The sequence below is a fragment of the Lactuca saligna genome, chromosome 4 (assembly GCF_052625555.1).
Source record: "Lactuca saligna cultivar CGN05327 chromosome 4, ASM5262555v1, whole genome shotgun sequence".
Classification (NCBI taxonomy): domain Eukaryota; kingdom Viridiplantae; phylum Streptophyta; class Magnoliopsida; order Asterales; family Asteraceae; genus Lactuca; species Lactuca saligna.
Window position 1 is genome coordinate 211,212,399 of NC_136420.1, and position 144,179 is coordinate 211,356,577.

Sequence of the window (144,179 nt, forward strand, 5' to 3'; positions counted from 1 at the left end):
GCTATCTACACAATGTGATTTAAAATATCATAAACTTTCACCGCCTTCATTAGAAACAATGATTCTCTAATTATATTTATATTTCAAATATAGTTCCATTATTTTAAGAGTAACCATAGTAGTAATTATAGCATCGGAGATCCTCAACCATAGTAGTAATCATTTTTCGAGATGCACCAAAATTTTGTTGCCTACCCTTAGTACGTACTTTTAGTAACTTACCCTCGATCGCTTCTCTTTCATTCGTGCTACCCCTTCTTATTTCGGAATATATATTTTCCAAATGTAATAGCCAACCTGGAAGTGAGCAAATTGTTCCTAATCTCTTCTTTATCAAGCGAAAAATTTACACTTAGTGCTAATTTAGAACGCGACTTAAGGATCAATGCGGATTTAACGCTCAGTGCAGTTAGTGCTTCAGCAAAACTTATAGCTCTCTTAATTCAGATAATAACCAACTAGATTATCTTTTTCCACTAGGTCGCCATGTTTGGATCATGATTTCCATGATCCTAATTTCTCGTAATCTAAATTGTAGAACTCGAATTAAGGAAACATTAATTTGACTATAGCTAAAGAATTGGGTTCTTCCTAGGAGGAAATAAACCCGAAATAATCAAAGAACACTGCAAGTCACCACCTCTCCAAATATACAATTGTATTCGGCTGAGTTCTAATAGAATGTGTCACAAATTGAATTTCGGGACGAAATTCTTTCAATCGGGGGAGACTATGACAACCGTCAAAATTCGAGTTAGTTCTAGATTTGAAGAAACTTAGTTACACATATAGACACTACACATATTAGACTTAGTAACTAGAAGCTAAGTTATAACCTAGTAGAATCTTGGAAACAGGTAGAGACAATGGATAATGTGCTTGGATTTCACATTGGTATGTGAATTCTACAAGTACTTAACTGTAGTGACTTTCCATATTCGGGTTACTCTTTGACTCGAACAACATTTCATGAATCATATACACACATCATGCACTTTACCTAGAAGTAGAAGTGAGTTCAAAGTCTCATAGAAACTTAAGTCAAAGTTGAAGACTAGGACTAGTATACTTGATTCCTCAATTTCGCTTGAATCTCGGAATCACTACATAGAATGCCAATAAACCGATAAAAATAAATTACAAACATTATTTATAACTATAAAAGAGTTATAATACCATAAGATAATTTGAAGTCTCAAATATTCAATCATTTTGATACTCAAAGTTTATTAAACTTCAAAACCCTAAAAGCCCTAAAACCTAAATTTTATAAAATTTGATATCAAGTATTCTATAAAAATAGTTATGAAACTTATAATATTATCCTAAAACAAGTAAATTCAGGGAAATATAATCAAGGAAAATAAAAATTTAAGTCATTAACATTCATCCTTAATTTATAAGTCAAAAATCAAGGTCTCATGAATAAAAAAACTTGATTTTAGTGCACATTTTATATAAAATTTAGATATTTTATAAAATAACTTAAATTTTATAAAACAAAATGAATGATAAAGGGTTATTATACTCAAAATTTCGGACCCCTCTCTTCCCATATATCTCTCTCTGACTCTCACTCTCCAACACACACACATCTCTCTTCATTCTCTCTCTAGAAAACTTTCTCTACCTTCTCTCTAATTTCTTTTCTCCAAACACCACAACCACAACCTCTTAACCACGAAATTATGGAGATTCATAAGGGTTTTTCAAGCCACAAATAAATTTAAGGTAAAGAACATACATCTCTTGAAGATCCACAACAATGATTTAAGCTATGCATGTGCATTTTACTTCTAAAACCGACTTTTTCTTCATCATCTTCTTCAAACATGTTTTATTTTTGTTAAAATGGTTTTTAGAACATCATGGATGTGTTCTAACACCATGCATGTATGATAAACAAGGTTGCATGTTCATGATCTTAGTGCAAAAATCGATTTTAAGGACTAAAACATCAAACTCAAGCAAAGAGTTTTTCAGAAACAAAATTTTGTTCATAAATGCATGTATACAATTTGATAAGTTTTAGTCTTTTGATCTCTGGAAACACGACTAAAATATGAGTGTATCATGATATATTTAAAACACTTGAATATATTTACTCAAGCAAATGATGAAAACCCACTTTTCCAACCAATCATCATACATGCAATCTGCCAGATTTCTTTACCTGACTTTAAGATGTCATATCTCACTCAATTCTTAGCCAAAATTCGTGAATCTTTTGCTGGAATATCATATTTTGAGTTAGCTTGAAAACCCATCTGACCTCACTAGAAAATTCCAATATTTTGATTTGTACCAAGTTTTACAAAAATGTTGCTCAAACATCACTTTCCTTATGAACATTTGTTTTGTGTTCCATGTTCAAAAGACTTATTCATCACCAAAAAATCATCAAAAATTTATTTTGAACTCTTAATATCATGTATTAATAGGTACAAAGAGTTCTTGATTCAGAAGTCTTTGTAACATGTTGTAAAAATTCTCAAAGCAACATCAATAATCTGTACATAAATCACAAGAACCAAGTTTTCTCTATAATTTATTGAGCCTTTAGGCATGGTTTTCAACATCAAAAATAAAAAAACAATTTTTCATGGTTATTCAATTGTATGAAGATGTATTCTGGAAATTTTCAGCTCAATATATATTTTCATTATTTTTATATGAAAATAATAAGAAAATAGAGTGTTAAATCATATAAAATAATTACACTAGTAAATAAATTCTGGAAACATTATTGGATGATTCTTTAAGTTAATAAATATCCCATGAAGCTTCAATGACTTTTGTTACTGTTTAGTATGGTTTTTAATTTTCTTTTTAATTAGCTCTAATAAATCATAAAACCAATTTAGGGAATGTGAAAATATTATTTCTTATTTTTCGCAGCTTTTACCCTACATTTAAGACTCATAAAAATATTTTGGGAATTTTTCAAAATGTATATCTATTTTTCCATGATTTTTGTGTCTACTATGGATTAAAAACAGGAAAAATAGTTTTACTCATCCAAAATTCATGAAATTTTACCAGAACATCATGTTGTACAGTAGGAGGTTACATAAAAAAATTTGATGATTTTTCTCTACTGTATACTGTTTTTCTCCTATTTTCTAAGGTTAAATACACTTAAATACACTTAAATACACATAAATACCCATAACTGGATTATACAATATGAAAACCACTTTTGGTATTTTTCCCAGATTACATACACTATAAATGATGTTACAAAATTTTTGGTAATTCATTTTAACCGTTTATTATTTATTCTTCAATTAATGATTATTTAAGGGGATAAAATAAGGAAAAATAGAAATACACATTGAAAAATATCTTTTATATTTTTCCCAGCCTATTTATGTATAACAAAAGTTAAATAAATAGTATGGGTAATTTTGGAAACTATTTTCTATTTATTTCAATTTTTATTGGAATAAATGCTCAAAAATCATAAAATATAATTAATCAGCTTGGAAATCCATTTTTATATTTTTCCCAGCTTAGTAATGTTTAATAACAGTAATATAAAAAGTTTGGGGAATTTTCTTAACTCATTGCTATTTTTCATGAATTTATGGTTATTCAAGAAACTAAAATGGTGAAAAATAGTTAGACAAATCAAAAATTCAAGAAAATTTATCTTGAGGTCTTTGACTTCAATTAAAACTGAAATGCAAAGTTTAGGATATTTTAGAACTAAATTGATTTAGTTTTCAATATTTAATCAATGGAACGCCTCTTAAAATGTTAAATATTAACATTTCAATAGTGAGAAATTAAACTTAAATTGTTATATAACAATTGATTCATTGGTATTTAATTTTAACATAAAAATGTTTATAACTTATCAATACTAAATTTTGGCACAGTATTGGCATAATTGTATTGTAGTAGTAAGTATACTAGTCTTAGATTTCGATTAGAGACTCACTAGCGAATACCATTATTGTAGGAATTGATAGTGGTACGAGTGGAGCATAGTCAAGGCACCATTTGAATCATCTCAATGCGTATTGTGAGTATTCACGGACTCCCCTATTTTCAGTTTTTATGTTTTGGGGTGGAAAAGCATGTCCTAAACTTTTTATGTTTGACGTATTTATTTTGACTTGTATGAAACTTGGTTGCTATATTTCGTATGTATGCGTATGTTACTTTAATTCATGAGGACTGTATCACGGTTAAGTCCCTGGAATCTCTGGACACAACTCATTAACTCTTTTGAGCCTATGGTTATTATGGATAGCGCTATCAGGAGGTAGACAACTCCTCACTCGCACGATTCGCTTGAGTGCATTTTACCATTTTATACACTATGTTTGCGATACACATAGTAGTCAATAGGGCACGATTCGGTCATTAGGCTTGGGTTGTGAACTCATGAATGGAAACTTGATGCCCGTACTATTCTTTATGCACATACGAAACTTGTATTCCCATGTTAGCAACGACACTTGTATACTTATTTTAGCAATGAAACTTGAATACTTATTTTAGCAACGAAACTCGTTACTCATTATAGCAATAAACTTGTTTATTAATTATAGCAATGAACTTTGTTTCTCATTACAACAACGAACTTTTATTACTGAAAACTTGTATACATGTTTTAGCAATGAAATTGTTTGCTCACTGTAGCAACGAAATTGATTACTCGTTTTAGCAATGAAACTTGTTTACTCGTTTGAGTAAAGAACTTTATCTTTCATGAGAATATGTATGTTGCATCTTATTCGGGCAACATACTTTATTTCTCATGATGACAACGAACTGTGTTTACAAACTTATTATTCCTTTTAGCAATATTCTTTTATTATTGGAAACTTTTATCAAAACCTTGATTTCAACCCATGGAACCAAGATTATTTTGTTTATTTGTGAGTACTCACCAACTATTTTTATAGTTGACGCTCGTTTTACATGCTTTTTCAGGAATTATCGAGTAAGTGGCACTTAGGGACACTTCACTTTTAGGAGCATTCGCATGTGTTGTATTTCTATTTTCATTGTAATTTCTTGTAAAAGTTGTTTAAACCCATTGTAAATTTGTAATGATTTTTAATACTATGGTTGGTGTTGTCTTTTAACTTTTGCTATGAAACCCTTTATACTGCCACGCCTCGTGTTTCCGCTTTAGCGGGGTGTGACAGTCACATATTGTCACACCCCGAAACCGATGGCAGAAACGTTCCGGGGCGGAGGACGTCATGTAAGTATCACAACCAATGTACATAGTAAGCATAGTAACCACAAAACATTACATTACATATGAATAATTACATTTGTTTGAAAGTAAAGTAATACATGTTTATCTATACATAAGTTTGAACAAAAGTAAAGACGTGTCTTTTAAAACTCTACGTCTTCTCCAAAACATTTTCAGGTACCTGTCTAATGTCGACCTGAGAATACCAGCAGTTTAAAAATCAACGTAATGCTGGTGAGTTCATAAGCTGTTTGTTTATATAAAAAGATCATGTGTTCTCTTTGTTGTTCTGAAAACTTGTTATTAAAGAAAATCCCATATTTTATATCATGTTTGTCGATTTCCAAAAGAGAGACCATGATTATCACTAGTATGATAAGAAAAACCATAAGTTGAGATCATTGGACTACCATCTAGTATGATAAGAAAACCATAAGTTGAGATCATTGGACTACCATCCAGTACGATAAGAAAACCATAAGTTGAGATCATTGGACTACCATCTAATACGAAAGAAAACCATAAGTTGAGATCATTGGACTACCATCCAGTATGAAAGTAGGTGGTCTTATTACATAAATAAGACTATAGAAGAAAGAAGGAAAATAAATTCGTGAATAAAACTATTTTGTTTAATACATATTGTGAGTCGGATAACCATGCTAATATGACAACGAGACCTCGTTGACATTCTTCAGGCGTCGCACGATATCCATAATTTGTCACCCCAAGCGTGCCCTCCTAACTGTAGCTAGCAGTTAAGGTGTGGGATTGTCAGTCCCGAATAGATCTATTCACAAATTTCACACTCTCCCTCCAGGAGACTCTGGTTATACTTCCAGGGAGGATTTATAGATAACCCGAAGGGTTTAGTGAAGATAAAACTCACAAGCTAGTATTAAATTATTCATGGTATACTCGGTAATTATTAAACATCATAGTCGTTTTGAAACATAATACAGTAAAAACAATTTAATACAATGAAATTATCTGGCATGATACTATAAAGTAAACAGAGATAAACTGAATCATACATAGTTTATGTATTAACTTTGCATGAAATCTGTGTTCGTAAAACAAGAACTGAAGATCCCAAATTATTCCCATAATAATTTGATTGTTTTAATTGTTTCCTTTACTGTAATTGAAATCCATGTGGTTATATTCGATAAAACTGTTGGAATAGTGTCTAAGGCTGCAACTATATTAAGCAAGTATTTGACCCGATTGTGTATGGTGTAACAATCCGAAGTTTTCCATCGTCGAAAACTTGTTCTACCTGTGAGATTTCGCCGTTAGTCGATTCGTTTCATTCTCGCTTTTGGTTAACTAATTTAAATTTATATGTTTATTATAATTGAATGAGTGTCCAAACCTCTTGGAACTCATGAAATTAACCCAAAAGTATTCATTTCAAAAAGTTAGAAACATTCCCGCCGGGTGATGATAACTTAATCGGGTGCGACCAAAAGCCCCGTTTAATGCTGGTATCGGGTAGAATTCCTTCGTGTCCAAGTTTTGGGAACTATATAAACGTGTTAAACCTTTCATTTGAAGTTTTTTCCTTCTCTCTCTATTCTCTCTCTAACCTCTCTCCAAAAATCCAAGATTAAGGGTCCAAAACTCAATTTTAATGTCTCAAATCCTTAAGGTAACTTCCTAACCTCATTGTATAGCTTATTTGACTTCCAAATTCGAGATTTAAACATGGAATTGGACATGAGATATGAGTTTACGGCCCAAGAAGGTGCCTAGGCCGTAAACACCAAGTTTGAAGAGTTTTGAGCCCTTAAACCCCTCCTTGACAATTTTGGGACCTAGATATGGCTAAATGACTTCAAGATATGGACTTTAAACATTTAAAACATGGATTTTGTGAGGTTTGAAGGATTTTACGGCCAAGGCATGTGCTTGGGCCGTAAACTCATATACAAGGGGTTTTCATGACCTTAAACACTTCCAAACCACAAACAAGGCTTATATATGAATTATAGAATATTGGTTTTAGCATTTGGACACCTTAAACATAATTTTTGAGGGGTTTGTGTGAGTTTACGGCCAAGGCATATGCTTGGGCCCTAAACTCCTTAAAAATGGGCATAAATTCAATTGTCAGGTGTTAGAAAGCCATCCAACACCACCAAAAGCCTTGGAATAAATCATAGGACCAACCAAAAATAGTTTAAGGACCTTAAACACATCAAAACCCCACATTTGAGAGTTTACGGCCATAGAACATGTCTCATGGCCGTAAACTCATAAAAGGGTGTCAATTGGTACCCCAAACTCATTTCTAGGCTTGTAGGAATTTTTAGAATCACATGTGATTAATTTTAAGACCTTAAAAACACTTAATCAAGGGGATATGAGAGTTTACGGCCAAAGATCCCATGCCTAGGCCATAAACTCCCTTAAGTGTTGCAAATGGTGTTTTTAATTCAATCCAAGCCTTAGGTGAAATTATTCCAAGCATTTCCAAGTGTCCATATCCATTTGTGACCCAAATTTGCACCATAAACCACCCCACCATGAGTTTACGGTCGTAAACTCATGGGGAATGGGTGTTTTGGACCAAAAACTCTTGTATAAGTTAATTCATGGGGAGTAAACTCAAGTCCCAAGTCCCTCGCTTTAATTCCCGTCCTTAAACACCACCCGGGTCCCTCCAAACACTTGTATCGGGGTGTTTTCGCGAGTAGAAACAATTGTCCTTATCAAATAACCAATCTAAGTCCTAATTAGATACAAATGTGTATCTTTACATTATAATTAGGAACCTGGTGTAATTACAAGCCCCGGACCAACACTTAGCATCCGAAATCGCCACATTTCTCATCCTGTGAGTTCATACCCCTACCCTTTTTCAACTGTTTTCACTGTTTTCAGGGGGGAATACAAGCAAAAGTACAAGGAAATCTAGTACTCAAAGTTATTGTTTTCAGTTTAATCGTTTTCATTCTGTATGTTCTAATGTCAATAACTGTGTTTATCAAATAGTTCGACTTACGAATTTAGCTTTCAAACTAATCATAGATTTCTCGATAAAATGCTCTAATCTAAACTATGTTTCATAATCTAAGAATAACTTATACTAATTTCCAATTTTAACTAATTACGAAAACGAAAACGAATACGAAGCTATAACTAGGAATAGAACGAATACGAAGCTATAACTAGGAATAGGACGAATACGAAACTATAATTAGGAACAGAACGAATAACGAAAGTACAACTAGAAACATAACGAATAACACATCTATAACTAGGAACATAATGGATAACGAAACTATAATTAGGAACAGAATGAATACGAATACGACTGCGAATACGAATACGACTGCGAATTGTAATAGGAGTAGGAATAGGGAAACGAATACGACTGCGAATACGAATACGAATATGAATAGTAATAGGAGTAAGAATAGGGAAACGAATACAACAACGATTATGAATATGAACACGAATAAGTACAAGAATATGTATATGAATGAGAACACGAATATGAAGATATGTATCTAAGTATACTCCAAGATAATACCATTAGATTATCAGAATACCTAGTTAATACAATAGGTACGAAAGGAAATAAATCAGTATGTCGAAGTTCAATAACTAAAAATTTCTTTTAGGAAAGTACGGGACTTTCCTGGAGAAAACAAAACATTACCTAATCAAGTTACATCTTTTACATCTTTAACATCATTCACATTAGAAACCAACATGCAGGAAAGCATGGGGCTTTCCTGGGTAACACTTATATAACTAGAAATAGTAATAAACTGAATAACATTACATCTTTTACAACTAGTAATATACAATCAGGAAAGTATGGGACTTTCCTGGGATCATAGTTAAAGAATCAGAACCGTATAACCTAACAATCAACCAACCTTCTCTTTTAAGAAAATATGGGATTTTCTTGGATAACAACTTTTCGGTAAACCAAAGGAAACTCGTACATTTTCACAAAGCAAACATCTTATGAACTCACCAGCTTTATGCTGATTTTTGAACTGCTTGTATTCTCAGGTCAACATTAGACAGGTACCTAGCGAATCTTTTGGAGAAGACGGAGCGTACAGAAGACTCGTCTCTACTTTTGTTTATATATACCATGTATTATGAATGTACAACATTACTTTTGAACAAATGTAAACTTTGATATGTAATGTAATGGTTGTTTACTTTACTTAGTATGTACATTGGATTTGATACTCAACTTGGAGTCAACCCCGGAAACGTTTCCGCCTTCGGTTTTCGGGGTGTGACAGATTGGTATCAGAGCCCTTGTTTATAGTGAATGGAGTATACCAAATCTTACATGGTATAAAACTATAAACACTAAAGGGCCTAAATGCTCTGAACTAAAAGTATAGCTCAAATATAAGTATTTTCAAAAGTATACAAGTATACCGAACCATCGAAATCCATAACTACAAGTAGAACAAAACATAAGTAAATAGGTGTTGTACACTATGGTTAAACCTGGGCAGTTATGTAGTTGTGTCTACTATCAATATAGCCTGGCCAACTATATTCATTCGAGACACGACCAACATGTGCTTGGGAGTGACTGTGGTATGCAGCATGCCTAAAACATACCCAAATCCCAAACAACGAATCATCGCTGCAACGAATCATGAAATACTATGGGAGTATTTCTCGAGCCAAATCCATTATAAAATTCCTCATCCCAGCGTTGCTCCTTAATCATTCCATTAGCGATAAATTATCTATTTCATAACTCCTTCCTGTTTTATTGCTTAATAAAATTCTAAGCATGCCATAAAGAGATATCCTTTGTATCATATCTCTTGATTCAATTTAGAGGGCTTATCATCCTCTCTTCCTAATCTTATTAGATCAAGATGCCTCCAAGAAAGAGACCCAACTCGCAGAACAACAACAATCCTCCTCAAACACCACCTTCTCTTCAAATCGACCTGGCAACCCTTCAGTCAGTTTTAATAGTAGCATTTTCAGCAGCCATGTCGCAAACAAACCCCGGTAGGTCGGGAGGTGGTCCCCAACCTCAGAACCAGGAAAATAGCCAGGGACACCGAAAGGAGAGTTCCTATAAAGACTTTATGCATGCGAAACCTACATTCTTCGATGGCACAGGAGGTGTCATTGCTCTAACTCGATAGTTAGAAAGGATCGAATATATCTTCGAGATCTGTGCTTGTTCAGAATCCGACAAAGTGAAGTTTGCCGCTTGCACTCTCACCAACAAAGCCCTGACTTGGTGGAACAGCCGAGTCAAATCTCTGACTCTACCTGTAGCCAATGTTATGGGTTGGGAAGTTATGAAGGAACTTCTACATGCAGAGTATTGCCCTCGGGGTGAAATCCAGAAGCTGGAACATGAACTTTGGAATCTGAAGATGAAAGGTTCCGATATCGCCACCTACACATCTAGGCTTGACGACTTAACACTTCTTTGTCAAGGGATGGTTACCCCGGAAAGTAAGAAGATAGAGAGGTTTATCTGGGTATTAACCCAACAAACCAAAGGGAACGTCTTAGCTGCGAGGCCGGATACATACGATAGCGCCAAATGCCTAGCGCAAATCTTGATTGACCATAGTGAGGACGTAGAGGAAGCAGCCACCACTCCTGAGCCGAGAGAAAGAAGTGGTGAGAAAAGAAAGTACTGGGAGGCAAGGTATAAATATCAACCTTCCTAGGAATTCTCGAAGAGACAACAAATGGTGACAATCCACGCTGCTACTACCCCTGCTGTTGTACCCGTCATCGGTTCCTCAGCTCAAGCACCTATTACCGGATATGTCGGTGTTCTCCTGTGGTGTAACCAGTGCAGTTACCACCACTATATCCCCGGTCCCTGTCGTATAAAACTTTGCAAAAATTGTGGCCAAGAGGGTCACCTTGCGCGGAATTGTAGAACGCCAACAAATCAAGCTCCCGGAGTGGGCATCAGTCAGGTCTGTTATGGTCGCGGAATGGTCGGGCATTGTAAGAGAAACTGCCCCAATGCAACAACAGTTGGCAACTCTGGAAGAATCTTAGCTATAGGACAAGGTGAGATAGCCACCGATCCCACAGTTTCCCCAGGTATATTCCTTTTCGACAACCATTTTACTTGCCATTCTTTTTCAATTCTCATCCAGAAAGATAAACTGTTATCTATTCATTTGAATCTCTCCATAAACGTAGAACTTTTAGAAATCCTCATTAGGATTGATCCCGTAGCCTACAAACTTCGATTAACCTCGAAACATAGAAACATTCCTATGGTACTTCACGTCTCGGTCTTTAGAAATATCTACTCAACGAAACCAAGACACGTCCTGAAAGTGAGGGTTCGCTGGAACGTCAAGCGGAGACCCAATTCCACTTAGAAGCGTAAGAACCCAAAGTAGTAGACTCATCCTCGGTTATCTTTTCAACTTGCAATTCGAGTTCAAATCTTTGAATTTCGGGACGAAATCCCCTCTAACGGGGGGATAATGTAACAATCCTAAGTTTTCCATCGTCGAAAACTTGTTCTACCTGTGAGATTTCGCCGTTAGTCGATTCGTTTCATTCTCGCTTTGGGTTAACTAATTTAAATTTATATGTTTATTATAATTGAATGAGTGTCCAAACCTCTTGGAACTCATGAAATTAACCCAAAAGTATTCATTTCAAAAAGTTAGAAACATTCCCGCCGGGTGATGATAACTTAATCGGGTGCGACCAAAAGCCCCGTTTAATGCCGGTATCGGGTAGAATTCCTCCGTGTCCAAGTTTTGGGAACTATATAAACGTGTTAAACCTTTCATTTGAAGTTTTTTCCTTCTCTCTCTATTCTCTCTCTAACCTCTCTCCAAAAATCCAAGATTAAGGGTCCAAAACTCAATTTTAATGTCTCAAATCCTTAAGGTAACTTCCTAACCTCATTGTATAGCTTATTTGACTTCCAAATTCGAGATTTAAACATGGAATTGGACATGAGATATGAGTTTACGGCCCAGGAAGGTGCCTAGGCCGTAAACACCAAGTTTGAAGAGTTTTGAGCCCTTAAACCCCTCCTTGACAATTTTGGGACCTAGATATGGCTAAATGACTTCAAGATATGGACTTTAAACATTTAAAACATGGATTTTGTGAGGTTTGAAGGATTTTACGGCCAAGGCATGTGCTTGGGCCGTAAACTCATATACAAGGGGTTTTCATGACCTTAAACACTTCCAAACCACAAACAAGGCTTATATATGAATTATAGAATATTGGTTTTAGCATTTGGACACCTTAAACATAATTTTTGAGGGGTTTGTGTGAGTTTACGGCCAAGGCATATGCTTGGGCCCTAAACTCCTTAAAAATGGGCATAAATTCAATTGTCAGGTGTTAGAAAGCCATCCAACACCACCAAAAGCCTTGGAATAAATCATAGGACCAACCAAAAATAGTTTAAGGACCTTAAACACATCAAAACCCCACATTTGAGAGTTTACGGCCATAGAACATGTCTCATGGCCGTAAACTCATAAAAGGGTGTCAATTGGTACCCCAAACTCATTTCTAGGCTTGTAGGAATTTTTAGAATCACATGTGATTAATTTTAAGACCTTAAAAACACTTAATCAAGGGGATATGAGAGTTTACGGCCAAAGATCCCATGCCTAGGCCATAAACTCCCTTAAGTGTTGCAAATGGTGTTTTTAATTCAATCCAAGCCTTAGGTGAAATTATTCCAAGCATTTCCAAGTGTCCATATCCATTTGTGACCCAAATTTGCACCATAAACCACCCCACCATGAGTTTACGGTCGTAAACTCATGGGGAATGGGTGTTTTGGACCAAAAACTCTTGTATAAGTTAATTCATGGGGAGTAAACTCAAGTCCCAAGTCCCTCGCTTTAATTCCCGTCCTTAAACACCACCCGGGTCCCTCCAAACACTTGTATCGGGGTGTTTTCGCGAGTAGAAACAATTGTCCTTATCAAATAACCAATCTAAGTCCTAATTAGATACAAATGTGTATCTTTACATTATAATTAGGAACCTGGTGTAATTACAAGCCCCGGACCAACACTTAGCATCCGAAATCGCCACATTTCTCATCCTGTGAGTTCATACCCCTACCCTTTTTCAACTGTTTTCACTGTTTTCAGGGGGGAATACAAGCAAAAGTACAAGGAAATCTAGTACTCAAAGTTATTGTTTTCAGTTTAATCGTTTTCATTCTGTATGTTCTAATGTCAATAACTGTGTTTATCAAATAGTTCGACTTACGAATTTAGCTTTCAAACTAATCATAGATTTCTCGATAAAATGCTCTAATCTAAACTATGTTTCATAATCTAAGAATAACTTATACTAATTTCCAATTTTAACTAATTACGAAAACGAAAACGAATACGAAGCTATAACTAGGAATAGAACGAATACGAAGCTATAACTAGGAATAGGACGAATACGAAACTATAATTAGGAACAGAACGAATAACGAAAGTACAACTAGAAACATAACGAATAACACATCTATAACTAGGAACATAATGGATAACGAAACTATAATTAGGAACAGAATGAATACGAATACGACTGCGAATACGAATACGACTGCGAATTGTAATAGGAGTAGGAATAGGGAAACGAATACGACTGCGAATACGAATACGAATATGAATAGTAATAGGAGTAAGAATAGGGAAACGAATACAACAACGATTATGAATATGAACACGAATAAGTACAAGAATATGTATATGAATGAGAACACGAATATGAAGATATGTATCTAAGTATACTCCAAGATAATACCATTAGATTATCAGAATACCTAGTTAATACAATAGGTACGAAAGGAAATAAATCAGTATGTCGAAGTTCAATAACTAAAAATTTCTTTTAGGAAAGTACGGGACTTTCCTGGAGAAAACAAAACATTACCTAATCAAGTTACATCTTTTACATCTTTAACATCATTCACATTAGAAACCAACATGCAGGAAAGCATGGGGCTTTCCTGGGTAACACTTATATAACTAGAAATAGTAATAAACTGAATAACATTACATCTTTTACAACTAGTAATATACAATCAGGAAAGTATGGGACTTTCCTGGGATCATAGTTAAAGAATCAGAACCGTATAACCTAACAATCAACCAACCTTCTCTTTTAAGAAAATATGGGATTTTCTTGGATAACAACTTTTCGGTAAACTAAAGGAAACTCGTACATTTTCACAAAGCAAACATCTTATGAACTCACCAGCTTTATGCTGATTTTTGAACTGCTTGTATTCTCAGGTCAACATTAGACAGGTACCTAGCGAATCTTTTGGAGAAGACGGAGCGTACAGAAGACTCGTCTCTACTTTTGTTTATATATACCATGTATTATGAATGTACAACATTACTTTTGAACAAATGTAAACTTTGATATGTAATGTAATGGTTGTTTACTTTACTTAGTATGTACATTGGATTTGATACTCAACTTGGAGTCAACCCCGTAAACGTTTCCGCCTTCGGTTTTCGGGGTGTGACAGATTGGTATCAGAGCCCTTGTTTATAGTGAATGGAGTATACCAAATCTTACATGGTATAAAACTATAAACACTAAAGGGCCTAAATGCTCTGAACTAAAAGTATAGCTCAAATATAAGTATTTTCAAAAGTATACAAGTATACCGAACCGTCGAAATCCATAACTACAAGTAGAACAAAACATAAGTAAATAGGTGTTGTACACTACGGTTAAACCTGGGCAGTTATGTAGTCGTGTCTACTATCAATATAGCCTGGCCAACTATATTCATTCGAGACACGACCAACATGTGCTTGGGAGTGACTGTGGTATGCAGCATGCCTAAAACATACCCAAATCCCAAACAACGAATCATCGCTGCAACGAATCATGAAATACTATGGGAGTATTTCTCGAGCCAAATCCATTATAAAATTCCTCATCCCAGCGTTGCTCCTTAATCATTCCATTAGCGATAAATTATCTATTTCATAACTCCTTCCTGTTTTATTGCTTAATAGAATTCTAAGCATGCCATAAAGAGATATCCTTTGTATCATATCTCTTGATTCAATTTAGAGGGCTTATCATCCGCTCTTCCTAATCTTATTAGATCAAGATGCCTCCAAGAAAGAGACCCAACTCGCAGAACAACAACAATCCTCCTCAAACACCACCTTCTCTTCAAATCGACCTGGCACCCCTTCAGTCAGTTTTAACAGTAGCATTTTCAGCAGCCATGTCGCAAACAAACCCCGGTAGGTCGGGAGGTGGTCCCCAACCTCAGAACCAGGAAAATAGCCAGGGACACCGAAAGGAGTGTTCCTATAAAGACTTTATGCATGCGAAACCTACATTCTTCGATGGCACAGGAGGTGTCATTGCTCTAACTCGATAGTTAGAAAGGATCGAATATATCTTCGAGATCTGTGCTTGTTCAGAATCCGACAAAGTGAAGTTTGCCGCTTGCACTCTCACCAACAAAGCCCTGACTTGGTGGAACAGCCGAGTCAAATCTCTGACTCTACCTGTAGCCAATGTTATGGGTTGGGAAGTTATGAAGGAACTTCTACATGCAGAGTATTGCCCTCGGGGTGAAATCCAGAAGCTGGAACATGAACTTTGGAATCTGAAGATGAAAGGTTCCGATATCGCCACCTACACATCTAGGCTTGACGACTTAACACTTCTTTGTCAAGGGATGGTTACCCCGGAAAGTAAGAAGATAGAGAGGTTTATCTGGGGATTAACCCAACAAACCAAAGGGAACATCTTAGCTGCGAGGCCGGATACATACGATAGCGCCAAATGCCTAGCGCAAATCTTGATTGACCATAGTGAGGACGTAGAGGAAGAAGCCACCACTCCTGAGCCGAGAGAAAGAAGTGGTGAGAAAAGAAAGTACTAGGAGGCAAGGTATAAATATCAACCTTCCTAGGAATTCTCAAAGAGACAACAAATGGTGACAGTCCACGCTGCTACTACCCCTGCTGTTGTACCCGTCATCGGTTCCTCAGCTCAAGCACCTATTACCGGATATGTCGGTGTTCTCCTGTGGTGTAACCAGTGCAGTTACCACCACTATATCCCCGGTCCCTGTCGTATAAAACTTTGCAAAAATTGTGGCCAAGAGGGTCACCTTGCGCGGAACTGTAGAACGCCAACAAATCAAGCTCCCGGAGTGGGCATCAGTCAGGTCTGTTATGGTCGCGGAAAGGTCGGGCATTGTAAGAGAAACTGCCTCAATGCAACAACAGTTGGCAACTCTGGAAGAATCTTAGCTATAGGACAAGGTGAGATAGCCACCGATCCCACAGTTTCCCCAGGTATATTCCTTTTCGACAACCATTTTACTTGCCATTCTTTTTCAATTCTCATCCAGAAAGATAAACTGTTATCTATTCATTTGAATCTCTCCATAAACGTAGAACTTTTAGAAATCCTCATTAGGATTGATCCCGTAGCCTACAAACTTCGATTAACCTCGAAACATAGAAACATTCCTATGGTACTTCACGTCTCGGTCTTTAGAAATATCTACTCAACGAAACCAAGACACGTCCTGAAAGTGAGGGTTCGCTGGAACGTCAAGCGGAGACCCGATTCCACTTAGAAGCGTAAAAACCCAAAGTAGTAGACTCATCCTCGGTTATCTTTTCAACTTGCAATTCGAGTTCAAATCTTTGAATTTCGGGACGAAATCCCCTCTAACGGGGGGATAATGTAACAATCCGAAGTTTTCCATCGTCGAAAACTTGTTCTACCTGTGAGATTTCGCCGTTAGTCGATTCGTTTCATTCTCGCTTTGGGTTAACTAATTTAAATTTATATGTTTATTATAATTGAATGAGTGTCCAAACCTCTTGGAACTCATGAAATTAACCCAAAAGTATTCATTTCAAAAAGTTAGAAACATTCCCGCCGGGTGATGATAACTTAATCGGGTGCGACCAAAAGCCCCGTTTAATGCCGGTATCGGGTAGAATTCCTCCGTGTCCAAGTTTTGGGAACTATATAAACGTGTTAAACCTTTCATTTGAAGTTTTTTCCTTCTCTCTCTATTCTCTCTCTAACCTCTCTCCAAAAATCCAAGATTAAGGGTCCAAAACTCAATTTTAATGTCTCAAATCCTTAAGGTAACTTCCTAACCTCATTGTATAGCTTATTTGACTTCCAAATTCGAGATTTAAACATGGAATTGGACATGAGATATGAGTTTACGGCCCAGGAAGGTGCCTAGGCCGTAAACACCAAGTTTGAAGAGTTTTGAGCCCTTAAACCCCTCCTTGACAATTTTGGGACCTAGATATGGCTAAATGACTTCAAGATATGGACTTTAAACATTTAAAACATGGATTTTGTGAGGTTTGAAGGATTTTACGGCCAAGGCATGTGCTTGGGCCGTAAACTCATATACAAGGGGTTTTCATGACCTTAAACACTTCCAAACCACAAACAAGGCTTATATATGAATTATAGAATATTGGTTTTAGCATTTGGACACCTTAAACATAATTTTTGAGGGGTTTGTGTGAGTTTACGGCCAAGGCATATGCTTGGGCCCTAAACTCCTTAAAAATGGGCATAAATTCAATTGTCAGGTGTTAGAAAGCCATCCAACACCACCAAAAGCCTTGGAATAAATCATAGGACCAACCAAAAATAGTTTAAGGACCTTAAACACATCAAAAACCCACATTTGAGAGTTTACGGCCATAGAACATGTCTCATGGCCGTAAACTCATAAAAGGGTGTCAATTGGTACCCCAAACTCATTTCTAGGCTTGTAGGAATTTTTAGAATCACATGTGATTAATTTTAAGACCTTAAAAACACTTAATCAAGGGGATATGAGAGTTTACGGCCAAAGATCCCATGCCTAGGCCATAAACTCCCTTAAGTGTTGCAAATGGTGTTTTTAATTCAATCCAAGCCTTAGGTGAAATTATTCCAAGCATTTCCAAGTGTCCATATCCATTTGTGACCCAAATTTGCACCATAAAACACCCCACCATGAGTTTACGGTCGTAAACTCATGGGGAATGGGTGTTTTGGACCAAAAACTCTTGTATAAGTTAATTCATGGGGAGTAAACTCAAGTCCCAAGTCCCTCGCTTTAATTCCCGTCCTTAAACACCACCCGGGTCCCTCCAAACACTTGTATCGGGGTGTTTTCGCGAGTAGAAACAATTGTCCTTATCAAATAACCAATCTAAGTCCTAATTAGATACAAATGTGTATCTTTACATTATAATTAGGAACCTGGTGTAATTACAAGCCCCGGACCAACACTTAGCATCCGGAATCGCCACATTTCTCATCCTGTGAGTTCATACCCCTACCCTTTTTCAACTGTTTTCACTGTTTTCAGGGGGGAATACAAGCAAAAGTACAAGGAAATCTAGTACTCAAAGTTATTGTTTTCAGTTTAATCGTTTTCATTCTGTATGTTCTAATGTCAATAACTGTGTTTATCAAATAGTTCGACTTACGAATTTAGCTTTCAAACTAATCATAGATTTCTCGATAAAATGCTCTAATCTAAACTATGTTTCATAATCTAAGAATAACTTATACTAATTTCCAATTTTAACTAATTACGAAAACGAAAACGAATACGAAGCTATAACTAGGAATAGAACGAATACGAAGCTATAACTAGGAATAGGACGAATACGAAACTATAATTAGGAACAGAACGAATAACGAAAGTACAACTAGAAACATAACGAATAACACATCTATAACTAGGAACATAATGGATAACGAAACTATAATTAGGAACAGAATGAATACGAATACGACTGCGAATACGAATACGACTGCGAATTGTAATAGGAGTAGGAATAGGGAAACGAATACGACTGCGAATACGAATACGAATATGAATAGTAATAGGAGTAAGAATAGGGAAACGAATACAACAACGATTATGAATATGAACACGAATAAGTACAAGAATATGTATATGAATGAGAACACGAATATGAAGATATGTATCTAAGTATACTCCAAGATAATACCATTAGATTATCAGAATACCTAGTTAATACAATAGGTACGAAAGGAAATAAATCAGTATGTCGAAGTTCAATAACTAAAAATTTCTTTTAGGAAAGTACGGGACTTTCCTGGAGAAAACAAAACATTACCTAATCAAGTTACATCTTTTACATCTTTAACATCATTCACATTAGAAACCAACATGCAGGAAAGCATGGGGCTTTCCTGGGTAACACTTATATAACTAGAAATAGTAATAAACTGAATAACATTACATCTTTTACAACTAGTAATATACAATCAGGAAAGTATGGGACTTTCCTGGGATCATAGTTAAAGAATCAGAACCGTATAACCTAACAATCAACCAACCTTCTCTTTTAAGAAAATATGGGATTTTCTTGGATAACAACTTTTTGGTAAACTAAAGGAAACTCGTACATTTTCACAAAGCAAACATCTTATGAACTCACCAGCTTTATGCTGATTTTTGAACTGCTTGTATTCTCAGGTCAACATTAGACAGGTACCTAGCGAATCTTTTGGAGAAGACGGAGCGTACAGAAGACTCGTCTCTACTTTTGTTTATATATACCATGTATTATGAATGTACAACATTACTTTTGAACAAATGTAAACTTTGATATGTAATGTAATGGTTGTTTACTTTACTTAGTATGTACATTGGATTTGATACTCAACTTGGAGTCAACCCCGGAAACGTTTCCGCCTTCGGTTTTCGGGGTGTGACAGATTGGTATCAGAGCCCTTGTTTATAGTGAATGGAGTATACCAAATCTTACATGGTATAAAACTATAAACACTAAAGGGCCTAAATGCTCTGAACTAAAAGTATAGCTCAAATATAAGTATTTTCAAAAGTATACAAGTATACCGAACCGTCGAAATCCATAACTACAAGTAGAACAAAACATAAGTAAATAGGTGTTGTACACTACGGTTAAACCTGGGCAGTTATGTAGTCGTGTCTACTATCAATATAGCCTGGCCAACTATATTCATTCGAGACACGACCAACATGTGCTTGGGAGTGACTGTGGTATGCAGCATGCCTAAAACATACCCAAATCCCAAACAACGAATCATCGCTGCAACGAATCATGAAATACTATGGGAGTATTTCTCGAGCCAAATCCATTATAAAATTCCTCATCCCAGCGTTGCTCCTTAATCATTCCATTAGCGATAAATTATCTATTTCATAACTCCTTCCTGTTTTATTGCTTAATAGAATTCTAAGCATGCCATAAAGAGATATCCTTTGTATCATATCTCTTGATTCAATTTAGAGGGCTTATCATCCTCTCTTCCTAATCTTATTAGATCAAGATGCCTCCAAGAAAGAGACCCAACTCGCAGAACAACCACAATCCTCCTCAAACACCACCTTCTCTTCAAATCGACCTGGCAACCCTTCAGTCAGTTTTAACAGTAGCATTTTCAGCAGCCATGTCGCAAACAAACCCCGGTAGGTCGGGAGGTGGTCCCCAACCTCAGAACCAGGAAAATAGCCAGGGACACCGAAAGGAGTGTTCCTATAAAGACTTTATGCATGCGAAACCTACATTCTTCGATGGCACAGGAGGTGTCATTGCTCTAACTCGATAGTTAGAAAGGATCGAATATATCTTCGAGATCTGTGCTTGTTCAGAATCCGACAAAGTGAAGTTTGCCGCTTGCACTCTCACCAACAAAGCCCTGACTTGGTGGAACAGCCGAGTCAAATCTCTGACTCTACCTGTAGCCAATGTTATGGGTTGGGAAGTTATGAAGGAACTTCTACATGCAGAGTATTGCCCTCGGGGTGAAATCCAGAAGCTGGAACATGAACTTTGGAATCTGAAGATGAAAGGTTCCGATATCGCCACCTACACATCTAGGCTTGACGACTTAACACTTCTTTGTCAAGGGATGGTTACCCCGGAAAGTAAGAAGATAGAGAGGTTTATCTGGGGATTAACCCAACAAACCAAAGGGAACGTCTTAGCTGCGAGGCCGGATACATACGATAGCGCCAAATGCCTAGCGCAAATCTTGATTGACCATAGTGAGGACGTAGAGGAAGCAGCCACCACTCCTGAGCCGAGAGAAAGAAGTGGTGAGAAAAGAAAGTACTGGGAGGCAAGGTATAAATATCAACCTTCCTAGGAATTCTCGAAGAGACAACAAATGGTGACAATCCACGCTGCTACTACCCCTGCTGTTGTACCCGTCATCGGTTCCTCAACTCAAGCACCTATTACCGGATATGTCGGTGTTCTCCTGTGGTGTAACCAGTGCAGTTACCACCACTATATCCCCGGTCCCTGTCGTATAAAACTTTGCAAAAATTGTGGCCAAGAGGGTCACCTTGCGCGGAATTGTAGAACGCCAACAAATCAAGCTCCCGGAGTGGGCATCAGTCAGGTCTGTTATGGTCGCGGAAAGGTCGGGCATTGTAAGAGAAACTGCCCCAATGCAACAACAGTTGGCAACTCTGGAAGAATCTTAGCTATAGGACAAGGTGAGATAGCCACCGATCCCACAGTTTCCCCAGGTATATTCCTTTTCGACAACCATTTTACTTGCCATTCTTTTTCAATTCTCATCCAGAAAGATAAACTGTTATCTATTCATTTGAATCTCTCCATAAACGTAGAACTTTTAGAAATCTTCATTAGGATTGATCCCGTAGCCTACAAACTTCGATTAACCTCGAAACATAGAAACATTCCTATGGTACTTCACGTCTCGGTCTTTAGAAATATCTACTCAACGAAACCAAGACACGTCCTGAAAGTGAGGGTTCGCTGGAACGTCAAGCGGAGACCCGATTCCACTTAGAAGCGTAAAAACCCAAAGTAGTAGACTCATCCTCGGTTATCTTTTCAACTTGCAATTCGAGTTCAAATCTTTGAATTTCGGGACGAAATCCCCTCTAACGGGGGGATAATGTAACAATCCGAAGTTTTCCATCGTCGAAAACTTGTTCTACCCATGAGATTTCGCCGTTAGTCGATTCGTTTCATTCTCGCTTTGGGTTAACTAATTAAAATTTATATGTTTATAATAATTGAATGAGTGTCCAAACCTCTTGGAACTCATGAAATTAACCCAAAAGTATTCATTTCAAAAAGTTAGAAACATTCCCGCCGGGTGACGGTAACTTAATCGGGTGCGACCAAAATCCCTGTTTAATGCCGGTATCGGGTAGAATTCCTCCATTTCCAAGTTTTGGGAACTATACAAATGTGTTAAATCTTTCATTTGAAGCTTTTTCCTTCTCTCTCTATTCTCTCTCTAACCTCTCTCCAAAAATCCAAGATTAAGGGTGCAAAACTCAATTTTAAGGTCTCAAATCCTTAAGGTAACTTGCTAACCTCATTGTATAGCTTATTTGACTTCCAAATTCGAGATTTAAACATGGAATTGGACATGACATATGAGTTTACGGCCCAAGAAGGTGCCTAGGCCGTAAACACCAAGTTTGAAGGGTTTTGAGCCCTTAAACCCCTCCTTGACAATTTTGGGACCTAGATATGGCTAAATGACTTCAAGATATGGACTTTAAACATTTAAAACATGGATTTTGTGAGGTTTGAAGGAGTTTACGGCCAAGGCGTATGCTTGGGCAGTAAACTCATATACAAGGGGTTTTCATGACCTTAAACCCTTCCAAACCACAAACAAGGCTTAGATATGAATTATAGAATATTGGTTTTAGCATTTGGACACGTTAAACATAATTTTTGAGGGGCTTGTGTGAGTTTACAGCCAAGGCATATGCTTGGGCCGTAAACTCCTTAAAAATGGGCATAAATTCAATTGTCAGGTGTTAGAAAGCCATCCAACACCACCAAAAGCCTTGGAATAAATCATAGGACCAACCAAAAATAGTTTAAGGACCTTAAACACATCAAAACCCCACATTTGAGAGTTTACGGCCATAGAACATGTCTCATGGCCGTAAACTCATAAAAGGGTGTCAATTGGTACCCCAAACTCATTTCTAGGCTTGTAGGAATTTTTAGAATCACATGTGATTAATTTTAAGACCTTAAAAACACTTAATCAAGGGGATATGAGAGTTTACGGCCAAAGATCCCATGCCTAGGCCATAAACTCCCTTAAGTGTTGCAAATGGTGTTTTTAATTCAATCCAAGCCTTAGGTGAAATTATTCCAAGCATTTCCAAGTGTCCATATCCATTTGTGACCCAAATTTGCACCATAAACCACCCCACCATGAGTTTACGGTCGTAAACTCATGGGGAATGGGTGTTTTGGACCAAAAACTCTTGTATAAGTTAATTCATGGGGAGTAAACTCAAGTCCCAAGTCCCTCGCTTTAATTCCCGTCCTTAAACACCACCCGGGTCCCTCCAAACACTTGTATCGGGGTGTTTTCGCGAGTAGAAACAATTGTCCTTATCAAATAACCAATCTAAGTCCTAATTAGATACAAATGTGTATCTTTACATTATAATTAGGAACCTGGTGTAATTACAAGCCCCGGACCAACACTTAGCATCCGAAATCGCCACATTTCTCATCCTGTGAGTTCATACCCCTACCCTTTTTCAACTGTTTTCACTGTTTTCAGGGGGGAATACAAGCAAAAGTACAAGGAAATCTAGTACTCAAAGTTATTGTTTTCAGTTTAATCGTTTTCATTCTGTATGTTCTAATGTCAATAACTGTGTTTATCAAATAGTTCGAATTACGAATTTAGCTTTCAAACTAATCATAGATTTCTCGATAAAATGCTCTAATCTAAACTATGTTTCATAATCTACGAATAACTTATACTAATTTCCAATTTTAACAAATTACAAAAACGAAAACGAATACGAAGCTATAACTAGGAATAGAACGAATACGAAGCTATAACTAGGAATAGGACGAATACGAAACTATAATTAGGAACAGAACGAATAACGAAACTACAACTAGAAACAGAACGAATAACACATCTATAACTAGGAACAGAATGGATAACGAAACTATAATTAGGAACATAACGAATACGAATACGACTGTGAATATGAATACGACTGTGAATACGAATACGACTGCGAATAGTAATAGGAGTAGGAATAGGGAAATGAATACGACTGCGTATACGAATACGACTGCGAATAAGAATACGAATACGAATAGTAATAGGATTAGGAATAGGGAAACGAATACAACAACGATTATGTCACAACTAGTAATTTTGTGTCTTGTAATCACTAAACTCAAGTAAAGGTTGAGTCAAAAACTTAAGAGCATGTGTGATACCTATTATTATGACATCAAAAACTTCAAACAAATACATCGTACAAGTACTACAAATGGGCATCAAGAAATTGGAAACCCTAGAAGTTCTCGTTTAAGTCCATTTTGGACTGGGACTTCCTTATTGGACCCAAATGGACCAATAAGCTTCCAATTTGACTATCATGGGCTCTAATTGAACCCACATTAATTTATTTCAACATTATGGGCCATATTAGGCCTAGAATGAAATGAATTAAAAGCATTGATCCAAGAATAACCGAAACTAGCCCAACGAAATGTGAAAATCATATTATATTTTTTTTGGTTAAAAACTCATCTAACTTAACTTTTACATGGGCTTGAGAGAATTGAAGCCCAAATTTTTCTTTTTCCTTTCACATTATCGGCCCAAGGCCCAAGTCGAAGAAGAAATGGAGAAGTGTTGACTATGTGCATGCCACCTCACTTGTATCTAACATGTTTCCATGCACCTCTCATACTTCTAGGAGCATATCACTTTAAAGATCACTTCTTCTTTCCCTCTCACTCACTCTCGGCCGAAACACACACACACATACACAAATATCTCACAAAATTCTCTCTAGAATACTCAAGAACACATCCTTCCTCTCCACTCAAAAATCTCGAAAATTAGGAGGCTTTCAAGAGGATATTTCCACAAACTCTTCATCTAAGGTAAGGTTATGCTTGGATCTATGACTTAGATTCTTTGTTTTATCAAAATCTCTTCCTAATCCATGCAAAAATCATGATCTTACATCCTAGAAAACTCCATAAACTCGAAAACTTCATCAAGGGGTGCTAGGGTCAAAAATCACCAAGTTTTCTTCCATCCTTTCTTCAAAAACCGAATCAACATCCAAAGGTGAGCTTCATACCCCCTTATTTTCGGTTTTTATAAGTTTTTGTGGGGGAGAATACAAGCAAAGGTGTAGATCTATCATTATATGTATGCTTTGTATGATTTCTATGCTTATATGTGTGTTTGGTATGATTATGATGTTGGATCTAGTCATAAACCACTAAAAACCGAGATATACTTGATGTTAAATGATACTAACATAAAACATACTACTACATACAATGTATGCCATGAAAAATAGCTAAGTGGCTTAACAATACATACTTTGGGCTAAAAACCCATTTTTTTGACATAAATGTTAAAAATACAAAGTTGAAGGGCCCAAAATGAAATATTTCGAAATCTGATGGGTGAGATGAGTCAAAACAGTTTCCATAATGTATTTTCTGAAAATATACTCTTTTGGAGGATTAAAAACATAAATTTCAAGCTTAATGGGCTAAAAATGACAATTTCGGCCCAATAGGGCCCATTATGCGAAGTTTCCTGTTTTGGAGGGCCAAAACTGTGTTTTTCTGTAAAACAGTGGACTACTAGTGTTACAAGTACTTTTCAAAGGTTTAAAATGCTTTTCAAATTTAAAAAGGACCAAAGTTGCAAAAATTTTCCAATTGGGGCCAAAATTGTAAAAACTACGAAAAAGAGGGGTTCTAACCGAGAAAACTGCAATTTCAGGGACTTAAACTGTTTTTAATGAAAAATATGCTGAAAAATATTAATTTCAATAATTATTGGGGTTAAAATGTCAAGAAAATGATTTAAGGACCAAACCGGAAAGTTATTTAATTAGAGGGTTGAAAAAGTAAATTTTACAAACAATGAGGGGCTGAAAACAGAAAACTTTCAAGGCTAATTCAATACACGCAACTTGATCAAATATTGGCACCGCGACTACCGACACAATACACAACAATACCAAAAATCGTTGTAAAACGAATTGATTCAGTCTCGAATCAATAACAAATCCAAAACTACTAACACTACAACGCTCAATACACATATGGAACTCTCGGAACTCTATACTCTCGTGGAACTACTCAATACGTCGACGGACATTCCTTAGGCCCAAAAGTTGCAAATCATGCTTGTTGAGCCTAGCTAGCCCGATGACATGATTTTAGGCCCAAAGGATACTTGCTTACATGTAGTTGGGTCTAATACGACTTAACCGCGTGTAAAAGGACTTTCAATGGCAAACGTGCTGCTGGTCCCCAAGGGTCCTTCGGTGCTGCTAGTAAAGTCGGAAACTCACGATTGCGGGTTGGGCTTCGGGCCCTTCGCAATTGCAATGGTCTTGAACGACGTAGGGATATACTGAGGGTTTCGCACCTTCTCTTTTTCTCTTTGGTCGTGGGACTACACAAGTCCGGGAGGATTGAGTTGTGTGAATAAGTGTGAGTGACGCCCAAGGGATCGCTAGTACGGTTGTCAACTAGACGTTTTCATTAACGGACGTTACAACAATTCACCACCCACTGTATACTCAATGCCTCCGGAGCTCAACAAATACCTCTAACGTAACGAAACAACAACACATAAACTAATTAAAGCAAAGTGATACGAAAACATCGGGTTTTCCTAGGGTTTTCAACTAGTACACTTACGACCTACATGCCGAATTTCACAACTCGTACGCTTACATCTATAGAAAACAAACAAGCATACTCGCGGATCTTCATGTATTTTTTTTACGCTATACTATTTTCAGAAAATATTGGATTTTCTGGTGGTTTTCAAAACAATACAAACATTGGATTTTAAACATTACTTATGAACTCACCAACATTTCATATGTTGACGTTTTTCCAAAATACTTGTATTCTCAGGTAACAGATAAGTGAAGAAAGGACTGTACTCTATGATTGTTTTGCGGTTGTTTAAGTAACAATGAACAATTTATTTTGGGGAGGTAATATTTTGAGACAATGTAATGGATGTAAATGCTACCAGTTGTATTATTCCAATGCTTGGTGATGTATGATGTTATGTTTCATGTATATTCATTGTGATGGTATTCAATTGAGTCACAACAGCCCCCGGAGGTTTCCGCCGTCTGGTTCGGGGGTGTGACAGGTTGGTATCAGATCTTTCTTTATGGTGAACTAGCATATCTAGCCACACATTGATATGCAACTATAAACCAAAAGAGGGACTAACATAACTTTGAACAAAACAAGTAAATAAAACACCTTTTCTTGCATTAAGAATAGGAACATAACGCCGAACCAAACAAAAATAATACTAGTATCTCGGTTAAATTCAGGACTGTTCTTAGTGGTACCAAGGAGTGGATGTAGACTGATCAACTACACTCTCTCCAAAGTATAACTAACACACGTCCTGATGAGATCGGGATAGCTAGGGAACCTAAAACTATACCCTTCTACCACTAAAAAGTGAACGCCTACTTGGTCTATGCGATAATTGTAGCATCCTAGGAATAACGTTAGCATAATTACACACTCTCGCAGACCGCATGGCTGGTTTTCATCACCCCGGAGATCCTTACCTCCCTAACCAGGGGAACAACGGATGGCTAGAGGAGGAGCCTGAGGAAGAGCCTGAGGAGGAGCCTGAGGAACACCCCGAAGAGGAATCTGACGATGAACCGGAGGCCGAAGTTGAGGGCGAGCCTGCCGAATCAGAGGAAGATGAAGGAAGCCTCGAGGAGGATATTGATGATAGTGAAGGGGGTGATTCGGATGCGGAGTCCGAAGTCATCAACCTCCCTTACCCGATCAGGGTGCCTGCCTATCGTGTAGGCCCCACTGGTCCTACACCTCCCTGGGGTATTGATCTTTGGAGATGGAGCAGATAGCAGGGACAGCGACCCCCGTACGGCATGTCACGCGAGTTCTTGACCTTAGAGACGGAGGACCGGCTGATCGAGCCATTCCAGTCATGGTGAAACGGTTACGGAATACGGGCGACCTTGCCTAGGACACTGCTGACTAGATGCGCCAGTTGAGGACTAGGGTCGAGCGTGCGGAGAAGGAGACGCGTGACGTCCTTCGAGAGTTTCACATGAGGCAGGTTCGGTGGGAGTCTCGACTTCGGGATGCAGAACGCTTGGTGGCTCGCCTTCAGGGAGCATCCACATCCTCGGCACCACCTCCGGACGCAGCTCATCGCGGTTAGGGATAGACTTATCTTAGTAGGTCGTTAGGAACTATGCTATGTACCCCGACTCTATGTTTAAGTGACTACACTACTCATAGAGTCGTTATGCTGTCGAACTAGTATCACTCATGTATGCTCTACGAGCAAAGTTTTCATGTATCAAATGCGGATAGTATTAATAAAGTTTTACGTGTTTTGTTACGATATTACAAATTGCTATGTGTTGAAAAATTATGATTGATTGGTCAATAGTAGTAGTGTTTAAGTTCATACCATGCACCTAGTCAGTAGGATCACGACCTCACAGAAACCACATACCCTCAACATCTTTCCGTTTTGTGACAGAAAGATGCCTCTCCGACCTACTTGCGGAAACCCAGGACCAACCCCACCTGAAGTTGACTCAGCCATGTTCCAGGAAGCTGTATCTGCAGCAGTCACTGTAGCGATTGTGCAAATTCATCAAGGGAACAATGGAGGAGTCAATGGACAAGGAACCGGAAGTTCGAACAACGGAATGAATCAAGGACCCACCAAGACATGTACCTACAAGGACTTCACAAATGCCAAACCACGAACTTTTAACGGCACTGGAGGGGTGATCACTCTGAAGCAATGGATCGAGAAGGTGGAATCGGTATTCGAGGTATGCGATTGTCCTGAGCAGATGAAAGTAAAGTTCACGGCCTGCACTCTTGTCGATCAAGCGCTCACCTGGTGGAACGGACTTGTAGAATCCATGACGCTCCCTGTAGCCAACTCTATGCCGTGGGCAGAGATGAAAGAAATGTTAACGGTTGAGTACTGCCCACGAGGCAAAATACAAAAGATGGAGCAAGAGCTATGGAACCTCACTGTGCAGAATGCGAATATCGATGCCTACATATCGAGATTTAGCGAACTATCTCTGCTGTGCCCGGGTATGATCACCTCGGAAGGAAAGAAGATTGATCGATTCATCTGGGGACTAACATCACCAATTCAAGGGAATGTCATAGCTGCAAACCCCGAAACATTTGACAGTGCGAAAAGATTGGCAAAGAAGTTGTATGACCATAACAACAACAAGGGAGAGAAGCCAGTGGAGACTGAGAAGATGAAGGAAGGTGATGGCAAGAAGGGAAAGAACAATAAGAGGAAGGGGTGCCAGGGCCCCGACACCTCCAAAAAGCAGCAGACAGTGGCGGTTAATGCTGTCGCAGCACCGGTTCCAGCCGCACCACATGCTCCAACCTCAGCCACTTCAAATGCTTCCAGACCCTATTCCGGTAATCTTCCCAAGTGCAACAAGTGCGGTTTTCATCACAATGGAGAGTGCAAGGATTTTCAGTGCACCAGTTGCAACCGAAAGGGACACACTGCAAGGTACTGCAGGACTTACCCTCCCTAGAACCAAAATCAGGGAACCAACAACAACAACCATCGCAGCAACAACAACATCAATGCCGGCGGCAATAACGCAGGGCCTAGCCACACCTGCTTCGGGTGTGGGAGGACTGGACACATCCGCCGAGATTGCCCTAACAACAACAATTTTAGAAACAGAGGAACAGGAAGGATGTTGACCATGGGTCAGAATGAGGCTATTCAAGAACCCCTCTGTTGTTACCGGTACGTTTTCCTTAAACCACACTTATGCATGCATCTTATTTGACACCGGAGCGAAGCGAAGTTTCGTAAGCAATAAGTTTAAGCATTTATTAAAACAACCGCCCTAAAAGCTAAATGAAACCTATATGGTGGAAATGGCCAATGGGAAAACCGAATCCACTGGGGAAATCTACACCGGATGTACCCTAACCCTTAATCAATGCGTCTTTCGAATAGATCTAATGCCAGTATCAATTAGGAGTTTCGATGTGATCATCGGCATGGAGTGGTTAAGCCCCCACCATGCTGAAATTATGTGCCACGAGAAGGCCGTTCGTCTTCGTCTCCCAAATCACGAAACCATAGTAATTTACGGAGACAAATCTAGCATGAGCCTTCGCCTCGTTTCGTGCATCAAGGCACAAAAATATCTACGAAGGAACAATCTGGCGTTCCTGGCTCACGTGGTGGATAAAACCAAGGAGGAGATTAACGTTCTAGATATTCCCGTAATGTGTGAATTTCTGGACGTGTTTCCTAAAGATCTTCCGGGAGTACCCCCAGAGAGACAGGTTGAGTTTCGAATCGACCTCATTCCAGGAGCAACTCCTCTCGCTAAATCACCCTACCGGTTAGCTCCTGCCGAGATGCAGGAATTATCCAACCAACTCAGCGAAATTTTGGACAAGGGATTTATTCGACCTAGTTACTCGCCATGGGGAGCTCCGGTGCTCTTTGTCAAAAAGAAGGACGAATCTTTTAAAATGTGCATCGATTACAGAGAGTTAAATAAACTCACAATCAAGAACCGTTACCCACTCCCACAAATCGATGACCTATTCGACCAGCTCCAAGGAGCTAGTTATTTTTCTAAAATAGATCTAGGGTCCGAATACCACCAACTCAAAGTCCGGGAAGAGGATATTCCAAAAACCGCTTTCCGAACTCGCTACGAACATTATGAATTTGTCGTAATGCCCTTCGGTCTAACGAATGCCCCTGCCGCATTTATGGACCTAATGAATCGAATCTGTCGACCGTTCCTCGACAACTTTGTCATTGTTTTTATCGATGACATCCTCGTCTATTCTCAAAGCAAGGAAGAGCATGGTCAACATCTACGACAAGTGCTAGAAACTCTGCGAGCAGAAAAGCTTTACGCCAAACTCTCCAAGTGTGAGTTCTGGCTGCGGAGTGTGAACTTCCTAGGTCATGTAGTCAGCCAAGATGGAATCCATGTGGATCCCTCTAAGGTCAAAGTTGTAGAAGGATGGTCAATCCCGACAACGCCCACAGATATTCGTCAATTCTTGGGTCTAGCAGGCTACTATAGGAGATTCATTCAAAACTTCTCTAAGATAACCAAGTCGCTTACCTCGCTTACGCAAAAGGGCGTACCATTCAAATGGATAAACAAACAAGAGATTGCGTTTCGGACCTTGAAACAAGCTCTCTGTAGCGCACCTGTACTATCTCTGCCTGAAGGAACGGAAGATTTTGTAGTCTACTGCGACACGTCAAATCAGGGCTTAGGTTGCGTTATCATGCAACGTGGGAGAGTGATAGCCTACGCATCCCGCCAACTAAACACGCATGAAGTAAACTATACGACCCATGACCTAGAGTTGGGAGCTGTAGTCTTTGCCCTAAAGATTTGGAGGCATTATCTTTACGGTACGAAGTGCACCGTCTTCACGGATCACAAGAGTCTCCAACACATCTTGAACCAAAAGGAGCTGAACATGAGGCAACGAAGATGGGTTGAATTGCTAAACGATTATGAGTGTGAGATTAAGTACCACCAAGGCAAGGCCAACGTGGTAGCTGACGCATTAAGTCGGAAGGAGTACTCTAATCGTCGTACGAAAACTCTCTCCATAACCATTCAATCTCACCTGGCCACTCAAATTGCAGTAGTCCAGTCAGAGGCCATGAAGACGGAAAATAGAGCAAGCGAAGCATTGCACGGAATGGAAAAGAACCTGGAGGCAAAGGAGAATGGAGTATACTATTTCATGAACCGTATTAGGGTCCCTAAACTTGGAGGGTTTAGAGATGTTGTTATGAAGGAAGCCCACAAGACGCGATACTCCATTCATCCCGGTTCAAACAAGATGTACTTGGATATTAAACAACACTATTGGTGGCCTAACATGAAGGCGGAAATTGCGACCTACATTAGTAAGTGCCTTACGTGCGCCAAGGTAAAGGTGGAGTTCCAGAAACCCTCAGGATTGTTACAGCAACCGGCAATCCCTGAGTGGAAATGGGAGGGGATTTCTATGGATTTCGTGACCAAGCTACCCAAAACATCGGATGGATTAGACACCATATGGGTAATAATCGACCGACTGATGAAATCTGCCCATTTCATGCCAATTAAAGAATCTTACAAGATGGAGAGATTGACGCGTTTATATATTCGAGAGATCGTGAGACTCCACGGTATACCAATATCTATCATCTCGGATAGGGACAATAGGTTCACGTCACGATTTTGGCAATCACTCCATAAGGTGATGGGAACAAACCTCGATATGAGCACTGCTTATCATCCACAATCGGATGGTCAAAGCGAGCAAACCATCCAAACGCTCGAAGACATGCTCCGCGCATGCGTGATAGACTTTGGGAAGTCTTGGGATACCCACCTACCCTTAATCGAGTTCTCATACAACAATAGTTATCATTCGAGCATCAAGGTGGCTCCTTTCGAAGCACTGTACGGGCGTAAATGTAGATCACCGTTATGTTGGGCTGAAGTAGGTGACACCCAGCTAGCAAAAACACGTGAGTCGGACAAAGCACTAACGGGACTGGAAATCATTCGCGAAACCACGGAAAATATCGTTCAAATCAAAGCTCGATTGCAAGCATCGCGTGACCGACAAAAGAGCTACGCCGATAAGCGGTGAAAGCCCTTAGAATTTCAAGTCAGTGATCAAGTACTGTTAAAAGTCTCGCCCTGGAAAAGAGTTATTCGTTTTGGGAAGCGGGGAAAACTAAACCCACGGTACATTGGACCTTTTGAAATCGTCGCCCGAATAGGTCCGGTAGCATACAGACTGCAACTACCCGCAGAGCTGAACGGTGTACACCCCGTGTTTCATGTCTCTAATCTGAAGAAGTGTCTATCAGATGAAACACTCGTCATTCCACTTGACGAAATCGAAATCAACGAGAATCTCCTGTTCGTTGAAGAACCAATTGAAATCATGGATAGGGAGGTGAAGCGTACTAAGCAAAGTCGTATCCCGATCGTGAACGTACGGTGCAACGCAAAGCGTGGGCCAGAATTCACGTGGGAACATGAAGACCAAATGAAGCAAAAGTACCCTCACCTATTCTAGCATTCTCAAATCTAACTTTCAAACAGAATTTTGGGACAAAATTCCCTCTAACTGGGGGTGATGTCACAACTAGAAATTTTGTGTCTTGTAATCACTAAACTCAAGTAAAGGTTGAGTCAAAAACTTAAGAGGATGTGTGATACCTATTATTATAACATCAAAAACTTCAAACAAATACATCGTACAAGTACTACAAATGGTCATCAAGAAATTGGAAACCCTAGAAGTTCTCGTTTAAGTCCATTTTGGACTGGGACTTCATTATTGGACCCAAATGAACCAATAAGCTTCCAATTTGACTATCATGGGCTCTAATTGAACCCACATTAATTTATTTCAACATTATGGGCCATATTAGGCCTAGAATGAAATGAATTAAAAGCTTTGATCCATGAATAACCGAAACTAGCCCAACGAAATGTGAAAATCATATTATATTTTTTTTGGTTAAAAACTCATCTAACTTAACTTTTACATGGGCTTGAGAGCATTGAAGCCCAAATTTTTCTTTTTCCTTTCACATTCTCAGCCCAAGGCCCAAGTCCAAGAAGAAATGGAGAAGTGTTGACTATGTGCATGCCACCTCACTTGTATCCAACATGTTTCCATGCACCTCTCATACTTCTAGGAGCATATCACTTCAAAGATCACTTCTTCTTTCCCTCTCACTCACTCTCGGCCGAAACACACACACATACACAAATATCTCACAAAATTCTCTCTAGAATACTCAAGAACCCATCCTTCCTCTCCACTCAAAAATCTCAAAAATTAGGAGGCTTTCAAGAGGATATTTCCACAAACTCTTCATCTAAGGTAAGGTTATGCTTGGATCTATGACTTAGATTCTTTGTTTTATCAAAATCTCTTCCTAATCCATGCAAAAATCATGATCTTACATCCTAGAAAACTCCATAAACTCGAAAACTTCATCAAGGGGTGCTAGGGTCAAAAATCACCAAGTTTTCTTCCATCCTTTCTTCAAAAACCGAATCAACATCCAAAGGTGAGCTTCATACCCCCTTATTTTCGGTTTTTATAAGTTTTTGTGGGGGAGAATACAAGCAAAGGTGTAGATCTATCATTATATGTATGCTTTGTATGATTTCTATGCTTATATGTGTGTTTGGTATGATTATGATGTTGGATCTAGTAATAAACCACTAAAAACCGAGATATACTTGATGTTAAATGATACTAACATAAAACATACTACTACATACAAAGTATGCCATGAAAAATAGCTAAGTGGCTTAACAATACATACTTTGGGCTAAAAACCCATTTTTTTGACATAAATGTTAAAAATACAAAGTTGAAGGGCCCAAAATGAAATATTTCGAAATCTGATGGGTGAGATGAGTCAAAACAGTTTCCATAATGTATTTTCTGAAAATATACTCTTTTGGAGGATTAAAAACATAAATTTCAAGCTTAATGGGCTAAAAATGACAATTTCGGCCCAATAGGGCCCATTATGCGAAGTTTCCTGTTTTGGAGGGCCAAAACTGTGTTTTTATGTAAAACAGTGGACTACTAGTGTTACAAGTACTTTTCAAAGGTTTAAAATGCTTTTCAAATTTAAAAAGGACCAAAGTTGCAAAAATTTTCCAATTGGGGCCAAAATTGTAAAAACTACGAAAAAGAGGGGTTATAACCGAGAAAACTGCAATTTCAGGGACTTAAACTGTTTTCAATGAAAAATATGCTGAAAAATATTAATTTCAATAATTTTTGGGGTTAAAATGTCAAGAAAATGATTTAAGGACCAAACCGGAAAGTTATTTAATTAGAGGGTTGAAAAAGTAAATTTTACAAACAATGAGGTGCTGAAAACAGAAAACTTTCAAGGCTAATTCAATACACGCAACATGATCAAATATTGGGACCGCGACTACCGACACAATACACAACAATACCAAAAATCGTTGTAAAACGAATTGATTCGGTCTCGAATCAATAACAAATCCAAAACTACTAACACTACAACGCTCAATACACGTATGGAACTCTCGGAACTCTATACTCTCGTGGAACTACTCAATACGTCGACGTACATTCCTTAGGCCCAAAAGTTGCAAATCATGCTTGTTGAGCCTAGCTAGCCCGATGACATGATCTTTAGGCCCAAAGGATACTTGCTTACATGTAGTTGGGTCTAATACGACTTAACCGCGTGTAAAAGGACTTTCAATGGCAAACGTGCTGCTGGTCCCCAAGGGTCCTTCGGTGCTGCTAGTAAAGTCGGAAACTCACGATTGCGGGTTGGGCTTCAGACAATTCACAATTGCAATGGTCTTGAACGACGTAGGTAAATACCGAGGGTTTCGCACCTTCTCTTTTTCTCTTCGGTCGTGGGACTACACAAGTCCGGGAGGATTGAGTTGTGTGAATAAGTGAGAGTGACGCCTAAGGGATCGCTAGTACGGTGGTCAACTGGACGTTTTCATTAACGGACGTTACAACAATTCACCACCCACTGTATACTCAATGCCTCCGGAGCTCAACGAATACCTCTAACGTAACGAAACAACAACACATAAACTAATTAAAGCAAAGTGATAGGAAAACGTCGGGTTTTCCTACGGTTTTCAACTAGTACACTTACGAACTACATGCCGAATTTCACAACTCGTACGCTTACATCTATAGAAAACAAACAAGCATACTCACGGATCTTCACGTATTTTTTTACGATATACTATTTTCAGAAAATATTGGATTTTCTGGTGGTTTTCAAAAAAATACAAACATTGGATTTTCATCATTACTTATGAACTCACCAACATTTCATATGTTGACGTTTTTCCAAAATACTTGTATTCTCAGGTAACAGATAAGCGAAGAAAGGACTGTACTCTATGATTGTTTTGCGGTTGTTTAAGTAACAATGAACAATTTATTTTGGGGAGGTAATATTTTGAGACAATGTAATGGATGTAAATGCTACCAGTTGTATTATTCCAATGCTTGGTGATGTATGATGTTATATTTCATGTATATTCATTGTGATGGTATTCAATTGAGTCACAACAGCCCCCGGACGTTTCCGTTGTCTGGTTCGGGGGTGTGATAGATTATGAATACGAACACGAATAAGTACAAGAATATGTATAAGAATAAGAACATGAATATAAAGATATGTATCTAAGTATACTCTAAGATAATACCATTAGATTATCAGAATACCTAGTTAATACAATAGGTACGAAAGGAAATAAATCAGTATGTCGAAGTTCAATAACTAAAAATTTCTTTAAGGAAAGTACGGGACTTTCCTGGAGAAAACAAAACATTACCTAATCAAGTTACATCTTTTACATCTTTAACATCATTCACATTAGAAACCAACATGCAGGAAAGCATGGGGCTTTCCTGGGTAACACTTATATAACTAGAAATAGTAACAAACTGAATAACATTACATCTTTTACAACTAGTAATATACAATCAGGAAAGTATGGGACTTTCCTGGGATCATAGTTAAACAATCAGAACCGTATAACCTAACAATCAACCAACCTTCTCTTTTAAGAAGATATGGGATTTGTTGGATAACAACTTTTCGGTAAACTAAAGGAAACTCGTAGATTTTCACAAAGCAAACATCTTATGAACTCACCAGCTTTATGCTGATTTTTAAACTGCTTGTATTCTCAGGTCAACATTAGACAGGTACCTAGCGAATCTTTTGGAGAAGACGGAGCGTACAGAAGACTTGTCTCTACTTTTGTTTATATATAATATGTATTACGAATGTACAACGTTACTTTTGAACAAATGTAAACTTTGATATGTAATGTAATGGTTGTTTACTTTACTTACTATGTACATTGGATTTGATACTCAACTTGGAGTCAACCCCGGAAATGTTTCCGCCTTCGGTTTTCGGGGTGTGACACATGGTCCTTTTAGGTTGCCTTCACCATAGCAACTTGGTAGGATGATTTATTATGAGAGAATAGATATTATTAATATATTATGAGAATAATATAAGGAATAATAATATAGTTATTTGATTAATATAAGTCATAGATTAATTAGTATTAATTTGGTGACTTAAGGAGATTAATTAAATAAGAGGGTATAAACTGTCAATTGTTTGATAGTTACACTTTAGACTGTAAATCCTTATGGGAGATAGGGTGGACGATTTCTAGAGCTTGGATAAGCCAAAATCGTACAAAGGATATCTAAGGTAAGGATATGGATTAACTTAAAGTCTAAGTTATCCAACTAGGGTTTAAGTTGTAACCCTTAAGGAGTCTACAAGTATAAATAGACCCTATAGCTGAGGGAATTTGACACATCTTCTAAAGTAAAGATACTCTGGCCGAATTCCTCCCCTCTCCTCTCTCTCAAATCATCCTCTTTGCTAGTTGGTGTTGTAAGCCATTAGAGGAGTGACAATTGTGACTCTAGAGCTCCAAGACAACAAGATCAAACAAGAGAATCAAAGGTATGTTTCTAGATCTGTTTTTGTGTTGTTCTTACACCTAATAAGTCATTAGAAGCCTTGGATTGAAAGCATGTTTAATAGAGAAACCTAGATCCGAATATTAGGGTTTGTATGCGCACATAGGAATGTTCTTATGTACAAAACCCATCAGTGGTATCAGAGCCTTGATTGGTTTCTATTAAATTGATGCTTGAATGTTTGAATCTTAACTGAAAAATTCGATTTCCATCCGTGGTATCAGAGCCTTGATTGGTTTCTATTAAATTGATGCTTGAATGTTTGAATCTTAACTAAAAATTTCGATTTTATGTTTCTGAGTCATGGACTCGGCGAGTCCCATAGTGGACTCGGCGAGTTGGCCTGACTCAACGAATCCAGTATGGGTACTCGGTGAGTCCGAGCGTCAGGATTAGCCAAAAACGGGTTTTTTTTCATATTTATCTTATGGAAACTTACCTTAATCATATTAGATCAACCTTAATCGAATTTTGTGATATATATGACTGCATTTTTTTATCTAATTGAAGATAATTATCAATTAATAAAATATTTGATTTCCTTATATGATAATTATTAATTAAATATGGATAATTATGTGATTTAGATTATTTGTTATTTGATCATTTATGTTTTAAATGTTTAAAACTAGTCCTCAAGTTTTGAAATCTATGTTTTGTGATTAAAAGTTTAACTTAGACAATTTAAATTTCAAACCCTAGAATTTTACATGTTTTAAAATACATCCCTATACTAATATAATATTACAAGATTATATATATATATATATATATATATATATATATATATATATATATATATATATATATATATATATATATATATATATATATATATGCATAACTTAAATGCTAGTCTTGCCGTTAGTAGTCCTTATTCACGAAGCCGGTCTATAAGGTGGGTATAAGGTTGCGGCCTATAAAATGGCGCTTAATGGGTGTACACTCACACCCACCGCTCGCTTGATTGGTGGAGGGTCGTTAGCCGAACGGGTAGGATAGGGCAACCTCATCCTCTCATTAAAAGTATAATAAGAAATACAAAGTAACTACATGTTTTCTTAAAATTTCCCAATCTTAGTTACTTTAGGAAAAGTGAATTGATGCAATCCCATAAAATTACACTTTGCACCTTGCTAAGAAGTTAGTGGAGCATGTGTGGTTTACCGGAACACTAATTGGTTCTAAGCGAAGGTGGCAAAGGGTGATTCATTGTTTATCATAGTTCGATGGAGCGTGTGTGGTTTACCGGCACATCGAATAGGTGATCGTTACAATGAAGGCACCATGTGAATTTACATGGTAATTCACACCCGCTTTGTGATCCTCGGTATCCCAATCACAAATAAGAGGGGCATATCGAGATTTAAACATGACATTGAAAAGTTTCAATGAATCTCATCCGAACCTAGGAATTCTCAATACATTTAGGACTTAAAGTTATGTTTTTCATGGTGGAGAATTAGTGAATCGTCATTCACTTACCTTCAAATTGTTTGCATGTTAGATTACGGAATCCCTTTTCTAATGTGTAAATATTGTTGTTGGATCCTAGCCCTAACTTCTTATTGGTTGAATATTAGGGATTCATATTCTAATCTATCTTTGTCCATTCTATTTATAGATGTCGAACGCCAACAATGTTGCTGTGAGTTCTTTCACTTTGATGAGCCTTTGTCAAAAGGTCACCTTTGATGGAACGAACTTTAGCGAATGGATAATATATATTCACACGATTGCTCGCTATGAGGATAAGGAGTATGTCCTCGATGAGAAGCTCGCGAAAATCAACCCCGAAATTGCTACTCCCGCCGAAATCACCGCTTTCGAAACTCACGAGCATGATGCAACGAAAGTACATTGCATCATGATCGCGACTATGAACTCCGAATTCCAAAAGTCCTACGAGGACATGTATCCGTACGATATGCATCAAGAATTATTGGAGAGATACCATCAAAACGCGAGACAAGAGCGTTATGAGATTTTCATGAACATGATTTCCGCTAAGATGGGTCATGGGAAGTCTCTTACCGTGCACTTGCAAAAGATGCAAAGGTATGTCGACCGCCTTCGCAAGTTAAATGTTGACTTTGGGGAAGACTTGGCGATCGACATGGTGCTTCACTCTTTGCCTCCGAGCTACAATCAATTTAGGATGACCTATCACATGAACAAAGAAGAGGTCACCCTAAGCAAACTCCAAGGTCTCTTGAGGGTCGCTGAGAGCAACTTCAAGGACAAGTCTGTTGCACCAACTCCCAATCCGCCCGTTGCTCCTGTCTTGGCAATTAGACAAGGAAAGGGAAAGAAGAGGAAGGCTTCGTCGAGGAACCATCGCAAGGTGAAAGCCCGATATGGTGCCTCTTCTAGTGGGACCAAAGTTGATCTCGCTAAGCCCTGCTCCAACCCGAAGGAGGCAGAGTGCCACTACTGCCACAAGATAGGACACTGTAAGAGAAGTTGCCCGGAATACCTGCAAGCCATCAAAGAAGTAAAGATCAAGCCATCTTTCGCAGGTACGTATACAATTAAATCTAATGATTCCCACAATACTTCTTGGGTTCTTGATACCGGTTGTGGTTACCACATTTGTTCTAATGTGCAGGGACTAAGAAGAAGTAAAGACGTGGAGCATGGAAGAATAAATCTAATCATGGGGAACATAAGATCATCGCATGTGACCAAGATTGGAGTGTATTCTTTAGTGCTTAGGAATAGTTTATCTTTAGATTTGAACAATTGTTGCTATTCGCCAGAAAAGGCTAGAAACATCATTTCTTTTCATGGTTTCTTTAGACAAGGTTTTAGATTTTCTTTTAATAATGAGAATGGTCCAACTCCAAAAGGATAGAGTGTTGGAGTCATTCGACCATAGGGAAGATGATGTTGGGTTTTGAGCATTCTAACACTCCTAAGTGTACATGCAACCCTAAATACCTTGGATCTATGTTTTCTCTATTATACATACAAGTAAGATCATCCAAGGTATTATCCTAATCTAGCATACAAAACAATGAGTGTAACAAGATAGAATACATACCTCTTTTATGTAGAAAGTCTTCATGAAGCTTGAGTGCCTAGCCCTAATAGTGTGGAAGCCTCAAATGTAATCACAATCATCAAAACACTTAGAATAACTTGAGAGTGTTCTACACTTCATGAAATCGGCTAGCCCTTTGTTACTCTCACTAGTGGCCGATTTTTGTCAACAATAAGATCTTTATATAGTGTTACAATTAGGGTAAATCCTTAATTGTCATGGCTTTCCATTTCCTTGGATCCATGGGTTCACATATGTGACAACCCAAGTTGCCCCGTTACATTTCCCCGTTACCGTTAACGGAATATTCCACTGTTCAAAAGTCCGTTAATGAGAAGTCATCAAGTTTAATAAACATTTCAATGGTGTATCTTTATATGCCGTTAAGTCGTGATAAAAGGAAATAAAATACATAACACATATTTCCATTTAATTGGAAATGTTAAGTTTTATTATTACGACCACTAAATCGGGTGCGACCAAAAAGCCCCGTTTAACGGCAGTATCGGGTAGAATTCCACTGAATCCCGACTCAAAACCCTATATAAGGGTGATTGGAGTCTATTGGAGACTTTTTACACTCTCTCTCTAGACCCGTTTTCGCTCTGAATCCGCAACCAAACGCTTCCAAATTGTAAGTCCGCTTACCCTAGCTTGTTCTAAACATTACTAGCTGTAGTTATAGCCCAAAAACCATCCAAGAAGGCATGGGATAAGGAGTTTACGGCCCAGGAACACTCTAGGGTCGTAAACCCCTAAAATGGTGCCAAACATGTCTCTAAACTTGTCCTTAAGATTGGAAACTAATTAGGGATCTAGCCTAGGAGTGTTTAAACATCAAAACACAAAGATTGAGGGCATAAAAGAGAGTTTACGACCCAAGCACATGCTTAGGCCGTAAACACCTCTAAACCATGTCAAAATGCCCCAAAAACACTCCCAAACCACCCTTAGACTTCATACATAATTTAGGGACTTAGCATTTGGGGTTTGGATCAATTAAACACATCAAAATGAAGGACAACAATGAGTTTACGGCCCAAGCACATGCTTAGGCCGTAAACACCCCAAACGTGCCCAAAATGTTGGTTTTTATTCCCCAAATGGCCTTAGACTATTTCTATAAAATGCTATGAAGGATTTAAGGACTTAAACACAATGAAATGCGGCTTGATTTAGAGTTTACGGCCCAAGCATTTATCTAGGCCGTAAACTCCCCAAAACCCACTCAAATGATGGTTTTAATCCTCCAAAATAGCATCATACTTCATTAGAAATCACTAGAAAGGCATTAGGGACTTTAAACATCACAAACTCCAAGGTATGAGAGTTTACGACCGTAAACTCCCAAGGGAGTGTTCATAGGCCGTAAACTCCAATATAATGCCCTTAGAAGCCTCAAATCCACTCATGCCTTTTATGAAAAGTCCTTAGAAAAATCCCATGAACAAGCTAGAAGCCTTAAAACACCCTAGAACCCATCACCATGAGTTTACAGCCGTAAACTCATGGTGAGTAGTCCTTGGGCCGTAAACTATGTATTAAGGGGGTATTCATGGATAGCAAACTCCATTCCTTAGCCATTCACACCCTTAAACGCTACCCGGGACACCCAAACACTTAGCCAAAGTGTTTTCCGCTCCTGTGAGCGCATATATCTGTTTAATTAGTATTAAATGTGCTAATCACATGTAAACATATGTTATCATATGTTAAATAGGTCATTGTGTGTGTTCGAGTCCTTACGTAGCACCGAACGCCCAAACAGCACTCTCGTCGGACCTACTTACACCAGGTGAGTTCATACCCCTGAATGAACCTTTTAAATGCTTTTAAATGTTTTATAGGGGGGAATACAAGTTAAACATGCCAGTTATCATGTCAATCGCATATGATTGATAACCCGCATGCACAAGATTTTACCACTTTACACTATTTTAGCGAGTGGGACACTAAAATGACTTTTACCTGTTTCATAACTTTTACTTATACTGATTTATTCAAATTCATTCCAAACTGGTTTATGAAAGATCCTCTAAGGTTTTAAACGTATTTTACGAAGGAATACAATTTGTGATTTTCTCTGTACATAAAGATTTTTCATTAAAGATTTCCCTTTTTGACGTATACTTTTACTTATAAAATACTGCTGCTTCACTTATACTTATTTTATACTCTGACTCGGTAACATTTTCACTTATACCTATAGTCGCTTATACTTATTCACGCTCTTACTTAGTGATACGATTTCTCCTTCACTTATACTGGATAACGACTTTACTCCACTTATACTTGATAGACGTTCTTACATCACTTATTGTCATCTCTGCTTCGTGATACACTTATACTTGGTACGCTTATACTTCATGGTTCGATTATCCCACACTGTACACGTATACTTCACGACTCGGATGTTCCACTGTACTCTTATACTTCACGACTCAGATGTTCCACTATACACTTATACTTCACGACTCAGATGTTCCACTGTACACTTATACTTCACTGTATGATACACACTCAAGCGTAGTTAGATGTATGTTTATGCTTGTATAGATGCATATAAATAATGATTGAAGGACATAGGAAGGCTTGTCCGCCCTATTTCCTTTTCTTCGTTGAGATGTGGTCTGGTGGGATCGGATGTCCATCTGAAGGTCGTTCGATTCATTAGTTATATATTACGTATACGAGCATAGACATACGAGTTTTCTTCAGTCAATTCAGTTAAGAGTCTATACCTCTAGTCTACACTTACATAAGAAACCCACTCCCTCCTAGTAACACACTATCCTCTATTTGGGATGCATCTTCTGGACGCGGCCTTCTCCGTCGTATAGTTGGTAACCAGAGTCTCCTGTAGGGAGAGCGGACATTGTGTGCATAGGCCTATACGAGATTGACAACCCCGCACCCTGACTGCTAGCTACAGTCCACGGCCTACCAAGCCAAGGGGTGACAAATGTCACATTATATAGATGCTTGTAGGGCATCTAGTACTCTAGTCAGTATGGTTACGAGTATCCTGGGTTGCCTTATAATTCATGGCTTTAAGGTAACAGTATTTCGTCAGCGTTTTACACTGTATGCTGATGTCACCTTTTTCAGAGTCACACTGTTTTGACCTTGCTAGATGTATCTTTCATTTGATACCGTCTGGGGTCTGTCATCTCTGTTTGACCTAACAAGATGTATCTTTCGTTTGATACCGTCTGGGGTCTGTTATCTCTGTTTGACCTTTCAAGATGTACCTTCCATTTGGTATCGTCTGTGGTCTGTCTTCACTGTTTTGACCTTGCGAGATGTACCTTTCATTTGGTATCGCCTGCGGTCTGTCTTCATTGTTATGACCTTGCAAGATGTACCTTCCATTTGGTATCGTCTTCGGTCTGCGTTCACTGTTTTAGACCTTACCAGTTGTACCTTTCATTTGGTACCTTCAGGGGTCTGTTTCTCCATTTGTTAGACTGAACCAGGTGTGTCGTTATTTTGATACGTTCCTGGAGTCTATGACTCTTTTGCCTTAGTCAGCAGTCCTCACTGCTAAGGTATATGTTATTCCCTGATGCCTCTGCTTTCTTTAATAATCAAATTCAGTATTTTGATATTATTAGCAATTAAGGGAAACTTCTTCTTACCACATTACACTGACTAGTCTTGGTAGAAGGCTGCTTTTATTAAAGAAAATATAGGATTTTCTGGAAAGAACACTAATACACTGAAATCACTTAAACTACTGCTTTATAAAGTTATTTGACTAAATGACACTAAATACTTATGAACTCACCAACATTGTAAAAATGTTGATACTCGCTTTTCAAATAACTTGTATTCTCAGGTTAGCATTAGACAAGTACATCCCCGGAGCTGTTGATGAAGATAGCTTAGTACCACGCTGTATCTATTCTATTACTTGTATTACTTTAAATTGTTGTAATGTAACCTTGTAAAACTATTACTATTAATGCAATGTTTTGTTGTACTTTTATTACTATAATGCATGTGTTGTGATACTTGACATGACGTCATCCACCCCAGAACGTTTCCGCCGTTCCGGTTTTGGGGTGTGACAGATTGGTATCAGAGCATTGTTTATAGTGAGCTAAGTATATCAAATCATAAAAGATATACAGCCAATAAATGCAAAGGGATAAAACACTGTGACCAGTAAATTATACTTTAAAATATAACCATATTTTGCCAAAGTATAATAACATCCAGAATCTAAACACTCGAACAAAAGTATCACAAGAAGAACAAGAATAAAAGTCTTCGGATGTTGAGCACTATAGACAAATCTGGGCAGTTATGTAATCGTACGCTGGAATAAATGTAACCTGATCAACTACCTTTATTCGAGATGCGATGAACGTGTGCTCGGGAGTGATTGTGGTGTGCAACAGGTCTGAAACTTACCAACTAGGATTTGCTAGAGCCAAACATAAAGTTAAAATACTATAGGAGTATTTTGGAACACTAAAAGATCCACACTAATCCCAGAACCCATATTCAAAGATAAGAACCAAACAAGAATTAAAATACCATAGGGGTATTTAGGATACATATATAACCTAGTGTGAGAACTAAAAGATCCTTATTGATATACCTACAACTACAGAGGGTATACTTCCAAGGTTATATATAATAAGGATCCCATAGGCTAAGAATGTGTGGTTTCGCTCTACTTCCTTTTCCTCGTTGGGATGTGGTCCTAGAGTAGTATCACGTATTCGAAGGCCTATCGGATCTAAACTATATATGATTTGTATACCCTGTGTAATCGTAGCAGGACTGGATGTGGATCATCCAGCGAAATGTTAATAATCTGTTAGGATTTTTTAGACATTTCCATTCTCGCACGAACCCTGTAGAAAACCCTACCCACTTCAGTGCATAACAGAAAAGTTGATCCCAACCCCAAAGAGGTTCATTTAGAAGACTTCCTGTTCGGAAATAAATGAACTGGGTCGAGACTATTGAATGCACCAAGTGCCCATATTCTTTTAGGGACATCGGTGGGGAATTCGCCTAAACTTCTGAGATTCCCAGTCATCCATCATGAATTGATGACACCCATAGTTGGAATTAGAAGAAAGGCGGAGTAGAAATTTAATATGTCCATACGAGAAAAGAACCCTAGGAAACTACCCGAAGGAAACCAACGCCGATTCCAGTCAGAGATACGAGGCAGACCGAGGGAGCCAGTACGTGGAACCCGAAAAGTGTCTTTTCCTCGTGTACGTCACGCTAATACACCCATAAAATAATACAATTTAGTGAGTTAGTGATTACACTGCTCACGCTATGTGTTAGGTAAATCGCCTTGTTCCCGTTGCCAGTAATACGCTTAGAGCGGATCCCCACACCTCTGTGAAGTTGTTTAGCCATAAGCCCTCATGAGCCTCTCTTTTCGCAGCTTCGTTCCGAACTGTTCTCAAATCTCTCTAGGCTGGAGAGTGAAACCTTTCTCAGTATAAAGGTAACTTAGTAGGAACAACTCGCATCTTATGACCTTTTTCTGATACTCATACATTCACTTCGATTACCAGGACTACATCATAGGGATGTAGGTCGACACTCAGACAACCAATACCCGAGGCACGGGAAAAATATTATGCCTAATACGTTCAGGACAGAAACGTCCAGGGTTAACCATCGTCTCTCATTACCTTGTATTCTTTTCCATGTAAGAAAAACCATGCCACTGAAGAAGCGTAACCAATCCACAAGCAAGAAACCTACTCTCCTATTTGATGAAGCTACGTTCCAAGCTGCAGTTTCAGCAGCCCTAGCAGCTGTCATGGCTCACCTGAATGCTAACAACGCCAATGTTAGCAAGGTGCCCGTTGGAAATTCCAATCCTGACAATGGGCAGCATCAACCCACTATTCCATACTTAGCCACCCAAGCACCTCAACTGAACCCACTAAAGAGAAAACTCAGGATAGAGGAGGGAAGTACCTCGGCTCAAGGACCTTCCGAAGGGTAACGAGCTGAGGCAGTCTGTACCCCTGTCAACCCTTCCCTCCCGACTCCAAGAAGACCGTATCTAGGAGACCTTCCCCATTGCAGCAAGTGTAGCTACTATCATCATGGTGCCTGCCGGGAACTCTATTGTGCTAGGTGCCACATGAAGGGGCATACTGCTCGTGTATGCAGAACTCCGATGGAATGTATAACAGCAATCGCCAATGCGGCGGCAACACAGGTTTGCCGCCTATGTGGTGAGTTTGGACACTTCAAGAAGGACTGCCCAATCGAAGGAAAAGACAAAGACACAGAAGGAGCCTGACACTACTACTTAGGGAGAAACGTCAAGGAACTCGGTAGATTTTTGGTACGACTCTCGATCTCAGATAACAAAGCTAAGAACAATAAAAGACTAATTCAAATGCAAATTCTTTCCAGTAAGGCGAAAGTCGCAGCACTGTTATAAAAGTTTAAAATTTATTAGGTAAAACTATAGTGGCTAAACATATACGTTACGGCCATGTATATTTAAGATGGACAGACCTAGAGTGAGCGAATGCCGCCTCATCTCCTGTTCATCGTTTGGTTGTGGATTTAGGGCGGGGTCGCTCAGTCGACAGTCCTCCCCACCTTAAATGTACATGACTAGTATATGGGAGGCAATTATAGAAATGCCTTGTGAGAACCCGTTCATGAAAAGATACTCTATTCGGAAACACTTAGAACTCTCTATAGTTCCGCGTCGACTCTATCAGTCCAAGTATCCGCGGTAGTCATACGTGGGACGAAACCCGAGATGACTCGAACTGGTGTGCCTGTTCGGCACATGACTCTATCGATCTTCATTTTATATCATGTCGGAGTGTGCCAACTTCGACGACTCTATTGATCATGGTTTGATTTCGTGCAACCGTGTGTAAATCCTTAAGTGCTGTGTAAAAAGAACTTTCTCCATAGCCCTATCGGAAAATAAAGGTTCTTCCGAACCTGAACCTAACACAAATAAACCAACTTAATACGATCCGTCAATCGTCCCTCTTATCTCAAACCTTCTGAAGCACCCAAGGGAAGATACCATACACTGTTGACCGACCCCTCGTAGTCAGATGAACACCGAAGTGAAACACACTACAAGATACTTCGGAAGACAACAACCAACCGAAGCATACTCCGTAGATTCCCTCGGAAAACCCTTCGCACCTCGCACATCAGGTTCGTGAACCTAGAAGATAGAACTCATGAGGCTGACCGCTATAACCAGGAATATGCATAAGGGCGGCATATAATTGAGGTCAAAAAGATTTAAGGTGTGTTTTTCCTCCCTATTCCCTGTTCCTCGTTAGGTTGTGAGTTTGGGGTGGAGTCGCACAGCTGAACGTCCCACCGACCTCAACTGTATACTGCTCGCATACACGCGGTATTTGCGGTTAGGCTTAGTATGAGCTCTACCACGGACCTCTTAGCAAAACACCTTCACCATATTCCATAACATAGGAGCCGAAGTCAAGAAAATCACTACGGGTTGAACTCTTAAAAGTTCCGAGTGAGAAGACTCTATACTCACTAGATTTAACCTAGACCGAGAAAACCCAGAATCTCCGGATGAGTAGTTGCAGTATATGCTCGCACTACTCCGACACTTCGTCCACCTCGTTATAGACAAGTGGTGCCTATCATCCTCTACCCTATTGCATGGAGGAAATCGTCGTTGCCCTGTAGACGATGGAATACATTCTCCGAAGTGAACACTAGGATACCGAGAACCACAGGATAACCTTCGCAGCCAAGAATATTTGGTCAAGTGTGAATGTAGCTGCGTTAAATCTCATGACCTGGATTCCGAAGAGATCATAGGCTTGACACCAGCCTTGGTGTTAGTAGAAGGGTTATGCAGGAACATACACCTTCCATGCCAGGATAAACCACAGTCTTAGAGATTCATTGGATTATTAGGTGTTCCACGAATACTACCTCACGCAGAGATAATAAGAACTACCTCCCGAGATAGTCCAATGCTCGTTTAGTGAAACCCTATCTCCTCGACCCTCAGGGTTTCCGTATCTCAAGCTTCGTTAGTGCAGGTTCATTTTGCACAAGCACAAGATAGACACTCTATAGCAAATGAATAACCATAGTCACGCAACCCACTCGACGATCTAGAAAGTCTCTATCAGCCAGTTGAAAGAAAACACGAAACCGAAGACCACCTGAGCTTCCTAAGGACTAACCTGAAGGACTACACATCTAGTACAAGTGAGAACGTTAGGAACTTCGTAATGGCGATCACACCAGTGTTGATCTTGCCATAGAAGTACACTATGTTCTTAGTACTGAAAAGCTCTAATATATGTTAGTTTATAACACTAATATATGTTACATAATTATGAGGTCACACTCAAAAGTCCACCCTTTTTTGTTTTTCTTTTTTTAAATAACCAAGAATACTAGAGGGGAGGGTTTTAGGGTTTTATGTGTGACCAAGAACCCTAAACCCAATATGGTTTTCGGTTTAAAGGTCCACCATTAAATGGATCTCGGCCCAACAAATGATCCACGATGTGCTTTGGGCCTAATTAAGAGTTTTTTGGCCTAAATGTGGCCCAAGGGCATTATTTGAACAAGTTGTTGGCCTAATAGGGGCCCAATAATGATTCTCGACCTCGGAAGGTCCATTAAAGGGTTTTCGGCCCAAAATGATTTAGGAAAATGCTCACAACCCAATAAGGCCCACTAAAGATCTTATGGCCCAAAATACTATTACAAAATTAACTTCGGCCTAACTAGGGCCCAAATGTGGATTTATGGCCCAAAGGAAACAAGTAGGGAGATTACCGGCCCATTAGGCCCAATAAGAGAGTTGTGAATGTATAAACTGATATATCATTAAAGTTTGGTTCACATTTTAACATAGCGTTACATAGTTACAAAAGAAACATCTTGTTCATGAACATGAAAACCTATCACTAAAATGCTAGCTGTGACATAATCAAAAATTAATTCGAATTTGTTTTAGGATTAAAAGACTTAATAAAAAGTGCAGGGACTGAACTGCAATTATTCAATAGTTTGGCAAGTGGCATTCTAGAAACCTACATAAGGCTTGGATGGTTTCAAGGAGCCTTAAGTTTTCTAGAATAATCAGTGGTGGATAATCGGGATGGTGGATAATTACCTGGTTTAATATAATATTGGATTTGACTTATCTAAGGTTTCTAGAGTTCACTATAAAAAGAACCTCAACTATAGAAATTTTGACCACCTTTTATTTTGAATAGATAGACGAATTTAAGAGTCTCCCTCGTCTTTCTGTCTCTCTCTCTCTCTCTCTCAATTTTATTATTTTTGCTAGTGTTGGTTGTGCACCACTAGAGACACGACATTTGTGGTCCATGCTCTGAAGGCTTTAGCAATATAAGAATCTTTATTATTGGTCAATAACAATCATGGTATGTTTCTCCTAACCCTAATTAGCCTATTTTCGAAAATACCCTGGATGTTCTAAGTTGTCTTATTTAATTTCAAAGTTTTGTGTTCAATTAGAGAAAACATGGATCAAGTATTAGGGTTGAATGCACATATAGGAAATTATATGTTTTGCATAATTCCCTTCATAAACTAGAACATATGAATATAGATTAATCCAATACTATGTCAAGCATCATTGACAAACTTCCTATATCCCGAAAGGATTTCAAACATATCTTAAAACATCAAAAGGAGTAAATGTCTTTGGTTCAACTTGTTATTTATATTTGTATTGAAGAATCTCATTGTGCGAAGGAAAGTGACAAATCTGATATACCCAAAGGGAAAGTTGAATCTGGACAGCCCTCGGTTCATATGGTTGAAATCAAAAGACATGTAAAACGTCAACAGGAACATGTCCCAAACAACTCCAACAAAAAAAAATGATCTGGTTTGTTGGAGGTGCAATCAGCTTGGGCATTGCAAGAATGATTGTGGTGTAAACTTAGGCAACAATAATTGTGCTAGAAACAGTGGACTGGGTGGAAAAGTGAATAGGTATTCGTGCCAAGTTAAAGGAGGTCATCTTTTTACCTAACTTTGATAATTCTAATCAGAATTATGTTTATTATGTTTCCCTCATTCCTGAATCATTTTATGTACAAGATGATGATGTTGCTTGGTGGATCGACTCTGGGGCAACAAACCATTTAAGCAAGGATACATGAATGTTTGAAACATTACCTCTGCTTGAAGATGGATCATTACTAAAAATATGAGACGATCCATTTATTCATATTTGTGGTGTCGGTGTCATGTTTCATCAACCTACTTTAGGAAAGATAATTAGGCTTTTTGATGTTTTGTTTGTTCCAAAGATTTGCAAAAATCTTGTTAGTTCCTATTGTTTGAATTCTAATGGTTTTAAACGAATTATTGAGTCAGATAAGTTCATCTAATCTGAGAGTGGAGTCTTTTTTGGCTTTGGATATTTAAATAATAGAATGTTTCGTATAAATATTATTGACAAATTATTATCTGTTGAAAATTTGGCATTTGTATCTTCTGCTTCTAATGTTGAAATCTATGCTTTAGCATGTAACATTAGGTCATGTCAACTTTACAAGGATGCATGAGATGTAAAAAGATGGATTAATTTCAGCTTTTGATATGACTCCTAATAAATGTAAAACATACATGCTTACGAAAGTGACAAAACAACCCTTTCCTAGTGTCACTAGAAATTTAACTATTTTGGAAGTTGTACACATCGACCTGTGTGATTTTCACTACACTCCTTTGGGAAATAAAAATTATTTAGTCACCTTCATTGATGACTACACACGGATTTTCTATGCGTATTTGCTACATTATAAGGATGAAGCCTTACACATATTCACAATATACAAAACCAAGGTGGAATTGAAATAGGGCAATCCGACTAATTGTCTTAGGACTCATAGGGTAGGTGAATGTAGGAATCATGTATACTTCCAATCAGTGGATACCATTCATGAGACCAAAACACCTTACATACCCCAACATAATGCTATTGTTGAATGTAAAAAATCGAATTTTAAAAGAAATGGTAACCTTGATGTTGTCCTACTCGGTATTAAGTGATGTATTTTGTGGAGAGGCCATGTTAACAGCCTGCTAGTTATTAAATAGGGTTCAAATAAAAGGAACAAAACAGTCACCGTGACAACCGTCAAAATTCGAGTTAGTTCTAGATTTGAATAAACTTAGTTACACATATAGGCACTACACATATTAGACTTAGTCACTAGAAGCTAAGTTATAACCTAGTAGAATCTTGGAAACAGATAGAGATAATGGATAATGTGCTTGGATTTCACATTGGTATGTGAATTCTACAACTACTTAACTGTAGTGACTATCCATATTCGGGTTACTCTTTGACTCGAACAACATTTCATGAATCATATACACACATCATGCACTTGACCTAGAAGTAGAAGTGAGTTTAAAGTCTCATAGAAACTTAAGTCAAAGTTGAAGACTAGGACTAGTATACTTGATTCCTCAATTTCGCTTGAATCTCGGAATCACTACATAGAATGCCAATAAACCGATAAAAATAAATTACAAACATTATTTATAACTATAAAAGAGTTATAATACCATAAGATAATTTGAAGTCTCAAATATTCAATTTATTTTGATATTCAAAGTTTATTAAACTTCAAAACCCTAAAAGCCCTAAAACCTAAATTATATAAAATTTGACATCAAGTATTCTATATAAATAGTTATGAAACTTATAATATTATCTTAAAACAATTAAATTCAGGGAAATATAATCAAGGAAAATAAAAATTTAAGTCATTAACATTCATCCTTAATTTATAAGTCAAAAATCAAGGTTTCATGAATAAAAAAACTTGATTTTAGTGCACATTTTATATAAAATTTAGATATTTTATAAAATAACTTAAATTTTATAAAACAAAATGAATGAGAAAGGGTTATTATACTCAAACTTTCGGACCCCTCTCTTCCCATATATCTCTCTCTGACTCTCACTCTCCAACACACACACATCTCTCTTCTTTCTCTCTCTAGAAAACTCTCTCTACCTTCTCTCTAATTTCTTTTCTCCTAACACCACAACCACAGACTCTTAACCACGAAATTATGGAGATTCATAAGGGTTTTTCAAGCCACAAATAAATTTAAGTTAAAGAACATACATCTCTTGAAGATCCACAACAATGATTTAAGCTATGCATGTGCATTTTACTTCAAAAACCGACTTCTACTTCATCATCTTCTTCAAACTTGTTTTATTTTTATTAAAATGGTTTTTAGAGCATCATGGATGTGTTCTAACACCATGCATGTATGATAAACAAGGTTGCATGTTCATGATCTTAGTGAAAAAATCGATTTTAAGGACTAAAACATCAAACTCAAGTTAAGAGTTTTTGAGAAACAAAATTTTGTTCACAAATGCATGTATACATTTTGATAAGTTTTAATCTTTTGATCTCTGGAAACATGACTACAATATGAGTGTATCATGATATATTTAAAACACTTGAATAGATTTACTCAAGGAAATGATGAAAACACACTTTTCCAACCAATTATCATGCATGCAATCTGCCAGATTTCTTTACCTAACTTTAAGATATCATATCTCACTCATTTCTTAAGCAAAATTTGTGATTCGTTTTCTGGAATATAATATTGTGAGCTAGCTTTCAAACCCATCTGACCTCACTAGAAAATTCCAATATTTCGATTTTTACCAAGTTTTACAAAAATGTTGCTCAAACAGCACTTTCCTTATGAACATTTGTTTTGTGTTGCATGTTCAAAAGATTTATTCATCACCAAAAAATCATTCAAAATTTATTTTGAACTCTTAATATCATGTATTAATAGGTACAAGAAGTTCTTGATTCAAAAGTCTTTGTAACATGTTGTAAAAATTTTCAAAGCAACATCAATAATCTTTACATAAATCACAAGAACCAAGTTTTCTTTATAATTTATTGAGCCTTTAGGCATGGTTTTCAACATCAAAAATAGAAAACAATTTTTCATGGTTATTAAATTGTATGAAGATGTATTCTGGAAATTTTGAGCTCAATATATATTTCTTTATTTTTATATGAAAATAATAAGAAAATAGAGTGTTAAATCATATAAAATAATTACACTAGTAAATAAATTCTGGAAAAATTCTTCGATGATTCTTTAAGTTAACAAACATCTCCCATGAAGTTTCAATGACATTTGTTACTGTTTATTATGGTTTTTAATTTTCTTTTTAATTAGCTCTAATAAATCATAAAACCAGTTTAGGGAATGTGAAAATATTATTTCTTATTTTTTGCAGCTTTTACCCTGTATTTAAGACTCATAAAAATATTTTAGGAATTTTTCAAGATGTATATCTATTTTTCCATGATTTTTGTGTCTATAATGGATTAAAAACAGGAAAAATAGTTTTACTCATCCAAAATTCATGAAATTTTACCAGAACATCATGTTGTACAGTAGGAGGTTAAATAAAAAAAAATTTGATTATTTTTCTCTACTATATACTATTTTTCTGCTATTTTCTAAGGTTAAATACACTTAAATACACTTAAATACACATAAATACCCAAAACCGGATTATACAATATGAAAACCACTTTTAGTATTTTTCCCAGATTACTTACACTGTAAATGATGTTACAAAATTTTTTGGTAATTTATTTTAACTGTTTATTATTTATTCTTCAATTAATGATTATTTAAGGGGATAAAACAAGGAAAAATAGAAATACCCACTATTTATGTATAATAAAAGTTAAATAAAAAGTATGGGTAATTTTGGAAACTATTTTCTATTTATTTCAATTTTTATTGGAATAAATGCTCAAAAATCATAAAATATAATTAATCAGCTTGGAAATCCATTTTTATATTTCTCCCAGGTTAATAATGTTTAATAATAGTAATATAAAAAGTTTGCGGAATTTTCTTAACTCATTGCTATTTTTCATTAATTTATGGTTATTCAAGAAACTAAAATGGTGAAAAATAGATAGACAAATCAAAAATTCAAGAAAATTTATCTTGAGATCTTTGACTTCAATTAAAACTGAAATGCAATGTTTGGGATATTTTAGAACTAAATTGATTTAGTTTTGAATATTTAATCATTGGAACGCCTCTTAAAATGTTAAATATTAACATTTCAATAGTGAGAAATTACACGTAAATTGTTATATAACAATTGATTCATTGGAATTTAATTTTAACAAAAAAATGTTTATAACTTATCAATACTAAATTTTGGCACACTATTGGCATAATTCTATTGTAGTAGTAAGTATACTAGTGTTAGATTTCGATTAGAGACTCACTAGCGAGTACCATTATTGTAGGAATCGATTGTGGTACGAGTGGAGCTTAGTCAACGCACCATTTGCATCATCTCAATGCATATTTTGAGTATTCACGCACTCCCCTATTTTCAGTTTTTATGTTTTGGGGTGGAAAAGAATGTCCTAAACTTTTTATATGCGTTGTATTTATTTTGACTTGTATGAAACTTGGTTGCTATATTTCGTATGTATGCATATGTTACTTTAATTCATGAGGACTGTATCGCAGTTAAGTCCCTGGAATCTCTAGATACAAGTCATTAACTCTTTTGAGACTATGATTATTATGGATAGCGCTATCAGGAGATAGATAACTCCTCACTCGCACGATTCGCTTGAGTGCATTTTACCATTTTATACACTATGTTTGCGATACACATAGTAGTCAATAGGGTACGATTCGGTCATTAGGTGTAACAACCCGAAATTGTTTGTCGCCAAAACCCGTTCTACCCGAAAGGTCGCCGTTATCAAATTCGTTCCGTTTTCTTTTTGGAAGTTAATTATTCAAACTTATATGATTATTTTAGTTTAATGAGTGTCTAAATCACTCAGGAACTCACGTAATTAGCCCGAATATAATCATTTCATAAGTTTTAGAAATGTCCCCGCCGGGTGACGGTAATTTAATCGGGTGCGACCAAAAGCCGCGTTTAACGCCAGTATCGGGTAAAATTCCACCGCGTACAAGTTTTAAGACCTATATAAACGTGTTCTAGCATCCATTTGAAGCTTTTTCCTTCTCTCTCTACTCTCTCTCTAACCTCTGTCCTAAATCCAAGTTTAAGGGTCCAAAACTCAAATTTAAGGCTTCAAATCTCTAAGGTACATTCCTTAGCTTGTATTGTAACCTTCTTAGCCTTCAAATTCGAATTCAAAACATAATTTGTGACCACATACATGAGTTTATGGCCATGGAGTATTCATGGGCCGTAAACTCACAATAAGTGGGTTTTTGAGCGCTTAAACCCCTCCTTGACAAGTTTGGGAGTTAGATATGGCTAAATGGCTTCAAGATAAGGACTCTAAATAATTAAAACATGAACTTTGTGATGTTTGAAGGAGTTTACGGCCAAGGATCATTCTTGGTCCGTAAACTCATATATCTAGGGTTTTCATGCCCTTAAACCCTTCCAAATCACTTATATGTCTTAGTTATGAATTATAGAACATTGATAATTGCATTTAGACACTTGAAACATCATTTTTGGGGGAAAAATAAGAGTTTACGTCCAAGGTATGTGCTTGGGCCGTAAACTCCTCTAAAAGGGGGATTAAGTGCCCTAAAACATGTCCAAATGCCCTGAAACTCAACCAATGACCTTGTGGTAAATCCTAGAATCGTCTAAAAATGGTTTGGAGGCCTTAAACACATCAAACACACCACATATTGGAGTTTACGGCCTAAGCACATAGCCTTTGGCCGTAAACTCATAATCACATGTCAAAATGGCCTTAAATCACCCCTAAGGCCTTGGTTTAAATTTTAGAAGTCCTTACAAACAAGTTTTTGGCATTAAAAAACAAGGATTTACTCTCTATGAGAGTTTACGGCCATGAGAAGGGTCTCATTGGCCGTAAACTCCAAAAACCCCTTCAAAATTACAAACAAATGCATATAAGGCTTTGGTACAATTTTAGCAATCAGATGTGATTAGTTTGGGATCCAAAAACACAACTTTTCATGGATTTATAGGATTTTACGGCCATGAGACCATGCTAGGCCGTAAACTCCCTAAAATGTGTCATTTTGATGTTAAAAATCCATTCCAAGACTTTGAACCAAAACTAGAAAAATTCCCCTAAGTGTTTGAAGTCATTTTTGCCCATATTTGACCCCACCATGAGTTTACGGTCGTAAACTCATGGGGAATGGGTCTTGTGGCTGTAAAATCCCTAAAGGGGTGTTCCTTTGAAGTCCCAACTCATTTCCTAAGTCCCTCGCATCATTCATGTCCCTAAACGCCACCCGGGTCCCTCCAAACACTTGTATCGGAGTGTTATCGCGACTTGAAGCAATTGTCTCTCTCCAACAATCAATCTAAGTCATAATTAGATACAAATGTGTATCTTTACATTATAATTAGGAACCTCGTGTGTTTACAAGTTTCGGATCAACTCTTAGCATCCAAACCGTCTCATATCTCGTCCGATGAGTTCATACCCCTACGGCTTTTTTCACTGTTTTCAATGTTTTCAGGGGGGGAATACAAGCAAACTACAACTGTTTTCAAATCAAAACATTGATATGTTTCAAACTATATCTGACAAACTTATAAACTCTTTTACTCCTTATGTATTATGTTGAGCATAAGGAATGACTTATCAATTACAACTAAAAGAATTTTAGTTAAGGAAACAATCAAACTAATCAAATTATTATGGGAATAATTTGAGGGTCTTTACTGTTCTTTCTATCATATGTTGATATCTATATCAAGTTATTAGATAAACTATGTCTGATTCAGTTTATCTCCGTATCATTTGAATGTATTGTCAGATAATTTCATTGTATGTATCTATATTTGTTGTACTATGTTTCATAATCTTTTGTATGTCGATATCTTATGAGAACCCTGTGAATAGTTTAGTACTGGTTTGTGAGATAGTCACTACCCTTTATGGATGATCAGTAAATCCTCCTCGGAAGTGTAACCAGAGTCTCTTGGAGGGAGAGCGCGGAATTTGTGAATAGATCTATTCGGGACTGACAATCCCACACCTTAACTGCTAGCTACAGTTAGGCGGGCACGCCTGGGGTGACAAATTTCTGGATATTGTTTCGACGTCTAACAAACGTCAAGGAGGTCACGTTGTCGTATTAGCATGGTTACCCGACTCACAACATGTATTAATATTAGCTTATTTACAATTTGGGTTTAGAAACTATATCTTGTTCGGGATAGTGATCCCATGGTTTTGCATCTATATTTTATACGGGATAGTGATCCCATGGTTTTATATCTATATCTTTCGGGATAGTGATCCCATGGTTTTGTATCTATGTCTTATACGGGATAGTGATCCCATGGTTTTAGACCTGTAACTTGTACGAGATGTCTTTCCCCATGGTCTTTAACTATATCTTATATGGGATAATGATCCCATGGTTTTGTATCTATATCTTATACGAGATAGTGATCCCATGGTTTTCCAAATCTGTATCTTATCCGGGATAGTGATCCCATTGTTTCAAACTATTTTATATCTCTTTCGGGATAGTGATCCCAAGATTTTCATTATATAGTTTTGTGTGTTAAACTATACTTTGTGATATACAACTGATCTTACAATTGGGAAAATATGGGATTTTCCTGGGGTAAAATACAACACATAATCGAATTGGTAACAAATGATAACTAAACCAACTTCACATAAGAAAATATGGGATTTTCTTGGATAACAAATCTTTCCGGAAACTAATGGAAATCGATACATTTTCATAAAACAAAACCGCTTATGAACTCACCAGCTTTATGCTGATTTTCAAACTGCTTGTATTCTCAGGTCCAAGTTAGACAGGTACCCGGTGATCTCTTTTGATGAAGACGGAGTGCGTGGAAGACTCGTCTCAACTTTTGTTAATATGATGCATATGTATATCTTGTATAACTTTACTTTTGAAACAAATGTAAACTTTCATATATATGTAATGTAATGGTTGTTTACTGTGATTACTATGTACATTGGATTTTATACACAACGTGGTAGTCCACCCCGGAAATGTTTCCTCCTTTGATTTTCGGGGTGTGACATTAGGCTTGGGTTGTGAACTCATGAATGGAAACTTGATGCATGTACTATTCATTAAGCACATACGAAACTTGTATTCCCATGTTAGCAACGACACTTGTATGCTTATTTTAGCAATGAAAGTTGAATACTTATTTTAGCAATGAAACTCGTTACTCATTATAGCAATAAACTTGTTTATTAGTTATAGCAATGAAATTTGTTTCTCATTACAACAACAAACTTTTATTACTGAAAACTTGTATACATGTTTTAGTAATGACATTGTTTGCTCACTATAGCAACGAAATTGGTTACTCATTTTAGCAATGAAACTTGTTTACTCGTTTGAGTAACGAACTTTATCTTTCATGATAATATGTATGTTGCATCTTATTCGGGCAACATACTTTATTTCTCACGATGACAACGAACTATGTTTACAAACTTATTTACTCCTTTTAGCAATATACTTTTATTATTGGAAACTTTTATCAAAACCTTGATTTCGACCCATGGAACCAAGATTATTTTGTTTATTTGTGAGTACTACCAACTATTTTTATAGTTGACGCTCGTTTTACATGCTTTTTCAGGAATTATCGAGTAAGTGGCACTTAGGGACACTTCACTTTTAGGAGCATTCGCATGTGTTGTATTTCTATTTTCATTGTAATTTCTTGTAAAAGTTGTTCAAACCCATTGTAAATTTGTAATGATTTTTATTACTATGGTTGGTGTTGTCTTTTAACTTTTGCTATGAGACCCTTTATACTGTCACGCCTCGTGTTTCCGCTTTAGCGAGGTGTGACAGGAAATGGTATCAGAGCCGAAGGTTATAGAGAATACCGGTTTTCCTTTGGAGAACCACAACTATAGCCAAAAAAAATTCTAAACATTTTTAAAATACTGAACATACCACTGGTATAACTAATTCGAGTACACATTAATGGACTTTAATTAAGTATAGCCTGTCCAACTATGCTTAATTAAGGAAAGTTAATGTGAGGCTGGAAACGGTTATTGTAGAATTATGTTCAAAACAATTTTCAACTTAAACTTCTGAAAAACAAAATTTTTCGGTGTGTGTACGGGCATTGCATATTATAGGCATTCATCTAGATACACTTAGAAACTTAGTGCACTTTTATAACAATGCCTTTATTTAGAAATATTATTGTCCCTTATCAAATGCTAGGTTAACAACTTAGGTTATATCACTAGCCACTCTAGGAGCAATGCGCATAGTACTACGAATGGGTATTCCTCAGTAGATATTGACTTTAGATGTAAGGTTAGTAGCTAGATATACACTAGTAATAATCATAAGTCAAAACCTATACCAATTATTCCTCAATACCTCTTCATCGTCTTCGTACTAGAGTTACAACTAGGAAAGAGTTCCGATACTGAAATGGATGAAAAATGGAGCATCGTGTAAGGAGGTAGATGACTTGTTTCTGAGTAGCCACTTTGATATCATTAGAAAGCATTCCAAATTCGACTCACGAGGAGACACAGAGGTATAACGCATACGTGAGAACTTATTACTACGCTACGATTTAGCTCTACGTTGTTTCCACCTTGAGCTTAAAACTTAACATAGAATGTCCCTTTGACCTTTATAAAAAGTCGTAAACCGTATTAACACCATAAAATGTTTTTCAAACAATTTTTCTTGTCCTTTATATTGCGGGAAAATGTTGGATTAGATGTCTAAGCCCATAACTATTATTGGTATGTACTTGACCCGAGAGTAGCATGGTCCATTTGGGTTGCATATCATCAGGACAATTTGTTAGGATGGACTTTTGAGAGAAGGTTATTTATGGTTTATTAATATATTATAAGTTATAATATATTAATATGAAATCATATGTTTTAATTAGTATCGATCAAGAATTAATTTGGAATTAATTTGGTGATCAAAAGAGACTAATTAAATCTATGGGGACTAATTATGAAAATTAGTTATATTTATATCTGTTGGGCTTATGATCCATGTTGGACCAAGTTTATGTATGGATACATAAAGAGTTGGGCCACATGAACCAAGGATCATAAAACCCATGGGTATGGATTATGGGTTATACCCATGACCCTTGGAATCCTACATATGAATAGGTTACTCCATAGCCAAAATCACCACTTCTTTTCTTAGAGAAATATGGAGGTGTTTTGGTGCATGGAATTCTCTCTCAAGAGACACCTTTGTCCTAGGTGTCTTGTGATTCCATTTGAGGCATTTCATACTATTGGTGCTAAGCTCTTAAGGCCAAATAAATCAAGACTTCAAGCCACATAAAAGGTATGTTTCCCTAACTAGTATATTATATGGTTTATGTCAAATGCATGCTAGTTATAGGTTTAATGCCTTGGAAACCATTTGCATGTATAATTAGTGAAAACATAGATCCAAGGTATTTAGGGTTGTATGTGCACCATAGGATGTTGTATTATACCAAAACCCTACAGTGGTATCAGAGCCATGGGTTGTTTTCTACTCTATTTGATGCAAATGTATTTTTTTTCAAGTTGATGGAAAAAAAAACATGATGTTTGTCAAATTTTATGATAATTACTTGATTTTATGAAAAACTAATAATTTGTAAAATTTGAGTCACTTTACTACAAGAGTTGAATTAGATCAATTTATTAAAAGATTGAATGATATGATTATTTTATTTGTTTTAAAAGTTTGATCTAAGTGGTTTTAAGGAGTTACAAATTTTGTCATAAAATTTTGGAACTCAAAAGTTTTTTTTTTAAGTTATGATCTTAAGAGTTTTGAAACTTCCATAAGTTATGGATGTGAAATGTCTCATTTATTATCTCTTTAGGTTATGAAGTCCAAGAGTCTTCAAAGGATAATTATCAAAGTTTCAAGATTTGTATTAGTTTATATGATTATCTAATTTCTTGAAAATTGTTGATGCGAATTATCTTTACTTATGAGTTTAATCTAGATCATAGAAAAATTATTTGATTATTGTGTTAATTAGAATATTTGATCTTAATGGTTTTTATGAACTCCATAACTTGTCCTCAAGTTATGGAAAGTGAAGAGTTTTTCTTTTTAAAGTGTCATTAAGACTCATAGGTTATGAAAATAGAAGAGTCTCTATTTTTAATGTCATCATTAAATGATTTAATGTCTTCCATAACTTGTCCTCAAGTGTTGGAATTTGTAAAGTCACCCCCCATGTATACTTTAATTCCAAACTAGACCTTAGAATTTTAAAAGTTAAAATTCAACCCTTATACTTTATAATATTATAATTTAATAATATTTATATATATATATATATATATATATATATATATATATATATATATATATATATATATATATATATATGTATAAGAGTAAAGTCAGTCTTACCGTTAGTAGGCCTCATTCACGAAGCCGGTCTATAAGGGGGGTATAAGGTTACAGCCTATAAAATGGTAGTTTAATGGGTGTCCACTCTCACCCACCGCTTCCTTGACTGGAGGAGGGTCGTTAGCCAAACGGGTAGGACACGGACTATAATTCTCCCTTCATTAAAAGTATTAATGATAAATACTAAGTAACTAAACCTTTTATAAATACCCAAGCTTAGTTACTTAGGAAAATGTGAATAAGGTGCTAATCCATGAAATTACACTTTACACTTCGTCTAAGTCGTTAGTGGAGCGTGTGTGGTTAACCGGCACACTAACTTGGACTTAACAAGGTAGGTAAAGGGTGACTTAATATTTATCATAGTATCGATGGAGTGTGTGTGGTTAACCAGCACATCGATTGAGGGGTAATTTATTAAGGGTACCAAGTAATTTGCATGGTTACTTCACACCTTGTTTTGTGATCCTCGGCATCCCAGTCACAAAACTTGAAGGGCACACTCGAGATTGAAACATGCCATTGAACAGTTCAATGAATCTCAAAAGATCTAGGAGTTTCAAAACCAATTAAAACCTAATAATACATTTCGTTTATCTTGGTGGAAATTGGTGAATCGTCATTCACCTACCTTCAAATTTTTTATAGCTTGGATTACGGCATACCTCTTCTAAGTTATAAAATAGTTTGTTGCGTCCTAGCCTTAATATTTCATATTGGGTATCATATTAAGGACTTTAGATCAACTATCTTGAATATCTCCCAAAACATGTCTGGTTTAGACATTTATGATCTTCCAAAATCTTTTGAAACAAGCTTTCCTAAATCAAGATGATGTCCCTTGGAAATCATACTTCTTTCACCTCCTCCAATTATTCTCGCTAACCCACAAGTTTTTGAAAAGTTTAAGATCACTCAAGCTCTATTGGCAAGGAAAGGTCTAGGTGTTGTCACATCTTGGAGATGTAGTCACATATTGACAAGCCGGGAGTGTTGGGTGTCAAAGTCTTGAGAAAGTTTGTGGTTCAATCACTTTCTAAGTCACATAGTGAGTTCCTTTGGGACACCTATGAAACAGACTATGACATGACCCTTAATGATCTTATCAATTTGTTAAGATCAACTTCCTTAAAACTTGATGGACATTGACAATAAGGACACAGGAAATCCAAAAAAGCATTCTCTTCCCAATGGAAAGGGATCGGCCATAGTCAACTCGGTTGACCAAATGGTAAAGAGAAAAGCTAAGTCTGTAATATTCCCGTGTACCATTATCAAAGGTTCCATATGTTTATATTGCTAAAGGAAGGGGCATTGGTTGCGAAGCTGCCAAATTTACCTAAGGAGGTTAAAGTCAACAAGTTTGACTCTACTTCAGGTAAAGTCCACTATCTAACTCTGTTAGGTTTCTATTATGAGATTCCTGATACATGATGTGACTGGGTCACATGGTAATGTTTTAAGTGTTGGGTTTTAGCCATAAGAACTTTCCTATGTGCGCATGCAAAACCCTATTGCTTGGATCTAGGCTTTCTAATAAACATGCTTTTGAATCCAAGACTTCTAATGGCTAATTTGGTTAAACAACAACATTAAAACAGATCTAGAATCATACCTTTGAGTTCCTTGTTGATCTTCTTGTCTTGGAGCTTCTAGAGTCACAATTGTCACTCCTCTAATGGTTTACAAACACCAATAGCAAGCAAGATGATTTAGGAGAGAGGAGAGGGGATGGAATTCGACCAGAGGTTCCTTGCTTTAGGTTCTGAAAGGTTGTACACGAATTCCACACCCCAAGGGCCTATTTATACCTTTAGACTCCTTAAGGGTTTCACCCTAAACCCTAATTGGATAATCTTCACTTAAGGCTATCCAAATCCATTCCATAGATATCCTTATGGACTATTTTGAGCTATCTTAAAGCTCTTAGAAACCGTCCAAAGTCCATCCTAATGGATTTATAGTCTAAAGTCTAACTATCAAACAATTGACAGTTTATACCCTCTTATTTAATTAATCTCTTTAAGTCACCAAATTAATACCAATTAATTTATGACTTATATTAATCAAATAGCTAAATATTATTCCTTATAATATTTACTCTCTCTTAACAAATCATCCTTCAAGTTGCTATGGTGAAGGCAACCCAAAAGGACCATGCACCACCGAATATAGTTATAGCCTTAGACACTATTCCAACAGTCTCCCACTTGGATAAGTCTAGTAACTATACAAGTATAATACGGTTTGCAATCGTAGCTCTCAAAGACGCTGTCAACTCTGATCTAATCAATCTTGTCCTTTAGATAAGGGATCGTACAGTCCTCTGTTAGATATCATGCTGACAATCCTATGGAATGGTTAGTCTAGCATTTAGATTTCTCGATCTTCGATTTATTTGACATAGAACTTAATCGAACACATCAATTCAGTTCTGACCGGGCCCGGCACATAAGTCAAATCAAATCATCGAGTGGCCAAGATATCTCTTCTACCCTCTTAGGATAAAATTTACAGATAAACTTTGACTTATATGCATTTACTTATTCATTAACCAACTATACACAACAATGCGTTTTATAACATCAAGTTACTGATGCGTTTTCTCATTATCAATGCACAATCAATTAACAAATAACAAACCATATATCTAGGTTTTAAGACCATATGATATTATCGTCTTGCGATCACCTTTTATATCGTATTCCATAAGGTGATTCCAGCAAGCGCGGGTTTATTCCAATGCTCAAAACCAGTTCATAAGCACTCATGAACGTTGCAGCAACTCTTGCTATGTCTAACACCATTTAGACACTCTACACACCAATTCACGACAATCTTCATTCATATCTACTCCCAACATATGAACGATTGTGGACCATTTGAATAATTCGATTATTCCTAATAAACTCAATTATTCTGGAAGTCAAAACATGCAAAGTGAAACAATAGTTAAACAACTAACATGTGATAGTAACTTTACTCATAAATAAAACTTCTTTATTTAATCATCAAATGTTAATTACATTTATCTATTATACGTTTCTAATACTATCTAATCCATGCTAATATCATCCTTCAGCCCAATACTCCTAGCATGCTGTAAGTGCTTAACCCTACTCAGTCCCTTCGTAAGCGGATCTGCTGGGTTATCTTCTGATGATATCCTCTTCACTACGAGTTGTCCTTCTTCTACACGATGTCTAATGAAGTGATATTTTCTGTCGATATGTCGAGATCTACCATGATCCCTCGGTTCCTTGGTCAAGGCAACCGCACCTTCGTTATCACAGAAAATCTCCATGGGCTCCTTTATGGCCGGTACAACTCCAAGATCACCGATGAAGTTCTTCAGCCATATTGCCTCCTTCGACGCTTCGCTTGCTGCGATGTACTCTGATTCGCACGTTGAATCAGCTACGGTTTCTTGCTTGGAACTTTTCCATGTCACTGCTCCTCCATTTAGGGTAAAGACCCAACCCGACTGCGAACGATAGTTGTCCCTGTCGGTTTGAAAGCTGGCGTCACTATACCCTCGCACCTTCAAGTCATCACTCCCTCCAAGGACTAAGAACCATTCTTTCGTTCTCCGAAGGTACTTAAGGATGTTCTTCACCGCAATCCAATGTGCTTTGCCAGGGTTCCCTTGATATCTGCTAACCATGCTCAAAGCGAAGGCTATATCAGGGCGAGTACAAGTCATAGCGTACATGATTGAGCCAACTGCGGAAGCGTATGGTACTCGGCTCATTTCTGCTATCTCGGCTTCGGTACTCGGACTTTGAGTCGTACTCAACTTGGCATTTCCTTGTATCGGTAGTTCTCCCTTCTTTGAGTTTTCCATACTAAAACGTTTTAGTACCTTCTCCAAGTAAGTATTCTGACTAAGTCCAATTAGTCTCTTACTTCTTTCTCTTACTATCCTTATTCCCAAAATGTAAGAAGCCTCTCCGAGGTCCTTCATAGCGAAGCACTTCCCGAGCCAGGACTTAACTTCCTGCAGAGTCGGGATGTCGTTTCCTATGAGTAATATGTCATCGACATATAGAACGAGGAGGCTTACTACACTCCCACTGGCTTTGACATATACACAAGATTCGTCTTCGCTTCGTACAAATCCAAACTCTTTGACTTTCTCATCAAAGCAAAGATTCCATCTGCGAGACGCTTGCTTAAGTCCATAAATGGACTTCTCAAGCTTACACACTCTATTCGGATGCTTCGGATCCACAAACCCCTCTGGCTGAGCCATGTAAACATCCTCAGCCAACTTTCCGTTAAGGAAAGCGGTCTTGACCTCCATTTGCCAAATCTCATAATCAAGAAATGCGGCAATTGCTAGCATCACTCTAATAGATTTAATCTTCGCAACTGGTGAGAAGGTCTCATCATAGTCAACTCCGGGAGTTTGAGTAAAGCCCTTCGCAACCAATCGCGCTTTGTATGTGTGTACGTTCCCATCCATGTCGGTCTTCTTCTTGAAGATCCACTTGCACCCTACGGTCTTACGTTCGGGCACGTAATCAACCAAATTCCAAACTTGGTTATCGTACATGGATTGGATCTCGCTATCCATCGCCTCTTTCCATTTTGCAGACTCCGGGCCTGCCATGGCTTCCTTATAGCTATTAGGTTGATCAAGATTTACTAGTGTACCATCACTAATATACGTGTCCCCTTCGGTAGTAATATGAAAGCCATAAAACTGGGGTTGAACTCTAAATCTATCGGAACGTCTAAGAGGTAAGGATTCATCAATCGGTTCAACCGGAGTTTCCTCCTCGGGTTGAACGCAAGCGGTAGAGGTTCCTTCATCTATCGATTCTTGAATCTCTTCAAGTTCGATTTGCCTCCCACTGTCTCCTTGGCTTATGAGTTCTCGCTCTCGGAAAACTCCTCTCCTCGCAACAAAGATAACATTATCTTTCGGTCTATAGAAGAGATATCCAAAGGAAGTTTGCGGGTAGCCGATGAAAATACATCGCTCACTTCGAGGTTCAAGCTTGTCGTGAGTATCTCGTCTTACAAAAGCCTCGCAACCCCAAACCTTGATATGTGCCAACGAGGGAACTTTCCCCGTCCACATCTCGTGAGGTGTTTTGGCAACCTTCTTGGTAGGGACTCGGTTAAGGATATAGGCGGCAGTTTCTAAGGCATGCCCCCAAAAGAAGATAGGTAGTGAAGCACGACTCATCATAGAGCGAACCATATCCAATAAGGTTCGATTACGCCTTTCTGCCACACCATTCAATTGCGGTGTCCTAGGAGGCGTCAATTGTGAAACTATTCCACACTCCTTGAGATAATCGTGGAATTCAAGACTTAGGTACTCTCCTCCTCGATCGGATCGAAGCATCTTGATTTTCCTGCCCAATTGATTCTCCACTTCATTCTTGAACTCTTTGAACTTTTCAAAGGTTTCTGACTTTTGCTTGATTAAATAGATATACCCATATCTACTATAATCATCGGTAAAGGTCACATAGAAGCGGTTCCCATCCTTCGTGGTTGATCTAAAAGGTCCACATACATCGGTATGTATTAGGTCTAATAGTCCCTCACCCCTTTCACAAGTGCTCGTGAAGGGTGACTTAGTCATCTTTCCAAGCAAACAAGACTCGCATGTGTCATCTTCCCTAAGGTCGAATGACTCCAACACTCCATCCTTTTGGAGTTGGGCTATGCGTTTCTTGTTGACATGTCCAAGACGACAATGCCACAAGGATGCTTTATCCATACTAGTGGAAGAATCTATATTCAAAACATCATTTCCTAAGTTATCTACAATCATAACAGTTTCATATATTCCATTACATGGTATAGCTTCAAAATAAAAGACACCATTTAGATAAGCCAAAATAGAACCATTCTCATTATTAAAAGAAAATCTAAAACCTTGTCTATATAAACCATGAAATGAAATGATGTTTCTAGCCATTTCTGGCGAATAGCAACAATTGTTCAAATCTAAAACTAAACTATTCTTAAGCACCAAAGAATACACTCCAATCTTGGTCACAGGCGACGATCTTCTGTTCCCCATGATTAGATTGATCCTTCCTTGCTCCACATCCCTACTTCCTTTTAGTCCCTGCACATTAGAACAAATGTGATAACCACAACCGGTGTCAAGAACCCAAGAAATAGCATGATTAGAATCGTTAGATTTTATTGCATATATACCTGCGAAAGATGGCTTGATCTTTCCTTCCTTGATGGCTTGCAGATAATCCGGGCAGCTTCTCTTCCAATGTCCTATCTTGTGGAAGTGGTGGCACTCTGCCTCCTTCGGGTTAGAGCAGGGCTTAGAGGGATCAACTTTGGTCCCACTAGAAGAGGAACCATCTCGGGCTTTCACCTTTCGATAGTTATTTGAAGAAGCTTTCCTCTTCTTTCCCTTCCCTTGACCAATAGCCAAGACAGGAGCAGCAGACGGATTGGGAGTTGGTGCAACAGACTTGTCCTTGAAATTGCTCTCAGCAACCCTCAAGAGACCTTGGAGTTTACTTAGAGTGACCTCCTCTTTGTTCATGTGGTAGGTCATCCTAAATTGATTATACATCGGAGGCAAAGAGTGAAGCACCATGTCGATCGCCAAGTCTTCGCCGAAGTCAACATTTAACTTGCGAAGGCGGTCGACATACCTTTGCATCTTTTGCAAGTGCACGGTAAGAGATTCTCCATGACCCATCTTAGCGGAAATCATGTTAGTGAAGATCTCGTAACGCTCTTGTCTCGCGTTTTGGTGGTACCTCTCCAACAAGTCTTGATGCATCTCGTATGGATACATGTCCTCGTAGGACTTTTGGAACTCGGAGTTCATGGTGGCGATCATGATGCAATGTACTTTCGTCGCATCTCGCTCATGGGTTTCAAAGGCGGTGATTTCGGCGGGAGTAGCAATTTCTGGGTTGATTTTCTCGAGCTTCTCGTCGAGGACATACTCTTTATCCTCATAGCGAGCAATGGTGCGAATGTATCTTATCCATTCGCCAAAGTTCGTTCCATCGAAGGTGACCTTTTGGCAAAGGCTCATCAACGTGAAAGAACTAGCAGCAGCGTTGTTTGCGTTTGACATCTATAGAAAGGACAAAGATAGATTAGAACAAGAATCCCTAATTATCACCCAATAAGAAAATTAGGGATAGGATCCAATAATAACATTTACATACTAGAAAAGGGATGCCGTAATCCAACATGCAAATAAATTGAATGTAAGTGAATGACAATTCACTAATTCTCCATCACAAAGCTTAAAATTTTAGTCCTAAGTGTTTTTGAGAATTCCTAGGATCGGATGAGATTCATTGAACTATTCAATGGCATGTTTAAATCTCGATATGCCCCTCTTGTTTGTGACTGGGATGCCGAGGATCAAAAAGCGGGTGTGAATTACCATGCAAATTTACATGGTGCCTTCATTGTTACGATCACCTATTCGATGTGCCGGTAAACCACACACGCTCCATCGAACTATGATAAACAATGAATCACCCTTCGCCACCTTCGCTTAGAACCAATTAGTGTGCCGGTAAACCACACACGCTCCACTAACATCTTAGCAAGGTGCAAAGTGTAATTTCATGGGATTGCATCAATTCACTTTTCCTAAAGTAACTAAGATTGGGAAATTTAAAAAAAAGTTTAGTTACTTCGTATTTCTTATTATACTTTTAATGAGAGGATGAGGTTGCCCTATCCTACCCGTTCGGCTAACGACCCTCCACCAATCAAGCAAGCGGTGGGTGTGAGTGTACACCCATTAAGCGCCATTTTATAGGCCGCAACCTTATACCCACCTTATAGATCGGCTTCGTGAATGAGGCCTACTAGCGGTAAGACTAGCATTTAGTTATACATATATATATTATTCTAATAATATCATATAAGTATAGGGTTGTATTTTAAATTTTTCAAAATCTAGGGTTTGAAATTTAGGTTGTCTAAATTAAAGCTTTTAATCACAAATTTAAATTTCAAAACTATAGGGTAGGTTTTAAACATTTAAAAACATGGAGGATCAAATAACAAATAATTTCAATTAACAATTAATATCTTAATTATCTTTATTTGATTTATCTTTGATTTCTTTGAGGATAATTACCAAAAATAATCAAAATAATTAATTAATTATCATATAGGGAAACTAAATATTTAATTAGTTGATAATTACCTTTAACTAGATCAAGATAACACTTATATTTATCAAGAAATCGGATTCATATTGATCTAATTAGTTTATGGAAAGTTTGGATAAGATAAACACAAAGAAATCCCGAATCTGGCCCTTCCTGACGCTTGGACTCGCCGAGTGCACAAGGGGACTCGACGAGTCAGGCCTACTCGACGAGTCCACCTTGGAACTCGACGAGTCAGTGACTCATAACCCAAAAAACTCGAATTTTGCAGGTTTGTTTCAGTTATACAAGCAACAATTTGTAGAAAACCAATCTAGGCTCTGATACCACTGTTGGGTTTTAGCCATAAGAACTTTCCTATGTGCGCATGCAAAACCCTATTGCTTGGATCTAGGCTTTCTAATAAACATGCTTTTGAATCCAAGACTTCTAATGGCTAATTTGGTTAAACAACAACATTAAAACAGATCTAGAATCATACCTTTGAGTTCCTTGTTGATCTTCTTGTCTTGGAGCTTCTAGAGTCACAATTGTCACTCCTCTAATGGTTTACAAACACCAATAGCAAGCAAGATGATTTAGGAGAGAGGAGAGGGGATGGAATTCGACCAGAGGTTCCTTGCTTTAGGTTCTGAAAGGTTGTACACGAATTCCACACCCCAAGGGCCTATTTATGCCTTTAGACTCCTTATGGGTTTCACCCTAAACCCTAATTGGATAATCTTCACTTAAGGCTATCCAAATCCATTCCATAGATATCCTTATGGACTATTTTGAGCTATCCTAAAGCTCTTAGAAACCGTCCAAAGTCCATCCTAATGGATTTATAGTCTAAAGTCTAACTATCAAACAATTGACAGTTTATACCCTCTTATTTAATTAATCTCTTTAAGTCACCAAATTAATACCAATTAATTTATGACTTATATTAATCAAATAGCTAAATATTATTCCTTATAATATTTACTCTCTCTTAACAAATCATCCTTCAAGTTGCTATGGTGAAGGCAACCCAAAAGGACCATGCACCACCGAATATAGTTATAGCCTTAGAAACTATTCCAACATTAAGAATCAAAGAAAAGTGAAGAAACTTAAAGAAAGAATATGTTGAATCTGATCGCATAGATGGATTTCTATTGCATAGTTGAAGATCGGATTCTTGAGCCACTTCTTAGGAGTTATGAGATATTGCTTAGGAATAGATAACAACAAGTTTTCATATGGATTGTAAGGATAAGTTTTTCCGCATAGTTTTAAAATAAAAGAAAATTTTTGATTTTATTTATTTTAAAATATCCTTACAATGGCATTTGAGGAAAAATTGTGGCTTATATGATTCCATTAAGATCAAGAGTGGAAATATGAAATTGATTCTTTCATTTGTGGTAATGTCTAGATTTACCAAATAAGGAAAGATTCTCATCACCCAAGTTTCAATTGGACCGGAACTTGGAATCATGCAAGTTGTATAGCATGATGAATGAGAACCTTCAAGTATTGGAAAATTAAGACTAATTACTTGTTCACATGGATGTGTGAGTAATGTGAAGGAATAAGGGATTGAGTACACATTCTTGTGCACTGGTCAAGTCGACCACAAAAGATCGATCAGACTATTCGTCATAGTTTACTAAAGCTTAGTAAATATGGTTATTCTTACAAGCTTAAGTGTAACTCTAAGACATTGTAAAAGGTTCCAATGTAAGGCAGAGCGAATAAGAAGAATCAAATTAGGCAGAAGGATAAATGTTTCTCAAATCTGAAAAGATGGGAGAGTACTTTAGTATCAGTTTTTGTGATCATCTTAATGATTAAGAAACCATAGCACAATTAGTTCTCTAAGGAAATCTTAGTGCATTCTTATGACTAAGAAGTGGAACCTGAATTGTTGAAATGGTTAAATCAAGAAGATGAGTCATACTTCGTTCCAAAAACAATTTTGATAGTCATACTCCAAGATTGTAACTTGAGTGACATGTCTTAAAGAAGATTTTAAAACACAAGTCAAATGTAAGAGTAAAAGTTATCTACTCTTGGACATTTGAAATTGGTAAGTTGTGATGTTTTAGATAAAACAAAGACCAACTAAGGCCAATTGTGTGAAGTGTTTGTCTTGATTAGAATCCGCACTATCTCTTGGATGTTTGCCAAGGGAGTCTAATAGGTCAAGAGGACAGTGGAAGTCTTAAAGGTCTTGAAAGTCTCAAGAACTAATCAAGAATAGAACCTGAAGTTCTTCACTAGCACACGACTTGAGGTTTATATCCTACCGTGTTGACATATTTTGTGCCCATTCCAGTTAAAGTTGGCTTTGCATATGAGTTCATAGAGTTCTCAATGTGTTGCACAACAACATGGAAGCAATGGAAGGCCCTTGAGCTGCCAGGTGGCAAGAAGTTAAGATTGAGTTCAGGCCATATGAGTTTGGATTTGTCATTATCCTTGTCTTGTGACTATGGTTTTGACAATTCACATGGATAAGAACACATACACCATTAAATCTAAGTGTCATAAGGTTTCTCTCCGATTCATGAAAATGATGGTGAGGAAACACTTTCACTAAGTAGATAGCTAGATAGCAATTGTCATATTTGGATTCTCAAAGTCGTTAGTGGAGCGTGTGTGGTTTACCGGCACACTAACCTGGACTTGTGAGAAGTGGCAAAAAGGTCTAACCATTATGATTACGGCATCCCTCTTCATAATTGTTTAGACATATAAGTGTGTTATCTAAGGGAAGGTGTATGATTTTGATAAAGTTTTATCAAAACAATCTAGTATCAGAAATCTGAACTTTGGTAAGAAAGTCAGCTGATTTCTGAGTACATGTCAAAGCTAGTGGGAGCATAAGTGTTGTGCTAAAAATTATGATAAGTATTGAAAGTTAGCAATGTTAATTATAGAAAACAAAAGGTTTCAATTGGGAAAGAGTTGTTTGCTATAATTAAGGGAGAGGAAATTATACTTCATCTCAAATCTATAAGCTTAGATCATGAGGTTTTAATCATTTAGTCAAGGATATATATATATATATATATATATATATATATATATATATATATATATATATATATATATATATATGAATTTCATGTTGGAATCGCTTAACATAAGGAAATTCTGTATATGGGTCCATTATTTGCGTTCTAAAATTCGATTATGATTACAGCATCCCTTTTCTTAATCTGAATTATGAGAACTTGACAAATAGAAATGGAAATGTTATAGCAAAAGACTGGTTTAGTCTTTATGTGAGACATCATGAATTGTGTTCCATATGCTTCGGATATAGGATCGATTACATGTGCTATATTCATCCTTTCTAAAATTTTCCAAATGCGTGGGGCATTAAGAAGGGAAAAGGTTTAGAACTGGATATGACTAAAAGGATTAAACAATTGTCAAGGACAATCTAAGGTTTACCAAAAATTGGTTACTCAAGGACAGTTAGAAGTATAGTGATAATTCTGGAAGGACCATATTGACATAATCTGTAAGGAGGCAACTCTTGTTCAGAAGTGATAGTCAAAATGGAATCTAGAAATGTTTCAAAGTTAGAATTTTCAACCTGTTTAAGATTAGGAAACTTAATGCAAAAAGGATGTTTCCAAGGAGTTGATCTCCTTTGGAATACTCTGTAATGATTGTTGCCAAGTCCTTGTGAATTTGTGCATAATCGTTACAAGAGGATCAATGCATATAAGTTTAGAATCTTACAGATTTCAGTATATGGCATGAATTTGGAATTCTTGCATTTGCAGTAAGGATTTGGGAGTGTGAAAAGAGAATCATTGAAGTTATGTTCAATTGATCTAGTTCACAAAGTAAAGATCATAGACAAACATAGTATGCATACTTGGTGTATGGCATGACTAGTGTTTAGAAAACATAGTGTACATGCTTGGAGCATGGGACAACTATTGTTTTAAATTCAAGAATAAAGTTGATAGCTGAAACAGTATACAATGAATAATGTGTAATCATATGGTGATAAATAAAAGGTGTTTTATTTATGTTCATAGGTTTTGATACCATATTGGATTCAATTATTGTTGTGTTTCACTTTGCATGTTTTGACTTCCCGAATAAACTAGGTTATTCTACCGGAATGACTAAGTTATACAAACCATCCACAGTCGGTCATATGTTGGAAATACATATGAATCAAGACTGTCATGGGTTGGCTTGTAGAGGTCTAAGATGTTGGACAAAGGGCTACAACACTCATGAGTGCTCATATGTTCTGAGTATTGGATTCAACCCGCGCTCATTGGAATCACTTCATGGATATTATCATGAGTGATCATGAGACGATAATATCTTATATTCTTCAAACCTAGAGATATGAGTTGTTACTATGAGTTGGTTGTACATTGATTGCACGAAAACGCATTTGGTAACTCGGTGCTATAAAACGTGCCTTTGTGTATGATTCAACAAGTAGTAGACCAAGCCATATGAGTCGAAGTTTATCCATTCCTTTTACCTTCGGGATAAAAGCGATATCTGTGGGCCCCTCGATGATTTGATGATGACAAATGGAAGTGCTTGGCCGGGCCAGGACTGATTTCATTTGTTCAATTAGTCAGTCATCATAAATCGGAAATCGGGAAACAACAAATGGACAGAGAGAATGATTATAATCCATGTCTCAGTCTATATGATATTTAGAATGGAGGAATATATGATCCCTTATCTAATGGACGCGTCATTGATTTGTTCAGAGTTCGACAACGGCTTTAAGAGCTACGATCGCTAGTCGGGTTATGAAGTCGTACTTGCAATAATAGTTTTAGACTTATCCAAGTGGGAGACTGTTGGATTAGATGTCTAAGCCCATAACTATTATTGGTATGTACTTGACCCGAGAGTAGCATGGTCCATTTGGGTTGCATATCATCAGGACAATTTATTAGGAAGGACTTTTGAGAGAAGGTTATTTATGGTTTATTAATATATTATAAGTTATAATATATTAATATGAAATCATATATTTTAATTAGTATCGATCAAGAATTAATTTGGAATTAATTTAGTGATCAAAAGAGACTAATTAAATCTATAGGGACTAATTATGAAAATTAGTTATATTTATATGTGTTGGGCTTATGATCCATGTTGGACCAAGTTTATGTATGGATACATAAAGAGTTGGGCCAGATGAACCATGGATCATAAAACCCATGGGTATCGATTATGGGTTATACCCATGACCCTTGGAATCCTACATATAAATAGGTTACTACATAGCCAAAATCACCACTTCTTTTCTTAGAGAAATATGGAGGTGTTTTGGTGCATGGAATTCTCTCTCAAGAGCCACCTTTGTCCTAGGTGTCTTGTGATTCCATTTGAGGCATTTCATACTATTGGTGCTAAGCTCTTAAGGCCAAATACATCAAGACTTCAAGCCACATAAAAGGTATGTTTCCCTAACTAGTATATCATATGGTTCATGTCAAATGCATGCTAGTTATAGGTTTAATGCCTTGGAAACCATTTGCATGTATAATTAGTGAAAACATAGATCCAAGGTATTTAGGGTTGTATGTGCACCATAGGATGTTGTATTATACCAAAACCCAACAGAAAAGACATCGGCACTCGCCTTGTACTCACCTTAGTATTTACGTACGATCGACTACACTAACATACTTATTCCTTATTTCTTAATCTTCCATCAAAAAGTTATTTCGTTTCATCGGTTTTATTTTATCATTGATAAAATACTTTATAACCACTTTATACAACTTACTAGACCTTTCCTAACAATTTACGTCATATTCTCGCTAAAAATCTTTTGACAACTTGCTTTAATTTAACACTTTTCTTCAAAACTCAATTTAACCAATATTTGTTTTAACATTGTTATTTCAATTTCATTTCAATCCATTTCAATGGAGATGTGCTTTTAAGGGCATATAAACCATATTAAACCTTGCTTACCATTTTGACACGTTTTCGAAAAACTTAGAAACAATTTCTTTTATAAAAGTGTTTAGACTATATGCTATAAAACGTAAACATATGACATTGAAGTTCATATTATGTGTAAAAGCTTCACTGGGTCTTTCAAACCACTTTTGTTTAGGTTGACCACTTCCTCATTTGGGCATTATGCTTTACTTAAATGTGTTTTCTTGAAACCCAACATGATATTTTTACAACTTTCTAATCCAAATGTATTTACAAGACATCACTGGTTCCTACATTTAAAAACACACCTTATTTGTTTATTTCATTTCAAATTAGTTTTATGATTTGTGTTTATAAAACTTACAGCATTGCAAAACTTAGTCTTCACTTTAAACTTCTAGTGACGTACTTTTGACAATGCACAATTATTCATCTAAATATGTTAAGTCTTTACCTTATCCGTTTTAACCATTGTTGGACCCAAGTCAAAAGATCAAAACTGTCAAATTTTCAATTATGAGTTTTAGTGTTTCTTCTTTTTCACAAATGGAGTTTCACTTAATAGATAACTCATGGATTTTTAGCAAAACTTAGAAAACACTTTAGAACTTCTACATTTCTATTTAGTCAACAACATAAATCAAATATTAAAGTTTGAAATATATCTCAACGTGGTTTTAAATCTACCTATAGGCATTGTTCTTATAATTTTAACAATAACAATCATTGTCGCTGCTACCTTCCTTTTTCTTTCCCCCAAACTTTATTTCTCCCTTTCCTTCTGAATTTAGATCTCGCACACCATAATATTAACATAATACATTGTCTGACTTTGTTTCTGTCTATTTTGCTTCTTGTGGTATCATGTTCGTATAGATAAAGACTAGAAGTCTACCCTTTCGTTTTGAGCGATTAATTCGTGTATAGTCATGAGGCATACTTTAATTTTAGTCAACTTTGATATATTCAATTATGCCTTTTAGCATATACATGTTGTTTTTATTTTGAAATCTACTATAAACAAGTGATCCTTATTTACATTTACTCTTTCGTTCTAAATTCAAAAGCTTGATATAAAATGCAATCTTCATTGTATTTTTCCTTATAAGTAATACACAAGATGAATACATTTATGCTTATAATTTTGCTATATCTGAAAAATATATGTGAAGGATATGTATCCTTATGTTTCTTCTTTTCTTTAAATACATAAAAAATATTGAATTTTACGATGATCTATTCTTTATATGATTGTTTTTGTAAAAACACTAAACTATGAATGCACTATTTTCAAAGATAGACATTTTTACACCTTTCTTAAAATAGTATTTTACTTTGCAATTTTCAGTGAGTTCTTAAAACTCGCAAACTTGTTTTCGTAAGTATTCTAACTCGTCTTAAACTTGTATTTGTCTTGACTTAGACAATTAGTCAATTTTACAACTAGCGTAATGTCAATATTTCAAAAAAAATCCCTTAATGACGACTTAAACATTTAACTTTAATTAATCTTTATATTATTTTACTACTTCGTTTGATCGCCACACATGTATTTTCATTATCTTGGAATCATTACATATTTTGATAATAGTGAGATTAATTATCATTTTTAAACATACATTTTGATAACAGTGAGATTTCTATCACTTCTAAACACTTAAAATGCTATCTACACAATGTGATTTAAAATATCATAAACTTTCACCGCCTTCATTAGAAACAATGACTCTCTAATTATATTTATATTTCAAATATAGTTCCATTATTTTAAGAGTAACCATAGTAGTAATTATAGCATCGGAGATCCTCAACCATAGTAGTAATCATTTTTCGAGATGCACCAAAATTTTGTTGCCTACCCTTAGTACGTACTTTTAGTAACTTACCCTCGATCGCTTCTCTTTCATTCGTGCTACCCCTTCTTATTTCGGAATATATATTTTCCAAATGTAATAGCCAACCTGGAAGTGAGCAAATTGTTCCTAATCTCTTCTTTATCAAGCGAAAAATTTACACTTAGTGCTAATTTAGAACGCGACTTAAGGATCAATGCGGATTTAACGCTCAGTGCAGTTAGTGCTTCAGCAAAACTTATAGCTCTCTTAATTCAGATAATAACCAACTAGATTATCTTTTTCCACTAGGTCGCCATGTTTGGATCATGATTTCCATGATCCTAATTTCTCGTAATCTAAATTGTAGAACTCGAATTAAGGAAACATTAATTTGACTATAGCTAAAGAATTGGGTTCTTCCTAGGAGGAAATAAACCCGAAATAATCAAAGAACACTGCAAGTCACCACCTCTCCAAATATACAATTGTATTCGGCTGAGTTCTAATAGAATGTGTCACAAATTGAATTTCGGGACGAAATTCTTTCAATCGGGGGAGACTGTGACAACCGTCAAAATTCGAGTTAGTTCTAGATTTGAATAAACTTAGTTACACATATAGACACTACACATATTAGACTTAGTAACTAGAAGCTAAGTTATAACCTAGTAGAATCTTGGAAACAGGTAGAGACAATGGATAATGTGCTTGGATTTCACATTGGTATGTGAATTCTACAAGTACTTAACTGTAGTGACTTTCCATATTCGGGTTACTCTTTGACTCGAACAACATTTCATGAATCATATACACACATCATGCACTTTACCTAGAAGTAGAAGTGAGTTCAAAGTCTCATAGAAACTTAAGTCAAAGTTGAAGACTAGGACTAGTATACTTGATTCCTCAATTTCGCTTGAATCTCGGAATCACTACATAGAATGCCAATAAACCGATAAAAATAAATTACAAACATTATTTATAACTATAAAAGAGTTATAATACCATAAGATAATTTGAAGTCTCAAATATTCAATCATTTTGATACTCAAAGTTTATTAAACTTCAAAACCCTAAAAGCCCTAAAACCTAAATTTTATAAAATTTGATATCAAGTATTCTATAAAAATAGTTATGAAACTTATAATATTATCCTAAAACAAGTAAATTCAGGGAAATATAATCAAGGAAAATAAAAATTTAAGTCATTAACATTCATCCTTAATTTATAAGTCAAAAATCAAGGTCTCATGAATAAAAAAACTTGATTTTAGTGCACATTTTATATAAAATTTAGATATTTTATAAAATAACTTAAATTTTATAAAACAAAATGAATGATAAAGGGTTATTATACTCAAAATTTCGGACCCCTCTCTTCCCATATATCTCTCTCTGACTCTCACTCTCCAACACACACACATCTCTCTTCATTCTCTCTCTAGAAAACTTTCTCTACCTTCTCTCTAATTTCTTTTCTCCAAACACCACAACCACAACCTCTTAACCACGAAATTATGGAGATTCATAAGGGTTTTTCAAGCCACAAATAAATTTAAGGTAAAGAACATACATCTCTTGAAGATCCACAACAATGATTTAAGCTATGCATGTGCATTTTACTTCTAAAACCGACTTTTTCTTCATCATCTTCTTCAAACATGTTTTATTTTTGTTAAAATGGTTTTTAGAACATCATGGATGTGTTCTAACACCATGCATGTATGATAAACAAGGTTGCATGTTCATGATCTTAGTGCAAAAATCGATTTTAAGGACTAAAACATCAAACTCAAGCAAAGAGTTTTTCAGAAACAAAATTTTGTTCATAAATGCATGTATACAATTTGATAAGTTTTAGTCTTTTGATCTCTGGAAACACGACTAAAATATGAGTGTATCATGATATATTTAAAACACTTGAATATATTTACTCAAGCAAATGATGAAAACCCACTTTTCCAACCAATCATCATACATGCAATCTGCCAGATTTCTTTACCTGACTTTAAGATGTCATATCTCACTCAATTCTTAGCCAAAATTCGTGAATCTTTTGCTGGAATATCATATTTTGAGTTAGCTTGAAAACCCATCTGACCTCACTAGAAAATTCCAATATTTTGATTTGTACCAAGTTTTACAAAAATGTTGCTCAAACATCACTTTCCTTATGAACATTTGTTTTGTGTTCCATGTTCAAAAGACTTATTCATCACCAAAAAATCATCAAAAATTTATTTTGAACTCTTAATATCATGTATTAATAGGTACAAAGAGTTCTTGATTCAGAAGTCTTTGTAACATGTTGTAAAAATTCTCAAAGCAACATCAATAATCTGTACATAAATCACAAGAACCAAGTTTTCTCTATAATTTATTGAGCCTTTAGGCATGGTTTTCAACATCAAAAATAAAAAAACAATTTTTCATGGTTATTCAATTGTATGAAGATGTATTCTGGAAATTTTCAGCTCAATATATATTTTCATTATTTTTATATGAAAATAATAAGAAAATAGAGTGTTAAATCATATAAAATAATTACACTAGTAAATAAATTCTGGAAACATTATTGGATGATTCTTTAAGTTAATAAATATCCCATGAAGCTTCAATGACTTTTGTTACTGTTTAGTATGGTTTTTAATTTTCTTTTTAATTAGCTCTAATAAATCATAAAACCAATTTAGGGAATGTGAAAATATTATTTCTTATTTTTCGCAGCTTTTACCCTACATTTAAGACTCATAAAAATATTTTGGGAATTTTTCAAAATGTATATCTATTTTTCCATGATTTTTGTGTCTACTATGGATTAAAAACAGGAAAAATAGTTTTACTCATCCAAAATTCATGAAATTTTACCAGAACATCATGTTGTACAGTAGGAGGTTACATAAAAAAATTTGATGATTTTTCTCTACTGTATACTGTTTTTCTCCTATTTTCTAAGGTTAAATACACTTAAATACACTTAAATACACATAAATACCCATAACTGGATTATACAATATGAAAACCACTTTTGGTATTTTTCCCAGATTACATACACTATAAATGATGTTACAAAATTTTTGGTAATTCATTTTAACCGTTTATTATTTATTCTTCAATTAATGATTATTTAAGGGGATAAAATAAGGAAAAATAGAAATACACATTGAAAAATATCTTTTATATTTTTCCCAGCCTATTTATGTATAACAAAAGTTAAATAAATAGTATGGGTAATTTTGGAAACTATTTTCTATTTATTTCAATTTTTATTGGAATAAATGCTCAAAAATCATAAAATATAATTAATCAGCTTGGAAATCCATTTTTATATTTTTCCCAGCTTAGTAATGTTTAATAACAGTAATATAAAAAGTTTGGGGAATTTTCTTAACTCATTGCTATTTTTCATGAATTTATGGTTATTCAAGAAACTAAAATGGTGAAAAATAGTTAGACAAATCAAAAATTCAAGAAAATTTATCTTGAGGTCTTTGACTTCAATTAAAACTGAAATGCAAAGTTTAGGATATTTTAGAACTAAATTGATTTAGTTTTCAATATTTAATCAATGGAACGCCTCTTAAAATGTTAAATATTAACATTTCAATAGTGAGAAATTAAACTTAAATTGTTATATAACAATTGATTCATTGGTATTTAATTTTAACATAAAAATGTTTATAACTTATCAATACTAAATTTTGGCACAGTATTGGCATAATTGTATTGTAGTAGTAAGTATACTAGTCTTAGATTTCGATTAGAGACTCACTAGCGAATACCATTATTGTAGGAATTGATAGTGGTACGAGTGGAGCATAGTCAAGGCACCATTTGAATCATCTCAATGCGTATTGTGAGTATTCACGGACTCCCCTATTTTCAGTTTTTATGTTTTGGGGTGGAAAAGCATGTCCTAAACTTTTTATGTTCGACGTATTTATTTTGACTTGTATGAAACTTGGTTGCTATATTTCGTATGTATGCGTATGTTACTTTAATTCATGAGGACTGTATCACGGTTAAGTCCCTGGAATCTCTGGACACAACTCATTAACTCTTTTGAGCCTATGGTTATTATGGATAGCGCTATCAGGAGGTAGACAACTCCTCACTCGCACGATTCGCTTGAGTGCATTTTACCATTTTATACACTATGTTTGCGATACACATAGTAGTCAATAGGGCACGATTCGGTCATTAGGCTTGGGTTGTGAACTCATGAATGGAAACTTGATGCCCGTACTATTCTTTATGCACATACGAAACTTGTATTCCCATGTTAGCAACGACACTTGTATACTTATTTTAGCAATGAAACTTGAATACTTATTTTAGCAACGAAACTCGTTACTCATTATAGCAATAAACTTGTTTATTAATTATAGCAATGAACTTTGTTTCTCATTACAACAACGAACTTTTATTACTGAAAACTTGTATACATGTTTTAGCAATGAAATTGTTTGCTCACTGTAGCAACGAAATTGATTACTCGTTTTAGCAATGAAACTTGTTTACTCGTTTGAGTAAAGAACTTTATCTTTCATGAGAATATGTATGTTGCATCTTATTCGGGCAACATACTTTATTTCTCATGATGACAACGAACTGTGTTTACAAACTTATTATTCCTTTTAGCAATATTCTTTTATTATTGGAAACTTTTATCAAAACCTTGATTTCAACCCATGGAACCAAGATTATTTTGTTTATTTGTGAGTACTCACCAACTATTTTTATAGTTGACGCTCGTTTTACATGCTTTTTCAGGAATTATCGAGTAAGTGGCACTTAGGGACACTTCACTTTTAGGAGCATTCGCATGTGTTGTATTTCTATTTTCATTGTAATTTCTTGTAAAAGTTGTTTAAACCCATTGTAAATTTGTAATGATTTTTAATACTATGGTTGGTGTTGTCTTTTAACTTTTGCTATGAAACCCTTTATACTGCCACGCCTCGTGTTTCCGCTTTAGCGGGGTGTGACAGTCACATATTGTCACACCCCGAAACCGATGGCAGAAACGTTCTGGGGCGGAGGACGTCATGTAAGTATCACAACCAATGTACATAGTAAGCATAGTAACCACAAAACATTACATTACATATGAATAATTACATTTGTTTGAAAGTAAAGTAATACATGTTTATCTATACATAAGTTTGAACAAAAGTAAAGATGTGTCTTTTAAAACTCTACGTCTTCTCCAAAACATTTGCAGGTACCTGTCTAATGTCGACCTGAGAATACCAGCAGTTTAAAAATCAACGTAATGCTGGTGAGTTCATAAGCTGTTTGTTTATGTAAAAAGATCATGTGTTCTCTTTGTTGTTCTGAAAACTTGTTATTAAAGAAAATCCCATATTTTATATCATGTTTGTCGATTTCCAAAAGAGAGACCATGATTATCACTAGTATGATAAGAAAAACCATAAGTTGAGATCATTGGACTACCATCTAGTATGATAAGAAAACCATAAGTTGAGATCATTGGACTACCATCCAGTACGATAAGAAAACCATAAGTTGAGATCATTGGACTACCATCTAATACGAAAGAAAACCATAAGTTGAGATCATTGGACTACCATCCAGTATGAAAGTAGGTGGTCTTATTACATAAATAAGACTATAGAAGAAAGAAGGAAAATAAATTCGTGAATAAAACTATTTTGTTTAATACATATTGTGAGTCGGATAACCATGCTAATATGACAACGAGACCTCGTTGACATTCTTCAGGCGTCGCACGATATCCATAATTTGTCACCCCAAGCGTGCCCGCCTAACTATAGCTAGCAGTTAAGGTGTGGGATTGTCAGTCCCGAATAGATCTATTCACAAATTTCACACTCTCCCTCCAGGAGACTCTGGTTATACTTCCAGGGAGGATTTATAGATAACCCGAAGGGTTTAATGAAGATAAAACTCACAAGCTAGTATTAAATTATTCATGGTATACTCGGTAATTATTAAACGTCATAGTCGTTTTGAAACATAATACAGTAAAAACAATTTAATACAATGAAATTATCTGGCATGATACTATAAAGTAAACAGAGATAAACTAAATCATACATAGTTTATGTATTAACTTTGCATGAAATCTGTGTTTGTAAAACAAGAACTGAAGATCCCAAATTATTCCCATAATAATTTGATTGTTTTAATTGTTTCCTTTACTGTAATTGAAATCCATGTGGTTATATTCGATAAAACTGTTGGAATAGTCTAAGGCTGCAACTATATTAAGCAAGTATTTGACCCGATTGTGTATGGTGTAACAATCCGAAGTTTTCCATCGTCGAAAACTTGTTCTACCTGTGAGATTTCGCCGTTAGTCGATTCGTTTCATTCTCGCTTTTGGTTAACTAATTTAAATTTATATGTTTATTATAATTGAATGAGTGTCCAAACCTCTTGGAACTCATGAAATTAACCCAAAAGTATTCATTTCAAAAAGTTAGAAACATTCCCGCCGGGTGATGATAACTTAATCGGGTGCGACCAAAAGCCCCGTTTAATGCCGGTATCGGGTAGAATTCCTCCGTGTCCAAGTTTTGGGAACTATATAAACGTGTTAAACCTTTCATTTGAAGTTTTTTCCTTCTCTCTCTATTCTCTCTCTAACCTCTCTCCAAAAATCCAAGATTAAGGGTCCAAAACTCAATTTTAATGTCTCAAATCCTTAAGGTAACTTCCTAACCTCATTGTATAGCTTATTTGACTTCCAAATTCGAGATTTAAACATGGAATTGGACATGAGATATGAGTTTACGGCCCAGGAAGGTGCCTAGGCCGTAAACACCAAGTTTGAAGAGTTTTGAGCCCTTAAACCCCTCCTTGACACCAAGTTTTGAGCCCTTAAACCCCTCACAAGGCATGTGCTTGGGCCGTAAACTCATATACAAGGGGTTTTCATGACCTTAAACACTTCCAAACCACAAACAAGGCTTATATATGAATTATAGAATATTGGTTTTAGCATTTGGACACCTTAAACATAATTTTTGAGGGGTTTGTGTGAGTTTACGGCCAAGGCATATGCTTGGGCCATAAACTCCTTAAAAATGGGCATAAATTCAATTGTCAGGTGTTAGAAAGCCATCCAACACCACCAAAAGCCTTGGAATAAATCATAGGACCAACCAAAAATAGTTTAAGGACCTTAAACACATCAAAACCCCACATTTGAGAGTTTACGGCCATAGAACATGTCTCATGGCTGTAAACACATAAAAGGGTGTCAATTGGTACCCCAAACTCATTTCTAGGCTTGTAGGAATTTTTAGAATCACATGTGATTAATTTTAAGACCTTAAAAACACTTAATCAAGGGGATATGAGAGTTTACGGCCAAAGATCCCATGCCTAGGCCATAAACTCCCTTAAGTGGTGCAAATGGTGTTTTTAATTCAATCCAAGCCTTAGGTGAAATTATTCCAAGCATTTCCAAGTGTCCATATCCATTTGTGACCCAAATTTGCACCATAAACCACCCCACCATGAGTTTACGGTCGTAAACTCATGGGGAATGGGTGTTTTGGACCAAAAACTCTTGTATAAGTTAATTCATGGGGAGTAAACTCAAGTCCCAAGTCCCTCGCTTTAATTCCCGTCCTTAAACACCACCCGGGTCCCTCCAAACACTTGTATCGGGGTGTTTTCGCGAGTAGAAACAATTGTCCTTATCAAATAACCAATCTAAGTCCTAATTAGATACAAATGTGTATCTTTACATTATAATTAGGAACCTGGTGTAATTACAAGCCCCGGACCAACACTTAGCATCCGAAATCGCCACATTTCTCATCCTGTGAGTTCATACCCCTACCCTTTTTCAACTGTTTTCACTGTTTTCAGGGGGGAATACAAGCAAAAGTACAAGGAAATCTAGTACTCAAAGTTATTGTTTTCAGTTTAATCGTTTTCATTCTGTATGTTCTAATGTCAATAACTCTGTTTATCAAATAGTTCGACTTACGAATTTAGCTTTCAAACTAATCATAGATTTCTCGATAAAATGCTCTAATCTAAACTATGTTTCATAATCTAAGAATAACTTATACTAATTTCCAATTTTAACTAATTACGAAAACGAAAACGAATACGAAGCTATAACTAGGAATAGAACGAATACGAAGCTATAACTAGGAATAGGACGAATACGAAACTATAATTAGGAACAGAATGAATAACGAAAGTACAACTAGAAACATAACGAATAAAACATCTATAACTAGGAACATAATGGATAACGAAACTATAATTAGGAACAGAATGAATACGAATACGACTGCGAATACGAATACGACTGCGAATTGTAATAGGAGTAGGAATAGGGAAACGAATACGACTGCGAATACGAATACGAATATGAATAGTAATAGGAGTAAGAATAGGGAAACGAATACAACAACGATTATGAATATGAACACGAATAAGTACAAGAATATGTATATGAATGAGAACACGAATATGAAGATATGTATCTAAGTATACTCCAAGATAATACCATTAGATTATCAGAATACCTAGTTAATACAATAGGTACGAAAGGAAATAAATCAGTATGTCGAAGTTCAATAACTAAAAATTTCTTTTAGGAAAGTACGGGACTTTCCTGGAGAAAACAAAACATTACCTAATCAAGTTACATCTTTTACATCTTTAACATCATTCACATTAGAAACCAACATGCAGGAAAGCATGGGGCTTTCCTGGGTAACACTTATATAACTAGAAATAGTAACAAACTGAATAACATTACATCTTTTACAACTAGTAATATACAATCAGGAAAGTATGGGACTTTCCTGGGATCATAGTTAAACAATCAGAACTGTATAACCTAACAATCAACCAACCTTCTCTTTTAAGAAAATATGGGATTTTCTTGGATAACAACTTTTCGGTAAACTAAAGGAAACTCGTACATTTTCACAAAGCAAACATCTTATGAACTCACCAGCTTTATGCTGATTTTTGAACTGCTTGTATTCTCAGGTCAACATTAGACAGGTACCTAGCGAATCTTTTGGAGAAGACGGAGCGTACAGAAGACTCGTCTCTACTTTTGTTTATATATACCATGTATTATGAATGTACAACATTACTTTTGAACAAATGTAAACTTTGATATGTAATGTAATGGTTGTTTACTTTACTTAGTATGTACATTGGATTTGATACTCAACTTGGAGTCAACCCCGGAAACGTTTCCGCCTTCGGTTTTTGGGGTGTGACAGATTGGTATCAGAGCCCTTGTTTATAGTGAATGGAGTATACCAAATCTTACATGGTATAAAACTATAAACACTAAAGGGCCTAAATGCTCTGAACTAAAAGTATAGCTCAAATATAAGTATTTTCAAAAGTATACAAGTATACCGAACCGTCGAAATCCATAACTACAAGTAGAACAAAACATAAGTAAATAGGTGTTGTACACTACGGTTAAACCTGGGCAGTTATGTAGTCGTGTCTACTATCAATATAGCCTGGCCAACTATATTCATTCGAGACACGACCAACATGTGCTTGGGAGTGACTGTGGTACGCAGCATGCCTAAAACATACCCAAATCCCAAACAACGAATCATCGCTGCAACGAATCATGAAATACTATGGGAGTATTTCTCGAGCCAAATCCATTATAAAATTCCTCATCCCAGCGTTGCTCCTTAATCATTCCATTAGCGATAAATTATCTATTTGATAACTCCTTCCTGTTTTATTGCTTAATAGAATTCTAAGCATGCCATAAAGAGATATCCTTTGTATCATATCTCTTGATTCAATTTAGAGGGCTTATCATCCTCTCTTCCTAATCTTATTAGATCAAGATGCCTCCAAGAAAGAGACCCAACTCGCAGAACAACAACAATCCTCCTCAAACACCACCTTCTCTTCAAATCGACCTGGCAACCCTTCAGTCAGTTTTAACAGTAGCATTTTCAGCAGCCATGTCGCAAACAAACCCCGGTAGGTCGGGAGGTGGTCCCCAACCTCAGAACCAGGAAAATAGCCAGGGACACCGAAAGGAGTGTTCCTATAAAGACTTTATGCATGCGAAACCTACATTCTTCGATGGCACAGGAGGTGTCATTGCTCTAACTCGATAGTTAGAAAGGATCGAATATATCTTCGAGATCTGTGCTTGTTCAGAATCTGACAAAGTGAAGTTTGCCGCTTGCACTCTCACCAACAAAGCCCTGACTTGGTGGAACAGCCGAGTCAAATCTCTGACTCTACCTGTAGCCAATGTTATGGGTTGGGAAGTTATGAAGGAACTTCTACATGCAGAGTATTGCCCTCGGGGTGAAATCCAGAAGCTGGAACATGAACTTTGGAATCTGAAGATGAAAGGTTCCGATATCGCCACCTACACATCTAGGCTTGACGACTTAACACTTCTTTGTCAAGGGATGGTTACCCCGGAAAGTAAGAAGATAGAGAGGTTTATCTGGGGATTAACCCAACAAACCAAAGGGAACGTCTTAGCTGCGAGGCCGGATACATACGATAGCGCCAAATGCCTAGCGCAAATCTTGATTGACCATAGTGAGGACGTAGAGGAAGCAGCCACCACTCCTGAGCCGAGAGAAAGAAGTGGTGAGAAAAGAAAGTACTGGGAGGCAAGGTATAAATATCAACCTTCCTAGGAATTCTCGAAGAGACAACAAATGGTGACAGTCCACGCTGCTACTACCCCTGCTGTTGTACCCGTCATCGGTTCCTCAGCTCAAGCACCTATTACCGGATATGTCGGTGTTCTCCTGTGGTGTAACCAGTGCAGTTACCACCACTATATCCCCGGTCCCTGTCGTATAAAACTTTGCAAAAATTGTGGCCAAGAGGGTCACCTTGCGCGGAATTGTAGAACGCCAACAAATCAAGCTCCCGGAGTGGGCATCAGTCAGGTCTGTTATGGTCGCGGAAAGGTCGGGCATTGTAAGAGAAACTGCCCCAATGCAACAACAGTTGGCAACTCTGGAAGAATCTTAGCTATAGGACAAGGTGAGATAGCCACCGATCCCACAGTTTCCCCAGGTATATTCCTTTTCGACAACCATTTTACTTGCCATTCTTTTTCAATTCTCATCCAGAAAGATAAACTGTTATCTATTCATTTGAATCTCTCCATAAACGTAGAACTTTTAGAAATCCTCATTAGGATTGATCCCGTAGCCTACAAACTTCGATTAACCTCGAAACTTAGAAACATTCCTATGGTACTTCACGTCTCGGTCTTTAGAAATATCTACTCAACGAAACCAAGACACGTCCTGAAAGTGAGGGTTCGATGGAACGTCAAGCGGAGACCCGATTCCACTTAGAAGCGTAAAAACCCAAAGTAGTAGACTCATCCTCGGTTATCTTTTCAACTTGCAATTCGAGTTCAAATCTTTGAATTTCGGGACGAAATACCCTCTAACGGGGGGATAATGTAACAATCCGAAGTTTTCCATCGTCGAAAACTTGTTCTACCCATGAGATTTCGCCGTTAGTCGATTCGTTTCATTCTCGCTTTGGGTTAACTAATTAAAATTTATATGTTTATAATAATTGAATGAGTGTCCAAACCTCTTGGAACTCATGAAATTAACCCAAAAGTATTCATTTCAAAAAGTTAGAAACATTCCCGCCGGGTGACGGTAACTTAATCGGGTGCGACCAAAAGCCCTGTTTAATGCCGGTATCGGGTAGAATTCCTCCATTTCCAAGTTTTGGGAACTATACAAATGTGTTAAATCTTTCATTTGAAGCTTTCTCCTTCTATCTCTAACCTCTCTCCAAAAATCCAAGATTAAGGGTGCAAAACTCAATTTTAAGGTCTCAAATCCTTAAGGTAACTTCCTAACCTCATTGTATAGCTTATTTGACTTCCAAATTCGAGATTTAAACATGGAATTGGACATGACATATGAGTTTACGGCCCAAGAAGGTGCCTAGGCCGTAAACACCAAGTTTGAAGGGTTTTGAGCCCTTAAACCCCTCCTTGACAATTTTGGGACCTAGATATGGCTAAATGACTTCAAGATATGGACTTTAAACATTTAAAACATGGATTTTGTGAGGTTTGAAGGAGTTTACGGCCAAGGCGTATGCTTGGGCAGTAAACTCATATACAAGGGGTTTTCATGACCTTAAACCCTTCCAAACCACAAACAAGGCTTAGATATGAATTATAGAATATTGGTTTTAGCATTTGGACACGTTAAACATAATTTTTGAGGGGCTTGTGTGAGTTTACAGCCAAGGCATATGCTTGGGCCGTAAACTCCTTAAAAATGGGCATAAATTCAATTGTCAGGTGTTAGAAAGCCATCCAACACCACCAAAAGCCTTGGAATAAATCATAGGACCAACCAAAAATAGTTTAAGGACCTTAAACACATCAAAACCCCACATTTGAGAGTTTACGGCCATAGAACATGTCTCATGGCTGTAAACTCATAAAAGGGTGTCAATTGGTACCCCAAACTCATTTCTAGGCTTGTAGGAATTTTTAGAATCACATGTGATTAATTTTAAGACCTTAAAAACACTTAATCAAGGGGATATGAGAGTTTACGGCCAAAGATCCCATGCCTAGGCCATAAACTCCCTTAAGTGTTGCAAATGGTGTTTTTAATTCAATCCAAGCCTTAGGTGAAATTATTCCAAGCATTTCCAAGTGTCCATATCCATTTGTGACCCAAATTTGCACCATAAACCACCCCACCATGAGTTTACGGTCGTAAACTCATGGGGAATGGGTGTTTTGGACCAAAAACTCTTGTATAAGTTAATTCATGGGGAGTAAACTCAAGTCCCAAGTCCCTCGCTTTAATTCCCGTCCTTAAACACCACCCGGGTCCCTCCAAACACTTGTATCGGGGTGTTTTCGCGAGTAGAAACAATTGTCCTTATCAAATAACCAATCTAAGTCCTAATTAGATACAAATGTGTATCTTTACATTATAATTAGGAACCTCGTGTAATTACAAGCCCCGAACCAACACTTAGCATCCGAAATCGCCACATTTCTCATCCTGTGAGTTCATACCCCTACCCTTTTTCAACTGTTTTCACTGTTTTCAGGGGGGAATACAAGCAAAAGTACAAGGAAATCTAGTACTCAAAGTTATTGTTTTTAGTTTAATCGTTTTCATGCTGTATGTTCTAATGTCAATAACTGTGTTTATTAAATAGTTCGAATTACGAATTTAGCTTTCAAACTAATCATAGATTTCTCGATAAAATGCTCTAATCTAAACTATGTTTCATAATCTACGAATAACTTATAGTAATTTCCAATTTTAACAAATTACAAAAACGAAAACGAATACGAAGCTATAACTAGGAATAGAACGAATACGAAGCTATAACTAGGAATAGGACGAATACGAAACTATAATTAGGAACAGAACGAATAACGAAACTACAACTAGAAACAGAACGAATAACACATCTATAACTAGGAACAGAATGGATAACGAAACTATAATTAGGAACATAACGAATACGAATACGACTGTGAATATGAATACGACTGTGAATACGAATACGACTGCGAATAGTAATAGGAGTAGGAATAGGGAAATGAATACGACTGCGAATACGAATACGACTGCGAATAAGAATACGAATACGAATAGTAATAGGATTAGGAATAGGGAAACGAATACAACAACGATTATGTCACAACTAGTAATTTTGTGTCTTGTAATCACTAAACTCAAGTAAAGGTTGAGTCAAAAACTTAAGAGCATGTGTGATACCTATTATTATGACATCAAAAACTTCAAACAAATACATCGTACAAGTACTACAAATGGGCATCAAGAAATTGGAAACCCTAGAAGTTCTCGTTTAAGTCCATTTTGGACTGGGACTTCCTTATTGGACCCAAATGGACCAATAAGCTTCCAATTTGACTATCATGGGCTCTACTTGAACCCACATTAATTTATTTCAACATTATGGGCCATATTGGGCCTAGAATGAAATGAATTAAAAGCATTGATCCAAGAATAACCGAAACTAGCCCAACGAAATGTGAAAATCATATTATATTTTTTTTGGTTAAAAACTCATCTAACTTAACTTTTACATGGGCTTGAGAGAATTGAAGCCCAAATTTTTCTTTTTCCTTTCACATTATCGGCCCAAGGCCCAAGTCGAAGAAGAAATGGAGAAGTGTTGACTATGTGCATGCCACCTCACTTGTATCCAACATGTTTCCATGCACCTCTCATACTTCTAGGAGCATATCACTTCAAAGATCACTTCTTCTTTCCCTCTCACTCACTCTCGGCCGAAACACACACACACATACACAAATATCTCACAAAATTCTCTCTAGAATACTCAAGAACACATCCTTCCTCTCCACTCAAAAATCTCGAAAATTAGGAGGCTTTCAAGAGGATATTTCCACAAACTCTTCATCTAAGGTAAGGTTATGCTTGGATCTATGACTTAGATTCTTTGTTTTATCAAAATATCTTCCTAATCCATGCAAAAATCATGATCTTACATCCTAGAAAACTCCATAAACTCGAAAACTTCATCAAGGGGTGCTAGGGTCAAAAATCACCAAGTTTTCTTCCATCCTTTCTTCAAAAACCGAATCAACATCCAAAGGTGAGCTTCATACCCCCTTATTTTCGGTTTTTATAAGTTTTTGTGGGGGAGAATACAAGCAAAGGTGTAGATCTATCATTATATGTATGCTTTGTATGATTTCTATGCTTATATGTGTGTTTGGTATGATTATGATGTTGGATCTAGTCATAAACCACTAAAAACCGAGATATACTTGATGTTAAATGATACTAACATAAAACATACTACTACATACAAAGTATGCCATGAAAAATAGCTAAGTGGCTTAACAATACATACTTTGGGCTAAAAACCCATTTTTTTGACATAAATGTTAAAAATACAAAGTTGAAGGGCCCAAAATGAAATATTTCGAAATCTGATGGGTGAGATGAGTCAAAACAGTTTCCATAATGTATTTTCTGAAAATATACTCTTTTGGAGGATTAAAAACATAAATTTCAAGCTTAATGGGCTAAAAATGACAATTTCAGCCCAATAGGGCCCATTATGCGAAGTTTCCTGTTTTGGAGGGCCAAAACTGTGTTTTTCTGTAAAACAGTGGACTACTAGTGTTACAAGTACTTTTCAAAGGTTTAAAATGCTTTTCAAATTTAAAAAGGACCAAAGTTGCAAAAATTTTCCAATTGGGGCCAAAATTGTAAAAACTACGAAAAAGAGGGGTTCTAACCGAGAAAACTGCAATTTCAGGGACTTAAACTGTTTTTAATGAAAAATATGCTGAAAAATATTAATTTCAATAATTTTTGGGGTTAAAATGTCAAGAAAATGATTTAAGGACCAAACCGGAAAGTTATTTAATTAGAGGGTTGAAAAAGTAAATTTTACAAACAATGAGGGGCTGAAAACAGAAAACTTTCAAGGCTAATTCAATACACGCAACTTGATCAAATATTGGCACCGTGACTACCGACACAATACACAACAATACCAAAAATCATTGTAAAACGAATTGATTCAGTCTCGAATCAATAACAAATCCAAAACTACTAACACTACAACGCTCAATACACATATGGAACTCTCGGAACTCTATACTCTCGTGGAACTACTCAATACGTCGACGGACATTCCTTAGGCCCAAAAGTTGCAAATCATGCTTGTTGAGCCTAGCTAGCCCGATGACATGATTTTAGGCCCAAAGGATACTTGCTTACATGTAGTTGGGTCTAATACGACTTAACCGCGTGTAAAAGGACTTTCAATGGCAAACGTGCTGCTGGTCCCCAAGGGTCCTTCGGTGCTGCTAGTAAAGTCGGAAACTCACGATTGCGGGTTGGGCTTCGGGCCCTTCGCAATTGCAATGGTCTTGAACGACGTAGGGATATACTGAGGGTTTCGCACCTTCTCTTTTTCTCTTTGGTCGTGGGACTACACAAGTCCGGGAGGATTGAGTTGTGTGAATAAGTGTGAGTGACGCCCAAGGGATCGCTAGTACGGTTGTCAACTAGACGTTTTCATTAACGGACGTTACAACAATTCACCACCCACTGTATACTCAATGCCTCCGGAGCTCAACAAATACCTCTAACGTAACGAAACAACAACACATAAACTAATTAAAGCAAAGTGATAGGAAAACATCGGGTTTTCCTAGGGTTTTCAACTAGTACACTTACGACCTACATGCCGAATTTCACAACTCGTACGCTTACATCTATAGAAAACAAACAAGCATACTCGCGGATCTTCATGTATTTTTTTTACGCTATACTATTTTCAGAAAATATTGGATTTTCTGGTGGTTTTCAAAACAATACAAACATTGGATTTTAAACATTACTTATGAACTCACCAACATTTCATATGTTGACGTTTTTCCAAAATACTTGTATTCTCAGGTAACAGATAAGTGAAGAAAGGACTGTACTCTATGATTGTTTTGCGGTTGTTTAAGTAATAATGAACAATTTATTTTGGGGAGGTAATATTTTGAGACAATGTAATGGATGTAAATGCTACCAGTTGTATTATTCCAATGCTTGGTGATGTATGATGTTATGTTTCATGTATATTCATTGTGATGGTATTCAATTGAGTCACAACAGCCCCCGGAGGTTTCTGCCGTCTGGTTCGGGGGTGTGACAGGTTGGTATCAGATCTTTCTTTATGGTGAACTAGCATATCTAGCCACACATTGATATGCAACTATAAACCAAAAGAAGGACTAACATAACTTTGAACAAAACAAGTAAATAAAACACCCTTTCTTGCATTAAGAATAGGAACATAACGCCGAACCAAACAAAAATAATACTAGTATCTCGGTTAAATTCAGGACTGTTCTTAGTGGTACCAAGGAGTGGATGTAGACTGATCAACTACACTCTCTCCAAAGTATAACTAACACACGTCCTGATGAGATCGGGATAGCTAGGGAACCTAAAACTATACCCTTCTACCACTAAAAAGTGAACGCCTACTTGGTCTATGCGATAATTCTAGCATCCTAGGAATAATGTTAGCATAATTACACACTCTCGCAGACCGCATGGCTGGTTTTCATCACCCCGGAGATCCTTACCTCCCTAACCAGGGGAACAACGGATGGCTAGAGGAGGAGCCTGAGGAAGAGCCTGAGGAGGAGCCTGAGGAAGACCCCGAAGAGGAATCTGACGATGAACCGGAGGCCGAAGTTGAGGGCGAGCCTGCCGAATCAGAGGAAGATGAAGGAAGCCTCGAGGAGGATACTGATGATAGTGAAGGGGGTGATTCGGATGCGGAGTCCGAAGTCATCAACCTCCCTTACCCGATCAGGGTGCCTGCCTATCGTGTAGGCCCCACTGGTCCTACACCTCCCTGGGGTATTGATCTTTGGAGATGGAGCAGATAGCAGGGACAGCGACCCCCGTACGGCATGTCACGCGAGTTCTTGACCTTAGAGACGGAGGACCGGCTGATCGAGCCATTCCAGTCATGGTGAAACGGTTACGGAATACGGGCGACCTTGCCCAGGACACTGCTGACTAGATGCGCCAGTTGAGGACTAGGGTCGAGCGTGCGGAGAAGGAGACGCGTGACGTCCTTCGAGAGTTTCACATGAGGCAGGTTTGGTGGGAGTCTCGACTTCGGGATGCAGAACGCTTGGTGGCTCGCCTTCAGGGAGCATCCACATCCTCGGCACCACCTCCGGACGCAGCTCATCGCGGTTAGGGATAGACTTATCTTAGTAGGTCGTTAGGAACTATGCTATGTACCCCGACTCTATGTTTAAGTGACTACACTACTCATAGAGTCCTTATGCTGTCGAACTAGTATCACTCATGTATGCTCTACGAGCAAAGTTTTCATGTATCAAATGCGGATAGTATTAATAAAGTTTTACGTGTTTTGTTACGATATTACAAATTGCTATGTGTTGAAAAATTATGATTGATTGGTCAATAGTAGTAGTGTTTAAGTTCGTACCATGCACCTAGTCAGTAGGATCACGACCTCACAGAAACCACATACCCTCAACATCTTTCCGTTTTGTGACAGAAAGATGCCTCTCCGACCTACTTGCGGAAACCCAGGACCAACCCCACCTGAAGTTGACTCAGCCATGTTCCAGGAAGCTGTATCTGCAGCAGTCACTGTAGCGATTGTGAAAATTCATCAAGGGAACAATGGAGGAGTCAATGGACAAGGAACCGGAAGTTCGAACAACGGAATGAATCAAGGACCCACCAAGACATGTACCTACAAGGACTTCACAAATGCCAAACCACGAACTTTTAACGGCACTGGAGGGGTGATCACTCTGAAGCAATGGATCGAGAAGGTGGAATCGGTATTCGAGGTATGCGATTGTCCTGAGCAGATGAAAGTAAAGTTCACGGCCTGCACTCTTGTCGATCAAGCGCTCACCTGGTGGAACGGACTTGTAGAATCCATGACGCTCCCTGTAGCCAACTCTATGCCGTGGGCAGAGATGAAAGAAATGTTAACGGTTGAGTACTGCCCACGAGGCAAAATACAAAAGATGGAGCAAGAGCTATGGAACCTCACTGTGCAGAATGCGAATATCGATGCCTACATATCGAGATTTAGCGAACTATCTCTGCTGTGCCCGGGTATGATCACCTCGGAAGGAAAGAAGATTGATCGATTCATCTGGGGACTAACATCACCAATTCAAGGGAATGTCATAGCTGCAAACCCCGAAACATTTGACAGTGCGAAAAGATTGGCAAAGAAGTTGTATGACCATAACAACAACAAGGGAGAGAAGCCAGTGGAGACTGAGAAGACGAAGGAAGGTGATGGCAAGAAGGGAAAGAACAATAAGAGGAAGGGGTGCCAGGGCCCCGACACCTCCAAAAAGCAGCAGACAGTGGCGGTTAATGCTGTCGCCGCACCGGTTCCAGCCGCACCACATGCTCCAACCTCAGCCACTTCAAATGCTTCCAGACCCTATTCCGGTAATCTTCCCAAGTGCAACAAGTGCGGTTTTCATCACAATGGAGAGTGCAAGGATTTTCAGTGCACCAGTTGCAACCGAAAGGGACACACTGCAAGGTACTGCAGGACTTACCCTCCCTAGAACCAAAATCAGGGAACCAACAACAACAACCATCGCAGCAACAACAACATCAATGCCGGCGGCAATAACGCAGGGCCTAGCCACACCTGCTTCGGGTGTGGGAGGACTGGACACATCCGCCGAGATTGCCCTAACAACAACAATTTAAGAAACAGAGGAACAGGAAGGATGTTGACCATGGGTCAGAATGAGGCTATTCAAGAACCCCTCTGTTGTTACCGGTACGTTTTCCTTAAACCACACTTATGCATGCATCTTATTTGACACCGGAGCGAAGCGAAGTTTCGTAAGCAATAAGTTTAAGCATTTATTAAAACAACCGCCCTAAAAGCTAAATGAAACCTATATGGTGGAAATGGCCAATGGGAAAACCGAATCCACTGGGGAAATCTACACCGGATGTACCCTAACCCTTAATCAATGCGTCTTTCGAATAGATCTAATGCCAGTATCAATTAGGAGTTTCGATGTGATCATCGGCATGGACTGGTTAAGCCCCCACCATGCTGAAATTATGTGCCACGAGAAGGCCGTTCGTCTTCGTCTCCCAAATCACGAAACCATAGTAATTTACGGAGACAAATCTAGCATGAGCCTTCGCCTCGTTTCGTGCATCAAGGCACAAAAATATCTACGAAGGAACAATCTGGCGTTCCTGGCTCACGTGGTGGATAAAACCAAGGAGGAGATTAACGTTCTAGATATTCCCGTAATGTGTGAATTTCTGGACGTGTTTCCTAAAGATCTTCCGGGAGTACCCCCAGAGAGACAGGTTGAGTTTCGAATCGACCTCATTCCAGGAGCAACTCCTCTCGCTAAATCACCCTACCGGTTCGCTCCTGCCGAGATGCAGGAATTATCCAACCAACTCAGCGAACTTTTGGACAAGGGATTTATTCGACCTAGTTACTCGCCATGGGGAGCTCCGGTGCTCTTTGTCAAAAAGAAGGACGAATCTTTTAAAATGTGCATCGATTACAGAGAGTTAAATAAACTCACAATCAAGAACCGTTACCCACTCCCACAAATCGATGACCTATTCGACCAGCTCCAAGGAGCTAGTTATTTTTCTAAAATAGATCTAGGGTCCGAATACCACCAACTCAAAGTCCGGGAAGAGGATATTCCAAAAACCGCTTTCCGAACTCGCTACGAACATTATGAATTTGTCGTAATGACCTTCGGTCTAACGAATGCCCCTGCCGCATTTATGGACCTAATGAATCGAATCTGTCGACCGTTCCTCGACAACTTTGTCATTGTTTTTATCGATGACATCCTCGTCTATTCTCAAAGCAAGGAAGAGCATGGTCAACATCTACGACAAGTGCTAGAAACTCTGCGAGCAGAAAAGCTTTACGCCAAACTCTCCAAGTGTGAGTTCTGGCTGCGGAGTGTGAACTTCCTAGGTCATGTAGTCAGCCAAGATGGAATCCATGTGGATCCCTCTAAGGTCAAAGTTGTAGAAGGATGGGCAATCCCGACAACGCCCACAGATATTCGTCAATTCTTGGGTTTAGCAGGCTACTATAGGAGATTCATTCAAAACTTCTCTAAGATAACCAAGTCGCTTACCTCGCTTACGCAAAAGGGCGTACCATTCAAATGGATAAACAAACAAGAGATTGCGTTTCGGACCTTGAAACAAGCTCTCTGTAGCGCACCTGTACTATCTCTGCCTGAAGGAACGGAAGATTTTGTAGTCTACTGCGACACGTCAAATCAGGGCTTAGGTTGCGTTATCATGCCACGTGGGAGAGTGATAGCCTACACATCCCGCCAACTAAACACGCATGAAGTAAACTATACGACCCATGACCTAGAGTTGGGAGCTGTAGTCTTTGCCCTAAAGATTTGGAGGCATTATCTTTACGGTACGAAGTGCACCGTCTTCACGGATCACAAGAGTCTCCAACACATCTTGAACCAAAAGGAGCTGAACATGAGGCAACGAAGATGGGTTGAATTGCTAAACGATTATGAGTGTGAGATTAAGTACCACCAAGGCAAGGCCAACGTGGTAGCTGACGCATTAAGTCGGAAGGAGTACTCTAATCGTCGTACGAAAACTCTCTCCATAACCATTCAATCTCACCTGGCCACTCAAATTGCAGTAGTCCAGTCAGAGGCCATGAAGACGGAAAATAGAGCAAGCGAAGCATTGCACGGAATGGAAAAGAACCTGGAGGCAAAGGAGAATGGAGTATACTATTTCATGAACCGTATTAGGGTCCCTAAACTTGGAGGGTTTAGAGATGTTGTTATGAAGGAAGCCCACAAGACGCGATACTCCATTCATCCCGGTTCAAACAAGATGTACTTGGATATTAAACAACACTATTGGTGGCCTAACATGAAGGCGGAAATTGCGACCTACATTAGTAAGTGCCTTACGTGCGCCAAGGTAAAGGTGGAGTTCCAGAAACCCTCAGGATTGTTACAGCAACCGGCAATCCCTGAGTGGAAATGGGAGGGGATTTCTATGGATTTCGTGACCAAGCTACCCAAAACATCGGATGGATTAGACACCATATGGGTAATAATCGACCGACTGACGAAATCTGCCCATTTCCTGCCAATTAAAGAATCTTACAAGATGGAGAGATTGACGTGTTTATACATTCGAGAGATCGTGAGACTCCACGGTATACCAATATCTATCATCTCGGATAGGGACAATAGGTTCACGTCACGATTTTGGCAATCACTCCATAAGGTGATGGGAACAAACCTCGATATGAGCACTGCTTATCATCCACAATCGGATGGTCAAAGCGAGCAAACCATCCAAACGCTCGAAGACATGCTCCGCGCATGCGTGATAGACTTTGGGAAGTCTTGGGATACCCACCTACCCTTAATCGAGTTCTCATACAACAATAGTTATCATTCGAGCATCAAGGTGGCTCCTTTCGAAGCACTGTACGGGCGTAAATGTAGATCACCGTTATGTTGGGCTGAAGTAGGTGACACCCAGCTAGCAAAAACACGTGAGTCGGACAAAGCACTAACGGGACTGGAAATCATTCGCGAAACCACGGAAAAGATCGTTCAAATCAAAGCTCGATTGCAAGCATCGCGTGACCGATAAAAGAGCTACGCCGATAAGCGGTGAAAGCCCTTAGAATTTCAGGTCAGTGATCAAGTACTGTTAAAAGTCTCGCCCTGGAAAAGAGTTATTCGTTTTGGGAAGCAGGGAAAACTAAACCCACGGTACATTGGACCTTTTGAAATCGTCGCCCGAATAGGTCCGGTAGCATACAGACTGCAACTACCCGCAGAGCTGAACGGTGTACACCCCGTGTTTCATGTCTCTAATCTGAAGAAGTGTCTATCAGATGAAACACTCGTCATTCCACTTGACAAAATCGAAATCAACGAGAATCTCATGTTCGTTGAAGAACCAATTGAAATCATGGATAGGGAGGTGAAGCGTACTAAGCAAAGTCGTATCCCGATCGTGAAAGTACGGTGCAACGCAAAGCGTGGGCCAGAATTCACGTGGGAACGCGAAGACCAAATGAAGCAAAAGTACCCTCACCTATTCTAGCATTCTCAAATCTAACTTTCAAACAGAATTTTGGGACAAAATTCCCTCTAACTGGGGGTGATGTCACAACTAGAAATTTTGTGTCTTGTAATCACTAAACTCAAGTAAAGGTTGAGTCAAAAACTTAAGAGGATGTGTGATACCTATTATTATGACATCAAAAACTTCAAACAAATACATCGTACAAGTACTACAAAAGGTCATCAAGAAATTGGAAACCCTAGAAGTTCTCGTTTAAGTCCATTTTGGACTGGGACTTCATTATTGGACCCAAATGAACCAATAAGCTTCCAATTTGACTATCATGGGCTCTAATTGAACCCACATTAATTTATTTCAACATTATGGGCCATATTAGGCCTAGAATGAAATGAATTAAAAGCTTTGATCCATGAATAACCGAAACTAGCCCAACGAAATGTGAAAATCATATTATATTTTTTTTGGTTAAAAACTCATCTAACTTAACTTTTACATGGGCTTGAGAGCATTGAAGCCCAAATTTTTCTTTTTCCTTTCACATTCTCGGCCCAAGGCCCAAGTCCAAGAAGAAATGGAGAAGTGTTGACTATGTGCATGCCACCTCACTTGTATCCAACATGTTTCCATGCACCTCTCATACTTCTAGGAGCATATCACTTCAAAGATCACTTCTTCTTTCCCTCTCACTCACTCTCGGCCGAAACACACACACATACACAAATATCTCACAAAATTCTCTCTAGAATACTCAAGAACCCATCCTTCCTCTCCACTCAAAAATTTCGAAAATTAGGAGGCTTTCAAGAGGATATTTCCACAAACTCTTCATCTAAGGTAAGGTTATGCTTGGATCTATGACTTAGATTCTTTGTTTTATCAAAATCTCTTCCTAATCCATGCAAAAATCATGATCTTACATCCTAGAAAACTCCATAAACTCGAAAACTTCATCAAGGGGTGCTAGGGTCAAAAATCACCAAGTTTTCTTCCATCCTTTCTTCAAAAACCGAATCAACATCCAAAGGTGAGCTTCATACCCCCTTATTTTCGGTTTTTATAAGTTTTTGTGGGGGAGAATACAAGCAAAGGTGTAGATCTATCATTATATGTATGCTTTGTATGATTTCTATGCTTATATGTGTGTTTGGTATGATTATGATGTTGGATCTAGTCATAAACCACTAAAAACCGAGATATACTTGATGTTAAATGATACTAACATAAAACATACTACTACATACAAAGTATGCCATGAAAAATAGCTAAGTGGCTTAACAATACATACTTTGGGCTAAAAACCCATTTTTTTGACATAAATGTTAAAAATACAAAGTTGAAGGGCCCAAAATGAAATATTTCGAAATCTGATGGGTGAGATGAGTCAAAACAGTTTCCATAATGTATTTTCTGAAAATATACTCTTTTGGAGGATTAAAAACATAAATTTCAAGCTTAATGGGCTAAAAATGACAATTTCGGCCCAATAGGGCCCATTATGCGAAGTTTCCTGTTTTGGAGGGCCAAAACTGTGTTTTTCTGTAAAACAGTGGACTACTAGTGTTACAAGTACTTTTCAAAGGTTTAAAATGCTTTTCAAATTTAAAAAGGACCAAAGTTGCAAAAATTTTCCAATTGGGGCCAAAATTGTAAAAACTACGAAAAAGAGGGGTTATAACCGAGAAAACTGCAATTTCAGGGACTTAAACTGTTTTCAATGAAAAATATGCTGAAAAATATTAATTTCAATAATTTTTGGGGTTAAAATGTCAAGAAAATGATTTAAGGACCAAACCGGAAAGTTATTTAATTAGAGGGTTGAAAAAGTAAATTTTACAAACAATGAGGGGCTGAAAACAGAAAACTTTCAAGGCTAATTCAATACACGCAACATGATCAAATATTGGGACCGCGACTACCGACACAATACACAACAATACCAAAAATCGTTGTAAAACGAATTGATTCGGTCTCGAATCAATAACAAATCCAAAACTACTAACACTACAACGCTCAATACACGTATGGAACTCTCGGAACTCTATACTCTCGTGGAACTACTCAATACGTCGACGTACATTCCTTAGGCCCAAAAGTTGCAAATCATGCTTGTTGAGCCTAGCTAGCCCGATGACATGATCTTTAGGCCCAAAGGATACTTGCTTACATGTAGTTGGGTCTAATACGACTTAACCGCGTGTAAAAGGACTTTCAATGGCAAACGTGCTGCTGGTCCCCAAGGGTCCTTCGGTGCTGCTAGTAAAGTCGGAAACTCACGATTGCGGGTTGGGCTTCAGACAATTCACAATTGCAATGGTCTTGAACGACGTAGGTAAATACCGAGGGTTTCGCACCTTCTCTTTTTCTCTTCGGTCGTGGGACTACACAAGTCCGGGAGGATTGAGTTGTGTGAATAAGTGAGAGTGACGCCTAAGGGATCGCTAGTACGGTGGTCAACTGGACGTTTTCATTAACGGACGTTACAACAATTCACCACCCACTGTATACTCAATGCCTCCGGAGCTCAACGAATACCTCTAACGTAACGAAACAACAACACATAAACTAATTAAAGCAAAGTGATAGGAAAACGTCGAGTTTTCCTAGGGTTTTCAACTAGTACACTTACGAACTACATGCCGAATTTCACAACTCGTACGCTTACATCTATAGAAAACAAACAAGCATACTCACGGATCTTCACGTATTTTTTTACGCTATACTATTTTCAGAAAATATTGGATTTTCTGGTGGTTTTCAAAACAATACAAACATTGGATTTTAAACATTACTTATGAACTCACCAACATTTTATATGTTGACGTTTTTCCAAAATACTTGTATTCTCAGGTAACAGATAAGCGAAGAAAGGACTGTACTCTATGATTGTTTTGCGGTTGTTTAAGTAACAATGAACAATTTATTTTGGGGAGGTAATATTTTGAGACAATGTAATGGATGTAAATGCTACCAGTTGTATTATTCCAATGCTTGGTGATGTATGATGTTGTATTTCATGTATATTCATTGTGATGGTATTCAATTGAGTCACAACAGCCCCCGGACGTTTCCGTTGTCTGGTTCGGGGGTGTGATAGATTATGAATACGAACACGAATAAGTACAAGAATATGTATAAGAATAAGAACACGAATATAAAGATATGTATCTAAGTATACTCCAAGATAATACCATTAGATTATCAGAATACCTAGTTAATACAATAGGTACGAAAGGAAATAAATCAGTATGTCGAAGTTCAATAACTAAAAATTTCTTTAAGGAAAGTACGGGACTTTCCTGGAGAAAACAAAACATTACCTAATCAAGTTACATCTTTTACATCTTTAACATCATTCACATTAGAAACCAACATGCAGGAAAGCATGGGGCTTTCCTGGGTAACACTTATATAACTAGAAATACTAACAAACTGAATAACATTACATCTTTTACAACTAGTAATATACAATCAGGAAAGTATGGGACTTTCCTGGGATCATAGTTAAACAATCAGAACCGTATAACCTAACAATCAACCAACCTTCTCTTTTAAGAAGATATGGGATTTGTTGGATAACAACTTTTCGGTAAACTAAAGGAAACTCGTAGATTTTCACAAAGCAAACATCTTATGAACTCACCAGCTTTATGCTGATTTTTAAACTGCTTGTATTCTCAGGTCAACATTAGACAGGTACCTAGCGAATCTTTTGGAGAAGACGGAGCGTACAGAAGACTTGTCTCTACTTTTGTTTATATATAATATGTATTACGAATGTACAACGTTACTTTTGAACAAATGTAAACTTTGATATGTAATGTAATGGTTGTTTATTTTACTTACTATGTACATTGGATTTGATACTCAACTTGGAGTCAACCCCGGAAATGTTTCCGCCTTCGGTTTTCGGGGTGTGACACATGGTCCTTTTAGGTTGCCTTCACCATAGCAACTTGGTAGGATGATTTATTATGAGAGAATGGATATTATTAATATATTATGAGAATAATATAAGGAATAATAATATAGTTATTTGATTAATATAAGTCATAGATTAATTAGTATTAATTTGGTGACTTAAGGAGATTAATTAAATAAGAGGGTATAAACTGTCAATTGTTTGATAGTTACACTTTAGACTGTAAATCCTTATGGGAGATAGGGTGGACGATTTCTAGAGCTTGGATAAGCCAAAATCGTCCAAAGGATATCTAAGGTAAGGATATGGATTAACTTAAAGTCTAAGTTATCCAACTAGGGTTTAAGTTGTAACCCTTAAGGAGTCTACAAGTATAAATAGACCCTATAGCTGAGGGAATTCGACACATCTTCTAAAGTAAAGATACTCTGGCCGAATTCCTCCCCTCTCCTCTCTCTCAAATCATCCTCTTTGCTAGTTGGTGTTGTAAGCCATTAGAGGAGTGACAATTGTGACTCTAGAGCTCCAAGACAACAAGATCAAACAAGAGAATCAAAGGTATGTTTCTAGATCTGTTTTTGTGTTGTTCTTACACCTAATAAGTCATTAGAAGCCTTGGATTGAAAGCATGTTTAATAGAGAAACCTAGATCCGAATATTAGGGTTTGTATGAGCACTTAGGAATGTTCTTATGTACAAAACCCATCAGTGGTATCAGAGCCTTGATTGGTTTCTATTAAATTGATGCTTGAATGTTTGAATCTTAACTGAAAAATTCGATTTCCATCCGTGGTATCAGAGCCTTGATTGGTTTCTATTAAATTGATGCTTGAATGTTTGAATCTTAACTGAAAAATTCGATTTTATGTTTCTGAGTCATGGACTCGGCGAGTCCCATAGTGGACTCGGCGAGTTGGCCTGACTCAACGAATCCAGTATGGGTACTCGGTGAGTCCGAGCGTCAGGATTAGCCAAAAACGGGTTTTTTTTCATATTTATCTTATGGAAACTTACCTTAATCATATTAGATCAACCCTAATCGAATTTTGTGATATATATGACTGCATTTTTTATCTAATTGAAGATAATTATCAATTAATAAAATATTTGATTTCCTTATATGATAATTATTAATTAAATATGGATAATTATGTGATTTAGATTATTTGTTATTTGATCATTTATGTTTTAAATGTTTAAAACTAGTCCTCAAGTTTTGAAATCTATGTTTTGTGATTAAAAGTTTAACTTAGACAATTTAAATTTCAAACCCTAGAATTTTACAAGTTTTAAAATACATCCCTATACTAATATAATATTACAAGATTAATATATATATATATATATATATATATATATATATATATATATATATATATATGCATAACTTAAATGCTAGTCTTGCCGTTAGTAGTCCTTATTCACGAAGCCGGTCTATAAGGTGGGTATAAGGTTGCGGCCTATAAAATGGCGCTTAATGGGTGTACACTCACACCCACCGCTCGCTTGATTGGTGGAGGGTCGTTAGCCGAACGGGTAGGATAGGGCAACCTCATCCTCTCATTAAAAGTATAATAAGAAATACAAAGTAACTACATGTTTTCTTAAAATTTCCCAATCTTAGTTACTTTAGGAAAAGTGAATTGATGCAATCCCATAAAATTACACTTTGCACCTTGCTAAGAAGTTAGTGGAGCGTGTGTGGTTTACCGACACACTAATTGGTTCTAAGCGAAGGTGGCAAAGGGTGATTCATTGTTTATCATAGTTCGATGGAGCGTGTGTGGTTTACCGGCACATCGAATAGGTGATCGTTACAATGAAGGCACCATGTGAATTTACATGGTAATTCACACCCGCTTTGTGATCCTCGGTATCCCAATCACAAATAAGAGGGGCATATCGAGATTTAAACATGACATTGAAAAGTTTCAATGAATCTCATCCGAACCTAGGAATTCTCAATACATTTAGGACTTAAAGTTATGTTTTTCATGGTGGAGAATTAGTGAATCGTCATTCACTTACCTTCAAATTGTTTGCATGTTAGATTACGGAATCCCTTTTCTAATGTGCAAATATTGTTGTTGGATCCTAGCCCTAACTTCTTATTGGTTGAATATTAGGGATTCATATTCTAATCTATCTTTGTCCATTCTATTTATAGATGTCGAACGCCAACAATGCTGCTGTGAGTTCTTTCACTTTGATGAGCCTTTGTCAAAAGGTCACCTTTGATGGAACGAACTTTAGCGAATGGATAATATATATTCACACGATTGCTCGCTATGAGGATAAGGAGTATGTCCTCGATGAGAAGCTCGCGAAAATCAACCCCGAAATTGCTACTCCCGCCGAAATCACCGCTTTCGAAACTCACGAGCATGATGCAACGAAAGTACATTGCATCATGATCACGACTATGAACTCCGAATTCCAAAAGTCCTACGAGGACATGTATCCGTACGATATGCATCAAGACTTATTGGAGAGATACCATCAAAACGCGAGACAAGAGCGTTATGAGATTTTCATGAACATGATTTCCGCTAAGATGGGTCATGGGAAGTCTCTTACCGTGCACTTGCAAAAGATGCAAAGGTATGTCGACCGCCTTCGCAAGTTAAATGTTGACTTTGGGGAAGACTTGGCGATCGACATGGTGCTTCACTCTTTGCCTCCGAGCTACAATCAATTTAGGATGACCTATCACATGAACAAAGAAGAGGTCACCCTAAGCAAACTCCAAGGTCTCTTGAGGGTCGCTGAGAGCAACTTCAAGGACAAGTCTGTTGCACCAACTCCCAATCCGCCCGTTGCTCCTGTCTTGGCAATTAGACAAGGAAAGGGAAAGAAGAGGAAGGCTTCGTCAAGGAACCATCGCAAGGTGAAAGCCCGATATGGTGCCTCTTCTTGTGGGACCAAAGTTGATCCCGCTAAGCCCTGCTCCAACCCGAAGGAGGCAGAGTGCCACTACTGCCACAAGATAGGACACTATAAGAGAAGTTGCCCGGAATACCTGCAAGCCATCAAAGAAGTAAAGATCAAGCCATCTTTCGCAGGTACGTATACAATTAAATCTAATGATTCCCACAATACTTCTTGGGTTCTTGATATCGGTTGTGGTTACCACATTTGTTCTAATGTGCAGGGACTAAGAAGAAGTAAAGACGTGGAGCATGGAAGAATAAATCTAATCATGGGGAACATAAGATCATCGCATGTGACCAAGATTGGAGTGTATTCTTTAGTGCTTAGGAATAGTTTATCTTTAGATTTGAACAATTGTTGCTATTCGCCAGAAAAGGCTAGAAACATCATTTCTTTTCATGGTTTCTTTAGACAAGGTTTTAGATTTTCTTTTAATAATGAGAATGGTCCAACTCCAAAAGGATAGAGTGTTGGAGTCATTCGACCATAGGGAAGATGATGTTGGGTTTTGAGCATTCTAACACTCCTAAGTGTACATGCAACCCTAAATACCTTGGATCTATGTTTTCTCTATTATACATACAAGTAAGATCATCCAAGGTATTATCCTAATCTAGCATACAAAACAATGAGTGTAACAAGATAGAATACATACCTCTTTTATGTAGAAAGTCTTCATGAAGCTTGAGTGCCTAGCCCTAATAGTGTGGAAGCCTCAAATGTAATCACAATCATCAAAACACTTAGAATAACTTGAGAGTGTTCTACACTTCATGAAATCGGCTAGCCCTTTGTTACTCTCACTAGTGGCCGATTTTTGTCAACAATAAGATCTTTATATAGTGTTACAATTAGGGTAAATCCTTAATTGTCATGGCTTTCCATTTCCTTGGATCCATGGGTTCACATATGTGACAACCCAAGTTGCCCCGTTACATTTCCCCGTTACCGTTAACGGAATATTCCACTGTTCAAAAGTCCGTTAATGAGAAGTCGTCAAGTTTAATAAACATTTCAATGGTGTATCTTTATATGCCGTTAAGTCGTGATAAAAGGAAATAAAATACATAACACATATTTCCATTTAATTGGAAATGTTAAGTTTTATTATTACGACCACTAAATCGGGTGCGACCAAAAAGCCCCGTTTAACGGCAGTATCGGGTAGAATTCCACTGAATCCCGACTCAAAACCCTATATAAGGGTGATTGGAGTCTATTGGAGACTTTTTACACTCTCTCTCTCTAGACCCGTTTTCGCTCTAAATCCGCAACCAAACGCTTCCAAATTGTAAGTCCGCTTACCCTAGCTTGTTCTAAACATTACTAGCTGTAGTTATAGCCCAAAAACCATCCAAGAAGGCATGGGATAAGGAGTTTACGGCCCAGGAACACTCTAGGGTCGTAAACCCCTAAAATGGTGCCAAACATGTCTCTAAACTTGTCCTTAAGATTGGAAACTAATTAGGGATCTAGCCTAGGAGTGTTTAAACATCAAAACACAAAGATTGAGGGCATAAAAGAGAGTTTACGACCCAAGCACATGCTTAGGCCGTAAACACCTCTAAACCATGTCAAAATGCCCCAAAAACACTCCCAAACCACCCTTAGACTTCATACATAATTTAGGGACTTAGCATTTGGGGTTTGGATCAATTAAACACATCAAAATGAAGGACAACAATGAGTTTACGGCCCAAGCACATGCTTAGGCCGTAAACTCCCCAAACGTGCCCAAAATGTTGGTTTTTATTCCCCAAATGGCCTTAGACTATTTCTATAAAATGCTATGAAGGATTTAAGGACTTAAACACAATGAAATGCGGCTTGATTTAGAGTTTACGGCCCAAGCATTTATCTAGGCCGTAAACTCCCCAAAACCCACTCAAATGATGGTTTTAATCCTCCAAAATAGCATCATACTTCATTAGAAATCACTAGAAAGGCATTAGGGACTTTAAACATCACAAACTCCAAGGTATGAGAGTTTACGACCGTAAACTCCCAAGGGAGTGTTCATAGGCCGTAAACTCCAATATAATGCCCTTAGAAGCCTCAAATCCACTCATGCCTTTTATGAAAAGTCCTTAGAAAAATCCCATGAACAAGCTAGAAGCCTTAAAACACCCTAGAACCCATCACCATGAGTTTACAGCCGTAAACTCATGGTGAGTAGTCCTTGGGCCGTAAACTATGTATTAAGGGGGTATTCATGGATAGCAAACTCCATTCCTTAACCATTCACACCCTTAAACGCTACCCGGGACACCCAAACACTTAGCCAAAGTGTTTTCCGCTCCTGTGAGCGCATATATCTGTTTAATTAGTATTAAATGTGCTAATCACATGTAAACATATGTTATCATATGTTAAATAGGTCATTGTGTGTGTTCGAGTCCTTACGTAGCACCGAACGCCCAAACAACACTCTCGTCGGACCTACTTACACCAGGTGAGTTCATACCCCTGAATGAACCTTTTAAATGCTTTTAAATGTTTTATAGGGGGGAATACAAGTTAAACATGCCAGTTATCATGTCAATCGCATATGATTGATAACCCGCATGCACAAGATTTTACCACTTTACACTATTTTAGCGAGTGGGACACTAAAATGACTTTTACCTGTTTCATAACTTTTACTTATACTGATTTATTCAAATTCATTCCAAACTGGTTTATGAAAGATCCTCTAAGGTTTTAAACATATTTTACGAAGGAATACAATTTGTGATTTTCTCTGTACATAAAGATTTTTCATTAAAGATTTCCCTTTTTGACGTATACTTTTACTTATAAAATACTGCTGCTTCACTTATACTTATTTTATACTCTGACTCGGTAACATTTTCACTTATACCTATAGTCGCTTATACTTGATGACGCTTATACTTATTCACGCTCTTACTTAGTGATACGATTTCTCCTTCACTTATACTGGATAACGACTTTACTCCACTTATACTTGATAGACGTTCTTACATCACTTATTGTCATCTCTGCTTCGTGATACACTTATACTTGGTACGCTTATACTTCATGGTTCGATTATCCCACACTGTACACGTATACTTCACGACTCGGATGTTCCACTGTACTCTTATACTTCACGACTCAGATGTTCCACTATACACTTATACTTCACGACTCAGATGTTCCACTGTACACTTATACTTCACTGTATGATACACACTCAAGCGTAGTTAGATGTATGTTTATGCTTGTATAGATGCATATAAATAATGATTGAAGGACATAGGAAGGCTTGTCCGCCCTATTTCCTTTTCTTCGTTGAGATGTGGTCTGGTGGGATCGGATGTCCATCTGAAGGTCGTTCGATTCATTAGTTATATATTACGTATACGAGCATAGACATACGAGTTTTCTTCAGTCAATTCAGTTAAGAGTCTATACCTCTAGTCTACACTTACATAAGAAACCCACTCCCTCCTAGTAACACACTATCCTCTATTTGGGATGCATCTTCTGGACGCGGCCTTCTCCGTCGTATAGTTGGTAACCAGAGTCTCCTGTAGGGAGAGCGGACATTGTGTGCATAGGCCTATACGAGATTGACAACCCCGCACCCTGACTGCTAGCTACAGTCCACGGCCTACCAAGCCAAGGGGTGACAAATGTCACATTATATAGATTCTTGTAGGGCATCTAGTACTCTAGTCAGTATGGTTACGAGTATCCTGGGTTGCCTTATAATTCATGGCTTTAAGGTAACAGTATTTCGTCAGCGTTTTACACTGTATGCTGATGTCACCTTTTTCAGAGTCACACTGTTTTGACCTTGCTAGATGTATCTTTCATTTGATACCGTCTGGGGTCTGTTATCTCTGTTTGACCTAACAAGATGTATCTTTCGTTTGATACCGTCTGGGGTCTGTTATCTCTGTTTGACCTTTCAAGATGTACCTTCCATTTGGTATCGTCTGTGGTCTGTCTTCACTGTTTTGACCTTGCGAGATGTACCTTTCATTTGGTATCGCCTGCGGTCTGTCTTCATTGTTATGACCTTGCAAGATGTACCTTCCATTTGGTATCGTCTTCGGTCTGCGTTCACTGTTTTAGACCTTACCAGTTGTACCTTTCATTTGGTACCTTCAGGGGTCTGTTTCTCCATTTGTTAGACTGAACCAGGTGTGTCGTTAGTTTGATACGTTCCTGGAGTCTATGACTCTTTTGCCTTAGTCAGCAGTCCTCACTGCTGAGGCATATGTTATTCCCTGATGCCTCTGCTTTCTTTAATAATCAAATTCAGTATTTTGATATTATTAGCAATTAAGGGAAACTTCTTCTTACCACATTACACTGACTAGTCTTGGTAGAAGGCTGCTTTTATTAAAGAAAATATAGGATTTTCTGGAAAGAACACTAATACACTGAAATCACTTAAACTACTGCTTTATAAAGTTATTTGACTAAATGACACTAAATACTTATGAACTCACCAACATTGTAAAAATGTTGATACTCGCTTTTCAAATAACTTGTATTCTCAGGTTAGCATTAGACAAGTACATCCCCGGAGCTGTTGATGAAGATAGCTTAGTACCACGCTGTATCTATTCTATTACTTGTATTACTTTAAATTGTTGTAATGTAACCTTGTAAAACTATTACTATTAATGCAATGTTTTGTTGTACTTTTATTACTATAATGCATGTGTTGTGATACTTGACATGACGTCATCCACCCCAGAACGTTTCCGCCGTTCCGGTTTTGGGGTGTGACAGATTGGTATCAGAGCATTGTTTATAGTGAGCTAAGTATATCAAATCATAAAAGATATACAGCCTATAAATGCAAAGGGATAAAACACTGTGACCAGTAAATTATACTTTAAAATATAACCATATTTTGCCAAAGTATAATAACATCCAGAATCTAAACACTCGAACAAAAGTATCACAAGAAGAACAAGAATAAAAGTCTTCGGATGTTGAGCACTATAGACAAATCTGGGCAGTTATGTAATCGTACGCTGGAATAAATGTAACCTGATCAACTACCTTTATTCGAGATGCGATGAACGTGTGCTCGGGAGTGATTGTGGTGTGCAACAGGTCTGAAACTTAACAACTAGGATTTGCTAGAGCCAAACATAAAGTTAAAATACTATAGGAGTATTTTGGAACACTAAAAGATCCACACTAATCCCAGAACCCATATTCAAAGATAAGAACCAAACAAGAATTAAAATACCATAGGGGTATTTAGGATACATAGATAACCTAGTGTGAGAACTAAAAGATCCTTATTGATATACCTACAACTACAGAGGGTATACTTCCAAGGTTATATATAATAAGGATCCCATAGGCTAAGAATGTGTGGTTTCGCTCTACTTCCTTTTCCTCGTTGGGATGTGGTCCTAGAGTAGTATCACGTATTCGAAGGCCTATCGGATCTAAACTATATATGATTTGTATACCCTGTGTAATCGTAGCAGGACTGGATGTGGATCATCCAACGAAATGTTAATAATCTGTTAGGATTTTTTAGACATTTCCATTCTCGCACGAACCCTGTAGAAAACCCTACCCACTTCAGTGCATAACAGAAGAGTTGATCCCGACCCCAAAGAGGTTCATTTAGAAGACTTCCTGTTCGGAAATAAATGAACTGGGTCGAGACTATTGAATGCACCAAGTGCCCATATTCTTTTAGGGACATCGGTGGGGAATTCGCCTAAACTTCTGAGATTCCCAGTCATCCATCATGAATTGATGACACCCATAGTTGGAATTAGAAGAAAGGCGGAGTAGAAATTTAATATGTCCATACGAGAAGAGAACCCTAGGAAACTACCCGAAGGAAACCAACGCCGATTCCAGTCAGAGATACGAGGCAGACCGAGGGAGCCAGTACGTGGAACCCGAAAAGTGTCTTTTCCTCGTGTACGTCACGCTAATACACCCATAAAATAATACAATTTAGTGAGTTAGTGATTACACTGCTCACGCTATGTGTTAGGTAAATCGCCTTGTTCCCGTTGCCAGTAATACGCTTAGAGCGGATCCCCACACCTCTGTGAAGTTGTTTAGCCATAAGCCCTCATGAGCCTCTCTTTTCGCAGCTTCGTTCCGAACTGTTCTCAAATCTCTCTAGGCTGGAGAGTGAAACCTTTCTCAGTATAAAGGTAACTTAGTAGGAACGACTCACATCTTATGACCTTTTTCTGATACTCATACATTCACTTCGATTACCAGGACTACATCATAGGGATGTAGGTCGACACTCAGACAACCAATACCCGAGGCACGGGAAAAATATTATGCCTAATACGTTCAGGACAGAAACGTCCAGGGTTAACCATCGTCTCTCATTACCTTGTATTCTTTTCCATGTAAGAAAAACCATGCCACTGAAGAAGCGTAACCAATCCACAAGCAAGAAACCTACTCTCCTATTTGATGAAGCTACGTTCCAAGCTGCAGTTTCAGCGGCCGTAGCAGCTGTCATGGCTCACCTGAATGCTAACAACGCCAATGTTAGCAAGGTGCCCGTTGGAAATTCCAATCTTGACAATGGACAACATCAACCCACTCTTCCATACTTAGCCACCCAAGCACCTCAACTGAACCCACTAAAGAGAAAACTCAGGATAGAGGAGGGAAGTACCTCGGCTCAAGGACCTTCCGAAGGGTAACGAGCTGAGGCAGTCTGTACCCCTGTCAACCCTTCCCTCCCGACTCCAAGAAGACCGTATCTAGGAGACCTTCCCCATTGCAGCAAGTGTAGCTACTATCATCATGGTGCCTGCCGGGAACTCTATTGTGCTAGGTGCCACATGAAGGGGCATACTGCTCGTGTATGCAGAACTCCGATGGAACGTATAACAGCAATCGCCAATGCGGCGGCAACACAGGTTTGCCGCCTATGTGGTGAGTTTGGACACTTCAAGAAGGACTGCCCAACCGAAGGAAAAGACAAAGACACAGAAGGAGCCTGACACTACTACTTAGGGAGAAACGTCAAGGAACTCGGTAGATTTTTGGTACGACTCTCGATCTCAGATAACAAAGCTAAGAACAATAAAAGACTAATTCAAATGCAAATTCTTTCCAGTAAGGCGAAAGTCGCAGCACTGTTATAAAAGTTTAAAATTTATTAGGTAAAACTATAGTGGCTAAACATATACGTTACGGCCATGTATATTTAAGATGGACAGACCTAGAGTGAGCGAATGCCGCCTCATCTCCTGTTCATCGTTTGGTTGTGGATTTAGGGCGGGGTCGCTCAGTCGACAGTCCTCCCCACCTTAAATGTACATGACTAGTATATGGGAGGCAATTATAGAAATGCCTTGTGAGAACCCGTTCATGAAAAGATACTCTATTCGGAAACACTTAGAACTCTCTATAGTTCCGCGTCAACTCTATCAGTCCAAGTATCCGCGGTAGTCATACGTGGGACGAAACCCGAGATGACTCGAACTGGTGTGCCTGTTCGGCACATGACTCTATCGATCTTCATTTTATATCATGTCGGAGTGTGCCAACTTCGACGACTCTATTGATCATGGTTTGATTTCGTGCAACCGTGTGTAAATCCTTAAGTGCTGTGTAAAAAGAACTTTCTCCATAGCCCTATCGGAAAATAAAGGTTCTTCCGAACCTGAACCTAACACAAATAAACCAACTTAATACGATCCGTCAATCGTCCCTCTTATCTTAAACCTTCTGAAGCACCCAAGGGAAGATACCATACACTGTTGACCGACCCCTCGTAGTCAGATGAACACCGAAGTGAAACACACTACAAGATACTTCGGAAGACAACAACCAACCGAAGCATACTCCGTAGATTCCCTCGGAAAACCCTTCGCACCTCGCACATCAGGTTCGTGAACCTAGAAGATAGAACTCATGAGGCTGACCGCTATAACCAGGAATATGCATAAGGGCGGCATATAATTGAGGTAAAAAAGATTTAAGGTGTGTTTTTCCTCCCTATTCCCTGTTCCTCGTTAGGTTGTGAGTTTGGGGTGGAGTCGCACAGCTGAACGTCCCACCGACCTCAACTGTATACTGCTCGCATACACGCGGTATTTGCGGTTAGGCTTAGTATGAGCTCTACCACGGACCTCTTAGCAAAACACCTTCACCATATTCCATAACATAGGAGCCGAAGTCAAGAAAATCACTACGGGTTGAACTCTTAAAAGTTCCGAGTGAGAAGACTCTATACTCACTAGATTTAACCTAGACCGAGAAAACCCAGAATCTTCGGATGAGTAGTTGCAGTATATGCTCGCACTACTCCGACACTTCGTCCACCTCGTTATAGACAAGTGGTGCCTATCATCCTCTACCCTATTGCATGGAGGAAATCGTCGTTGCCCTGTAGACGATGGAATACATTCTCCGAAGTGAACACTAGGATACCGAGAACCATAGGATAACCTTCGCAGCCAAGAATATTTGGTCAAGTGTGAATGTAGCTGCGTTAAATCTCATGACCTGGATTCCGAAGAGATCATAGGCTTGACACCAGCCTTGGTGTTAGTAGAAGGGTTATGCAGGAACATACACCTTCCATGCCAGGATAAACCACAGTCTTAGAGATTCATTGGATTATTAGGTGTTCCACGAATACTACCTCACGCAGAGATAATAAGAACTACCTCCCGAGATAGTCCAATGCTCGTTTAGTGAAACCCTATCTCCTCGACCCTTAGGGTTTCCGTATCTCAAGCTTCGTTAGTGCAGGTTCATTGTGCACAAGCACAAGATAGACACTCTATAGCAAATGAATAACCATAGTCACGCAACCCACTCGACGATCTAGAAAGTCTCTATCAGCCAGTTGAAAGAAAACACGAAACCGAAGACCACCTGAGCTTCCTAAGGACTAACCTGAAGGACTACACATCTAGTACAAGTGAGAACGTTAGGAACTTCGTAATGGCGATCACACCAGTGTTGATCTTGCCATAGAAGTACACTATGTTCTTAGTACTGAAAAGCTCTACTCCTTTCCGAGAGCTTATGTAACAGCCCGGAATCTCAAGTATTGTTAAAATTATATTTTTGGGGTGTTTTAAGGGGGGACTCGGCGAGTTGGGGCCAGACACGCCGAGTAGGATCGCAGACCTGGTCGCGGGTTCGCAACTGGACTCGACGAGTTAGATAGGGACTCGACGAGTCTGCGCTGTTTAGCGAAAACCCTAGCCGTTTAGGTTTGGGACGTATAAAGGGGACTTATTGGCCGTCATGGTTCGTTTTAGCCTTCTAAGAAGAACCCTAAATCGATTGTGAGCATCTAGAGCAAGATTAAAGGCCATTGGTGATTTTGAAGGAGTTGTTGTGCAAGGAAGAGAAGGGCTTGGCTAAAGGAACAGCAAGGGAATCACATTCTGAGGATTTGGGGACACAGAGAGCACATTATCCAGGTATGAATTCGTGTATATTCTGCTATGGTGATGTATTTAGAGGATTAGGGTTTATGGAACCCTTTTATGGATAGATTGAATGTTACCCTTGTTCCCCAAACAATTGTAACCCTGTATTAGGACCCTTGGAGGTCCAGAATATCCCATGTCTGTGCATTTCGGGAATTGGTGAAGGTTTTGGATTAAAATCCTTATGCCTTAGGTCAACATGTGAATTATAAGTCTTGGGGTGTAGCATGAGCACCTAAATGAAGACCTTATGTAATGGACCAGTCGAGGAAGGCCAGACCTATGAATGGTCGGAGCAGTTCTGACCTTAGGGAGCAGTTTTAGCGGCTGCATGGCATGGACTCGCCGAGTCAGATGAGCAGACTCGGCGAGTAGCTTGAAGAATAACTGGGACTCGTCGAGCTGTTCCTCAGACTCGGCGAGTGGAGTCGGGGTGGCCCCGCGATACTTCCAGGAGTAACTCGTCGGGCCAAGGAGGATACTCGACGAGTAGAAGGGAAACCTTAGAGGATTGGAGGACGACTAGACTCGCCGAGTCGCCAGAGTACTCGCTGAGTCCGGTCGAGTTGACCGTGGACCGTCGACCAGAGTTGACCTATGTGTGATCTCTTAGGGTCAGTTGTCTTGAAAGATAAAAGTGTTAATAAGGGATGTACGATATTATCTAAGGAGTCTGTAGCTCGGCGGATCGAGTACGAGTGATTTCAGGAGTTGCTAGCTTTTAGTATCCACAAGGTGAGTCTTCTCACTATACTGTACCCGGAAGGGTTTGACTGTGTGACCGGAAGGTCGGATATGATATGTGTTATAAGTGTTATAAATGGAAAGGTAATTGCTATGCGTGCTATGTATGTTTATGTGGGCCGGAAGGCAATATGTTATGTGACCGAAAGGTCGGATATGATGTATGATATATGTGCTATACGTGTTAGGATAAATGTATTATGTGCTGTGTATGTTTATGGGCCGGAAGGCAATATGTTATGGGCCGGAAGGCGAATATGTTACGGGCCGGAAGGCGATTATGTTAAGGGCCGGAAGGCGGGTTGTGTTGTGGACCGGAAGGTCAGGGCCTGGAAAGGCGTATATGCGTAAGTTGTATATTGGGGAACTCACTAAGCTTCGTGCTTACAGTGTTTTGTGTTATGTTGTTTTCAGGTCCATTCAGTAACACGGGACGGCACCAGCTCGATTGTACACACCAGAGAAAGAGTTATGTTTTGGAGGATCCTGGTTTTCTATTCAAGTGAAAATGAACTATGTTTTGTAATTCAATTATGAATGAGATTTTAAACAAGTGTTCTAATAAAATGATTATTTTAAATGCAAAATTTTGCCTTGAAATTTACGGTGTTACAAATTGGTATCAGAGCTAGGGCACGGGTCGATGTGTTTGACAGGGACGTCGAACCCTATAATGGGGGGTGAAGGTGGGTTAGATCTGATCCCACATCGGCTGGGAAGGAGAACTAAGCATTCCTTATAAGGGGTGTGGATACCTTCCCTATCACAACGCGTTTTAAAGCCGTGAGGGCAGCAGATCCCATAAGAACTTTGCAGTTAAGCGTGCTCGGGCGGGAGTAGTACCGAGATGGGTGACCCCCTGGGAAGTCCTCGTGCCGAGTGGCCCAAAGCGGACAATATTCTGATACGTGCCAGAGGGGGGTGTTACAAATTGGTATCAGAGCCTTGGTTTGAGGGATTTGGATGCGCCTTCGGGTAAATCTGGACTCAAACTGAGGAAGTAAGAAAAAGTTTTCAAATAAGTAGTTTTCTAAAAGTGAATAAGAGTTCAAAGAGAAAGCAAGAAAGAGCAGTGTATACAATCAGCCAGAGCCCGAACGGTGATTTCCCAAAATACCCTTATTTTTGTGTTATGAGATATCTATGATGCACTTTATGAGATATTATTGCATGCTAGAGACAGGCTAGGTATTTCATATGTTAGGACTAGAGTGGCCTGATTTGTGATGCCTTAGCCTAGGACTCGTTGTTATGTGTGTTATGTTTTGAGTATGTGATGAGTGAGAGTATCCAGTTAGAACCCATGAGGGGTAGAGTTATAGAGTTCGGTGGTACTTTCGAGGATGAGCTGAGAAGTTGGAGTTATCACAGGGGGGAGTCCTATGTATTCTTCGATGCTCGAATGCTGCTTGCTTTGTGCTTTGTGGAACTCTCGATGATGGGGTCAGCTACCAAGTGAATATGACGATATTCAAGAGGTAAATGGCTGACATCAATAGGAGCTCTTCAGCAGCTGATAGCAAAGAAGTGGGAGGACAACGGAAGAGACTAGGGAGTAAACCTAGCCAGATGGGTGCGCTGGTAAAGTAGAGGATTTCGCTGGGGAGTGAGCACATGCGAAGGGATTGGTGAAAGAGCAGGTCGAGCAGCTACTTAGGAGCTCTGGGATGGTCCGTGTGGAAGGTATGGGTAGATGTGGCAGGTAGTATGGGCCCGTACTACTGAAAGCAGAGGACCCATACTTGATACAGGGAGCATTCTGAAGGTCCTAAGGAACGGATTGAGGAGTGATGTTATGGTTCGAGTACCATACATCGGAACAGATTGAGGAGTGATGTTATGGTTCGAGTACCATACATCGGAGCAGATTGAGGAGTGATGTTATGGTTCGAGTACCATACATCGGAGCAGGTTGAGGAGTGATGCTATGGTTCAGGTACCATGCATCGGAACAGATTGAGGAGTGATGTTATGGTTCGAGTGCCATACATCGGAGCAGATTGAGGAGTGATGTTATGGTTCGAGTACCATACATCGTAGCAGGTTGAGGAGTGATGCTATGGTTCAGGTACCATGCATCGGAACAGATTGAGGAGTGATGTTATGGTTCGAGTACCATACATCGGAGCAGATTGAGGAGTGATGCTATGGTTCGGGTACCATACACCGGAGCAGATTGAGAAGGGATGTCATAGGATGAGTACCATGGTTCGTAGTGAATGATGCTGATGATTATCTTGTTATCCGGTCATGATCGATGAGGTAGAGATTGGACGCTATGGGTTTTAGGCCTGTAGACCATGATTGAGTATGAAGAGGCGCCCCTCGAGAGGAAAGGCGAGTGCCTATCAGAGTATTTTGGTAAGGAGTTAAAGGAAGAGGAAAATTTCAGTCTGAGTTGAGGAATCAGTCGATAGAGGAGAGGTCATCTTCTAGGTGGTTGGTGCTATTTTTGTGCAAAACACGAGAGGCCTGATGTTTCAGTTTTGGATTTGGGAGTACACCCTACAGGTCGTATCGGTGATGATTTTCCCCAGAGTATTAGGTGGCATGTGTGCCGCGAGGCAGTGACTTATCGGCAGTAGATAGTCAGTTGGGACTGAGGTAGTCGAGGACCACACCACACCTAATTGAGAAAAGTAGGTTGTGTTATAGTGGTAGTAGTGGGGAGTTCAGTTGAGTTTTGCAGTGCAGGGAGTTCTCGTCTATGTTGGGAGTGGGTCCCTGTCCTTGGGACAATTCCGGTGTTAGAACATTGGTTGACGAGTTGAGGTGAGAGGAACGATGATTTTGTGGTGCAGTCTATGAGCCAGGGATGTTATTGAGCAGTTGTGATGCTTGGTGTTAGATTGGTATGGGATTTGGAACGATTAGAGGCAGTTGTGATGAGGAGTTCTTGGAGAGTTCATCAGAGGTTCAGAGTATAGGGGGTTGATTGATTTTCTTAAGGGGGGAACTACCTGGCGTTGCGTAGCACTTTCCTAGGGCAGGTGCGATTTCGCTGGTGGAAAAATAGTCGTGGGTTGGTTGTGTGCTAATTGGTAATGGTTCGAACCCTAAGTGGGGGAGAACCGGGTGCCGTATGTAAGGAAGCAAAGATTTGTCAGGAGTGGTTATAAGTGAAGTATAGAGATATGCTGTAAGAAATCATGAGACCAGAGGTGCCAGTGATCGAGGAAGAGGGTCAGAGTGAGTTAATGCGGGAAGTACTTGAGGAGGAGGACGAATGTATCCATGCTAGGTGATTGGTGTTTTTGCAAGTAGATAGAGAATGATTGGGCAGCCAACTCCCAGGGTCGGTATGCGTATCCTCGTTTGGATTTTGAGCGTTGGGAAAAAGGGGTTTCGGAGAATTATCAGCATATTTCGTAACATCAGCGTTTTCTCGTATTCCAATCGAGAAATTAGATGCACCGAAGTTGTAATGTGGGAAAAATGTAGATCTAATTATGGGGTTCAGAGGAGATGTATTATTGTGTCTATATGATGCTTGGGGCAGGATCTTGTAATGTTTTGTTGGGGTACTCTGTGATATCCGGGTATGATATACTTATTTCGGAGTTACTAGTGAATCCTGAATTGAATCGACGTGTGGCATATCAAGTATCTGTGGATCTAGTGGGATCCCTTCGAGTATGGGCATCCAGGGAGATTATTTGAGAGAGTGGATTTTCGCAAAGATGGGCATTTGTTATGTTGATTGCCTCCAGAGTCTGTGATGGATATTCGAGCCGTAGTACTCCCTACTCAGAGGGTGTTGTGATGTTGCGTGGAGTTGCAGTACTCACTAGATGGCAAGAGAATTTCGATGTTGGAATGTTTCTCGAGCAGTGCATGATGTGGAAGAGTTGGGTTTGAGTAGCCCTGGTATTGAGTCCTTGGAGCTTGGATGTTGAGTCGGGGGCGAGACGGGGGTCTCCGTCTCTGTTAGGAGATGCGGGGAGATACGCAGGGAATATGCGGAGCAGAAACCAGAGATTTGAGTTGAGACGATCCTTGGTTGGATTGTATTTTTCTCGCATGAGGAAAAGAGGATTTCGTGACTTGCGTGTCACTGGGCCGGGATAGTGGTCACGGGGAGGAAGTTAGTGGGACACTTGGATCATGATATGGGTGATGTTGGGGGCTCAGCTGTGGAGCCAAAAGCTGACCTGGTACTCAGTCTCGAAGAGGAATATGAGAAATGAGCTTATCATGATGACGTCTGAGGACACATTAGAGAGAGTGAACGATCCAGACGCTCGAAGACATGCTTCGGGCATGTGTATTAGATTTCGGAGGAAGCTGTGGCATGTATTTATCCTTGGTTGAGTTGTTCCCTAACAACAGCCATCAGTAGTGCATTGGTATGCCACCCTTTGAGCTGTTGCATAGGAGGTGGTGTCGGACCCTCAATTGCTGAGGAGAGGTAACGCATGGACCCGAGAGTCCTTGCGAGTAGATTCAGAGCCTGTGCGATACATGGAGTAGTGGCAAGGTCGTCAAGCGGATTTCCCTAGGTTAGGGAAGACGAAGGTATGTTGGGACTAGTGCAGCATGTGTATGCGATTACAAGAAGGGAACTCGTGAGAGTTGCTCTGAGAGTGCGAATGGGTCTCTCAGTCGTTCCGAAATGGATAAAGTGGGCTTTGGATTGGGGATCCGGTGATTCATGGTTTCCTAACCCTTATGGGTCGAGTGATCGTTGAAGATTTGGAGTAGAATTGCATCGTGGGTAATTCTCGGTTACAGGGAGTGGTGGACAGTACAGAGATCGTGCTTCAGTCGACAGAGCAGATTCAGCAGGTTAAACAGAGGTTATTGATCGCCTAGAGCTGACAGAAAAGTTATGCAGACAGACGCCGGTACGAGCCTGAGTTTCAGGTCGGCGACTTCGTACTCCTGAAGGTCTTTCCTTGGATAGGGGTGATTCGATTCAGGAAGAGGGGCAAGTTGGGGCCCCGGTATATTGGACCTTTTTGTGAGATTGTGAGGGGAGGACGGGTGGCCTACCATTTGGAGTTGCCAACGGAATTGAGATAGATTCACGACACTTTTAATGTGTCGCAATTAAAGAAGTGTATAGCCGATGAGTCAGCAGTGGTTCCACTGGAGAACATTTAGGTGGATGCAAGCCTGAGTTATGCTCAGAGACCAGTGGCCATCAGGGATCGGAAGATCAAGGTTCTGAGGAACAAGGAGGTACCTCTGGTGTTGGTTCAGTGGCAACCCCGGAAGGGATCGGAAATGACTTGGGAGCCGGAACGTGAGATGCGAGAGCAGCATCCAGAACTATTTTCAGAGTAAGACTTCGAGGGCGAAGTCTGATTCTAGTGGGGGAGAATTGTAACAGCCCGGAATCTCAAGTATTGTTAAAATTATATTTTTAGGGTGTTTTAAGGGGGGGACTCGGCGAGTTGGGGCCAGACTCGCCGAGTAGGATCGCAGACCTGGTCGCGGGTTCGCGACTGGACTCGACGAGTCAGATAGGGACTCGGCGAGTCTGCGCTATTTAGCGAAAACCCTAGCCGTTTAGGTTTGGGACGTATAAAGGGGACTTATTGGCCGTCATGGTTCATTTTAGCCTTCTGAGAAGAACCCTAAATCGATTGTGAGCATCTAGAGCAAGATTAAAGGCCATTGGTGATTTTGAAGGAGTTGTTATGCAAGGAAGAGAAGGGCTTGGCTAAAGGAAAAGCAAGGGAATCACATTCTGAGGATTTGGGAACACAGAGAGCACATTATCCAGGTATGAATTCGTGTATATTCTGCTATGGTGATGTATTTAGAGGATTAGGGTTTATGGAACCCTTTTATGGATAGATTGAATGTTACCCTTGTTCCCCAAACGATTGTAACCCTGTATTAGGACCCTTGGAGGTCCAGAATATCCCATGTCTCTGCATTTCGAGAATTGGTGAAGGTTTTGGATTGAAATCCTTATGCCTTAGGTCAACATGTGAATTATAAGTCTTGGGGTGTAGCATGAGCACCTAAATGAAGACCTTATGTAATGGACCAGGAGTAACTCGTCGGGCCAAGGAGGATACTCGACGAGTAGAAGGGAAACCTTAGAGGATTGGAGGACGACTAGACTCGCCGAGTCACCAGAGTACTCGCCGAGTCCGGTCGAGTTGACCGTGGACCGTTGACCAGAGTTGACCTATGTGTGATCTCTTAGGGTCAGTTGTCTTGAAAGATAAAAGTGTTAATAAGGGATGTACGATATTATCCAGGGAGTCTGTAGCTCGGCGGATCGAGTACAAGTGATTTCAGGAGTTGCTAGCTTTCAGTATCCACGAGGTGAGTCTTCTCACTATACTGTACCCGGAAGGGTTTGACTGTGTGACCGGAAGGTCGGATATGATATGTGTTATAAGTGCTATAAATGGAAAGGTAATTGCTATGCGTGCTATGTATGTTTATGTGGGCCGGAAGGCAATATGTTATGTGACCGAAAGGTCAGATATGATGTATGATATATGTGCTATACGTGTTAGGATAAATGTATTATGTGCTGTGTATGTTTATGGGCCGGAAGGCAATATGTTATGGGCCGGAAGGCGAATATGTTACGGGCCGGAAGGCGATTATGTTAAGGGCCAGAAGGCGGGTTGTGTTGTGGACCGGAAGGTCGGGGCCTGGAAAGGCGTATATGCGTAAGTTGTATATTGGGGAACTCACTAAGCTTCATGCTTACAGTGTTTTGTGTTATGTTGTTTTCAGGTCCATTCAGTAACACGGGACGGCACCGGCTCGATTGTACACACCAGAGAAAGAGTTATGTTTTGGAGGATCCTGGTTTTCTATTCAAGTGAAAATGAACTATGTTTTGTAATTCAATTATGAATGAGATTTTAAACAAGTGTTCTAATAAAATGATTATTTTAAATGCAAAATTTTTCCTTGAAATTTACGGTGTTACAAAATTTTGCCTTGAAATTTACGTGCCAGAGGGGGGTGTTACTGCTTAGGACCATCCGAGAATCCTCATGGAAATATGGTCCAACCCCTTTCCAGGCCGCTACTACCTTCGGATATACCATAAGATTCACACCGGTCTATCCACTCTTAGACTCGATATGTGATTTCCCGAAAACACTCTTCCTGCCTCACTCATCTTGATAGAATCCATTTAGAACTCCAACCTTGTAGGTACACCAGTTGGAACCCACTAGCTACACAAGACGAAATCCGCATCCCGTACGCGAGGGTCTGTTGAAATGACAAACATAGACCAGAGATCACTAGGGAATGCGAGGACAACCACATAGGAAGTACTCTCATACCTCTACTTGGCCATTCATACCTACTTCCCTGCCTAGATCTGAATTTCAGGACGAAATTCCCTCTAACGGGGAAATGATGTGACAACCCAAGTTACCCCGTTACATTTCCCCGTTACCGTTAACGGAATATTCCACTGTTCAAAAGTTCCGTTAATGAGAAGTAGTCAAGTTTAATAAACATTTCAATGGTGTATGTTTATATGCCATTAAGTCGTGATAAAAGGAAATAAAATACATAACACGTATTTCCATTTAATTGGAAATGTTAAGTTTTATTATTACGACCACTAAATCGGGTGCGACCAAAAAGCCCCGTTTAACGGCAGTATCGGGTAGAATTCCACTGAATCCCGACTCAAAACCCTATATAAGGGTGAGTGGAGTCTATTGGAGACTTTTTACACTCTCTCTCTATACTCTCTCTCTAGACCCGTTTTCGCCTCGAATCCGCAACCAAACGCTTCCAAATTGTATGTCCGCTTACCCTAGCTTGTTCTATACATTACTAGCTGTAGTTATAGCCCAAAAACCATCCAAGAAGGCATGGGATAAGGAGTTTACGGCCCAGGAACACTCTAGGGCCGTAAACCCCTAAGATGGTGCCAAACATGCCTCTAAACTTGTCCTTAAGCTTGGAAACTAATTAGGGATCTAGCCTAGGAGTGTTTAGACATCAAAACACAAAGATTGAGGGCATAAAAGAGAGTTTACGGCCCAAGCACATGCTTAGTCCGTAAACACCTCTAAACCATGTCAAAATGCCCCAAAAACACTCCCAAACCACACTTAGACTTCAGACATAATTTAGGGACTCAGCATTTGGGGTTTGGATCAATTAAACACATCAAAATCAAGGACAACAATGAGTTTACGGCCCAAGCACATGCTTAGGCCGTAAACTCCACAAACATGGCAAAAATGTTGGTTTTTATTCCCCAAATGGCCTTAGACTATTTCTATAAAATGCTAGGAAGGATTTAAGGACTTAAACACAATGAAATGAGGTTTGATTTGGAGTTTATGGACCAATTATTTATCTAGGCCGTAAAGTCCCCAAAACCCACTCAAATGATGGTTTTAATCCTCCAAAATAGCATCATACTTCATTAGAAATCACTAGAAAGGCATTAGGGACTTTAAACTTCACAAAATCCAAGGTATGAGAGTTTACGGCCGTAAACTCCCATGGGAGTGTTCATAGGCCGTAAACTCCAATATAATGCCCTTAGAAGCCTCAAATCCACTCATGCCTTTTATGAAAAGTCCTTAGAAAAATCCCATGAACAAGCTAGAAGCCTTAAAACACCCTAGAACCCATCACCATGAGTTTATGGCCGTAAACTCATGGTGAGTAGTCCCTGGGCCATAAACTATGTATTAAGGGGGTATTCTTGGATAGCAAACTCCATTCCTTAGCCATTCACACCCTTAAACGCTACCCGGGACACCCAAACACTTAGCCAAAGTGTTTTCCGCTCCTGTGAGCGCATATATCTGTTTAATTAGTATTAAATGTGCTAATCACATGTAAACATATGTTATCATATGTTAAATAGGTCATTGTGTGTGTTCGAGTCCTTACGTAGCACCGAACGCCCAAACAGCACTCTCATCGGACCTACTTACACCAGGTGAGTTCATACCCCTGAATGAACCTTTTAAATGCTTTTAAATGTTTTATAGGGGGGAATACAAGTTAAACATGCCAGTTATCATGTCAATCGCATATGATTGATAACCCGCATGCACAAGATTTTACCACTTTACACTATTTTACCGAGTGGGACACTAAAATGACTTTTACCTGTTTCATAACTTTTACTTATACTGATTTATTCAAATTCATTCTAAACTGGTTTATGAAAGATCCTCTAAGGTTTTAAACGTATTTTACGAAGGAATACAATTTGTGATTTTCTCTGTACATAAAGATTTTTCATTAAAGATTTCCCTTTTTGACGTATACTTTTACTTTTAAAATACTGCTGCTTCACTTATACTTATTTTATACTCTGACTCGGTAACGTTTTCACTTATACCTATAGTCGCTTATACTTGATGACGCTTATACTTATTCACGCTCTTACTTAGTGATACGATTTCTCCTTCACTTATACTGGATAACGACTTTACTCCACTTATACTTGATAGACGTTCTTACATCACTTATTGTCGTCTCTGCTTCGTGATACACTTATACTTGGTACGCTTATACTTCTTGGTTCGATTATCCCACACTGTACACGTATACTTCACGACTCGGATGTTCCACTGTACTCTTATACTTCACGACTCAGATGTTCCACTATACACTTATACTTCACGACTTAGATGTTCCACTGTCCACTTATACTTCACCGTATGATACACACTCAAGCGTAGTTAGATGTATGTTTATGCTTGTATAGATGCATATAAATAATGATTGAAGGACATAGGAAGGCTTGTCCGCCCTATTTCCTTTTCTTCGTTGAGATGTGGTCTGGTGGGATCGGATGTCCATCTGAAGGTTGTTCGATTCATTAGTTATATATTACGTATACGAGCATAGACATACGAGTTTTCTTCAGTCAATTCAGTTAAGAGTCTATACCTCTAGTCTACACTTACATAAGAAACCCACTCCCTCCTAGTAACACACTATCCTCTATTTGGGATGCATCTTCTGGATGCGGCCTTCTCCGTCGTATAGTTGGTAACCAGAGTCTCCTGTAGGGAGAGCGGACATTGTGTGCATAGGCCTATACGAGATTGACAACCCCGCACCCTGACTGCTAGCTACAGTCCACGGCCTACCAAGCCAAGGGGTGACAAATGTCACATTATATAGATGCTTGTAGGGCATCTAGTACTCTAGTCAGTATGGTTACGAGTATCCTGGGTTGCCTTATAATTCATGGCTTTAAGGTAACAGTATTTCGTCAGCGTTTTACACTGTATGCTGATGTCACCTTTTTCAGAGTCACACTGTTTTGACCTTGCTAGATGTATCTTTCATTTGATACCGTCTGGGGTCTGTTATCTCTGTTTGACCTTACAAGATGTATCTTTCGTTTGATACCGTCTGGGGTCTGTTATCTCTGTTTGACCTTTCAATATGTACCTTTCATTTGGTATCGTCTGTGGTCTGTCTTCACTGTTTTGACCTTGCGAGATGTACCTTTCATTTGGTATCGTCTACGGTCTGTCTTCATTGTTATGACCTTGCAAGATGTACCTTCCATTTGGTATCGTCTTCGGTCTGCATTCATTGTTTTAGACCTTACCAGTTGTACCTTTCATTTGGTACCTTTGGGGGTCTGTTTCTCCATTTGTTAGACTGAACCAGGCGTGTCATTAGTTCGATACTTTCCTGGAGTCTATGACTCTTTTGCCTTAATCAGCAGTCCTCACTACTAAGGCATATGTTATTCCCTGATGCCTCTACTTTCTTTAATAATCAAATTCAGTATTTTGATATTATTAGCAATTAAGGGAAACTTCTTCTTACCACATTACACTGACCAGTCTTGGTAGAAGGCTGCTTTTATTAAAGAAAATATAGGATTTTCTGGAAAGAACACTAATACACTGAAATCACTTAAACTACTGCTTTATAAAGTTATTTGACTAAATGACACTAAATACTTATGCCCTCACCAGCATTGTAAAAATGCTGATACTCGCTTTTCAAATAACTTGTATTCTCAGGTTAGCATTAGACAGGTACATCCCCGGAGCTGTTGATGAAGATAGCTTAGTACCACGCTGTATTTATTCTATTACTTGTATTACTTTAAATTGTTGTAATATAACCTTGTAAAACTATTACTATTAATGCAATGTTTTGTTCTACTTTGATTACTATAATCCATGTGTTGTGATACTTGACATGACGTCATCCACCCCATAACGTTTCCGCCGTTCCGGTTTTGGGGTGTGACAAAATACACCATGGAGCATCCATGGACCATCCTATGGGTTTTAGCCCAACTTGATTATCCATGGAGCATTAGCCCACTATATAAGTATGGATGATTTACATAATCAACCCATATATTTAATTAGTCTTCTTTTGATCACTTAATTAATCCTAGATTAATTCTTGATCAATACTAATTAAATAATCTTATTGTTCTTATTGTTAATGTACTAGAACTTATAATATATTAATAACCATAAGTGTCTTATTTCTCTCTATATAATTTATCTAAGTGCATGACGGTATGCAACCCAAATGGACCATGCTGGGTCGGGTCTAGTCTTACCAATTATAGTTATGGACTTAGACATTAATCCAATAGTCTCCCACTTGGATAAGTCTAAAACTATTATTGCGTATGACTTCAGGAACCAACTGGCAATCGTAGCTCTCAAAAGCTTCTGTCGAACTCTGACCTTGTAGATGAACTCTGACCTTGTCAATGACTTGTCCATTAGATAAGGGATCATATAATCCTCTGTTCTCATAATATCAGCTGGACAAATACATGGAACAACGTCGTACTTATTGTCCAGCAGTTTGTTTCCCGATTTTCGATTTGTTTGACAAAGAACTTAATCGAACACATCAATTAAGTTCTGACCGGCCGGTACATAGGTCACAACAAAATCATCAAGGGGCCCAGATATCGCTTCTATTTCTAGAAGGAACAGATAAACTTCGACTCATATGCTTGTTCTACTACTTGTTGAATTGTACACAAAGGAACGTTTTATAACATCAAGTTACTGATGCGTTTACGTGCAATCAATGCACAACCAAATCATAGGTAACAACTCATATCTATAGGTTTGAAAATTTATATGATATTACCGTCTCTCGATCACTCGAGATAAATTCCATGAAGTGATACAAGTGAGCGTGGTTTTATTCCAATACTCATAACTTATGAGCACTCATGAATGTTGTAGCAACCATTGCCATGACTAAACCCATTTAGCCATCTACAAACCCGATTCGTGACAGTCTTGACTCATACCTACTTCCAACATATGAACGAATGTGGAGTGTTTAAATAACTTAGTCATTCGAAAAGAATAACCTAGCTATTTTGGAAGTCAAAACATGCAAAGTGAAACACAATAATAATCGAATCTAATATGGTCTCAGAACCCTTTTGAATATAAATAAAACCACTTTTTATTTATCACCATATTGATTACACATTATTCAATGTTTCAAATAATCAACTTAAGACTTGAATAAAAACAACAGTCGTCCCATGCTCCTAGCATGTACACTTTGTTTTTCTAAACAATAGTTATGCCATACCCCAAGTATGCACACTATGTTTGTCTATGATCCTTACATTGTGATGTAGATCAATTGAACATGATTGCAATGATACTCATTTCACAATCCGAAATCCTTATTGTAAATGTGAGAATCCCTGATTCCTATCATTTACCAAAAAAAAACTGTTAGAATTTAAACTTTTATGCAATGTTCCTCTTGTAATCATTATTCACAAAGTCACCAAAACCTTGTCACTAGTCATTACAGAGTATTCCAAAGAAGGTCAACTTCTATGGAACGAAAGTCTCATATTCAAAGTACATTGCTTTGAACATCCTTCTTGCATTAAGGTTTTCTAATTTTACATAGATTGAATAACTTCCACCTATGGAGACATTTCCATAGTCCCATCTGACTATCACTTCCGAACAAGAGTTACCTCTTTTCAGAAAATGTCAATATGGTCCTACCAAAAAATAACATTAGACTTCCAAATGTCCCTGAGCAACCAATCTTTGGCAAACCTCAGATTGTCCTCGATAATTGCTTAATCACTTTATTCATATCCAGTTCTAGACTCTTTCCTTCTAAATGCCCTGAGCATTTGGAAAATTTAGAAAGGATGAATATTATAGCACATGAAATCGATCCTATATCTGAAGCATATGGTACACGATTCATGATGTTTGACATAAAGACATGATACTAGACAAGTCTAAAAGTTTCCTCACCATCATTTTCATGAATCGGAGAGAAACCTTATGACACTTAGATTTTATACTGTATGAGTTCCTATCCATGCGAATTTGTCAAAACCATAATCACAAGATAAGGTTAGTGACAAATTCAGCCTTACATGGATTAAACTTATTCAATATTACTTTCTTGTCACCTTGGTAGCACAAGGCCCACCAATCCTTCCAAGTTGAACTCTGATAACTCACATGCAAATTCAACTTATTTGAAGTAGGTACAAAAATAAGAATTATGTCAACACGATAGGTTGCAAACCTTAAGTCGTGTGCTAGTGATAAATTATAGGTTTCACTCTTGATTAAATCTTGAAACTCTTTCAGGATCTTTAAGGCTCCCACTGTCCCCTTGACATATAAGTTTCCCCAATCAAGAATCATTCCTTGACAAAACAAATATTCAAGGGATAGTGCGGATTCTTATCAAGACTAACACTTCACACAATTGGTCTTAGTTGGTCTTTGTCTCATCCAAGACATCACAACTTACCAATCTCAAATGTACAAGAGTAGAAACATTTCACACTACATTTGATAAGTGTTTTAAACCTTACTTTATGTCACTCAATGTTACAATCTTAGAGTATGACTCTAAGAATTGTTTTGGAACGAAGTATTACTCAGCTTCTTTATCTTAACCAATCCAACAATTCATGACCTCTCTTCTTAGCCATAACAATGCACTAAGACGTCCTTAGAGTATGAAGATGATCATAAAACTGATACTAAAGTACTCTCCCATCTTTTCAGATTTGAGAAACTTTTATCCTTCTACCTAATTTGATTCTTCTTATTCGCTCTGCCATACATTGGAACCTTTCCAATGTTATAGAATTATACTTAACCTTATAAGTATAATCATATTTACTAATCTTTAGTAAATCATGACAAATCAATCTTTGTGGTGGACCTTGAACAGTGCACACCCAGTGTACCTAATTCCTTAGTCCTTCAATTGACTCACATATACATGTGATCAAAGAATTACTCTTAATTTTTCAAAGATGAAAATTCTCATTCATCATACAATACAACTTGTATGATCCCAAGTTTCTATCCAATTGAAACTTGGGTGATGAAAAACTTTCTTCATTTGGTAAATTCAGACACTACCACAAATGAAAGAATCAAATCCACTTTCCAATATTGCTATTACTGGAAACATATAAGCAACAATTTTCCACAGATGTCATTGTAAGGGTATTTTTAAAATAAATAAAATTAAAACCCTTTTTTTCTTTTATTTTAAAACTTTGCGGAAAAACTTATCCTTACAATCCACATGAAAACTTGTTTCTATCTATTCACAAGCAATATATATTATAACTCCTAAGAAGTAGCTCAAGAATCCGATCTTCAAACTACGCGATAGAAATCCATCTACGCGATCAGATTCAGCATATTCTTTCTTTGTGTTTCTTTACCTTTTGTTTGCTTCTTAAAACATCACCATGTGACCCAGTCACATCATGTATCAAGAATCTCAGAATAGAAACTTAGCAAAGTTAGATAGTGGACTTTACCTGAAGTAGAGTCAAACTTATCGACTTCAACATCCTTAGGTAAATTATGGTAGCTTTGCAACCAATGCCCCTTTCTTTGGCAATATAAACATATGGACCCTTTGATAATGGTACACGGGACTATCACAGACTTAGTTTTTCTCTTTACCATTTGGTCAACCGAGTTGACTATGGTCTGTCCGTTTCTATTGGGAAGAGAATGCTTTTCTGGATTTCCTGTGTCACTATTGTCAATGTCCATCAAGTTTTGAGGAAGTTGATCTTAACAAATAGATAAAATCATGAAGGGTCTTGTCATAGTCTTTTTCATAGGTGTTCCAAAAGAACCCACTATGTTACTAAGAAAGTGATTGAACATCCAACTTTCACGAGACTTTGACACCCAACTCTCCCGGCTTGTCAATATGTGACTACATCTCCAAGATGTGACCACACCAAGACCTTAACTTGCCAATAGGGCTCGAGTGACTTTAAACTTTTCAAGAACTTGTGGGTGAGGGAGAATAATTGGAGGAGATAGAGGAAGTGAAGCATGATGTTGAGGAACATCATCTTCAAGAGATTTGGGAAGATCATAAATGTCTAAACCAGACATGTTTTGGGAGATATTCAAGATAGTTGATTTAAAGTCCTTAATATGACACCAAATATGAAATATTAAGGCTAGGACCCAACACAATATTTTATAATTTGGAAGAGGGATGCCGTAATCCAAGCTATAAAATATTTGAAGGTAGGCGAATGACGATTCACCAATTTCCACCATGAAAAACGAAATAATTTATTAGATTTTAATTGGATTTGAAATTCCTAGATCTTTTGAGATTCATTGAACTTTTCAATGGCATGTTTCTATCTCGAGTGTGCCCTCTCAAATTTTGTGACTGGGATGTCGAGGATCACAAAACAAGGTGTGAATAACCATACCAATTCACTTGGTACCCTTAATATTATCACCTAATCAATGTGCCGGTTAACCACACACGCTCCATTGATCTATGACAAACACTAAGTCACCCTTCGTGGTACTTACTAGTCCAAGTTAGTGTGTCGGTTAACCACACACGCTCCACCAACGACTTGGTAAGGTACAAAGTGTGAATTCCATGGGCTAGCACCAAATTCACATTTTTCCTAAAGTAACTAAGATTGGGAATTAAATAAAAATTTAGTTACTTAGTATTTATCATTAATACTTTTAATGAAGGGAGAATTTAAAGTCATTGTCCTACCCGTTCGGCTAACGACCCTCCACCAGTCAAGCAAGCGGTTGGTGAGAGTGGACACCCATTAAGTCGCCATTTTATAGGCAACAACCTTATACCCACCTTATAGACCAGTTTCGTGAATGAGGCCTACTAACGGTAAAACGACTTGTTCTTATACATATATATATATATATATATATATATATATATATATATATATATATATATATATATATATATATATATATATATATATATATATATATATAATTAACCATTAATGTTATAAATAGTATAAGTGTTGAATTTTAACTCTTCAGAATTCTAAGGGCTAACTTGGAATTAAAGTATTCATAAGAGAAAACTTTACAAATTCCAAAACTTGAGGGCAAGTTTTGAAACTATTCAAAACTAATTAATTCCATAACTTATGTGTTTAAAGTAGTTTTAATCAAAAAAACTCTTCAAGTTCCATAACTTATGGAAGACTTTAAACTAATAAGAGAATTAACTTTTCTTTATTTTTTATAACTTATGGAATTAATTAAGGTTACACTTTATTTATTTATTTATTTATTAATGAAGTGACTCTTCAACTTCCATAACTTGAGGACAAGTTATGGAGTCATAAAAAAAAACTCAATGACACAAGACTCTTCATTTTGTAACCATTACCAACTTTTATGAGTTTTATGAGTCTTTAATGTGACTCTTCATGTAACTTGAGGACAAGTTACACAAACACATTTTATACTCAACTCTTAGATTAAAATGGATTGAAAACAACTATTTCAATTAACTTTTCTATTAATCTAAGAAACTCATAAGAACAAGATAATTCAAATCAAACTTCTTCATGTAATTAGTCTAAATCTTAAACTAATACAAAACATGAATCTATTGACAATTATCTTTGAAAATGGATTAGTATGAACATTACCACATTAAAAAACAAGTTTATAAGTTCAAAAACAACTTAGGGTAATGTTCCTAGTCCATTTCTAGCCAAAAACCTCGAAAATATGCTGTCTGGGGGTCCAACTCGTCGAGTACATGAACCGACTCGGCGAGTTGGATCGTTTTGATCAATTTTTAGGCATGGACTCGCCGAGTCCCTTGATGGACTCGCCGAGTCTGATGATCAGACAGCAACAAATTCGTTTTTTTAAGCAGTTTTGCAGGTATAACAAGAAAACAAGCCTAGTCTCTGATACCACTGTTGGGTTTTGAGCATTCTAACACTCCTAAGTGTACATGCAACCCTAAATACCTTGGAATCTATGTTTTCTCTATTATACATACAAATAAGATCATCCAAGGTATTATCCTAATCTAGCATACAAAACAATGAGTGTAACAAGATAGAATACATACCTCTTTGATGTAGAAAGTCTTCATGAAGCTTGAGTGCCTAGCGCCAATAGTGTGGAAGCCTTAAATGGAATCACAATCATTAAAAACACTTAGAATAACTTGAGAGTGTTCTACACTTCATTAAATCGGCTAGCCCTTTGTTACTCTCACCAGTGGCCGATTTTTGTCAAGAATAAGATCTTTATATAGTGTTACAATTAGGGTAAATCCTTAATTGTCATGGCTTTCCATTTCCTTGGATCCATGGGTTCAAATACACCATGGAGCATCCATGGACCATCCTATGGGTTTTAGCGCAACTTGATTATCCATGGAGCATTAGCCCACTATATAAGTATGGATGATTTACACAATCAACCCATATATTTAATTAGTCTTCTTTTGATCACTTAATTAATCCTAGATTAATTCTTGATCAATACTAATTAAATAATCTTATTATTCTTATTATTAATATACTAGAACTTATAATATATTAATAACCATAAGTGTCTTATTTCTCTCATTATAGTCTATCTAAGTGCATGACGGTATGCAACCCAAATGGACCATGCCGGGTCGGGTCAAGTCTTACCAATTATAGTTATGGACTTAGCCATTAATCCAATAGATGACACATGCGAGTCTTGTTTACTTGGAAAGATGACTAAGTCACCCTTCGCTGGTACGTGCGAAAGGGGTGAGGGTCTATTGGACCTCATACATACCGATGTGTGTGGACCGTTTAGATCTACCACGAAGGATGGTAACCGCTTCTACGTGACTTTTACCGATGACTATAGTAGATATGGGTATATCTACTTAATCAAGAAAAAGTCAGAAACTTTTGAAAAGTTCAAAGAGTTCAAGAATGAAGTGGAGAATCAATTGAGCAGGAAGATCAAGATGCTTCGATCCGATCGAGGAGGAGAGTTCCTAAGTCTTGAATTCAACGATTATCTCAAGGAGTGTCGAATAGTTTCACAATTGACGCCACCTAGGACACCACAATTGAATGGTGTGGCAGAAAGGCGTAATCGAACCTTGTTGGACATGGTTCGCTCTATGATGAGTTGTGCTTCGCTATCTATCTCTTTTTGGGGGTATGCCTTAGAGATTGTCGCCCATATCCTTAACAAAGTCCCTACTAAGAAGGCTGCCAAAACACCTCACGAGATGTGGATGGGGAAAGCTCCTTCGTTAGCACATATCAAGGATTGGGGTTGCGAGGTTTTTGTAAGACAAGATACTCACGACAAGCTCGAACCTCGTAGTGAGCGATGTATTTTCATTGGCTACCCGTAGAAATCCTTTGGATATCTCTTCTATAGACCGAAGGCCAATGTTGTCTTTGTTGCGTGGAGAGGAGTTTTCCGAGAGCGAGAACTCATAGGCCAAGGAGATAGTGGGAGGCAGATCGATCTAGAAGAGATTCAAGAGTTGATAGATAAAGGAACCTCAACCGCTGGCGCTCAACCCGGAGAGGAAACTCCGTTTGAACCGATTGACATATCATTACCTCTTAGATGTTCCGAAAGAGTTAGGTTTCAACCCCAGTTGTATGGTTTTCATATTACTACCGTCGGGGACACGTATATTACTGATAGTACACTAATAAATCTTGATGAACCTAATAGCTATAAGGAAGCCATGGCAGGCCCGGAGTCTGCAAAATGGAAAGAGGCAATGGATAGCGAGATCCAATCCATGTATGACAACCAAGTTTGGAATTTGGTTGATAATGTGCCTGGACGTAAGACCGTCGGGTGCAAATGGATCTTCAAGAAGAAGACCGACGTGAATGGAAAGGTACACACGTTTAAAGCACGATTGGTTGCGAAGGTGTTTACTCAAACTCCTGGAGTTGACTATGAAGAGACCTTCTCACCAGTTGTGAAGATAAAATCTATTAGAGTGATGCTAGCTATTGCTACATTTCATGATTATGAGATTTGGCAAATGGATGTATAGACCGCTTTCCTTAACGGAAAGTTGGATGAGAATGTTCACATGGCTCAGCTAGAGGGGTTTGTGGATCTGAAGCATCCGAATAGAGTGTGTAAGCTTGAGAAGTCCATTTATGGACTAAAGCAAGCATCTCACAGATGGAATCTTTGCTTCGATGAGAAAGTCAAAGAGTTTAGATTTATACGAAGAGAAGATGAATCGTGTGTATATGTCAATGCCAGTGGGGGTGTAGTAAGTTTTCTCGCTCTATATGTCGATAACATATTACTCATAGGAAACGACGTCCCGACTCTGCAGGAAGTAAAGTCCTGGCTCGGGAAGTGCTTCGCTATGAAGGACCTCGGAGAGGCTTCCTATATTTTAGGAATAAGGATAGTAAGAGAAAGAAGTAAGAGACTAATAGGACTTAGTCAGAATACTTACTTAGAAAAGGTACTAAAACGTTTTAGTATGGAAAACTCGAAGAAGGGAGAATTACCGATACAAAGCAATGCCAAGTTGAGTAAGACTTAAAGCCCGAGTACCGAAGCCGAGATAGCTGAAATGAGCCGAGTTCCATACGCTTCCGCAGTAGGCTCAATCGTGTACGCTATGACTTGTACTCGCTGTGATGTAGCCTTTGCTTTAAGCATGGTTAGTAGATATCAAGGGAATCCAGGCAGAGCCCATTGGGTTGCGGTGAAGAATATCCTTAAGTACCTTCGGAGGACGAAGGAATGGTTCTTAGTTGTCACACCAAGCTAAAGCGGAAATGCAAGGTATGACAGCGATAACGATTTCATTGCAAAAGATAAAGATACATCACCATAGCAGTATTTAAAGTTTACAACCCATAGCTTAAAAAGTAACAAGGTACAAGTTTTTCAAAATAACATTGTTCAAAATATAACCTCATAACAGCTTCAACACGATGCAGCACGCTCTATGATGATGAATCTTTACATCCACTTACTAATTATTTCCTGAAAAAGCATGTAAAACGAGCGTCAACTATGAAAATAGTTGGTGATTTCACAAGTTTATAACATCGAGCGTACAATAAGGCTTTTCGTAAATACAAGTACTGTCACACCCTGCTAAAGCGGAAACGCAAGGTATGACAGCGATAACGGTTTCAATGCAAAAGATAAAGATACATCACCATAGCAGTATTTAAAAGTTTACAACCCATAGCTTCAAAAGAAACAAAATACAAGATTTTCAAAATAACATTGTTCAAAATATAGCTTCATAATAGCTTCAACACGATGCAGCATGCTCTATGATGATGAATCTTTACATCCACTTACTAATTACTTCCTGAAAAAGCATGTAAAACGAGCGTCAACTATGAAAATAGTTGGTGAGTATCACAAGTTTATAAAAATCGAGCGTACAATAAGGCTTTTCGTAAATACAAGTACATTGCTTCAATGATAAACAAGTTGATTGCTATTAATGAATACAAGTTTATTGCTATAACGAGAAACGAGTTTGTATGTGTATGAGCAAACAATGAGTCTCAACCAAACCTATGACTGAAGCCCTATCGAGATCTATGCTTATCGTTCCATAGATGAATATGGTATCATGCACTCCAGCGATTCGGGCAAGTGAGGAGTTGTCAATTCCTAATAGCGCTATCCATAACGACCATTGGCTCAAAGAGTTAATGATTAGAGATAAGGGAAGGGCCTTAGTACGATAAGTTCTCATGTTCCGTGTTGCATAGACATACATAAAGAAACATAGCAATACAATAGCAATCATGTTTGATACAATTCAATTTAAATACAACATGCAAACAGTAGTTTTTCTGGACATGCTTTTCCACCCCAAAACATAAAAACCGAAAATAGGGGAGTGCGTGAATACTCACGATGTTTTGTGTAGACACAAGCGGTACTTCGGGATGCACCAACGTCTTACTACCGGGATCCTACGACATCAAACACACGCACTAGTGAGTTTCCATGTCGATATCTAATGCTAATATACTAAACTCTACATATAGGGAAATGCCAATTTATGTTTTAGTATTGGATTTTATATCAATTAGTTACACTTTTTCTGAAGTAATGAAATTCTATATATCGGGCGATTAATTACAACCTTGGAATATAAACTTTCAAAATTTTTAAGTCCTTATTACAACATAAATTCACGAAAATAGCATTCGAGGGATAAAAATTCTCAAACTTTTTATTTAACTGTTATTACACAATACTAAGCTGGGAAAATTATAAAAATGGATTTCCAAGCTGTTTAATTATATTTTATGATTTTTGAGCATTTATTTCAATAAAAATTGAAATAAATAGAAAACAGTTTCCAAAATTACCCAAACTTTTTATTTAATTGTTATTATACATAAATAGGCTGGGAAAAATATAAAAGATATTTTTCAGTGGGTATTTCTATTTTTCCTTGCTTTATTCCTTTAAATAGTTATTAATTAAAGAAATAATATTAAACAGTTAAAATAAATCACCATAAATTTTTGTAACCTCATTTACAGTATAAATATCCTGGGAAAAATATCAAAAGTGGTTTTCGTAATGTATAAACTGGTTTTGGGTATTTATGTATATTTAAGTGTATTTTAGTGCAATTAACTTTAGAAAATAAGAGAAAAATAGTTTACAGTAGAGAAAAATCAGAACTATTTCTCCCATGAATTTTGGATATTTATGTACTCTCCTACTCTATAATATTATATCCTGGTAAATTTTCATGAATTTTGGATAATCAGAACTATTTCTCCCATTTTTAGACCATTATAATTACCAAAAATTGGGAAAAATAGTAAAACATGATGGAAAATCTTGAAATTATTTTCTGGAGTCACCCATCACAGGTAAGGTATGCGAAAATTGTTAGATACAATTTTCACATCCTATAAAGTGGTTTTGTAATTTATCATGTCCTAAATAAAAGAAAATTAGAAATCATATGAAACAGTAACAAAAATTGCTGAAATTTGGTGAGGGGTCATTATTCCCCATAAGGATCATCCATGAATTTATTTAGGATTTATTGACCTCTGGAAGTATTTTATATGATTTATGCCCTTGGTTTTAGCAATAATTCTAATAAATCAAAGAAATAACAAAAGCTCTTGAAATTATCCAGATTATCTCATGCATGCAAGGGCTTTCAAAAGGAAAAATGTAAAAAAATGTATTCAGAAGAGAAATGAGGGTAATGATTCCAAACAATTTAAGAAAAGTTGCATGCAATAATGCATGAAGTGTAAATGTGGCTGAAGTTCATGAATTAGTGTAGCCCATTCAGTGAGGTTTTAAGCCACGAAATTTCAACCATAACTCACTAGATATGTTCAGTTTCTAAGGTATTTTTCCTCAGATTTATGGTTGGGTTTAAGGCCATTGTTTAAGCAAGATAAAAATAGTGATCACAGAAAAAGAGCTGTATGCGCAACCTTTTTGTAAAATCTGCTAAAAATCGGATATTTAATATTTTACAGTGAGACCAGTTGGGTTTGAAAGTTAACTCGTGGAGCTAACCAATACAAAAAGAATATCATGATCTGGTTAAGAAATGACTGAGTTATGACTGTTCAAATTCGAACAAAGTAATCTGGCAGATTGCATGTTTGCTTGTGTGCATTATTATGGTATTTCAACAAGAACATCATGCATGTCTTTGGTAAGGCCGGATTTCTAACACATGCATGGAATGAATGAGCATCCAAGATGTACTAGAAATGGTTTAAATGCTTTTGTTCATGCATGAACACAAAAGAAATGGAGAAGAACATGAAATATTAGGTTTTGATGTCACATGATCATATGTGCATCTTTTCCACTCCTTGCATGGGTTTGATCCCGGATTTTCACCATCTCTAACACATGCATTGTGTTATGGTGAGAATCTACAAACCACAAGGGTAGTGTTGAGATTAATGTTTCTTTTTAATCTATAAAGATCGAAAAGATCTTGAACAAGTAAATAAACAATGATGATTTAAACACAGTAAAATAATAGAACAAGGATGAATCAAACGTGTTGAATGATTAAAACAAAATCCTCAGAAGAGCTCGATTAAGAACATCAACTGTAGAGGATTGGAAGGTTACAAGTATGATCTAAGAAACCTTTAGTCGTCTGAAAATATTGTATACTCAGATCTCTAAAACCTTAACCTAATATTCATGCAAGCATAAGCTTATATACAAAGCATAAATGACATACGGTTGGACAGGCCCAAACCGTAATACAAAGAATCATTAACAAACGAGCCCAAAAGACGCAATCTTCTAAGCCCAACAATCTCCCCCTTTGCGTCAATTTGGGGCGAGATCTTCACTCTGTCTTCAAAGCAGATGGCTTCTTTACCGTTTGAAAAATTTTCGGTATCAAAGCTAGAATATGATGCCTGAAGGTAATATACCAACGAAGCATATCTGTAAAGTTCTTCTTATCTGCTGTTGTATTCTGTTTGCATCGGTGAATGATATTGATGATGTGCTCCAGACACTCTGTAGAGAACAGATGCTTGTCTACCAATGCAAACAGAAACTTGTGCTTATCCCCCCTTGTGAACATAACTGTCAGATTGGAAGAATCAATCTGCCCCAACTTCATTTTATGGACATCTCCGGTTTTGGAAGTGGGCTTGACAGTCGGTTTCTTATTCATCACTTTTGCTATTTCCTGATCCATAGTGGCCAGCTCATGGACATAGGAAGCCAACATTCTTTTAAGATGAGAAATAATTGGTTCATATTCTCTCTGGTTGGAGAGAAGAATGTTGTATAGCAAGATCCAATCGTGGGGGTTCAGACTGGGAAGATCTGCCAGAGAAATAAGGTGTTCGGAGTTGGCAGTTCCTCTGTTGATTTTGAAATTGACGTTTACAAATTTCCCAGCCTGGGTTGGTTTCAGTACCTTGACTCTTATAATTTTCTGGGCGCTCCAAGTCAAGTACTGAGGTTGACCGAATTTCAGATAGAAATCGATAAGCTCCCTGTCAACCTTCGGGTTCGGATGAGGGACGTTTGCAGTGACATCAAAGCAGTGAAAAGTGAAGGCTTTACGCGTAATGGGCATGTCGAACTGCGAGTCTTTGGAGTTTTCACACTCAAAAGATGCAATCGGTTCCAACCAATAAATAGAAGGAAACTCAATTGCTTGAGTGATGAGTGTGTCTCTGTCCCAATCTGGGAACAGAGTCTTTTTAGCTTGAATTGCCTCCTCATCCTCCCGGATTTTCCTTTCTCTGGCTTCTGCCTCACGAGCTATCTTCAATGTTTCATCAAGCTCTCTGTCCCGTTTCTTGCGTTGAAGAGATTCAGTAATGGTTTCATCTGATTCTGATTCGCTCTCAACTAGGACATGTTTACCAGAACCCGAAGCTACATTACCCTTCGGTTCTTGTTTGGACATACCTTCCTCTCCCCCTTGTCTCGGAAGAACATGCTTCTCCGAGACACCCTTCATTTCACTTAGGATAGTGATCGCCGGAAGGAGTTTCGCCTGGAGATGCTGACGAACAGTGAGGGTTAGGAAGGGATCATGGGAGTCAAGAACACCGGTTAACATATTTTTAACGTCACCAGCGCAACTCTGAAGAACTGCCCTTTGAGTTTGAAGTAAAGTGATTTCTTGTTGTGCCTGGGCCAGTTGAACTTTCTGTAAGTCAATAGTTGCCTGGTGCTTGATAACTTCTTCCTTCAGGGTGCTCTCGGCTGCTAAAGAGGCAAAACGTGAATCCAAAGATTTGAGAATTGAAGTGGATTCAGTTTTGAGGTCAGCACGCAGAGCCTCAAATTTCTTGGTTTCTCCCTGAAGGGTGGCTGCGAACGAGTCTACTGACGCTTGAAATTTGGAAGCATTTGAATCAGCATGAGCCTTGAGAGAATCAAGAAAGATCTGAGTTGTATGAACAACCTCAGAAACTTCCTTAGTGGCTTTGGAGCATGAGGCTGCTGAATTGTCTACAGCGTTAGTAGAGCGATCCAAGGCTTCGGTGTAAGTCTGGATTGCTGACTCGATGAAAGCCTTCAGCACAGCACCCCCATAGGCTTTACTGTCAGCCAGCAGACTGTCGAGTTTTGCGTGAATCTCTTGAAGTTGCTGACTTGACACAGGGGTGTCTGTATCGGTGTCGGTAGGGATCCGGTAAGGGCTGTAATAGATGGAATCAAATTCATCATCATCACCCCCTAGGGTAGCACCGGAGTTGGAAGATGGAGAATGGGAGGATTGAGGGTTGATAACCGGGGTTTCAACCACAGAAGCAGCCCCCGTATCAGATACGTTGACCGTTACTGGTGGTTGGGTTGTGGTGATGGTGATAGATTCTGTGATAATAGGTTGGGAGATAGAAGATGAAGGTTGAGAAATGGTGAAGGGAATAGTGGTTTCGGTTGAGGTTTGGGGAAGTGATGTTGGAACAGAACTTGAGATGTTCTGTTTGGGTGATTGGGTTGGAGTTGGAAATTTTGGGGAAGTAGGAGGAGAAGGAGATTTGGTAATTTGGGGAGATTTAGGTGGGGTAGGCGAGTTTTGTGGAGACGAAACGGGTGTAGTTTCGGTTAGAGGATTAACGTCTGGTGGGGTAGGAGAGTTTTGTGGAGACGAAACGGGTGCAGTTTCGGGTTGAGGATCAACATCTTCTGTTTCGGTTGGTGCATTCTGTTTTGATTCAGAAGGAGATCCTTTGGCTCTTTTAGCCATCTTCTTAACCTTTTTCGTTCTGGGCTGAGAAGGTTCCTCTGCCTCGGATTTGCGTTTGGAGGACCTTCTCTTTTTCTCCGTTTGGGGTGAGGGTTCCTTCATCTCAGCCTTCTTCTTTTTGCTCGCTCTTTTGCCCCGGTTAGCAGGCCGATCCAGAGCCTCAAGAGCTGCACGTTGTTCCTCAGAAAGAACCCTAGGAGGCAGGGGGGTTCTGGAGCTGTAGTCCGCCATAATCTTGCTGTGGGGCGTG